Source organism: Neospora caninum, chromosome XI, assembly GCF_000208865.1.
Source record: "Neospora caninum Liverpool complete genome, chromosome XI".
Taxonomy (NCBI): Eukaryota; Apicomplexa; class Conoidasida; order Eucoccidiorida; family Sarcocystidae; genus Neospora; species Neospora caninum.
Genome location: NC_018397.1, coordinates 5,223,024 through 5,359,062, shown reverse-complemented (window position 1 = coordinate 5,359,062; position 136,039 = coordinate 5,223,024). Strand labels below are relative to the sequence as shown.

The window sequence follows — 136,039 nt, the reverse complement described above, 5'->3', positions numbered from 1 at the left end:
CGACGCGCGAACCGTTTTGAGGCATCGATACAGTTGACCCCTGTTCCAGCTACGGACACGCAGATGCAGAGTCAAGTCCTTGAACCGCCGCAGGACAGCATATGTCCACACTTTCCTCAAAGTGCACATCAGGGATCGTTACACAAGGTACAGGAAAAGTGCCGAACCCAATTTGCCGTACTGACGTCCTCCATCTCTCCATCTGAATACCAGACGTTTGCTTTGAGGTTCACGTGTGACTTGCAAACTCGAAAAAGTACAGGGCTCTTGTAGTCTTTCACTCGTCTATTTAACAAGACGCAATCCTCGCTATTATCGATAAACTCGAGGCCCAGAGAGTGTGCTCGTAGAGCCCGAATCTGTTTTTGCAATCATCGCGACAAAAAACGCGGAGCTTCTGGCGTCCGTGCCATGGAGGACTGCCCGTTCCGCCAAGCCGATCCAACTTTTCGCGGAATTGACAGCGAGGCTGTCCTTTGGCTGTCCCCCGTGCTGGTTCAGTTTTTTGTGTGCTTCGGGACAATTTAAAAAGTTGGGAGAGCAGTCCCGTCGCTTCGCGCGCACGCGTCGTTCCTCTCATCTTCTTGCAAGCGTACGCGTGGGCAGCGGGGGGAACTGGTCCCGGATCTTTGCGACAGGCGAGAGAAGACGCGCCTCCCGTGGAGGGATTTTTTCCCTGCTACGCTGTTGTTCCCCTTTTAAAAGGGCGGCGGCAAAACTGCTGCCCCGCGTATAGTGCTTCAAGTCGATGTGCCTGTCTCTTCGTTTCTTCGTGTGGGGGGGCGTAACAGGCGTTCTCCTCAACTGCTTCTTTCCCTCGCGTTATCGTGGATGTTCCTGCAAGCAGGACGATAATCGAGGTTTTTTGTAAGGGGGGTTGTTCGCTGTCGTCTTTCCCTTCCTCTTTTTTTCGTTTTGGTGTCTCGTCGTTCTCTCTGCAGAGGCCTTGTTTCCCCTATATTCGCTGTCAAAATGTCGGGTGAATCTCCCCTCGAGTTCAAGGGTGTCCTGGAGGGACATACCGATTGTGTTACGGCCATTTCGACGCCCTCTCTGAAATCCAACACAATCGTTTCCTCCTCCAGAGGTGAGAATTTCTGCTTTTGTACCCCTCACAGAGTTTATAACGCTGCCGCCTGTTAGATACGACGGCAGGCGGGTATGCTGCATACCAAGGGAGGAAGGGGGACCGAGAAGAGCGGCTTCGCAGTGCAAAGGTGGGGAAACGCCCTCCTGTCCAGTATCAACTTTCTTCTTCACTTTCCAGTCCACCGCATCAGAACTAGGGGCAAACTCAAGAAAGGAAGTGTCCCCGAAAGGAGACGGCTCTTTTTTCCGCGAAGGAGCGCCCCGCCTTCTCAGCCTCCGTGGCAGACTCTTGCCGGTTGGGGAGCTCTGCCGTCGTTTTCGATCGGGTTTTTCGGAACGAAATGGACAACTGTCTTGTGTGTCGCGATCCGGTCTTGTTGGACGCTGGCGAGGGCAATGGCTGGTCTTTCCGTCGGCTGTGTTGGAAATGCGTGTTTCTCGTGCTCACGTTGCCCCGTATGCATTCGCTCCACAGAATTCCCGACTTGTTTCGGCGCAAAAGGATGCAAGTTGCCGGGCATCATCGGCCGTGTTAGTGTGTCCGACCCTGTTTGGTTTCGAGCATATCCACTCGGGGTGGCGAGAGCATCTTTGGATTCCTCGTGGGAAACCCGTTCGTGGCTACAACGGAACCGAGAAAGGCCGCAAGTCACTGCCTTCAATCGAGAGTCGCTACGATTTCGAGATTCGCTCTCGGCAGGGGTGACCTTGTAACAGCAAAAGCTGCTGCCTGTCATTAAGAAGGGTAGATGAACTTTCGCCTTTGTCCGTGAAGAAAACTGGCGCGTGTTTGCAGTGTATTCGCGCTCGAGTGTATGGGGAGACTTCATGCACCCGTCCTGATTACGTTTTCTGCCGAGCCAAGGCGCAGCAGTGGGATGACCCCGGAAGTCCCAGCTCACTCGCAGGCCTCGACGAGGCCGTTGACGAGAAACCTTCCAAGAGGGACTCTTCAGTCCCTTTCTGACAACGGCTGCCGTACACCCGCGGAAGAAGAGTGTTTATGACTGAATCCGGCGTGCACCAATTGGTTATGCGACATTTGTATATATACATATATATATATATATATGCATGTGTATCGGACCGGGCGAGCCTGGATCTGTATTTCATGTGTCTTGCCAGTAACAGGGAAGGGGTTCTGGTGTCTCTGGCACAGGATGATTCCGGAAGTACCCAGCTCACTCCGAGGCCGCTTTCGCGGGCTTCTGACGAGCAACCTTCCAATAGAAGATTTATCTTCTTCTGATTTCGTCACTTGGAACCCAGAAGAGCCCTCTCTGTCTCTCGTGACTCTCCCCAATTCATTGCTCTTGGTGTCGAGCATATCCTCAGAGTTTTCCGGGGAAGAACCTCTCTTCCTTCCCCTTAGTGAGATTTGGGGCTACAACGGCACCGAAACGAACTGAGCATCACCAAGCTCGGCTCTTCCCTGTGCTTCCACAAACGATGGGCCACCCTTGCTGGTGCGCGACACACATTTCGGTGTTTCCTCGAGAGACTCGGGCACTGTCATTTCCACAATGCTGCGCGTTTGTCTCTCCTTGCCGTCGCCTTTTGTTTTTCCGAGGCCTTCCTGTGTTCACCGCCGTGTGTTCGTCACTGAGCCGCCGCTGTTCGGCGTTGCGCGGTCAGACCGCGCCTCCGGCGCGAGGCGCACCGTTCTCGTTTTCCCTCAGGTCTCATCGTGTCGCATTCTGTCTGTGGTGATTCGGTGATGCTTTTCAGACCACAAGGTGATTGTGTGGACTCTGAACGAGAACCCCGATGACAGCGGCAGCGTCGGCTACGCGCGCCGCGCGCTCACTGGCCATTCGCAGTGCGTCCAGGACGTCGTCATCAACAGTGACGCTCAATTTGCGCTGTCTGGGAGCTGGGACAAAACGCTGCGTCTGTGGGATTTGAACGTTGGTGTCACCGTCCGCTCCTTCCAAGGCCACACCAGCGACGTCAACTCGGTGGCGTTCAGCCCGGACAACCGCCAGATCGTCTCTGGGTCGCGAGACAGGACCATCAAGCTCTGGAACACGCTCGCGGAGTGCAAGTACACCATCGTGGATGACCAGCACAACGACTGGGTCTCCTGCGTCCGGTTCTCCCCCTCCGCGAACAAACCTCTGATCGTGTCTTGCGGCTGGGACAAACTGGTCAAGGTGCGCAAAGAGAGGAGAGCGTGCTGCGCCGCGCGCGTATCTCGGGGGCGTAGCGTGAAAGCGGCGGGGGGAGGGGATGGGAGGGGAGGGGGGCTGCAGCGGCACGCGTGCCGCGGTGTACTCTCTCCTACGCACGCGTGTGTGCGTGTGCGTGTGTGCCGAGATTTGTCTTTTGAATCTCGCCTTTTGCGTCTGTTTCCAGGTGTGGAACTTGAGCAACTGCAAGCTGCGCACGAACCTCGTCGGGCACACATCTGTGCTGTACACAGTCACCATCTCCCCCGACGGTTCTCTCTGCGCCTCCGGAGGCAAGGACGGCGTCGCCATGCTCTGGGATGTGAACGAGGGCAAACACTTGTACTCTCTCGACTCGAACTCGACTATCAACGCCCTTTGCTTCTCCCCCTGCAACTACTGGCTGTGCGCTGCTACCGACAAGTCTGTCAAGGTAAGTGGAAAGAGTGCCTAGCGCGCGGAGTCGCGACGGGGCCGATTGACGGGCGCACCAAAGTGCACGGTTTCGCTCGTCCCTGTACTTTCAGTAGTGGACGTGTTTTCGGAAAGGCGGTGACCCTCGGCGAGCAAGCGCACACCGCAGGTTTTAGGATGAGAAATCATTCCTCGTCTTGAAGCAACCCTCACAGAGGCCACAGGCCTGTCGCGCCTTCGGACGCCTCCGTTGCGCTGCGATGGGTCCGGCCACTTGAGGAGGCTTGAAACGGCTCAGTTGACTGACTGGAACCTGCACGGTTTGTGGCGTCGCTTCAACGAGAAATGCGTGTTCCTGGCAAGATCCTCGCGACGGGAAAACTAGCAGACGGTGCGCGCATTGGCCTGGCGGTCCCCCGCGTCCGGTGCTGGCGATGTTGGGCACGCGCGGCGTCGTTTGAAGTGACGGTTTCAGAGGGGCGTCTTCGACGGCCCGTTGCACGCGCGAGTGGTTTTTCTTCTGCGAGGTTGTGCGTCGAGCGTGGTCTTGTCGCCTCGTGTGTGCTGGCTTTTTTCTGTGCAGATCTGGGATTTGGAAAACAAGAATGTCCTCTCCGAAATCACCCCCGAGAAGACCAACCGCAGCGGAGCGCCGTGGTGCACTTCGCTCAACTGGTCTCACGACGGCCGCACGCTGTTTGTCGGTACCTTCACCGGTGCTATCAACGTCTATGAAGTGTCCTCAGAGCAAGTGACTGCTTAAGTGTTTTTGGCGCCAGCGTCTCGGTTTCTGTGTGGCGATTGCGAGTTGCACGTGGACGGAACGCCGGTTCGTTTCTCAGCGGCGGGGGAAGTTCAGAAAGAGCGGGAAGAAGCAGAGAACTGGGGAAGGAGCGTGGAAAACTTGCAGAGAGAGGGGAAAGCACACATGGTGGCACTGCGAGCTTTTATGTAAGGTACACACTGCCACGAGAAGGAAGAGTAACGGAAGAGAAGGGAGAGTGTACACCCGTTTCCCGTCGGGGAGCAGCCAGGAAGCTCCACAGGGTGGAAGCTGAGAGAATGGAGTCTCTTCTCAGGCATCTATACAGACTGGGAGGGACGCGGAGAAGGTAGGAAAAAGTTGACGTGTGTGTAACCGGAGTCTTCTCGTGCTTCACACTGTTACGTGTTGGATGCCGTGCGGCGTGCACGCAAGGAACTTTCTGCTGCTCAGGGCCTCGAAAGCCTCGGCTGTCCGCGCACCCTTTCAGCTTCTGTTCCTCCCGTTTCGCGTTTACCGCGCAGACGCCGACACACTGGCATGCGCTGCGTCTTCGCTCTCGCCTGGCCACAAAAAGGCAGAGAGTGCGCCGCCTCTGCAGCCGGCACGAGTTTGGTGGAAGGCACGCGCGCGCGCAGCCGAAATCACTCTGGCGCAAGTTTATCCGAGCAGCAGAATCCAGAGAGAGGTGACAAACGAGAGACAGCAAATCCTACTTTTCGCAACGGCTATCTCGCTCGCCGGGGACGATGCCGCCTCGCACACGGCAGAGGTCGAACGCGGGCGCAAGATCGGTAAACCAGGCTTTGCCACAGACACAACGAATGCAAAAACAGCAAGCGGCTGACTTGGCTCGAGCTATTAGGTTCCCTATGCCGTCAGACAAGAGGCTAGTAGCATCAAAGTCTGATACAGAGCACGGCAAAAAACTGCGACGCATCGATCACACGGTGCGGTACCTCGATATCACCTTTCTGGCCTGGAAGTGCCGAAAAAAGACGCAGATGCGAGACTGGGGAAGTCCCTTCTCGAGAGGTGTGTAGTGGAGAGACGGACGATTCCTTTGTTATGACTGTTTTAGGTATTCACAACTTTACAGAGATTTGGTATTGCGGCGTTTTACTAGAGGTGCTGCCTCCCTCGGATATCTACCTCCAAGGAGAGATGCGTTCCTCACCTGAAGCCACACGTGTCGCCGCAAAAACAAACGAATCACGCTGGCGGTCGGTCATGATTCACACTGCTTCGACAAAATGTAGGTACGGAATTCGAAACGGATCCGAGAATCTATCCTGAATACATATCTACCTTTGCATAACCTCAGAGTTACACAGTCTACCGGTGTGTCGCTGGCGAGCTTGGGAGACCAGATGGCAACGCTCACGTGCTCATCTACTCGCTAGCCTCTATTCAAGAGAGACGACTTTCGCTCCGTCAAATGCGTCATCTCTACACTGCTCTGCCCCGAGGAGTCACCTGAGCACGGCGACAGAGGCGCCTTTCATTTGCCGGGGTTCTTAAGCCGGGAAAGTGTCGCTCGCTAGTTTCGCATCGCCGGGGCGTTTGGCGTCTGTATCGAGGTAGGAATCTCCGAAACTGCGGCAGGCAAATCCATGTCTACCAAACATGCGGCACGCCTCTGGGCCACAACGCCGAGTAGACAACAGGGAAAACCAAAACGCGCAACGCTGTCTTCTGTGCGGCGTACCCCCATCTTCCCTGGAGAAAGTGCAGAGTGAAAGACAGCAAGTGTGCGCTACCGCAACCTGCTGCGAATGAAGAGACACGGGGCGTTCTCTGAGCTCCGCAGAAAACAGAGTGGTACGGTCCGGGCCACTAGGACTGTCTTGATTTCGAAACAAACTGTTTTCTACCGGCCGCCCTGAGCAGAGCCTTCCCGAACAAACGGAAATGTACATGCGCCGTATGCAGATAGACTACTTCCCCCGTCCAAAAGTAGCACGTGCTTGGACTCTCCCCCCTTGTGTACGCGCTGAAACTAGGACACAAACACATCAGAGATGCACGAGAGGCCTCCATGCAGTCTCCTACAGGCAGCTGCCTCCACAAAACCCGTCCACCTGTGAAAAGGCGCACTCGTGCGCATATGCTGGATATTTAGTGTCTCCGGGAGTTCATCAGTTTTCGTGTCTGCAGTCGCAGCTCTGAGGTGCACGTTTCGCATTGCGTGAACGCTCTGGTGCTTTCCAGGCACGCAGTCGCAGAGACTATCATGTCTTCACTCTCGTGGTCTGAAGTTAACCAAAGGCAAGCATTCTCGCGCTTCCGCGTTTCCCTCACGCCTGCCACACGTTCGTCGCGGGAGCCGCGCGGGTCACGCGCTCGTCGCCTGAATTTTCTGGCGTGAGATCCTGCAGGGAAAAGTTCACAAGGCGCACGGATCCCACTGCCGCTTTGCTCCTCACAGCACCGCACGGCAGAAATCGCCCCCAGTTTTCGACGGTGTTCTCAATTTTGACCCCGTTAGGTTCCGGCGCCATTCTGAGGACTCGAAGCGACACAACGCAAGACTCCCCCATCGGAACGTTGTTTTAGTCATCGCTCGGGCCGCCTTGACGGTGGCTATCTTTCTCGGAACTGGAACCGACTTTAGCAAAGTATGGAGCCCAAAAGCGTGAAAACGGCGACAGGTGCGAGGTCGTGCAGCGCATGCGAAAGAACGCAAACCGCTCGTCGCTCTCGCCTCGAGGCACGCACCACCTGGGATGAGCATTCACAGACTGTCCCGACTGGCTGCAACTATGAAAAGGCCATCGCTGAATCCCCTGATAGGCAACCGCCTTCCTGACACGTCTCTCCAGTTACAGGTCAGAGGCGCCGTAGGAAGGAAAACGCCCCAAGAAGAGACGCGGGCTTTTTTTGCAGGCATGGACCGCCTGCGAATCACCGCCCAGCCACGGACAAAACACGTGTGCAGTCCGGTTCATTTTTCTGAGGATTTCTTAGGAAAATCTAACCGGCAAACGCCGCCTTACTTTCAGGACGCGCATCGACACGACAGGCCGGAAGGCGTAGAGGAGCTACGAGATCAGCAACGCACGGAAACGCAGGGAGATGACTCTGACCGTGTATTTCCGAGGAGCAAAGCACACAAAACAACCCCAAACTCGGCAAAGACTATGTGCCATGTGGCACACAAAAAGCGATTCAATCCCGTACTGGGCGGAATCTCGTGAAAATGAAACGTGTCAACGACGAAATGCATCTACGCAGACGCAAAATACAGATCCAGTCGGAATTCCTAAGCGTCGGCAGTTGACTCGCGGGGACGCGCGGCCACGTGCAGAGCGGACGAACTGTGTGGGTTTGTGCCGCAGGCACACAGATGCGTGTGTGCGCCTCCCTGCGTAAATCGCTGCACCAATCTGTGTCTCTTTATGCGTGCAACGAGGTGACAGAAAAAAGCGATGGTTCGCGAACCCCTGGCCCTCCCCGTCGCCGTCTTCTCACTTACCCCCACGTAAATGAGGTAGTCCATGCCGTTGTCCACCAAAACGAAAACCCATTCATCCCAGGAGAGAAGCTGCTCGTACGCCAGATTGAGGAAGGTCAGTTTGAAGAACACCAGAGTCACGGGCTTCATCAAATAGAGGAAGAAGATCCATCGGTAGGTCCTAAAGTCCGACAGGCAGACGCGGAACCTTTCGCGCGAATGGAACGCTTTACATGGGAAACGTCCTCTCCAAAGAAAACACTGCACGGTGAAGACGAGAACGAGGGGCGGAAAAGCGAGCTCAGAACTGCAGGATGATTTCCAGAAACATCGAACAGCCTGTCTCCTCAAAACACCAGAGAGAAACCCAAGCCTTCAAACGGGAGATGGGAACAAACGGTGTGTCTCCTGACTTCATGTCTCCGGCCGAGCAGAGAAATACTCACTGGTACGCGTCGTATTTGTGGTACAACTCGCCGGTGGAAGGACTGAGGCTGGATTCGACAATGTGGGACTGCTCAGCAAAACAGCGGCATCGCAGAGAGACAAAGAGACACAACTCACTTGAGCAAAAAGAAGAGAGAACTATCTGGTGCCGCCAGCAAGCACTGGTCTCCTTCCTTTACTCACACAACGGAAAACGGGTACAAGATACTCTATGTACGAATGTTCCATATATATATATATAGAGAGAGAGAGCATGTGCTTGTATAAACGGGCATGTAATCCTTGTGTCGTCGCTTACGTATAGGAGCGCGAGGTTGGCGTTGATCGCGACGAGGACGCATATGTATCCCAGCGCATGCAGAATGTAGCGTGTACCCTGGACGAGAACCAGATACCAGAGAGGAAGAGGGAAACGTCGGCAAACGGAGGAGCGCGCCGCTCAAACGCGCGGTGACCGCCTGCTACACAGCGTGAGGATCCACCTGGAGTATTTGGAAGACCAGGAGGAGCATCGCGGAAGCGCTGAAGTTGAGGGCCTTCTGCGAGGTCTTTGCGACAGGGCAGACACCCAACCGACAGACGAACACCCTACCTAAAAGCCGCAGCTTGGCGTCTCGCTTCCTTCCTCTCTTTCCGAGTTTTTCTTCTGACCCACAGGCACCTCTCCCCCGACACAGGCACCGCCACGCTCGTTTGGCAGCTAAGGTCGAGAGCTCACACGCCGGTGCGGATCTGGGAGTTCGAGTGTCTCCGTAGCGGCCATGGCGCCGCAGTGCACAGAGGAGCTCCTCGCCTCTTTTCCTCGAGAATTTCCCCGACCCTTTGGAGGTCGACACTTTCAAGGCCGATCCAGGAGACACCCGGATGCGCCTTCTCTCTCGTCGGTCCTTCGCCCGTCTCTGTCGTGCGTACCTGGAAACCGCCGAGGATGATTTCAAAGAATCCGAGGTAGAGCGAAATGACGCAGAGACCCGCAACGAACTGGACCTCAATGCGGCTGAGCTGCGAGCGCAGTGTCTTCCAACCTGCAAACAGGGACGGCACGCAGGAATCCTCGCCGTCACCAGAACGAAAAGGAGAGGTAGGGGGAGCAAACGACGAGGCAGAGAAGAAGGACGTCCCAGGTGCGCCAACCACAGAGGTATCGCCGTTCGCCGATCCTCCTGCTCCTTGTCGAAGCTCTTTTCTTCGGCTCCTATTTGCTTCTCTTTCTCCTGTCTTCTCGCCACGTCGACGGCCAAACTCACCGAGGGCGACGAGAATGAAAGTCGTTAGGGCGACAACGTCCTGCATCTTCTTGACCACTCGCGAGGCAACCCTGCGCGACATGCGCACACCGCGTGTTTCTCCATCGACGCGGGCACTTGCGGCGCTCGCTCGGCAGCCATCACCACGTGGCTGTTCATGGAGGAGCGTCAAGGACGCGCTCTTCTTTTCTGTTTCCCCGCGAAATCCGCGAGGGAACGCGCATCGCATCCAACCCCCCGCACGGGCGTCGTGCAACCAAACGCCAGACGAGCGCATTGGCGTTCGTATACATCGTGCGTCTCCAAATAGTTCTGCGTCCATCTTCAAATGCCACGCTCTGCTGGATCTGCGCTACACCCTGTTTTGGCTGGGCCGTCTCTGTGCGCGTGCCTCAGTCCCTTCCCCGTAAAAAAAACCACCAGAGGCCTCTCGTCTCGTTGAGACGTGTCTGGATTGCTTCTTCGGCAAGTCTTGCCTCTCCGGCCTTCTTCACCTACCACAGGGCGGGGTGCCGAACGCCGTGCTCCGACATTTCGACGGCTTGTCGCCAGTCGAGGGAGAAGGCGAGCGCCGCGAAGAGGAAATTTCCGAGCATCAAGAGGTGAACGCCGCTCCATTTTCGTCGCCGAAAGACGAGCATGAGGAGCACGAGGACGCCGGACCTGCGACAAAAAAGGCGGTAGTCTGCGGAAGCGACGCAAATGGCCACGTGTGCGCATCTACCCGAAGTGATCAGAAAGACGCCCGCTCAAGAGGCACGGAAAAATCTCGGGAGGTCGCCCTGCATCGACACTCGCCTAGAGGCGACACCAGTGGATGTACACCGGAGAAGGGAGCGTGTGGTGGTCCTGAACAAAACGGGTTCTCGGCGCGCAGAGAGCTGCGCGAATCCCGCGCATCGACGTTTATCTCTACACTTGGACTAGGAAGGCAACGCCACTGAGAGACGTAGCCACAGACGGCCAGGCAAGCATTCGTCCTCCTTAGCCTTTGGTCGGCATTGACCCACACAACTATCCTTGCACATGTGTGCGTGATCCGGGCGATTCGAATGCCGACACCAGTCCACGTGTGGCCAGTCGCACTCTTTTTCGCGGATTTTCGAGGGTCGCTGGGTAGGAGCGAGAGGTGACGAAGACAGCCCGCCGAGGCAACCTACGTGAAGAGGTAAAGGATCATGAGACCAAAGACCGTATCCGGCAGGCAGATTTGCTCGGCGGACAGCTGCTGATTCCCGGGATTGATGAAGGTCACCGCGCCGCGAAGACGCAAGTCGAGGCCGTCGGCGTTGAGAAGCACCACTGCGTACCGGTCCCTCCGGGGAACTTGAATCCGAACTTGCATGCGCGAGGCAGTAAATGGAAGGCGCTGGACAGAGACACAACCACTCATCACACAAACGGTGAGGCACGCACAAGACAGAGAACAGAAAGCCACACGGAGATCTGACAATATGACAAAAATCGACGACGTCCAGCGCCGCCGCGCAGCGAAGAGCAGGCGTGTGGAAGCGAGGAACGGCAAGGGGCCACAGCCTCCCTTTGGGGAAAGGCGAGCCACACACGGCGCGTCCCTCTTCTTCCGTCTCTCACACCCGCGAGGTTAGGTGCGGTGTATCTGGTCTTGCCGTGCTGGCCGGCGTGCCTCGTTCGAAAGGCCACGAGGCCGTACCTTGAAAGCAGGAATGTACGAGTTTGCGACGACGTTGTCGGCCGCCGTGAACGACGGCAGCCAGTCGCCGTCTTGTTCGAAGAACAACTGAACGCAACACGGAAGAGACGCCCGATCCCCCCTTCAATCTTTCTGGCCGGCAGACACAGTCAGTCGGCGATCCTCGTTTTCTCTGCTGTGTGCACGGAGAGATACCCCAGGGCGCCCCGAGAGGCCGCGCCGCACACACAACCGACTGCTTTTCCCCCGAATCCCTGACGCGCGCACGCGTTTTCCTAGGAAAAGGAATCTCGCGGACGTGCTGGCGGGACTGGCCCTCTGCGCCCGAGGCACCGCGTCTGACTCGCCCAGAGACTTGTGCGAGACCTCTGCCGACGCTCACAAACTGGAAGTGATCCATGACGAGGACGAAGGTGTTGTTGACGGAGTCGACGAGGGGACCGTCGCGGATTGGAGCCGTGGGAAACGGCAAGGCCTCGAGCCGTCTGGCCTCCATCGCGCTTCGTTTCTCGGAGACTCTGCGGGCGGCCGAGGCGCCGACGCCCGCCTCACCCGCACGCTCGTCCAGCGCTCCTCCCTCATCTGCGGGGGCGTCCACGCCGCTCTCTGGAAACACAACACGCACTCGAAACCCACGGCCTTGCGAAGGCTGACCGGTAAGGTCTTCATTTCGACATACCCTCAGCGTGCGTCTCTCTCGACGTGTCTGGTCTCTGAACTCGCGCGCACCGCTGCCCGAGCGCTCCCCTCGCCCCCCTGTCCTTCTGTTCTCCCTCCCGCTCGCTTCTTGAGGGCGCGAGACGCCCGAGGCTCTCAACGCGTCGCCGAGCTCCGCTTGTGTCTCACCGTCTTGAGACTCTTTGACGCGGTACAGCAGCGTCGGAGACACGGCGCCCACTGTCTGACGCAGCGCGGAGGCAACGTCGCCGGCCAGTCCGCGGAAGGCGCTTTCCACGCCGGAGACGGTCTCCTGCACGACTTGAGGCAAGTCAGACAGCTTCCACGACGCGGACGCTGGAGATCCAGAAGACGCCGCGCTTTCTTCGCCGCGCTCCAGCGACTCCGGAGACGCCGAAAAGGCGGCAAGTCCCCGACTGGGCCGAGTCGCCGAGTCTGCAGCTGCTCGCGCCGACGACCCGTCGGTTCGCGGCGACATGGTCTTCCCGGAAAAGCGAGGCTCCGCTAGGGGCATGTTGTTCACGTAGTTCGACGGCAGAAGCTCCAAGTCGATGTCAATGACGCCTGAACACGCAAACAGACCTAAAGGCCTCCATATTTACACCGCTGAAACCAGACCTAAAGGCCTCCATATTTACACCGCAGGAAACGCGACAGAGCAGCAGGCGTATCCGCGCTACGCAAAACTGCAGCAGACCGCCAGCGCCGGGGAGGCTCTTTCTTCTCTAGAGAAGAAAGAAAGAGTTTGCATGAGGCAGACATTTACAAACACACATCTATATACCTCTGTTCAGATGTATGTTCAGATGTGTATATTCTGGAGAGACGCTGCGCTAGGCAGTTGCATGTTATCTCAAATGGAAACGGATGCCCGTATATTGTGCAGCTACTTTTCGCGTGACAGTACACTCGAGTTCCCGTTTCGTGTTCTGTTTGACAAGCGCTTTGCTTTGCACACCCCGGCGCGCGCACACACACACAGGTGGAGCGCGAGAGCGTCAAACGAGGCTGCGTTTTCGCTAAATTTCCTCGGTCTCGGCTGCTTCGATCTGAAACCGCAGTGCAGGAGCGACGTGCACGCGGTGAACGCGCGCAGTCCGGCTTACCTCCTGCCTCGAGTCCAATGTGCGGCGCGTCTTTCGGAGGAATGGCGGCGTTGACGAGATACGGCAGACGGCAGAGCGGCAGAGCGTAAATGTCCAGAGCGGGTGTGGAGCTGCCTGCGGCTGTGGCCGCGGCCAGCAATCCATCGGAGGCCTCGATCCCGCACACGATAGCCTCCGCAAAGAGCGACGCGTCTTTCGCTCCGAACAGACACGCGAGAGAAAGAACGGCAACCAGGGCTGTCTGGAAAAGCCGTTGAGGAAGCGACGAGGCGCGCAGCAGTCTGGGCCGCCTCCGCCGCGGTGGTGCGCCGGAACTCCCAGGATCCGAAGAGAAAAGACGCGGGAGGGAAGACGGCCGAGACCGAGCAGACCGCGTGCGAGAGCAGCCGGGCGAGAAAGACGAAGCACTCGGAGGCGCTCGGGAGCAAAGAGACACAGCAGACGGGGAAGAGAAGGCGGACGAGGGACCGGAAGCACGCGGCAGCGAGAGAGGAGATGATGGTCGGCGGGACACGGCAGACACAGAAGCGAGGGAGACTAGAGAGTGGAGTCCTGCTGCGCTTCCACTCGAGGTTTCGCCCCCTGAAATCGACGTGGAATCCACGGAACGGCGCGAAGAGAGAGAGGTGAAGCGCGCTCTCGCACGGGGGAAGAAAAGGAGAGGAGGTCGATGGGGCGGCTCCTCACGCGAGGCGGAGCGCGACTGCGCAGAGTGGGAAGCCGTGGGCGTTTCGTCTCGGCCGTCGAGTGGAACGGGCCTCCGCACACGGAACCGTTTGAGCTCGGAAGACACGTTCTGTAATTTTGCGAAACAGGGAGAGCCTCCAGTCGGCGGCTGGAGTGTGGAGGAAGCGAGCGAGAGGAGAGCGGCACGGCGGCGCCGCGATCTGGAGCAGCCAGAGAGCGTGCGGAAAGGCCTGGCAGCCTGTCCTCTCTTTCCCTTTCGACAGCGCGGGCGGTCCCCCAGTCTGTTAGGACGGAGGTTACTCTGAGCCTGTCGGTCGCCGCGTTGCTTCTTTTCGCCTGCGCGCGCCACGGCTTTGTTGGCGAGGTACGGCGGTCCGCTTTCGTCTGTCGCCGCGAGCTCGCTGCGGGGTGCGTTTGCAGCCGGAGGCATCTCGGGACCCAGCGACGGCTGGCGGGGACGGGGATTACGTGCAGAACTCGGCCGGTCCTGGTGAAGGTTCAGAGTCTGCAGTTCGGGTGTCTGCCTGGTCGTGCGTCTCCTGGGCAGAGCCCCGACGTTTTTCTTCGCCAGTCGAGGGCGAGGCCGTCCCGACGCGTACCAGCTTCGCTTCATCGTGGCGAACCACCTCTCCTGGTCGCCTCGCGGCTACTCCCGCCGTCTGTTTTACCGCCCTGCATGCGCCGCCGACTGCCTGCGGCGGCTGCTGGTGGGTTCGGTGCTTGACGGGGTCGGCAACTCGCTCTCGTCCCTCTCTTCGCTGCCTTGGAAAAAAGCGGACGAGAGAGAGACAGAGGCGGGCGCAGGAGTAGACGGAGCAGTTCGAGAAGAAAAGGCGGCGAGAGATGGGACCCGAGCGGGAGGGAGGGACGGGGATTAACTCATCTCCGAGCCACGCGTGAGCGGCAGAGAAGCTGAGCGCGAGGGACACACACACGCCGTCTTCTCGTCGTCTTCCGATGAAAAACAGAAAGTGTCCAGGCCGACCCGGGGAGAACAGGAGGCCGAGCTCGGCTCTCTGCTCGACGCGTTCACCTAGCCGATCCAGCGGAGCCACGAAAGAAGGCGGTCCGCTAACTCGGTCCTCGCACAGTGGCACAGGGACGACGCGCGGGAATCCGAAAGTCGCACCGTCGCTCCAGGATGTCGCGGGGAAATCGGAGAAGAAAGAAACTCTCTCCTAGGAACCCCGCTTTCAAGTGGCGATCAAAAAGCGGTTCGTCCCGCGGGAGCGGCACTGGACCTTCCGGAGGAACCGCTGGTAAGCGTGTGTGTCCCAGTTCGTGTCACCGCCGAGCGAGGAACAAAAGTGGAGACGCGAAGCACAGGAGCACATTCATGAGCTTTTTGGGAGACAAACACGGGTAAGAAACGACGGACACGAGAGAGACAAAAGCGGTCAGGCGACTCCCCTTTTACCCGCGCCGCGCGCGTTCTCGGAGTCTCTCCGTTTCTCACGCGAGCGCATGCGATGGCAAGAAAAATCTCGCTGTTTGTGCCAGAGACTTGTGGCAAGTTCTGTCCGCGGCGGAACGGGAGTTTCGGCGCGTTCGTTTCCCAGTGGACACTTTTGTTTCTCTGTTGATCAGGACGACGCGTTTTCACGCTAGAACGGCCCCAGGGAACCCCCGTGTCTGAAGCAAGGCAGCCTGCTGGCCTCTCGAGTGGCATCTCTAGAAGGAAAAGAACTGTCCGGCGTTGCATGTTTTCCAAACTTGATCCTTTTTTCTGTTCCGTGGCGTCGTCGATTTCCTCTCGGCCTAAAGCTCACCTTTTCTGCGGTCGTGCATTCTCCGGCTCTGCGCTCTCTTCCCCCGCGTCTCTCGTGTCTACGGTTTTGTTTTGATTGCCTCGCACCATGGCTGCAACTTCCTCGTCGGGCGCTCGCGTTCTAGCGCTTGCCTCCAGTCCGCAAGGCTTGTCTGCCGCACGCGCAGCGCAGGGCAAGAAAGACACCGTTTTGACCGTTCTTCAGACCGAGTCTTTTCCTCAGGCGGAGACCGCCGCAGGGGCTCTTTACGACGCGATCCTGGTTTTGGACGTTGGAAACATCCAAGACGGCGCGGCCGCCCGTCCCGCGGCGCAAGCTTTGGCTCAAGCAGTTTGCCGCGCTGTAGCCCCGGGGGGATTTGTACTGGTTGCCGAAGGAAGTGGCGACGCCGAGCAGGTGAGGAGAACGCGACGAAATGCGAAAAAACAGCCGTGCAACGCTCTCTTCGCCGATTCTCAATGAGCGTGTGTGTCACTGCAGCAGAAGTTTTCGAACAAAAACACCGGCAACGGGAGCAGCGGTGGGGGTTGCCAGCCTGCAGTAGCGTCGAACCCTAAACTGGTGAGATGGGTGTTTTTTCGAAAAAGGAGCATGCTGTCGCCTCTGGTGCAACGCGCACACGCCTTTGTTTGAGAGTCCTCTGTTTCGGCGTGGTCCCACACTTTTCTGCCGCGATTTCCCTCGACATCTGTGTGTCGCACGCTTCGTCGCGTTTGTTTCTTCCGCGCAGGCACGCCGTCTGATGAAGCGACTGCTGGTCTACGAAGGCCTCGTCTCTGCCACAGACTCAGAGGTCGCCTCGTTCGTAGCCGACCACCTGACCGGCTTTGAAACCCCCATAATGGTAAGCAACCGCAGAGAGAGACGCAACACTACCCGCGAGAGCATTGCCTCTGCATCCGCTGTATGTACACCGGGGTGGTCAAGTCTCAGGCAGGGAAGAAGGCGTGCGTGCCAGGAGGCGGTCTCATACGGTGTTGACGGCACGAGCGGCGTTACAAGGCTCTTTGCAAAAAGGCAGGAGACGCCCTGGACGACTTTTGGAAAGCACGTCCCCGTAGGAAATCTTTGAGAGCGTGGAAGGCTATGAACACTTTCCGGGGCCGTGTGTTTGTACACACCACTCGAAGTTGCTCACGTGGAGGAACGAGAAATTCCAGATCCGTCTCGAGGGTTGCTGAAGCAGTCCGCATTTGCGGTCTTGATCCAGTGGGTGACCGAACATTGACCAGAGCCTGCTCTGTCCGATCGTGCGGCGCCGCGTTCCCCATTTGCCGTTTCTTTTGCTTTAGTGGACAGGAAGGAAACCGACATGGGCTGCCGGCGCGGCAGACACGGTGTCAGGCAGCAACGGCGTCGTGGCAAGTGGGAGTAACGAGGTAGACGCCGACGACCTCATCGATGAGGCGACGCTTATTGACCCAGCTGAAGCGTATCAGCCGCTGGGGAAAGGTAAGATCTTCGAAACGTGCACGGTGATTTCTGGCCCTGCGCGTTTGTACTGGAAGCGGCGAAGAATGCCTCACTGTGCATGCATTCCCCGTGGGGGTGTTTTCGTTTCTCGTGTCCTGAGCCGGCGGCCGGTGGAAAGGCACACGCCTACTTTCAGGTTTACGCGTCGAGCGGCCAGCCTCTCCGAGGCTGGGGTGTCGGTACACCCCGTTCGCGCAGCGGCGCTGCTGGTTGCTGCACTTAAACTCGCGTTGTTTTTCTCGTGGAATCGCTGCCATGCAAAGAGTCCTTCCAGGGCTCTTTTCCCCGTCGCGTCCTGCGTTCGGCTTCCGCAACGCCGTACTCGAAGAGATGGCGCTTCCTGTCCTCGTGCGTCTTTCTTGCGATGGGCGCCGCGGCCGTTTGTGTAGGCAAGACGTCGATGCGTAGAAACGACAACGCGATTTGAGATCGGTACAGAAAACACCGAACCTAACGCGATTTACCTGAAAGCACGCAGGGGCTACTTTGGTGAGCGTTTCTGTTTGTGGTCCTGTGCTCGGCGCCGTCTTTGTCAGACCGATCAAGTTGTGCGTCACGGCCCAAAGCGTGTCCCAACTGCACTTGCGGGCGAAAGGAGGCTGAGGAGGCTGCAGAGAAGACGAGGAGAAAGCTGGAGTCCGGGGAAATCCGGTCCTCTTGCGGAAACGTGAGTTAAGTGTCTCTCTCTGCCTCACGCGCCGCGGGTTCCGCTTCTCCAGAGGCACCAAAAACCTGAGGGAGGGAGAGCGGGGTGACGTGAAAATCGGCGGTGGGCAAGTGCGCTGGAGAAGAACGTCTATCGGCGGGGACGCGCATGCAGGTGTTGCCTTTTTATTGCGCCTCTCCGCGAGCAGAGGCTTCAACACTCTGTGTATCCGTGTCGCCTGCCCCCCCCCCTCCCCCCAATGCTGGTAGCCGAATCGTGTCGCGACTCGGGGTTTTTCGAATGTCTCCACTCCCCGTTTTAGCAGATCCGTCCTCTGTCAGAGTCCCCTGTGCGGTGTACGCGGCACAGGGGATCTCTTTTTTCTCGAAAAACACCTGCGGCGTCGCCCCGCGGCCGACTCCGTCCAGAGAAACTGAACGTGCGCTTCTCTCTGGAGCGTTGCTGTTTGCAGTGCTACCTCGGAGACGCCTTCCGCTGTGCCGGGTGCCCGTACAGAGGTGAGCTGACGCGTTTCAGGGCGGCATTGCGCGGAGGTCCCAGGCAGCGAAACTGCGGCCCGTCGCTCGTTCAGACAACTGAGTTTTTGGGTTCGACGGTTCCCTTTCTCGTCCCAAAGACAGGCCAGTGGGCTCGAGGTTGCGTCTGTGGGCGTTTTCTTTGCAGGCATGCCTGCCTTCAAACCGGGCGAGAAGGTTTCGTTAGAGGAGACGAGCGTGGTGGTAAGTGGGACTGCAGTCTCGTGGAAGGCATCCAAACGCGTCAGTTCCTTGCCGGGGCAGTGTGGTCGCAGCGGAAAATGTGGCCCGGAAAAACGAGGGGGTTCTTCCTGAGTGCCTGTCGTCCCCCATTCACTTGCAACTCACCCTTTTTTTGAGGGGATAGAGCGAGTCAACAGGCGTCCCTTCACAACTTTCAGTCGGGGTCTAACGCACCGGTGTGACGAGTGCTCTCCCTTGTTTGCGCAGGCGCCCGTGCCTGGAATGCAGAAGGAAGTTGCAACGGTGTCCATGAACAAGGTGCGAATCGCAGACCTCGGAGACGATATGTGAGGCGTCTGAGAAGGCAAGGCGCCGGGTTCTCGCCTCCATAGCGTCGGGGCGTGCCTCCTTTTCTGGTTAAGGACTTGGATAAGTTCGCCGCACGCCCTGTGTACTGCGGTGTTCTCGGCTTCGTCTCAGTTTAAACGGGCAGAGACAAATGGGCGTGTCTCGCGGTGTTCAAGGGGAAAACGCTGTGGAAAAAACCGAGCTGTCGACGTCTCGTTCAGCTACCGAGCAATCTTTTTTGTGTACGGGGTTTCCGCAACCGCGTGTTCGGCAGCGTGCTCGGATCACACTCTACCTTCTCGCCGCTGGCTGACGTTTTTGTGTTCAGCAGGCAGAGACCAGTAGGATCGGTAGGAAAAAGCGAGGCGACGGCGCCAAACGGCCGTCGTCCTTATAGTCTGGCCGATTGAGGCAACGCAGGTTTCTCCCCTCTGTGGTGCATCCCAGAGGTCTTGGAGTCAGATTGAAAAGGGAAAAATGGTCTCGGGCCACGGGCAACTGAGCGAACGTTCCGACGCCGCGAGGCTGGATCCACGCTTCAGTTTGCGGATCACACGGTTTCTCTCCCCGCGTTCCGGTTACCCAAATAAAATCACGTTACAACTCAGGCTAGAAAACTGGGAAAAGTGCGTTTGTGGCGCAACCACAGCGACAAGGGATACACGGTACACGATGCTTTTTGGACAAATCGTATTCGGAGTAACGGTGCTTCGGAAAGGCCAAAGAGGCCTATGAATATCTCGCTCTCGATGCAAGATGCAACCTTTCCCTGAAAAAGCTCGGCAGGAGCACGCCCACTGGAGAGCAGTGGAAGGCAGTTCGAATGGAGAGAGTCAGAGGTCGTCGTCTCCAGGCTTGGCCTCGACGGACTGGCTCTTCATGTACTCGAGATAGGCTGAAGGGAGGCACGCCGGAGCGAAGAAGAGGCGAAACCCGAGGGGACATAGAGAGAAAAGGATCTTCCTACAAAAGGATCTTTTCGGAAATGCAAACTTGGCTCTCAAATGCGCAGACACGCGTCGCCAGCGGCGTATGTCACGAGCTTTCCCCCACTTGCGTCACGAGATACGGGGAGGCAACGTTCATCCCGTTCCCTCCAAGCATTTAGCGAACGGCTTTGCGTAGCACACACGCAGTCTCGCACATGAATGCAAACAGCGGAGCAGCATCGCCTTGGCTGTCTTCCACTGTGTGCCGTACCTTCGAACTGGTCTTTGTCAAATCGCATCTGCATCTCCCGCAAACTAAAGTGTTCCGCATGAAACCTGCACGCGACAACAGCGAAGACACCGCCATCGTGTCACTGTAACCGTCTTCTCGCCAGGGGTTCCCGGTTCGGCGTGAGTTCGGAAGCGACGGAGCACGCGGCCTCGAGAAGGCGCTTGTTACACCTGCTGTGCCCAGGCGCAAGGGAAGTGAAGGCGCATGGTCTGTTGACGCTACGTTTTCCTCGAGCTCTTCTCCACAGTTCTTTGTGAAGCACAAAATTTAGAGAGACGAACGCGAGAGGACCACAGGACGCCCCGAAAAACTCGTGTACGAGGGGACGTCCCCGACTGGGGAGAGGCCTTGGCGGTGAGAGAATCGGGCGCTTTTTCGCTTGGACTCACGAATTTCACTCTGAAACAGAAACGTATTTTTTCGCTGAGTTTTCAGTCGAGAGAACTCCCGAATGCAAAAACCTGCGCTCCGAGCCGGACCGAGGAGAGGCGGGGGCGGGGACTCACTCGTGTTTCTTTCCGTTTATCAACTCGATCTTTATGATTGACGGCGCGTTGTACCTGAGTACACATTTCGCAAAATGTGGAGGGAACACCACGCGGCTGGCGTCGCACGGTTCTTTCTCTTGCTGGAGAAGACTTTTTCGCCACACGACGGTGTCTCTAGGGAAACGTTCCAACCTCCTTTCTAGACGCGTCCCCTCAGTCGAGCTCTCACCCGAGAAGCTGGTAAGACGCCTGGAGAGTAGGGAACTTCTTTTTGACGGATTCGGACTTCATGAGGTGAATCAGTTGGCGACACACTTCGGAGCGCGGTCTTCCCGGGTGGTACGCCACATGGACATTCTTGACGCAGGCCAGGAAGTCCAGCGGTTTGAAAAGGTCGTATTTCGGCATCCTGCTCAGGAACGAGGCGCCGGAGACAAGAACTCAGCCTCTCGTTTCAAAACGGAATGTCCAAGCCGTTAGCGAAAAAGTGGCAGAGTAGAGCTGCGCAGAGAGGAAACAGGCACAGAGGCATTGTATCCAAGCGCGGTTGAAACGAGTGAAGTCACTCTGTTTCCATCTGCAGTCGAGACTTGCCGCAGGGGCGGGAGCTTCCGCAAGGCGCTGGGACGTCACGCCGGTCGGCACAAAAAAGTTGGCGCATACGCGTCTCCAAGGCAGACACTACGCTGAAGTCGCCGCGTGCAGGAGAGGCTGCCGACGGATAAGCGAGTTTCGCCGGCAAAAATCGACGGAGATGCGGCGAGTCTCGATATTTCGGCCATTCGCGGTCTGCGCTGTGGTGTGAGACGAAGAGGGAAATGAGGGAAACCTTTCACAGTTTCCCATCTATCCGCCACAACCCGGGTGATCGGTACTTCCTCAGGAATGTCTTCCATACCCCGCACATGGCGCACCTGAAAGGCTCTGCTAGACCTGGAAGTCTGTCATTTGGACGACGGCACTCGAACCCTCAGGCGCCGGCGGGTTTCGGCAGATCCGTCGGGGGAATCAGAAGCTCCGGCGCCTGCTCCGGCCCACACAAAAAAAAGCACACAGGGAAGGAGGGATTTAATCCGCGAGAAAAAGGACCGGGTAAGAGGGATATGAACTCGGACGTTTTGTTGCACGGGTTCATTGAGGCGCGCCGGCTGTCTGTTCCTGGTTCCCGCAGGGGCGTATGTTTTTCCCCGTTCTTTCCTAAAAAATGAGGGAAAACAAGGCGCTCTGTGTTTGGCAGTCGGGGCGGCTTCCGCGTCTGTCTTGTGTACTCTTCTTTCACAGGTCGTCTTGCGCTGGGCCGTGTTTATTTACGAACGCCGCGTGCATGCCCGTGAACGCTCCCGTCAACTCCGTTCAGCTTCCATCCCCGTCCCTGCAGACTTCCGCCGGTAGTTCGTGAGCCTGCGTCTCCCCCCTGGACAAGCAAAGAACCGCAAGATGCATGAACGGCTTTTTGCGGCGAGGGCAGTTGTCACAACTCACCGGCCGCAGGCTCTGCCGAAGAACCGGAAGACACCGCGGGAACGACGAGTCCCGCCTCGATGACGCCACAACCTGGAAGTCTCTTTACAAATCAGGAGACTCGAAAATGGGCTGCTTTCCGCCGGCCTGAAAAGGCGCAACGTATCCTCGAATCGGGGCCAAAGAGCTGCATGCGCACAACTGTTTCAGAGCCATGAACTGGAGCTCTTTGGGCAACGGGGCCTTGCGCTACACACATGCCTGCACACTGCGGTCTTCCGCCTGAATTTTGCATGCGCGAGCGAATGGTTCATTTTGTCTCGCTGGGAATCCAGTCGTGACCACATCTCTGCAGCCGGAACTGTTGAAGGAAGTTTCACGGTGTGTTTTCCGTCTCGTCCTACGAGCTCCGCGAAAACTGCATGCCTTCTCGAGGCTCCGCTTGAAAGCCTTGAACGCGACCCGAGGCCTGCTTCAAGTTTCCCAGGCCAATAGGCTGCAAAAAAATCGACCCTGCGGAGATACTGAAACCAGTGAAACGACTCCTGTTGTGGAGATCGCCTCCGTCGCCCCCCTCGATTGCTTTTTGAAAGGTTTGTACGGAAAATTCTGTGAAGACCGAACAGACATCCGGTTTGTCGTCTGGTAGCGTGATCGAGGTTTGCAGGCATTCTCCAAAACGCTGTGCCAGAATCCCCCGACCTTTGATTTCTGTGCTGCGGCAATGACTGCATTAGTGCCTGAGGAGCTGTCCTCTCCAGTAGCACTCTGTGCCCAACGGGACTCTCCCAGCCTCAGCCGACACGGCAATGAATTTCGGCAGACGGAGCCGCCCCTCCAGCGAAAAATTAAACGTTCCCTTGTCACGTCTTACGCATGAGAGTCTTTGTGTCTTCGCGGTGGTTTGAGGGCGCACTAGCCGGCTTCGCGTTGTGTCACACTTTCTCACCCCCCGGAAACTCTCTTCCCAGGCGCATAGGTGTGCGTGTCACCTCGAGTTCAAGGCTCCAGCACATCTCCGTCTTCGAGAAACAGCACCGCCACAACGAGGAGATGCACGGGGAGTCCACGTGCATCGGACATGGTTCGCACTTTTCAACTCGTAGCAGACAAGCTCCCTTCCCCGAGTAGCCACCGGCGACGGGACCACGGCCGCACACACACACACACACACTGTACCTTCGCTTTCCTCGGGGAACTCCTCACTGAACGGGACTCCTGATCGCGTGTGGAAAAACACGCATGCGACGAAAAGAGGTTTCTCGCCTTGAGTGCTGCCGCTTTCACAGTCACATCCCCTTCCCAGGGTCTTTTGAGCGTTTTTTGCAGCGCCTGCAAGGGAGCGTGAACGCCTCCGGTGGGCACGACTTCTGGTCAGCGACAAGAATACTTCATTTAGAACGGATCGGAGAAACTCGGGAATAGTCTAAACACGATAGCATGTCTAGACTCACCCGCGCGCGGCGCAGCGCGCCACTCTAACTAGTTCAGGCGGAGGTGGAATCAACATTTCTCCGCTGGCGACAGGGTACTGGAACTCTCGGCCGCCTCAAAACGTGAAACGATCCCCCGTCCTCCAGGCTCGATGGGGCTCTTTCCCGGGCATACGCGTGCAATTTTTTTCGCTGCTGTCTGAAATTTCATGGAGAAGACTCGCCCCCGGGTGCCCCGTGTCTGTGCCACTATACGGACGAAATAACCGGTTACGAAGTGACAGGGGTTATGGACAACAACCCGCCAAAACAGTGCAAGATACGGCTCCACTTGCGTCGCTGGTCATCCCTTCTGTTTGACCACTGCATCAAACGTGGGCGTGTCTTCCGTCGACCACCCTACGCTACGGCCACAGGCGTTTCGTCCGAACCAAGAGCTCGGGCTGTTTGACAGGCGACTTTCGGAAAGAGAGTCTGGCGACGTGCTAACGGAAGAAGCAAGTGCCGTTCTCATTCCATCTGAGGGCCCGTGCTCGGACCTGTGACTGAACGCACTCGAAAGCCGTGTCGATGGAATGGATGCAAGCAACAACGGCAACGGGGAAGTGAGACTGCCGTCCTCAATTGCCTTCGCTTGAGATGCGCCGACAGCATTGCAGTTCAGAGCGTCAAGTTCTTAGGGGAGAAGGGCTATCCGCACAAAGGCCTCGTCGTTCGCAGGGAGTTCCCGCCAGGCTCCTCCCGGCAAGCTGCCGGCGAGGGAGACGAGCGCATCAGATTTTCGTTCCTGGCGTCACGATGCCTGAATGCATTGCGAACATGGGGACACAAGACTCCGCAAGACTCCAGAGAGTTCGCGCGACCCCAGAGGCGCCCCGGTCGAGAAAAACGCAATTTCCCCCAAGAAAGAACACGCAATTTCTTCCACATGAGCATACCACCTCCGAGGCTCCGGCGCGGTGTGGTCGATACGCGAAGCCAGGATCCCTTCCTACGCGTTGAAGAGAGCGCCTCCCCACACACTTTCCGTTTGCCTTTGTCCTCACTTCCTTACCGTGTCCTTTGTTCAACGCCACCAACAGTTGTTCCAGTTGATTCGCATCCTCCGGAACTTCGGACGGTCGACCTGCGCGCGTCTTGAAAATCGGCTTCAGTTTGTACTCTTGCGGCTTCTCTATTCAACGAAAGCACAAACCCGCGGACACAAGAAACAGCACAGCTGCATACCAACTCGTCTTGCCACAGCGGCGCTGGAAGCCCCGCCGACGGATGTGCGCTGGGAAAGACGGCTTTTTTCCCGCTGGAGAAAGGAAGAAACGGCGCACCCCCGGCCTCTCGACTCCTTCGAATGGGTGGCTGTCGCCTCCCCCCAAACAATAGAGCCCTGCTGTCTGCCCGCTGGAATTCAGCAGAGATGCATGGAGGCCAATCCCCGTCCTGAGTTCTATAGGAACAGAGATAAATGACCCAGCGCGTTCACAGACACAAAGGCCGTCTTCACCCGCCGCGGACCAACCAAGTGTGGCAGAGTCGCTGGACTTTCCAGAGGCGTCCGACCAGCCTGATACTGTTAGTGAAGTGCGTGTCGAAAGCTCTAGAGACGCAGGCATTCCCGCCCGCCAATCCCAAAGTCTTGCAGAACACAGGCTATCGCGTGTCCCGACAAGCAAACGTGAGTCGCACATAGGGGTGAAGCATCCCAGACGGGCCAGAAAGCAGAGGAAAGCTCACCGATCTCGTCATCAATCGTGGCAAGCAGCTGTTGAATATCGCGGTTGTGTCGCGCGGCGCAGAGGAAAAGTTCCTTCGGCGAGACGCAGTTTCGGTGTTCGCTGCAGAAACGCGCGTAGAGATCTTTCCTTCTGAGCTCGTCCTCCTCGGTGTTCATCGCGCTTATGCACTCCAGCACTGCTCACGAGACATCCACAGAAAGGCAGTTCCTTTCTTTCAAGTCACGCTTTAAAAGTGAAGGAGAGACGTTCCCAACTCTGCCGTCAGCCCTTGTGTGGCGAGTCTTCCCATTCGTTCTCAAGCAGCGAAGGCGCCTGGAGAAAAACTGAGCGTTTCAGTGTCTCCCAGTCGAGCTTGCAGAGGCAGGCACGCGCCCGCTCCACACATCTGCGTCGTCCTCGACAACGGATCCCCAAAGAGTTTGCTCTCGGCAGCGGCTTTCCCCCGTGGCACGGGCCTCGCCGGTATACCCTCCCGTTTTTCGGAGGGACACGCGCAAGGCTTAAATCCACGGTCGTCGTTCGAGGGAAAAAACGGAGAGTCGGGTTCGCTGTCCGCCGGTCCCGAGGAGAGAACCACACAGCTGATGCGCACGCCGAGGCCGCTCCGTTCGGCAAGGAAGAGCCCCGAAGCCCAGACGTGTGAAACACTCACGGCATTCTTTGTCCTTCAAGTTGCCAGTGAACGGGTTCGGAGGGAGCGAGCGTATCGGTGCGGGGACGGTGTTGACCAAATACGACTCGCCTCCCCTGCAGGAAGTCTCGAAGGAGTAGTATCCGACAGCGAGGCCGAGCATGTCGCTGATGAACTTTCCGCTGCAAAAACAGACACCGGGACAGAATGTCGCGCGGCGCCTCTGCGCGAAGGCAACAGACACGCGTCGCGTGGTCTCTGGCGGCGCCGAGCCCTAGTTTTGCGCCTTTTTCGGCCGTGTCTCTGTCCCGAAAGCCGGTCGGCTCTGGAGCGCCCGAGTTCCCCCCTACGGAAACGGTTGTTGGCGAAACCTGTACACGCAGCTCCTTACTAGGGAAGCAAGTTCGCGATCTCAAAGTCCTGGTTCAGCTGGTCGCCTATCATGTGGTTCAGGTCCGCGAAGCTGCTGCCGATCGCGGAAACAATCGAGTCGGAGGGATCGGCGCCGCCATCCTGCGCGTCACCACAAACAGGTCACAGCGCAGAGTGGGGGGCGTCAAGTTCCCTCAAAAGGGAGACAGGCGACCAAACAAAAAACGCGGCAGATCCGTCGACAGGCAGTTTCCACTCGTGGGTGTCCCTGGAGGCGACACTGGCCTGGCGTCGGTCGGCGTATCGAAAAACTCGAGACGCCCGGAGGCAAGATCAGACACCCCACGGAAGCGACAAACTGAGACTGAACGGGCGGTGGTTTCTATGCAGACGCAGTCTCAGAACTCGATTCTCAAGCCGGAACTGCCGAGCCATTTGATTCGGGTTTCGAGCCTCCCCTTCTCGACAACCGACAAGAGCAAACTCCCGGCTGCGCGGCTGCCGGATGTGCCCTTGGACGCCCGTTGCTTGAAGAAAGAAAGAGCGCCTGCCCACAAACTGGGTTTTCCGCAAACGGAGCTGCCTCTGAGGAGGAAGTTCTGTGGCCCCGCGGCGCGTTCAGCCGGTTGCACTCTGCACGGGTCATGTCGGAGAGGCCAGCGAGAGAGATGTTTCCTCCTTGCGGAGTTGCCTCATCCAGCGAGCATCGCCTACTTGCTGTTCGCCTCTCTCTTCCGACGCATCCAAAAGGCCTGTCAGAGAAATGTCCATAGTTCTGCGACGGGGAGGTTCCCACAAACGCAACCGCGGAGGGATCCTGCAGGAGAGCAGATCTCTGTTGGGAACGCGAGCAACGTCACAGGCAAAAAAGCACAGATGAGAGTGGCGTTTGTACTCCGGCGAACGCCATGAGTATGGGTTCAGAGGAACGCAGCTTGGGGCATGTCGCCATTCCGCGAGGAATGCAACGGCGAAGAACTTTCAGTTGTCTTTGGGAGACAGCACATCAGGTCAGATGCATACTGGGGTCTTGTCGCAACTCGTCGTGGCACGGACCGCGTTTCAAGGAATGGAAAAGGTTCTTTCCGACCGAAACGTATTTCTGCAAATGTCGTATCGGTTTGGTGTTTCGCAAGCCACTCTGCCTCTGGCGATTCCTGGCGCTAAGAGCAGTCTTGTGTTCTTCGAGGCGGGGAAAGACGTCTTTTCTATGTCGAGCACAGCGCTACCCGGCTTTTCCCCCCTTGGCGCATGTTTCGCACGGGCGGGATGGGTCTCTGGACGCCTCGGCCGTGCTTTGCCATGAACGTCGCACACAAAAACTTTCCATTTGCTTTGAGTGGCCAGAAGTTACCGCTTTTCTGTGTCAAGCACGGTATGACCCCGACGCCATCGCTGTCTTTCGGTCCCCGATATCTCGGGCGGTGCTCCCCGTGCACTTCACAGCTGGCGACAAAAGCGCGAAGAAGGGCGTTTCGCTTAGCGCCTCTCTCCCTTTCTGGAATGCTAAAATTTTGACAGTATCATTTTGGCAAACGCACATTTTTCGCCTTCTTCCTTTCTTGCGTTCCTCTCCATTCGTTTGCATGCAGGACGTGTTTCTGTGCCGCAGCTGGTGACAGATGGTCACTTCAGCTGTCTTTTGCAACCGAAACCCCAGTGAAAGATATCTGTAGTCCGGCAACTGCCCGTCCGCAATTCGTTTCTAGTTCTTTCACTTTGTCGTCAACATTTTCGAGGGCCAGAACCCTGTGGCCCGCGCCTGGCGTCTTTTTCTCGATTGACCGACCCAGCATTCATGGGAGGAGGGATAGCCCTCGCTCCTCGGTGAAGTTCCCAACAGACAACGATGGAGGTATGTGCGCGCAATCAGAGGATTTTAGACACCGCTGCAAACCACGGCGTGCGTGGAGAGAGCAGAACAGTCTCCCATTGAGGGGGAAGCCGCGCGCGCCTGCGAAACGCGCGCCGCCGCAGCGACGGGGCCTGATGAAGCAGATAGAAGCGCTGCGGCCTTCGTTCTCCCGGAAGCGAGGCCGCTCTGTCTCTTCCATGATGCTTTCGTGTGGGCGTGCTGGAAAGAACAGCGACAAGAGCGGCGTGGGCCTGCGGCGCGCCGCCCAAGACAGAGAGCGGCGGTCGCGCCGTCTTGCCACGTTGGAAAGGTTTTCGCTTCCCGTTGTTGTTTTCCCCACCCGCTTCCGCCAACTGTTTACTCCTTGGACCGGGACGTTGTCCTGTGCATGGGGAAACCTTCGCCGCTTGTTCGCCGCCTCGTTTCCTGGGCACGGCGAGTCGCCGGTCGCCACAGTCATTCGAGCGCGGAGAACGGATTGCGAGAAGGCTAGGGTGTCTCTTGTCAGTTTTCCGTTCCACGTCTGCAAGCCTGTATGCCTTCGTAAAGCAAAGAGTTTTTATACAACAGGGAGCTCCGTTTGCGAATCTGCATTGCAGGATCTTCGCGGTTCGAGAGACGGAATGCCACTGAAGAGGAAGGAGACTCAGACCGATGAATCTGATCCACCTCCCGACCCGCCGAGCAAGAAGATGAAACGCGAGCGTGAAGCCTCGGTGGATCCGAACGACTGGGACCGTCCCATCAGAGTGTACGCGGATGGTGAGTGTGTGTGTTTGTGTGCGTGGGGAACTGGCGGAACATGCCCAGAGTGAGACGCTATGCTCCTAGAACCATAAGGAGTGTGCCGTTGAGGCATCCTGTGCGTTTTCACAGGTGTCTACGATCTTCTGCATCTGGGCCACATGCGACAGTTGGAGCAGGCGAAGAAACTGTTCAAAAATGTGCACCTCATTGCCGGCGTGGCGTCCGACGAGGACACACATCGACTGAAAGGACAGACGGTGCAAACAATGGCTGAACGCGCCGATACGCTGCGCCATATCAAGTGGGTTGACGAAGTCATCGCTCCCTGCCCGTGGATTCTAACGCCGGAGTTCATCGAGGAGCACAAGATCGACTTCGTGGGTAAGCGCGTGCTCCTCCCAGCGACGCCGTAGTCGATTCGTTTGCTCCTCGAACGGATGGCCAGTTTTTCGCAGTCCAGCGTTTTTTACGTGCCGTCAACGTGGGCCCCACGAATCTCACGGGCAACCTGTGTTTCCCACGTGCTTCGCGCAGCTCATGATGCGGAGCCGTATCAAGCGGTACAGAAATCCAAAGACAAGGAGAAAAAGGAGCGCGGAGAGCGGAAGAAGAAGAAGACTGCGCCTGCGGATGACGATATCTACGGCTGGCTGAAAGAAGCGGTGAGGAACGCGGGGGTCCAGGTTCCGTAGTAGGATGAGCCTCTGTGCAAGAGTTGCAGCAGCGCTACGTATTGTGCGGGAACATCCTGTCTCATATGCGCTGCGATTCTGTTGCAGGGAAAGTTCAAGGCCACAAAAAGAACTGCGGGCGTCTCAACTACTGACTTGATTGTCAGAATTTTGCAAAACTACGAGGACTACGTAGACAGGTAGGAGGGAGGCTTCGGAGTGGTGTTGCGCGTGTAGGCTTTCGAACTGCGAGTGGTGGGTCTGGGTTTGATGCGATTGTGTTGGAGCTGTTTTTCTGAGTCGAATTCAGGTCTCTTCAGAGAGGTGTTACACCCAAAGATATGAATATCGGGTTCACCACGGCAAATGCCATCAAGGTAGGTTCAAGCCGGCCCGAGGATCAACTAAACCAGCCTATGCACATCTTTAAGTGTTTACACAAAGTATTTGTTGCATGTATGTTTCTCTGTTGCAGATGAAGAAGAACATGCAACGTTGGGGCGAAAAAGTTTCCGACGAGCTGACCAAGGTTACCTTGACAGACAGACCTCTTGTAAGTGGGGGGTTTGTCTTTACGGTTTGCTCGTGCCATGTTCGTGAAATATCGGCAGTTCTACCGTAGAACGGATTTTTTGCTTGACTGAGGAACTGCGGAGGCAGCTCGTTCTCTCGTGCTTTCGGATTCCCAAACGAACGAAGAGCTTGTGTTTCCCTGCAGGGAGTCAACTTCGATGAGAGCGTGGAGAAGCTAAGGAATAGCATACACCAGAAATACGATTCTTGGCGGGCACACTCCCACAAGTTTCTTAAGGGATTTGCGAGAACATTCGAGCCTATGGTAAGCTCAGTTAAAAAGGTACACCAGTCTTGGCTTTTTGGCTCTCATGTAGCAGTACAGAGAGACCATCTGATCTTTTTTTCGTGTGTTTGTTTACAGAAATCCTTCATTGGCCTCCATCATAAGAGCCCTCGCCACACCAGCGATGAAGAGGATGGGGCCGCTTCTGACGTCTCACAGTAAACGAGAACGTCGCCGATGCGGTGTCTCGAGATTGTTCGAGGGAGGCCCCGAGCCCTGCCACGATGGGGTGTTTCTCTATCCGCTGTGGTGCTCTTCACGGCTGCCCGTTCTTTTAAAGGGTGCCGGTCTTCTGTGGATGTATTCGCTTCAACGTCTTCCTTCGGAGACAGGTAATAAAAAAAGCGGGGCACCTGGTGATATCCGCGCTGGGACTGAAGGGGACGGGAGTGACCTGAGCTGGGCAATGCGGACCGGACATGCCCACCCGTTTCATAAACCGGTTTTTACCTTGCCTGTCTGTTCTGCGCGTCTCTGTCATCAAGCATGTGTTACTGCATTTCCCGCTTGATAGTTACGCTTTCGTACCTCACGTTTTCAACTTCTGACTTCAGGTCAACTGACTCTGTCGTATAGTCAGTATACTAGGTGGAGGGTTCTTCCACGTAAAACGCTCATGCATTGATGTGGATATTCTTGGCTGTTGCTGTCCTCGGGTAGTGCTGCCCGTAAATGCTCCTATCATCGCTGTCGTGTTGTGTGAAATCCGGCTTTTTAGTTACGAAACCGCACCACTACTCAACTCGGAAGCTATGAGCTCTGCTGTATGTGGTCGTCTCCCGCTGAACTGTCCACACTTTCCTCGCATGGATTCTGTCGCGGAGCACGCGCGAACCGACAATGTCAGACTTAGGGGTCGTGTATTAGGTGAGGCCCTCTTTCCCGTCATATGCTGTTCCGTGGGACAAGCGCGGCGGGACCGACAACAGCTGGAAGGACGGCAGTAGTAGTAGTAGTAGTAGCAAGCGCATCGGTCGCTGGTATTTTCGCGAGGATACGTGAATAACCTTGAATTGTTTGCGACAGATTGCTCCTCCCAAGAGTAGACGCAACAAACAATTCTTTCTAACTGAACCACAAGGGTAACACCCTTTTTATTCACTTTTTCACGGTAGGAGCTGGAAGTTATCAAATGATGCGTGCCCCTTAGTCACCAGGACACCGGTATTGCCGACACCTGGAGAAAGATGAGGAGGCTGAGAAGGGAGGATGTAGGAGATACAATCTAGGCCTACCGGTGTACGGCGCTGAGTGCGTAAGAACTAAGTTCTGGTCTAAGTAGACTTGAATCGTTCCGCTCCTTCCATGGTCAACCTAAAAGTGAAGCTAATTTTCCTGACGTCCCGTCCCTGCCATGAAAGCGGCCAAGTTCTCACGATTTTCAATTCGTGCCGCATGTAGGGGTGAAGGTAAGACATGAAAGTTTCTGAAATCACGGCAGGTTTGCCGTCTTCGACCGTGTTGAGTGACACCATCTGTGTTTCGATGCCGCTGTGTAGAAGCTCCGATACAAGGTTGACTGAAAGCTCTTGCCTGTCGTGAAGTGTCGATTGTGACAGAGTACATGTTCGCGTCACTCTCTGCCCGAAATGCCAAACCGGCCGCTGAGTTATTTTCACACCGGATATTAGCAGACACAACGGCTGCGTTGCATGCATGGTCTTGGAGGAAAAGTGTCGTGGGTGAAGAAACTGTACGAGGGGTACATAGACCTAGGTCATGCAGCTACAGTTGGGCTCTCTTACCGGGAGCCACTCCACTTGTAGTCAACCGAACAATTCCGAACTCCGTTGTCGTAGACCACCTTGCAGGCGAGCCCCAGTCTGAAGAAAGACCAGAAGCGTTGCTAATTGACGGATCAAGACATAAAGGCGCCATGGTGTCGACACACCTGTGAGAGAGAGGGCCGGATTTGAATAAGCGCGACAGAGGGGGACTGTCCCTGGCATTGTAATCTCTCCGGGTGCCAGTCCATAGGCCTGAGACTGGTTGCCAGTGTCATCAACAGCCAGTCCACTTGCCACGCGAACTCCCTCCGGAAGTTTTTTGGGGCCTTTTTCTTCTGCCCGGAACAGTTCATTCTGCAAGGTATCGCTTAGTAGTCAGGAATGCCATTTTAGTCGTCTGTCAGATTACCTCCTGTTCGTGGAGGCCCCTGAGTTGCTCCTGTATGGCATTGCTTTCCGGCACATGAATGGGGGAGTCCGGTGCGAACGGCTCCGCTGGCTTGGCGGGCACATACTGGAAGTCCTTCGTCCATGAAAGCATCCCGTCAGGCGACTCATCGAGGTACTTCTGAGTCAGGCATGACCCAGTGTGCCCATGTCAGGGGGCTCGCAAGGTCAATTCTAGCTTACGACACTTTGAAGGAACCGTGGAGCCTTCAATCTGAAGCGACCGAACGGCTGCAAATTGAGAAGAGTCGCAGCATATCTAGGGACTCGGACACCATTTCATGTACCTTGTCTGCTCCCGACGCGAAAAGAGTAGCTACTGCACTACAGAAGGCGAGACAGAGGGTGGTCTGCCGCAAAGAGGACCTGCACATCATTTTTCTCTCCATTTTATTCTCGTATCAATGGTTTCAGGACCAGCGCTTGTCAGCCGCAGGGTTCTGTGACGGTGCCCAAATGCGGTGCTTCTTGCTGCAAAGAAACGTGGGAGGCCGTTGCACACAGTGTAACGACACCCTGATTGGCTCCCGATGAAATGCAACAGACCATGTCCAGGTCGCTTCACAGCGGGACCAGTCGTCTTCATTTTCCCTCTGCGATGGAAAGTGGAATCCTGCCTACCATTCTTCGACGCATGCACTTCAGATGGTGTGTACTAGCCGTGTTCTGGAAGCAATCTGGAAGCAAATCGGATACAATGTGGGAACTATCCAGTGCTGGCATCCATGTTCAGATGCCAATGCATAAACGCTTGCAAATACAAAAGCGAATCTTTCCAACTGGCAAATAACAACTGGTGCCCGAAAATTGGCGGTCAACTGAACCGCGGTCGACGGTGCGACTCCCGTGTCACAGAGTGGCGTGACAAAAAAACAGGAACTAACGGTGCTCATCTAGGCTTCCAGTCAACCATGCGACGTGATCTGATGAATACGGCGCGCTCGCAATATACATTGCTTCCGTTTGAAGAAACTGGGATATGCCTCGGCTGACTGACAGTACAGGCCACCACCGATGCTACGCTACAGTGCTTCTGGTGAGTTCACACCATGTTCTCAGTGGCACTCGGCAACAAACTACGATTGCCTTTCTCCTGGGCCCGCGAAATCCGGACAGGTCTTCATCTGATAAGAAACAGTTGATAAGCTGAAGTCAGTTCTCTGGTTGGGGTCTCCCTTTGTGATGCATAGCCCTTGCGGTGCCCGATTCGCCCAGCATCAAAGTTCACAGAAGTCAACAACCACATAATAGCGGAATGTGGTGTGGCCGGCTTCTCCATTCCCGATTGCTCTTTAGCTTTGCCCAACCAGAGTAAACCAACGAGGTACGAACTGTTGAAGCCACGGACCTTCTATGGCTGTAACGCCACGGAGGTACGGTCTTGTGGTGTGTACGTATTCACTGTAGACTATCCACCTGAACAGAAACAAGCAAAAAAGAGTGAAATTACGAGTAAGAGTACCCCAACGCTCCCTCCGGTTCTCTAGGTAACTGCTCACGCCGGTCGTCGTATCAAGTGCAAACTCACCATGGCAAAGACTTCTGCCCGGACAGGACAGATGACGGATGCACCTTCGCCGTTTCCCGCTCAACCTGCGGACAATACATGCGCACGACCGAGCATCATGTGAATGTGCGCCAAGCACCAGACACCACGCGTGCAACAGAAAATTGTTGACTTACGGTCGTGACGTATGTTCTTCCGTCTCGTTGCAACCTGGCAGTGTGCAGCCAACACCCCGCCGCCAGGCATTGCCGGATCTTTGTCCTTGTATCTCCTGCACCATTCTTAGCGACATTCTTGACTCCAATTTGCGATGAAAGGAGAAGCTCTTCGAGTTGGGACCGGATCTGTTTTGCCCGAAGCAGTGCATTGTGGTGCAGACCATATTCCTTGCAGAAGGCTATTTTGTCTGTCGCCTGCAAACACAATCACGACGCAAAGTACCTGCTCTCTCAGGCCTATGCAGCCCACACAGCACGCCGCTAGACAAACGACGAGTAAACGTGAACTGAAAAGTTGATTACCTCATCCCATTGTGTGTAGGCGTTGAGGAGGGTTAAATGATCACCTTGGTTGTCGGAAAGGCGTTTGCGCGCCTGTTGCAGACGACTCGACTTGTCGGCTGCGAAAACAAAAGGACGCATTGTAGCGTCGTTGTAGTAATCGGATCACCAGACCCGTACGCTTGCTTGGGCCGGATATCCACAAGGTAAAACAGCACTTACCTGGCAGATTACGGTAACTGTACCATAGCGAATCTGTCGACAGCATGGCGACGATGGAGAGAATCTCCGCAGTGCACTCAAAAGCGACAGAGTCGAGGAGGAGTTTCCCGAGTATGGGCTTCAGCGGCAACGCAGCAAGTTTTCGCCTGCCAACAAAGCGAGCGCAGATTAACTCTCGTGAGTGTGCGCCTGAAATCCACACGATCTACGGGACAGCATGCCTCGCCTCGGGGAACAAACGGCTGCTACCGTGCACTGAGTGTCTCCCAAGTACGACTTACCCCAGCACTGTAAGTTGTCCACGGGAATCGACGGCTTCGAGCCGGTGCAAGGTGCGCCCAGCGTTCACGAAAGCTTCTTTCGGCGGAGAGTCGAGGAAGGGGAACTCCAGCGGATTTTCGATCCCTAGTGTCTGAGAAGAGCGCACGGTAGTGGCAATCAGGATAGTCAGCAAAAGTCTCTCAACACTCTGAAGACCCGAGGACCTCTCTCAGTTCTGCGCCGAGGCTTTTTTCTTGCTTGCTGAATACGGCTACGTCGCAGCAAGCTGGATGCGTTGCATCAGCTCCTTCCTGCGCCACGTACCTTGAGCTCCAAGAACACTTGGTCCAGGTCGCACGTGACGATCTCCGGAACTTTCCGAGGGTGGAACTTGTTGAAAGTGTCCTCGGTGTACATACGAAAAACCACACCTAAGCGCGCGAAACAGACATGTGAAGAAATGCCTATGAGGCCCTCTGGTGTGCTCACCTCCTAAGCAGACTTGTCCTGTCACGGCTTCGAAGTGTCGTCCGTTTCCTACACAGCCTTACCAGGAGCTTCTCTGCCTGCTCGACCGGCCCGCTGCTTGGCGGCGTCCTGCGAAATCTCCTCGATCACCAGCGCTTCCACGCCTGTGCGGTGGTTGACGCATTTCGCCTTGGCGAGCCCGCTGTCCACGACGTAGCGGATACCCTGGACCGTAATGGACGTCTCTGCTATATTTGTGGCTACAATCACCTACAGGGGTAGACAAAAAGACAGTTCGTACACGGATAGGGAAGCAGATTCATACAGATCGGAGATATGCCACCAGACGGGTTCACAGACCGATGGATCCTCAGGCAGATGGAGTCCCGGTAGATGGGTGCTGACAGATTCGCGTACATCGATGGACAGATACGAATGGCTCGAGCAGCACACAATCACCAACGGTGACACTCGCCAACATGCAGATGGGAGAGAGGGTGCTTGCAAAAGAGTATACATTCAAATGTATCCCAGCATGCGGCCCAGAACTTCCGGTCTCCTGCAAGCGTTTTTTTCTATTCACCAGGACGCCTACACGTGAACTGTAGCGGAGCCTACCTTTCTGACTCCCGCAGGAGCAGGAGTGAAAACGGCCTTTTGTAGATCAAAGGGAAGCGCAGCAAAGAGAGGACAGATTTGGAGATCGCGGCACGGCGGCAACTGGTCTATAGGTGAGGTGTCTTCTCCGATTCGAAGTTCCACTCCTCGTCTCGCAGAAGGCGCAAAACCCATCCGAGTCGTTGTTTGCCTTGCGCTCGCCGTCAGCGAGCTGTCTTGGCTGTCTGCACGCCGTGCGTCGCGACTGGCAGCCATGCAAAGGGCCTTCCGGAGAAGGTCACGCTTCCCTTCCAGAAGCGACTGGAGACTCTCGATGTCTTCCTGGCCAGGGAGAAAGACAAGAATGTCTCCCGGAGGGTAGCGGGTGTGGATTTGCAAGACTGTGACGAGCGCTGCCTGACAACGGAAACACGAATCCTCACAAGAAACAAAACAGCTCTAGAAAGTGAGGCACGCCTTGACACCGGACCCCCGACCCCCACGGGAGAGGAAGGCAGAACTAGGAGTGAGTCCACCTTTCCCCCTCCCTCTCAGGCCCTCAAGTCGCGACACTCAAAACGCTGTATAGGTCCCGCGAAACACGCTGGAAAGCTGGTTGGACTACAGACTCCGAAAACTCTGTATAGAAGGCAGGGAAATGGACACGAGCGCTCTCACGTCGATGTAGTCGGCTTCGGGTTCCGGGGTGTACAGGAGCTCGACAGGGAACTGGCGTCCAGGAACGAGGACTGCCGTTGCGCCGGGGAAGTAGCCCATGAACTTTTCGGTGTCGAGTGTAGCAGACATGACAACGACCTTCAAATCCTTTCTTTTCGGCAGCAGCCGCTTCATCCACCCCAGGAGAATGTCTGTTCGGAGCGAGCGTTCGTGGGCCTCGTCGAGCACAATGACTGAGTACTGCGACAGCGTTTCATCGAGCATGGCCTCGCGAACCAGCATGCCGTCTGTCAAGAATTTGATTCGCGTCTCTGGACTCGTTCGGTCTTCGAACCGGACGCAGTACCCGACGAAGCCGCCCAGACAGTCTCCTGTTTTTCCCGGTTGTCCACTGAGTTCCTCAGACACGCGGCGCGCAAGCGACACCGCCGCCACCCGACGGGGCTGCGTCACGGCGACTACGCCCTTTCGCGTCAGCCCAAAGTGGTGCAGAAACTGAGGGACTTGCGTCGTCTTCCCACTCCCGGTGTCTCCCACGATCAACGTGACCTGGTGTCGGGACACTGCATCGCGGACGACATCGACGAACCCGTGGATCGGCAAGGCCCCCGAAAACGTCTGCGCCGACGCAGCCGCGATGGCCAGACCCTCGCCGGAACCCGTGCGCTTCGCCGAAGAGCCATCTGCATCAGACACTCCGCAGTTCGCGCTGGCGCCTCCCCCGAGTTTCCGCTTGCCGGAACTGCCTCCCTGCGCTTCACGCGCCTCGCCTGCAGCGGGCGACGACGCCGATCCAGATGACGAAGAAAAGAGTCCAGGCGACGAAGAAGAACGCGAGGGAGGCGGAGAAGAACACGAAGTGCGGCAGGTGCGCGGCAAAGAGAGAGCAGCGAGAGGCTCAGGCGCCGAAGCCGTCGCCGGGTCGCCACTGAATCGTGTTTCGGCCGAGGCTTCGCCTGCGCCTCCTGAGGCGAGTCTGCGAGCCTTGCGCCCATCTGCAGGGGAGCACTCTGGAGAGTCGTTTTCGGGGCAATAGACCTCTCCAAGATCTTCGTCAAAGGAGTAAGGACTGACTGCGTGTCGCGACGAGGGCGAGGAGGCCTCTCTTGGGCTCGCCCGGTCCGTCCTTTCCGCAGAAGACGCCGCTGGCGCCTGTTCGTAGTGGGCGAGGCTTGTCGCGTTCGTGTCGTCCCCGCGTTTTCTTCCTTTCTTCTTCTTCACCCCAGCTTGGTTCCTCTCACTCTCAGAAAGCAGAAAATCACTGACGAGCGTTGCCATGGTGACAGGGCCTCAAGACGGCGCGAAATGGACAGGCAAGTTCAAATGCATGCAGGGACGCCGGCGAGTACGGGGACGCTTCCCGACCTCGACACCTGCGATCTGTGTGAGACGGTTCAAAGTTTTCTGCCCCGCTGGAGACCGAGATAGTTTCCAAGGCGCGCTTCTGCTCGTTCTGCCATCCGCGAGGTGTCTCGCTGGTGAGACTTGTGACGGCGGCAAATGATGGAGGGCAGAAGAGGTTGCGAAACACGAAAGAACAGGAACAAGCGAAAAGGAAACGGCCGTTCACATCGATACCGAGAGGCCTCGATGGGGCGCGTACTTCTGGGAGTGATATCGGAAAAGAACGACGCGAAAACGTCTCGAGAAGAGAGCAACGAGAGGAGAAAGTAAATAAGATGCCTTGGACCTAACAAACCAGGCACGGCGGTACAGGGTGCACCCGGAACAAACGCGAAACTGCGTAAGCATGCATGCACAGACTCAAATTTGAAACTGCGAAGCTCGAGCGTCAACGAATGCGACTCTCCGCACTGGTAGACTAGAGCTGAGAGTGTTTGCCTCTGGCGAAAACGCTGTTCCCTTGAAGATAAAACGGAAGAAGAAGGAAGTCTCCTGTTTGTCCGTGGAGTTTGGGGACCGATCGCGACATGTTTTTGGAACTGGGCATGTCTGAAAAAAGAAACGCGGATGCATGCGCAGGGCTGACTGGGACTTTCCTGTGGGTCTCCCGGCTGCATGTGCCCAGGAAGCTGGAAAGACGGCACGCCGCGAAGCATACACACATTTCTGAAAGATACAGTCCGTTTGTCGAGAGAAGGTAGGGATTTTCCGTATTTTTGTCAGCCTTCGTCTCCTCCCTTTTTTCGCTGCGCCTCCCTCCGTTCCCCGTGTCTCCTGGTTCTCTGCGCGTATCCGGCACGGGCGATCGTTGTCTCGCGCGAGTTGTCTTGCGCGGTGCCAGCATCTTGCTATTTCCCCTTTCCTCCTGCCGCCTGACCATGGAGAGGGTCAAGTGTTGTTGTGGGAATCCGGTGTACGCAAACGTCGGGGTCTTGGGCCACATCGACAGCGGCAAGACTTCGCTGGTTCGCGTCCTGACGGCTGTTCGGAGCACCGCGTCGCTCGACAAGCACCCGCAGAGCCGAGAGCGTGGAATCACGATTGATCTCGGCTTCTCTGCCTTCACGCTTCCTCTCGACACATCCGGTGCGCGTCCTGCGTCTCACGGGGGGAGAACGAACTGTCCACCAGAGGGAACTGTCGAGAGCAGAGACGCCGAGAAAAGAGAGGCCGAAGAGGCGCGCAGTTTCTGCTCGGAAGATCCGTCTGCCGCCGCGACGCGTCTGCCCGCGAAAGCGGATTCGGCGCACTCGCGTGCATGTACACTGGCACACGAGGCAGAGAACGGCGGTGCCTCGGAGAACGCGAGGAAAACGAACGTCCAGGTCTGCCTGGTCGACTGTCCTGGGCACGCTTCTTTGATTCGGACGATCATTGGAGGTGCGCAAATCATTGACCTTGTTCTCCTCGTCATCGATGCAACCAAAGGGATACAGACGCAAACCGCAGGTACGCCTCGCCCACACAACAGAGACACACACAAGACACCGGCATAAAGAAGCACACGCAAAGAGCTCGGTAGCTGTAAAGGTGTGTTTGCACGTGGGGATGCGGCGGCCTGTGCTTGTACAGCCGTTTCGTGTGTGAACGTGGACAGTCGTGGGGAGCTGTATGCCTCCACATATCGAGCTATATGCCGGTGTCTGTCGGTTTGCCACTGAGGTGCTTGTGTTCGTGACGAAAAAGTCGCGAGTCCAGGTTTGCGCAGGTGCTGTCTAGACAGCTGTGGCTTCAGGCCACCGATAAAGAGGAGCGTCTTTCTTGCCAGCACTTGGGCAGTCTTGGCGCACTGGGGAGAGACATGCGCAGACTGGGGGTTTGACACCGTGGGAAACAAGGGACTAGCTCAATACCCCACTCTCCTCGCGTTTTCGTCGTAACACGTGGAGCCTCTTTTCCCACACGCTTTTTTACCTTTTGAGTTTTTCTGGATTCTACGCCGCCTCCCGTGCACGACTGTCTTCACCTGTCCACACCGAAAGATCACCTGCTTTCGCGATCTTGTGTGAGTAGTGGAGATGCGACGGGCACTCCGAATGGCAAAAGGACGTGTCAGAAAGCAGGACGCGAAGGTGGACAGATGAAAAGTGCCTTTTTTGAAGGCAAATTCAATTGAACGTTTAGCAGTCCTTTCCATGAGCAAAAGTCTACAATTGTGTCTCTTTTTCGTGGCCTTCTCAGAGTGTCTGGTAGTGGCGGAGCTGCTGGCTCGGCACTTGATCGTCGTCCTCAATAAAATCGACCTTTTTCCTGAAGCCACACGTGAAAAGAAGGTACATGCACCCGCCCCCCGGGCTGCCGTACGCTCGACTGCATGCGCGTTCACATTTGCCTCGAGACAGCGGCAGCGAGCGTCTTGTGTGTAACTGAGAACCCGTGTCGTGGTGTCGGACAGTTCGGGACGTCAGTCGCTCTCTTGCTCCTCTAGGCCGCGAAGGCAAAGTCTCTCTTCACCTAAACTGCTTCCGGCGCTGAGCCTCCTTCACGAACTGTCGAAGGGTCAGCCTTGTGTCGCGAGAGATGAGTCACTCAAGGCGCGGACCTGTCTTTGAGGAAGCGTCTCGACACCTCAAGCCGACACGCGTCTGCTGGCTGTCGATGCCCACGTTGTTGGGTTCACCTTCTGTGTGTATTGCTCGAGTTCCTCCGGAGATTGTGGTACCAAACGGTGTGATCCTGACTCCTGTGAGAAAGCGGGATCCTCTCGACTTCACCGCTTTGAAGGGCGACGATGCACACGCCGTCCACGAGTCTATATCGTGAAACGAAAAGAGGGTTTCCGCGGGAAAGGGCGCTTGCATGCATAAATGCGAATCCGATGAAGAGTCCACTGATGACTTCCTCGCCTTTTCTGTGGAGATGCGATCGCCGCTAGAGAAGTGCTAGTCAACAGCGCGTCTCGACTGCATACGTCGCGTTTCGTCTGGCAGGTCGCCTCAGTAACTGCGAAGCTGCGCGGCGTCTTTGCTCAGACAGCCTTTGGCGCAGATGTGCCAATCGTTCCTGTTGCGGCGAATCCAGGTAATCTCTACGGGAATTTAGGGGCCTCTCTCTCAGACGAAAAACTTCCATGTTCCTCTCAGAAGTCTCACGAAAACACGAAGCATGCACGTGCAGTTGTGGGTCTCCAGGTGTGTGCTCAGCTGTCGAGTGATAGAAAGGGGCGTGCGAAACCCCCCACCTCTGTGAAGGCAGGGATAGGTGTATGCGTCTTTTTCCTGGCTTCTCGGTGGCCCGTCAGCACGTAAACGCATATCGTGGGCGCTGCATGCCGTGAAGTGCACGGGGGGATACTCAGCGCGAGCACCGGCGTAATAGAGAACCTGACGCGTGGACAAGGTGCGTGACTGGACTTGTGTCCCAACCAGCCCATGCGCCGCGCACGGCGCCAGACGCATCGGCTTTCGCCAGTCTGATGTATGCCTTTTCTCCCGCTGTTCGTGCACGCGCGCCTGTATGCATGTGCACAAGCCAGGCGACATATCTCGCAGTTCTACGCAGTCGAACGATACGAGGACAGATTCTCGCTTCTCTGTTCGGGCCGCCTTCGTTTTGTTTCCGATGGCGTGCTGCAGACGCAGTTCAGGACCTCTCGAATCTGCCACCCGCCTGGAATGTCGCGGGCGTCTTGAGCGCGCTTTCCTCCGTTCTGCTGTCTCCGGAGCTCGCTGCAAACGCGCCTCGAGACGCACAGGACGTATCCAGTTCGCGCCTCGTAGATCGGCTGTGGCTCCAGCAGCGGTGCACAACCTGCGCCTGCTGTCGGGGTTCTTCGGCCCCAGCGACGTCCAGTCCGTTCTACCTCGTGTTTGACCACTGTTTCGCTCTCAAGGGTAAGGAGGGAACGCAGTGGGTGCACGATCCACAGCGGATCAAAGAAGACGGAAGAACTCGGAACTGTGAGATCACCCGCGAAACCGCGGTTCCACGCACGCCTCCAGATATGTGCAGGTGGGCGGATTTGCGATCGTAGGATATGTGTGTACATTCACGATCTCACATACCTGACCTACACATCTATGCTTGTAGAAATGCTTGTGTAGACAAAATGATATATATATATGTATATGTGGGAGTCAGGGACGATGGGGAGACACGTAGACAGATATCGCTATAGACTGTAAGGGTGGATGTGGAGGAGCAGGGGAAGATGCGGTCAGGAGGTCCTTTCCAGCGGTCGCCATGTGCGGCTGCATCTTCTTCCTTCCGCGTCTCCCGCTTCTCTGTCCGTGGCACTACGGAGATGTGCATTGTACCGCGACCGTGCCTCGCCTGCTTCGCGCTTCCGCGTGGACGGTTTTGGGGTCCGAAACGTCTCTCTTCTACCCCTCCCTTTGCTTTCTTTTGGGGCAATCTTCGACGTCTCTCCGCTGCACGTTCTCCTTCTCTTCTTGACCATGGATGCTGCCAGAACGGCGCGCCTTCCTCTCCCACAGCGTCTCTGGCCTCTTTTTGTCGCGCGGCGCTCGCCAACCCTCTTTCTCTCGTCTCTGCCGCGGTGTCTCCGCAGGTAAGGGCACGGTGTTGACGGGGACCGTGCTGTCGGGGAGAGTCAAGGTGGGCGACTCCGTCGTCGTCTTGAGCGCAGCGGGAGGCGGCGGAGCCACGGCCCCAACCAAAGTTCGAAGTCTCCAGACGTTCCGACAAAACGTCGAGTCTGCTGGACGAGGCCAGAGAGTCGCGGTGTGCGTCACCGCACTCGACGCGTCCGGTCTGGTACGCCCCGCGGAGAAGAAGTGGAGACACGCGCAAAGAAGCTGGACCCGCCGCCCTGCGATATCTATTTGTGGAGCTTCGGGGTGTACGGGACCGGATCCGGGTCTGTACATACGGATAGACAGGCATGATGAGATCTGCATGCGTGGCACAGTCTTTGCGTCTGTGGGTGCGTCGGTGGATGTCAAGGCGTCGTGGGAAACCGCGTGAGTTTCGCAGGTCGGTGTCTCCTCGTGCTGAGCGGAAAGGAGAAGAGTGCAAAAGGTGTCTCGGTGTCGTTGAAACAGTTAGAGAGACAGTTGCTTCTCCGCTCTTTGCGAGAGTGACCAGAGAACGCAGTCGACGAATGGCCCGGAGAGAATGCGCGCGAGGCACACGCTAAACAGACGCGAATTGAACGCTTGTTTTCAGGAGCGCGGAGCCATCTGCGATCCCCAGCACGTCCCGGCTGCCGTGGACGGATGCATTGCTATTGTCGAGCGAATTCGCTTCTATAAACCACAGGTGAGGCAGCGGAACGGACGGAACAGGATTGCTTCTTCCTCTGCGCGTCTCTTCCCTTTTGGGCTGAACAAAGAAAAGAACTTCACGCTGGCGGGGCCGTTGCGAATAGAGAAATGCCCGACTTCCGGCCGCAGGCTGCCTTTCTGGTCAGCATGTGCGGCTTTCGACTGCCTCACTCGGTCTTGTCGGTTCCTCCCCAGATCGGCACAGGGACGAAGTTCCACTGCACGGTTGGCCACGCAACAACTTTGTGCACTGCTTACTTCTTCGGGCGGTACGAGAGCGATCAGCCGGACTGCACGGCCTTTGGAGGCGCAGCCGCTCTCTCTCAGCACCTCTCGTCGGCGAGTTCCGCGCATCCAGATGTGGGAAGTGAGTCGATGCAGCTGGCTTCGTTCGCTGTCGTAGGTGGTCCAGTCTACAGTGGCGGTTTCAGGAAACACGTCTAGCCTACATCTACCCAACACTGAACGTACACCTCGTTCCAGAGGGATAATAGAACGGCAGAGATACGCAAAGTGGAAAGCACTCGCAGCAGACACTGGAAACTGGCTCTCCGTACACGCAGGTTCCTGCCGTCATTGGTGCAAGTGTCATGTACGGGTATGCCTACATATATGCATATATATATACATATATACATATATATGCATGTATGTGAAGCGCCTAGGGTGCATGTGTGCGTGTAAATACACATATTTTGGGGTCTCCTAGGTGGCAGATTCGACCGGAAGGCCACGGTGTGTGTCTCGCCTCAGGCGCGATGATACCATGTCTGAAAGAGAGCTTCGCCCGAGCAGTGGGGGGGGTTTGTGAGGTTCTCTGTTTTTGCGTTTCTGTGTCGTGCCCGTCCCAGCATCCAGTTTGAACGTTGGCCGACTCGTTCCGAGTCTCCGGGGCGACGACAGACCAAGTCTCACCCGCGCGTGGCCCACCGCTGTGGACTTTCGCGCGACATATCGGCACCAGGAGGAACTGGTTTTACTGGACAGTGGGATGGCACGCAGTAGAGGCGAGCAGCGGCCTCGGGGGCTGAGCAGGCAGACCAACGGTGTGGACGCGTCTTTTCTCGCTTGCGAGGAGGAGAAGCCAGTGTTGCAGTTCGCTCTTCTGGTCTTCGACAAGCCTATCGTGGTAAGTGGACGAAGTTCCTCTGCTCTGACGCATGGCCAGCGATGAAGAAAACGGGTGTCTCGAAAGGGACGAAGGACCGGGACGTGTGCAGAAAAGGAAAGAGAGGAAGTAAGAAACAGGAACGGAGGGAAGTCGAGAAGGGAAAGAAGAGTGACTTCATCTGCATCGCACCCTGTGTCTGCTAACTTCAAAACCCGACGGCGTCAGAGAGAAAGAAGCGTTTCCGCCGCTGGCCTCAACTGACGTGTGTTCGAAGATGCGTGTTAACTGTCCCCTCTCCTTTGCAGGCTCCTCTGCGGAGCATTCTTATATGTTCGAAGCTCGACATGGACGTTAGCTCGCCCATGTGCAGGCTGTCGTTTTTTGGGCAAATGCTCGAGCGGCTCAGCGCAGCTCCATTGCTGTCCCTCTCGGCCACCGCCGGCGTCGCTGGACAGCGGAGCAACGCAGCGAAGAAGCCGCCAGGGAGCGGTCCACGCGTCTCGACGGCGGCAGCTATTCACGGCTCCAGCGCATCCGTTCGTTCGATTTTCTACCACCCTGCAGTTCTCAGTTTGCCAGTCTACAAGTGGAAACACAAACTCGGAAGCGTCGAGCGCTTCATTTTCGAGTCGCCGTGTCACTACAGCGATCGCACCGAAGCAGCAGACAGGAGCTACAGCGAGGCCAGATCACTGATAGGTCGCGGTTTGTTCAAGAGTCCCCAGCACGTTTCGCGTTTCATCGGGTTCCGAGTCACCATATGCCGCCAGGAAGTTTCAGACACGCAGGCAGACGGCGCAGATGAACCAAGCAAAACCGATGGGAGCGAGTGCGAAGAGCGCAGCAGCGAAAAAAGGGCCGTGACTGCACGCAACCAAACGGCAAGTGCAACTGAAGAGAAGACAGTAACGGAGGAACTTGACGCCGGCGCACGTGGCCGCCGTGAGGCCATTCGATTTGAAGGCCGCATTGAAAAGGCCTTTGGAAACAAAGGAAAATTTGTGGTGGAGCTGGAGACGCCGATCAGCTGTTCCACACTCTCTGCGTCTGGGAAGGGAAATGGCGACAGCAAAGCGTCGGGCTTTTCGATCAATCTCGAATACAAGAAGAAAGTCTATGACAAGTCAGCGCAGTTCTCCCAAGGAGTCCAGAGGGGCGCAAACTGAGCATGCGCCGAATCACGCGCTTTTGCGGGCCTCCTTGTTTCTGTTTGCTTGCGGAGAAACGCTGAGGAAAGGAACGGCGCCCACAGATACCACCTTGAAGTAGCAGTGGCCTCTCGGTGGTGTACGGTTTTGTACTACATAGTTCACTCATGAACGTCATCACCAAGCGGTATGCGCTTGCGAATGAGGATCTCATGTGTGTAAAGAGTTGCGAATAGGCATTTCCTGGTCAGCCGTCTACGCAGATGTGTGCGTCCGCATGTCCGCCTAGGTCGTGATAAAGGCTGCCTTGTCCGTGCAGCGTTTTCACGAGACCATTTCGTCAGTCTTGACTGGACATACCTGAACAGAAACTTTTAGAATGTCGACAGATCGCCGGTGCTTTTTCCCGAGTGGAAAAAGCATCCTGGACAGTCTACAGTCTGCTGGTACGGTGCCTGCCGACATCTTCAGGTGCATGCACGCGGCCAAGTTAAATTTGTTTTCGTTTTGACACACAAACTGTCCTGCTGGTCGCCAGTGTCGGAAGTCTTCCAGCACGCGCGTCCATGGGGACTTCCGTTCCTCGCCGCTCGCGGTGCGCCTGTGCCGATCAATCTGGTTTCTGCCTGCTCTTCGTAGCTGTTTCACTGTGCGCCGCTCAAACTTTGTCTTCCATCGACATGCTTACTTTCTCGAACAAGGCCAAAACTTCCTTGGCTTCTTCCACTGCCTCTCTCAGACCCGCGAGGCTTTCATCGCATGGACTGAATTCAGTAGCCACGGGCAGTCCCGCTTCTTCAAGAGGAGGAAAGTCCAGCACCGCAGGCACACACACACGTCGCGTACGATCGCGCAGCTGGGCAGTTTTTGCGTGCATCTTCTCGAGAGTTTCTGTTGCTGTCGCAAATTGGGCGTTTACATCGGGCAGATGGACGCGCCGACCGTCGAGACTGCGCAGGCGTGTCCGAAGTGCGGTAAGCGACACTCCGTTCCGGGGCGACGCGTGCGCGGCAAGGATTCCCTTCGTTTCTGCCTTGGATGCAAATGATGGAGGCGTGACCTGTGGAAGGAGGTAGTAGATTCGCGCGCGGTAATCCGCGAGGCGGCAAACTGGGCATGCGCCCGTTCCATCGACGTTCTGGAAAGAGAGAGCCTTGAGCGATTCAAGGCCAGACAAATCTCGGAGGTCCTGGCGAAAGACACCCGACAAACAGGAGTGTGCGTTCCAACAATCAGTGGAAACGTGAGACCAGCCAGGCCACCTCCAAGCAGAGGTTGAAGAACGCTGTGTCGTCCCGCATAACCGATACAGATGTAATTATATACAGACACCTGAATACTGAAAAAACTCACAACCTCTGCAACTTTGCATCTCCGTTGGGAGAGGTTGTCGATATGTTGCGAGACACATCTGGACGCTTCGACTTTCATCCTGAGCATACGCTGTTTAAACTCTGCTCTGCTGAGGGAACCCGTCAGGCGTGCTCCTGCTGTGAGTATATGTGACTATCCTTTGTTTTTGGGTGATATGCGCATCATGCCTCTCACGTTCGCACCTGGAATCTTGAGATAGGATTCGCGACAGCTCTCAAGGACTCGAGTTCTTTCAGTTTGTTGATAGTGTCGAGCCTGACGACACTGTTGTAAGAAATGTCGAGGTGTCTGAGGCTGGTGAGCGAGACAAAGGGACTGATGTTAGTCAGTCCACAATTAGAGAGGTTGAGAAACAGCAGATTGCGGCACAGTTGAAGTTCTTCTTGCCACAGGGTCACACTCGTGTTCTGGCCATTGAACACGTACACAGTGGAAGGATCGAAATGGCCAGTAACGGCCCTGAGGACTCTCCACACCGGCTCTCCATTACGGGTGGGTTGCATCTTGGCGACATGGATGAAAGTTTGTCTCAGTCATTCTTGCTTCCAAAAACATACTTATCTATACATCGTCGGAACTACGGGTACGCCCCCTATGTACACGCAAAGAGATTTCCTACAAAACGCCATGTTTACACGGACACGCATGCTTACAAAAACACCTCCGCACTTGCACGAATCCGCTTACGGAAGAGACCATTCAAAGGGACTTCGTTTCTCATATTCTGCGTGTTTAGGAACACTGAGAATCTCCAGTAGCGAGCCCCCTCTCGATTTAGGTCGCTCAATTGCCGGATCCAAATAGCCCCTCCACGTTGAACGGAAGCCTTGTAGTGAAAAGCAATGCCACACAAAACTTCCCATGTTACACCAAATAGTATGGGATGAAACGTCACAGAAACAGTTTACGCATATTCCTTCCCGGGGTAGCTCTACTCGGTGTGCGAGAGTAGAGGGGATAGAAAACCTTTTCCGATAGAGAAAGACGAACTCCAACCAGCTCGACCGCCCTCTAGACCACAAACAGCGTGAACAGTCCAATCCGTTGCGCTGGTTCTCTGTGGGGATTTTCGAGGAGAGCAACTCTCCAAACGAAGCCTCTGAATTGTCAAACGCTTCCACCGTCCTAGTGCGGGGCCCCGCGGCATGGCGACCGCAGCCAGTTTCCGTTATTCGTACAAGTCAGGCCGTCCGTCGCTTCGTTTAACCGACAGGGACGCCGTCGTTTGTTTCGTGCTCAGGCAAGAAAACTGCATTTCGTCAGAGAACTCGAACATAGTGGCCGTGGACCGAACACTGGGATCGAAAATTCGACGTCAACCGGATATTTTGGGAGCACCTTTTACCACATGGATAAACGCCAAATCGACTCAGGTGTGTCAACACAAAGACACTCAGTCCTCTCGCGAGACAGAGTCCAGCTGGCATCCTCAAATTACTATTTGTGTGTGCAAGCGTTCACGTTCCAGGCAGCACAAGCTGGGCTGGGCCAAGCAAAGCCGATTTGGTACGCGGCAAAGGGAGAGTCGCTTGCGTTTTTCTCGACACGGTGCCCACGAGGGGATACGAGGCAGGCAATGAGTCAGCAGAATGACTTGAATCTTGAATGATCTTTACCCTGTTGGAGCCGAGAGTACAGACAGATTCCTGAAGGCACCCATGCAGATCTCCCGGGCACCCATCTATTCTGCTGTGATCACCTGAATATTCACCAGTGTACTGTGCGGATTAAACTGTAAAACCTGGAACAAGAGAAAGCTATATTGCCTGTATACTTCTTACACTGTTGGCCGTGCAGAGCTGCCGGTTAACAACTTCTCTCTATTGATGATGCTCCCCGGCAAAATGCCTAGACCATCTACGGCGAAGTACGTGAGGGGAATATGACCACCTAATATTGAGGGCAAGTGTTGGAATTCAGAGGAAGAGCGGCTATTGTGGACGGTACGTGGGCAGAGTTCCTCCTCTGTGGAAAAAAAGGGTACGAGGAGTGTTCCACCGTTCTACGTACTACCGAGGCGCTGGAACACTGGTGCTGCTTCGTTGCCCAGCTCCTTTTAAACCCATTTCTTTTCTGATGTGCAGTAAAGGGAAACGACTCACTTGCCTGTTGTGGCGCTATGTGACACACTTTCAGCGGCTAGACACGCTGACTTCTAGTTGCTTAACCAGGTATCTGACAGAAAGAAAAAGAGTGCAAAGCCTCTCGCAACGCTTCCTAACACAGTCTACATGACTCCACGCCGCGACACAACAGGGTCTGGGTCCAACTGAGTTGTGAATTTTTGACAAAACACTTTCCACCTCGGAGGTCACCACCTGTGTCGAGGACCTTTGCAGCCAGTTCCCTCGGAATATGCATGAAACCACGGGCGATCTAGATGCTCAGTAAATGCGCGGCTTCAGTGTTTGCTGCCATAGCGTCCCAAACTAGACGCTTTGCGTTCCTCGCAGTATTTTTTCACCATTCTTATTATCGACAAGAGCACGTGCGCTCGGCTGTGTGTGCTGGCCGTGTTCTCCCGCGCCTGTTCGAGTAGCGACGTGTAGAAAAATTAGGGCAGCACAACGGCACTTTGCAAGAGGCATTCTTCCCAAGACATGTGATTGGTTTACGCGAAGAACTGCACATTAGAGTCGAACCTATCCCAGCGGCTGAGGCTGCCTCCTAGTAGTCCGGTGTCGTTAGCACCGCACGCCATCAGACTGGCCACGTGGCAGCCCATTCCCACGGAGTTACTTCCACTTGGGGCACCCATGTACACGTGAAGGTATAAAAGTAGAGCTACCTTCAAGGAATGCACATACAGATCAATGAAGATATAGACCCAAAGCTATACAGGTGTGCGGGGGCTAGGCGACGGTACGCGCCTCGATCTGCTGTGCGCCTTTATGCGACAGAAGTCTTCTGCCCAACACAGCTGCTGGTTGTTCCCTCTCACTTCGCCAGTTAAGCAACGTCCCTACTGACGGCGCATTGGAGGCTGTCTTCGTCTTTCCCAGTGGCCAGTGGCAGGTGACAAAAATTGACCGCGCTGGTGCGTGAAAGCTTCACTTTCGACGCAGTTTTGGCGGCTTGGCAGAGTTTCTACACCACGGCTCGCCAGAAGCGCCTTGCCGAGGAGAGATATGGGCAGAAGCTGGCTTAGAAGCAACGATTTTCTCGTCAAACCGTTCAATTCCCAATCCAAAATCACCTCAGAACCCGGAAAAACTGCGCTTGAAACGAGCTTTTGACCTGCATCCCCCCCCCTCGTTTCCGTGTCTTGAGCCTCGCTTCTCCAGTCTTTCTCGTCCTCCCTCTAGCGGGCGCCGCCGTGCCGGCCTGAAATTTCACTTTCTGAGATACCGGAGCATGCGTTCGCTTGCTAAAAATGAGAACCGTGCGGAGGGGCCGTGCGAGAGCTGTTCCTTTGTACGTTGGAACTCTTCCATATCTCATTAAGGGGCTAGAAGTTTCCCCATTTAAAAAAACATTTTCACGCTTGTTTTGCGGGCGATGCTCCCCGATATAGCGTGCCAATGTGCCGTTCGACTGGCTTCCGACCAGCCTCTGGCGCCCTGGCTATTCGACTTTTTCTTTCTTACCGAACTTTGCGTTCTCGTCTGTGCTAATAGACAATAATGAACCCTGTCCGTGGGAGTGCGCAAAGAGCTGAGCAACGGTCTCCGATTCTGTCGACTTCCTCTCCCGTCTCTTGGATGGTGTATTGCGGCGGCTGTTCGTGACGGAGCCCCTCCACACAGCCTTGCGAGCTAAAAGGTCTACAAACACATGCACATCCGTGGCGGTTCTTGTACGCGTTTCTTTCAGTTCAGTCCCGTGTCTTGCCTGTTCCTTAAGAACCTCTTTTTGTGAGAGGGACAGCAGGGCATATGCGGAGAACTGACGAGGACTGAGTTAAAAAGGCGCACAGGAATCTGCTGAGCTCTGGAAACGCGCTGCCTCCCTCTAACGGGTTTTTCGCTTCTGTCTCAAAAAGATGGCTGACGCTGTGGACGTTCCGCAGATCAAGAATCTCTACGGTCAGTCCCAATTTCGCCTCCGTCACTCCGGAACGCCCAAGCTACGGCTGGGCCGGTGTGACGATCATGTGGGCACCCAGCACGCTCTAGAGTTTAGTGAGCATTTCTCAGCGGAAGGGACACGGACCCTTTGCCTCACAGCTCTTGGAACGATGCCCAGAGTTCTGTCGGAAACCGCTGTGCTGGCCTCGACGACTGTTTGCCCGGGCGGGAACAGTGTCGACTCGTCCAGTGACCTCGGCGGTGACACACTTCATGTTGACATGCACAAGGCTGTGGCCGGTGTGGGATTCACAACTATGTTGGGAAACGGTTTTTGATCCACCCACGCGTGCTACGTGGTTCTGCCACCGTGTAAAAGGCTGGTACACAGCAACCATCTACGGGGAGCAAGACTTCTTCCCCCCCCCCCCCCCCCCCCCCCCGCAGAGAGGGCTGTTGCGCGTTTTCTCTACGGTCGAAAAAGTCGAGGTACAAAGCGCGTGTCCGATTGACGAAACTCTTCTCTGGTGCCGTTTCCTGACGCGTCGCTCCCGCTGCGTGTATTCTACTGTTCAGCCGAGGCGTGGAAACAACAGTACTCGGATCTACGACTCTCAACCAAACAGACCGAGTCGTGTGGCCTTGCCGCAAACTTGGAGTACATCGCTGTAAGTTGGGCGTTTCACCGCGTCACTCTTTTGTTCCGGGAAGAAGTTGACAGGGCTTCCTGGGAATTCGAACTCTGGTTTCCGTGTTGAACGAGAAACGCGCAGATTCTCATGCACACAAGCGTACCCGCGTGCGTCTACACGTGCTCGTGTGCAAGTAGACATGCCTGTCTGATCTTGCGCGCCAAAAAACCCTGCAGACTTGCAGACAACCCACAAACATATACATATATATATGTAGGATCGTGAGACATGACTCGGGATGGGGCGCCACAGATTCGTTTTTCCCCTCACGTTTTTCTCTTTATGCTCTGCGCGTCGTTCTGGTTTGACTCCGTGGAACCCCGCCTGGCGTAGGAATCGAACTCACCCGTCCGTGTCGGAATCTCCATCGGTTCTACAGAGGTGCGGGTGCATTGATGCGCGTGCGCATGCATCTAAAGCTCGGCGATGCGTGCGGTGCGTGTGTGCGCTTGTGTTCCTTCGACGCGACAGGCTCCATGGGATGTTGGCGGCGGAGGCGTCCTGGGAATTTTGCGCATTGCGGATATCGGGCGCAATCCAGCTGTCGGAAAGATCAAGGGCCACACGTCTTCGATTCAGGACACAAATTTCAGCCCCTTTCACCGCGATATTCTCGCCACTGCATGCGAAGGTAGGTCGTGCAGGCTTTCCTCTCGGGGCAGCGCCGACCCACACGGGAGGCCTGGTCCGCTTTTCCAAGCGAGGGCGAGTTTTTGTCCCTCACTGGAGAGAACCCGTGGTCGCTTAGAGCCGCCGCTCAGAGCAAAGATCGTGCGTTCACCAGCTGATTTCTTTCCCCGTTTTTGCGTTTCCCCGTTTTTCCCGCAAGACACGATCGTTCGCGTCTGGCAGCTCCCCGAGGAAGTGACGGCAGCGACCGAGTTGAAGGAACCGATCGCGACTTTCACCGGAGCGCTCAAGAAGGTTCTCTCCGCCGAGTGGAACCCCGTTGTCTCTGGAGTCCTTGCTTGCGGCTCTTTTGATGGCACGGTGGCTTTCTGGTTAGTCTCCGAGAGTCGCCTGTCTTCTCGCCCGCTTGGCCTCTCTCGCACACGTGGGTTCGTTCATCTCTTCCCTGCTGAATTGAAGTGACCACCCGCCACGCGTGTGCAGACCAGAGTGCGCCACGCGTTTCTTGTTTGTGCTTCTGGGGAAGTATCCGATGCATTCTAACGTGCGCCCGAGGAAAAGGAGAAAGGATTTCTGCGTATATCGTCGTGTAGATCTATACTTGTATGCAGCTGCACAGACATAGCTACACTTGTGTACGGAGTCGTATCTACGTATCTGTTTTAGACTTTCAGGCGGAGATGCAAATACGCATATTTCTGCATCTGTATCCGTATCCATGTCGCCGTTCAGGAATGTGGAAAAGGCAGAAAATTTCGCGTCAGTCAAGTTCCAGGAGTCCCTCCTCAGTTCGAAATGGAGCTGGAAAGGGTACGTCTTTAAAGATTCCCCCCTGGTTTCAACGGGCTGCGGAATGCGGCCTCCTTTCGTATTCGTATATACCGATGCATGCATATAAATGTGGAAAAAATGCTGACGCGTCGCTGCGTGTTGAAACGCGTGCTCTATCTACGCCTACCTATGGCTGCCTTTAACAAGCCACGAAAGGCTCGGGAACGTCTGTACCCGAGGGCTTCAGAGAGACCCGTGCAGGCGTCGGTTTCTAAAAACACAATTGCGTTGTTCTGCATGTGTGTGCAAACCACCCCATAAACATATACATATCTATCTATATTTATATATGTATATATATGTATATGTATATATATATGTGTATATGCATGTATGTGGGGAAGTGAATGCCCAGTTGAATGTGGGTCACCTGCATGGCCGTTTCTCGGACACCGTGTAGACCGTGCGCGGCGGTTTTTCCAGGGACTTGGTTGCATGCACGACGAAGGACAAAGTGCTGAGCGTCGTGGATCCGCGAACCGCCAAGGTCGTCTCTTCCGTCACCTGCCACGAAGGCTCCAAGGCGTGCAAATGCACTTGGGTCGATGGGCTGGCCGGACGCGAAGGCCACGTGTACACAACCGGCTTCGGCAAGATGCAAGAACGTGAAATGGCCATTTGGGACACCCGGAAAATCGACAAGCCGTACGTCGCAAATCCTCTCCGGAGACGGAGCGGTCTCTCGCGTCTCTATACCCATGTGTAATTCCATCTATGCACGCGTTACCGAGGGATCTACGTATGCGCATCCACCTAGATAGGTGCGTTTCTGCCTACGTACGTGTCTCCATGTGCGCATCTACTGCACACATATCCTCTCCACGGATTGGGGTGTAGCGTGCAGATATGCACCACGACCACACCATTCGCATGTATATATTTTATGCATATATATATATATATATATATATATGTTCACATTCGCAGATTGCGCGACGTGGATTTTTCTGTTGGAGCGAATGCTGAACGGTGAATCGTGCCTCCCACCGCTGCACGCCAGGGGCTGTGATGACACCGTCTTCTTGCTTCGTTGCCTCTGACTTTTTCCTCGCAGTTTCTCGGTTTTTTTGTCAGACGCCCCGAAACTTTTCCCTCGCTCCACGTACGCCTTTTCTCGCCCGCCTTTGCGTCTGTGCCTGCAGAGTCTACCAAGCAGAAATCGATCGCGGCTCCTCGCCACTGTATCCGGTGTTCGACGAAACGACTGGGATGCTCTACGTCTGTGGCAAGGTACGCCTGTCTCTGCTTCACACCGTTTTCTTGTTGCCAGTCTTTCCTTTCGTCTCTGGGGGGGGAGTTGCGTTCTCTTCGCTTATCCATCCCACGAGTCGTCGCCTCGACTATCGAAGGAACCTCCACCGGCGGGCGTCCCTGTCTCCCGCAGTAGCTCTGCTTCATGCATGCTCTTCTGCATCCCTACGTTCTCTACATCTGTCTCAGTATGGACTTCCAATCCGTGTAAATCGATACATGTGAGTATATACCTGCTCTGTGTACGTGTCGGTCTATCGCTGTATCCGCATTTCTAGATCTGTGTAACTTCTTACGCATCTTGACTACCGTCGTTGACGAACAGGTCGGGAGTGTATCGGGAGTCTTCCAGTTTTTTTACGGCTCGGGGGGGGGGTTTGCTTTTTTGGACTTTGTGGGAGATGCTGAAAGCGCCGGATGTTCTTTTGTGTCTCCAGGGCGACTCGTCCTGTCGGTACTACCAGTTTCACGGCGGCGTCTTGCGCCCAGTCGACACGTACAGATCGAACATCCCCATCAAGAATTTCTGTTTCATTCCGAAGCTGTAAGCCCCGATCTCTCCAGGTCCGTGTCTCTGCGAGTTCCTGTCTCGGAGCCTCTTGTCACTTTTGCCTCCTCTGTTTCGGTGCCTTCTTCAAAAGAGGAGGATGTCGCGGCGAGCCTGTCTTAACGCCTTGTCGCCACCCTTTGGCGGAAAATGCAACGCTCACCATACTTTTATCCCTTCAGTGCCGGGTACACGCTGTGCAGTCGTGTGTGCGGATGTTTGCATGAACTCAAAAGCGCATATGTACGTATATCCGCACATTCATGTATATATATATATATATATGCAGATGCGTCGTTCCTTGCGTCGGTGCCTCTGTCGGGATATCCACTGTGACATGCATGTATGTACCCGCAAATATATGTATATATATGCATGAATAGGTATGTATATCTGGATTTGGAAGTACCCATTTCAAGGGGTGAAACCGCGATAAAGCGAAATGTGGATCTCTCTCTTTGTGTCGACTTTGTTCTCTACGTGTGTCGCGTAGGGCTGTGGACCAAATGCGCGCAGAGATCGGGCGCATGCTCAAGCAAGAAAACAACAACGTTCTTCAGCCGATCTCCTTCATCGTGCCGAGAAAAAACCAGGATGTGTTCCAAGCGGATCTGTACCCGCCTGCGCCGGATGTCGAGCCTTCAATGGTAGGAGCGCGGGGATTGTCCCCTTGAGAAAAGGGAAAAGGTCAAGAATCTCCAGATGCAAAAAAGTGACCAGCTGGAGGGACGCAGCGGGAAAGGTGTCCTTGTGGCTCTGCGTGTTGTGCGTGGTGAGGAATGAGCATCGCATGCAAATTCTGCTTTTGTCTTCAGACGGCCGAAGAATGGTTCAACGGCCAAAACAAGGCAATTCGCCGACGGTCGATGAAACCCGGTGAGAGACTGGCTGATGAGAACTCGCAAAACTCCCAGCGCCACAGCTCCGCCTCTAAGGCAACAGTGATCTCCCCCGTCCAGCGTGTATTTGCAAGTCAATTCTATACGTCTGTGCAGAAGAGCTTCTCTCGCTGAGTTCCCCATATATATATATACATATACCTACATATATATATATATATATCGATGTGCACATATACCTATATTTCTATGTAGAGATGTCTCGATGTTTTTACCTTCCTGTGTATCCCTATTTCGACACGTATCAACACATTTATATGGAGAGATTTGCATATATGTATGCGTATGAGTGCTTGTGAATCTTCGTGTTTATGCTCGAGAGAACGGCGTCTCTGCTCTTTCGCGATCTGCAGCGCGTGTCGCGGTGTGCGTACACGGCGTTCGCGTGTTTGTGATGAAACGCTCGTGTCGGATTTTTATCGTTGCGGTCACTCTTCGCCTCGCTCGGTCTCTGTTTCTTTGCGTGAACCTTTCTCTTCCCCGTCGTTCCCGAGTTCCATGTTGCGACTCTTTCCGTGGCGCTCCGCTCTTTGTTTTTTCCTGGCGGTTCAGGCGACGTGGTCTCCTCGCAGCCGCGACGCATGACCGTCGACACTGCCTCGGTCTCCGCTCAAGCCGCGAACGCGCTTCCGGCTGCAGACGCTCAAGCCCTCCAGCGAGTACGTTTCGCTTCAAACCGCCGCACCAGAGACACGTACCTACACACACACACACACACACATCTCACACCACATGCATATAGACGCATACTTACCTGCATGCATATATATATATATATATATATATATATATATATATGTATGTATCTGTAGGTATGTACCCGCGTGCGTCGACAAAATTCACACGCACATCCATTCAAACATTTTTGCACCGCGGGCGTTTGGGGTCTGTCGGCGAGTCCGCACGCGCCGTTTTTCTCGTTTTTGTCTCAGCGGTCTTGTGTTTTTCACCCGCGGAGTTTTGTTTTCTGGTCGTGTGTTGTGCAGCTTCAGTCCGAGGTCGCCTCGCTGAAAACTCAGCTGCTTGAGATGGATCGCGTAAGAAGAGACAGAATCGAAGGGCCAGGCTTTTCTTCGCTTTCTAAAAGGAGACGTGCACTCGGATTCGCGTTGTGCCCAAGTGGCGAGTGCCTGAGAAAAAAGAAATCGGTTGCCGTCTAGGGGACAAGGTTGCCGTGGAAGGTCAAGTTGCGTGTAACTGCCCCGTGCGCGTGCGTATTGCTTTTCAGCTTCGCAAAGAAAATGAGGAGTTGAAGGCGAATGCTGCAGAAATTACGGCGGTGAGCACTGTGGTTTCGTAAGAACCTCGCAGCTAGGGCGACAAGACGACACCGGAAGAGATACCCCGCAGCTGTCTTAAGCCGTCCGGCGCGGTGGTGTGACGGACAGCAATCATGAAGAACTTGGTTCACAGTGCAGATTCCTGTGTATACACATTTGTATGGACTGTAACTGTACGACCGCGTGTATCTATATGCATCTCCTATATACATGAGCGTGCATGCGGCTTAACTGATACTACAAAACCATGTATGTATACATATGCCAGTCTGTGCATATATATATATATATATATATATATAGGGAGAGAACGTAGAGGTTATCGACATATGTAGTGGGCCTTTACGATAATAACCAAGATGAGATGAAACCGCGTTTCCACAGAGACTGTAGTATTAGGTTCAGTTCTCGAATAGTTGCCGCATGCTGCTGTTTTTTTTCAGTTGCGCAAGGAAAATGAGGAGTTGAAGGCGAAGGCCAAAGAGCTTGCGGCGGTGAGCATTGTGTTTGCCTAAAAGAGCAGTCTCGAGTGTATGAGGCGATAAGACATTGTAAAGGATACCCCTCAACAGCACAGGTTTTCGTTTCGAAGCGTGGCCTTCTGAGACACCTGAAGTCTCTCTCGTGTCTGTACACCTGCCTACGAAGCCTGTCCGTACATTCAGGCGTATGTAACTGTCTAGCTACATATGTATCTGTTTACACCTGCGGGTAACTGGTAACAAGTCGGAGAGAGGTCAGCTCAAACCAGCGGCGTCGATGCTGGTGCCGTGTGTGTGTGAACGTTTGTGTGTGTGCGCTTACGGAGGATCTTTCTCTCGGTTTCTGTCACTTTCCCTGTTTTTACGCTCTCGCAAGCGCTTTACCCCGGTGAGAGAACAAGAGCGTCTTTCAATATGTTTCCCTGTCCTGCAATTTCCGTTCCTGCGCAGCAACCCGCCACGGCGGTGGAATCTACAGCCGCGGAAGACCCCGCGTTGAAAAAGGTAAAATGGAATATGCCTAACAACACAGATGATAAAATGACATATATATTTATACATGAAACGCCCATATTTACGGCCTGTATATATATATATATATATATATATATATAAATGTTCCTGAGTGTTTACGTGGGCCTTGTTCCTAGGCGTTTTCACGCAGGCACACCCGTGTATCCTATATATACATATACATATATATATATATATATACATATATATATATATATATATATGTAAATGTGCATAGTTGTGCACGTTGAGATTTTGGCGTGTGAAGAGAGAGGTTTTTTCCGGGACACTTTTTTCAGCGAGTGTCTGAACTGGAGGAGGCGTTGAGCAGCGAGAAGGACACGTCAGCACAGCTGGAGATGCGTTTGCGAGATCTGGAAGGCCGCTTCGTTTCGGCCACCAAGGCGCAGAAGGCTGCTGAGCAGACTGCCGAGAAACTCGACTCGCGCGTGAAGGAACTGGAGGCGAAGAACAGCGAACTCAAGACGCAGATGGAGCAAGCGCATGGCACTCTCCACCGCGCGGCTACTCTCACAGGCCTCGACAGCGACATGAAGAACGAACTGAACGAGGTGAGGGAGAAAAGACGCAGGAACAAAGGATGCCGAGAAAAACAAGGCGACAGATCTCTGGAGAAAAGGGATGCGACGGGCAAAATAAATCTCGGCAGCAATTCGTGTCGACAAGGAGAATCTCCCACCGACTCCGACACGAATGGGTGTAACACACCACATAGTCGTCGATCCCCGTAGCATACATACGTGCACGCATATGCAGACATATACATATGTATATATGTATAGATATACCTAGATATAGATATGTCTAGATATAGATGTGTAGATAGATATATATACATATATATGTAGATATATTGGCAGCATCCATATGTGTATGCATATGCGTCGATGGGTTTGCAGTGTATGAATAGGTGGATCTACGATCCAGTCTTGTGAATAGGCCTCTGCATAAACAGAGTTAGATTTGTTTTTGCGTGTTTCGCAGATGCGTGACTTCTTTCGGGACATTCTTCAGCAGGCCCAGAACGAGGCGGCGTAGGCGAAGCGGTTATGCTCTTTCCGTCCCCATCCCTCATGACTCGGATTTCCATGGATCTGTATGCGCCGCGTAACGCTCCGTGGAACAGAGCAAGGGGCATTCAAGGTTGAGTTTCCGTGCGATTTGGTGTTTTTCTCTCTTCTCAACTGCCTCTGCGAAAGATGCACACACGAACTTCTCAATCGTCCTCATAACAGCGCTCGTCATCGGTATACACCTCTACATCTCTACATGCAAATACATATATAGGTACATGCATATATAAATATATATATATATGTATGTATATCTGTATATATATGTATATAAACATGCTTGCACACACATCGGCGACTGTTTACGAGAAATGTTCACGTTTCGATTTCTCGGCGCGGTGTCCTCTGTTTCCGTTCATCTGGTCGAGTGTGTGGGAACGTCGGTGCTGGGGCATCCTGAGCCGTGCATTTGTCTCGCATTTGTTCAGCTTTTGGGATTCAACATGCCAGGAAAAACACACGCATTGACGCCTTGCCGTAGTCGTTTTCCGTTTCGGGCCTTGTTCCCCAAATCTCGGACACGAGAGAGCTCGACGGGGCCCCCAGCGGTGGTTTGTGGGCTACAGCGGTTTCGCCTTGGCGTTGAAAAGAATTTCAAACATTCAAGATACACCTCTCTCCAATTACCCAAGAAACACATCACCAAAAACTGCATTTCAATTCCCCATATATATATATATATATATATATATATATATATCTTCACATGCAGTGACCTCAGAGCATACCGTATCTATGCATGCACGTGTATACCTACTTATTTCTGTGTATAGGGGACTCACGATCGTCTGTTTCCCCTTTTTCGTCTCTCCCTATCAGGTATTCTTCGTGCTTTCTAGGCCGCGGTCTGCATGCATGCATGCGCGATGCCTGGAGATGTACCTTCTTCCACTCGTAGCCGTATGTTTCCAGGCCTCTCTCCCGCCGGTGCTCGGACTGCACACAGGGCGTTTTCCTCTTTGGCAGTCTCTGCCTTTTTCGCTCGTTTCATGCCGCCCTCTGAAGCCGCAGCTCCTGAGCTCTTTCTATGAGCATCAGGTTTTCGCTGGGCCTTCGTGCGCTGTTTCGGGGACAGAGTAGAGGAAAGACGGGTAGGCAATCACGCCTCGCGACTGCAAAGGGACACACAGCCACACAGAGGAAACAGCAGAGTAGCCGTAACGATTCCAACCGTCAAACACACATGAGAACACAGACACACTTTCACGAATTTCTACATATATATATATATATAGTGTATATGTATTTCTTCGTGTATCTTTGCGCCGATATGCGTATGTATATACGTAAAGATACACGCGTGCTCCCGTTCTCGAGCCAATGGCTGCTTTTTGAGTTTGTCCTTGCCTTCTCTTGAAGCAGGAGGGCGTCGCCGCCCGGACTCCACAGGAGTTTTCGGCACTGAAACGCTGAAAAAGCAAAACAAGAAACACGACGAAACAGGAACAGTGGAAAAGCCGGTCTTAACCAGCATGTCGGAAAACCTGTCGTAACCACGAAAAGCTTTCCGGTCTTCTCTCTACCATCAGCGAGGCCTGTGTCTGCCGTTTTCACGTCTCTTCTTTCCTCTCCCGTTCGCCCTCTCTCAGCCGCCCCTGTCTTTCCCTTTTCTCGTTTTCCCCTTTTCTTTTCTTCGCATCTCGTTTCTCCTTTTTGCAGTGCTGCCCCAGTCTCTCTCGTCTGCCTCACGCCTGGACAGCTCGGCGACAGACTGCCAGCGGCAGGTCCAGAGGAAGAAACGCGATTCGCTCGTCGCAATCGCTAAACTGCGAAGAGAAAGCGGCAGAGACGGACAAAAACGGAGACAGAGACGGCAGGAGAGAGACATTACAGGAGAGGTGAAGGCGGCGAGAGCGAAACAGGCAAGCGAGGCGCACACCTTTGACCTCGCACCGTCTGCCGGCCTCGAGCGCGTCGAGAGGCGTGGGCTGAAATGCGAGAGCCCAGGAACTTGCCAAAGAGACGGAAGTGTTCCGAGACACTGTCTTGCGTTTCTCATCTTACCACGCGGTGTCGCCGTAGGCGGCAGGGTGCGGATTCCACGCGAAACTAGAGATCAGCGAGCGGTGAAGGACGAGGCTCACGAGGTCGCCCGTTTGAAGAGACCAAACGTAGACCACACGAGGCTGCCTCGCTGAGAGCAAAGAACAGTTTCTGCTAAAAGCCACGGCTGACCGTTTCTCCTTAAGGACGTAGACAAACGTCTCTCTCGGGTTATGCGCGTTCTCTTTTCTTTCCTCCTCGCCTGCTCTCTCTGTCTTTAGGTCGACCTCTCACCGTGCTGGGAAGCCAGGAACGCCCCACATGGGCTGGGGACAGCGACCGCGACGCCGCACGACCCCGCCTCTCTCAGCCGAGGCCGTGCTGGACCTCCTCTTCTGTCCCGCTCAGGCGATCCCAGACGAACATCTGCAATCTGAAAAACAGAAAACGACAGGGGGATTCAACGCGCGTCTAGACTGGATGCGCATGCACACCGAAGCCGCGACGCGCGCCGCATACTAAAATGTGCTATACATACACACGCGTACATAAATATATTTATATATTTATATATATAGTGCATCTCTTTCCCCTTCGCCGTGTCGCTTGATGTGTTGATGTATATACATATATCCATATGTACATATCTCTGTATGTATGGATATCCATATGCACATAAATCCATATGTATGTATTTCTTTGCGAATACATCTTCCATGGATGGAACAATCTGTAGGTTGGACGGAGGAGCTGTGTCGCTGTTAGCGGAAGAACGTACTTTCTCCGTAGGGAGCGCGATGAACGGTTTCGGTGTCTTCTTGTCCCTGTTTCTCCGAGGATCGTTTTTTTCTCTTTCCTCTGGTTCCGCGTCCTTCCCGCGTTCTCCCTCGCTCTTTCCTCCCTCCGCCTCCGTCTCCTCCCTGCCCTGCATTCTCGCGTTTTTGCGTCTCGGTCTCCAGTCTTCGGACGGGCGCTGGTTCTCCTCGCCCGAGCCGTCTGTTCCGTCCCTCGTCTCCTGGGACGGCCCCACTGTAAAGCGAGAAAACGGAAAGCGCAGAAAGAATCAAAACGGACGGCGACAAGGAGAGAAAACAGCGACAGAAACAGATACTCTCACGCGCCTTCCCAGCACACAGCTCACCAAGCACAAACATCACTTCACAGCTATGTGCGTGGAGAAACGTGTAGGTAATCACAAGAGCACACACGTGCGTCTGTGCGTATCCAAACACAAGTCCACGTGGAGGTTCGCCTTCTGGTCCTCGAAGAAACGAGAATCTGCTGAGGTCTTGCGGCTACGCCTACGCTGTCTGTACACCACAGGAGCGCGGCTTCGCGCCTCCCAGGTCGCGGTTTCGCGGCTTTCCAGACGGTCGGAGATTCCGGTCGGCGAACGCTCCTGGCATTCATTCAGTTCTTCTCTCACGACGAGCACGTGCGGACCAATGGGCATCTTCTCTCTGTGGTGTAGAGGGGGGAAAACTTCCGTCCAGTCGAGCAGCGAGAAGACGCGAATCTACAGAGACACACAAGGAGTCGCCACTGCTATACATCAAGCTCGCAAAGGAAGAACTCACGGGAAAAACGCGAAAGGCCACGGCCCCAATCCTCCACATCGAGTCTCCTCAGCCTCACACACAAATCACCTCTCCACAAACAAAACAAACCACAAGAATATACAGCATACGCTTGCGCATGTACATATATGTATATATATATATATGTATAGGAAGGCATATATAGGTACATAGACGTCGGCACGTAGATAGATGTCGATATGTTTATACAGGTAGATGGATCGTCTCCCCTGCAGGGTCTCGGGCTCATGCACGCGTTTGGTGATGCACGCCATCTAATTTGAAGAAGTGAAAACGACGACGGCGCTCGCCACTCAGGAGAAAAGCTTTACAGTTTCGAAGTTGTGGGGTAACGCTTTACTTAGGCGCCGTCTTGTTTTCTCTGTCCTCCGTCTCACCGTTTCGTCGTAGCCCGAAGCGATCAGGAGCCCGACCTTTGCATGCATTTGCAGCTGCCGAATTCCTGCGACGTGGGCGGCGCAGACGCGAGTCGGACGCTCTAGCTTCTCGAAAAGGCACGAGGTCTTTGCAGGGGACAGCTTGCGACGCAGAAAGCGACGCGAGACACGCGACAGGGAACATCGAAGAAGCCGAGAAAGCGGTGTAAACCAAACGAGAACAGCATACTGAGACTACATATGCACATGCATTCCAGTATTCCCGCACGCATGCATGCACTCCTACATATATATATATATATATATCGACATTTGTAGATCGGCGTTTTTACATCGACACAGTACATATATATATATATATATACGTATATTTCTGTTATGAAGCTGTGCCTGGGAAAAGAGTGAGACGGGAGCGGCGCAGAAGCGCCAGCGTTCGCCGCACGCAAAGGACAACGGTTTTAACTTGATTTCTCGCCCCTTCCCTTTTTCCGCATGCACGCCACGCACCGAGAGGTTCTGCCGGAGGCTCGAACTTGAAGAGGACTTCCCCGGTGACGTGGTACACCAGCAGGCGGGAGTGCACGGCAAAGGGTTTTCCCACAACAGAGAAGAAAGACTGTCGGGCCTCGCCGCATTCGGCTGTCTCCGAAAACACACCAAAGCGCTGCTATTCAAAAGAGCTCAGACCACACTGTACAGCCACATGGGACGAACGATAAGGCGAGGCAAGACGACCCAGGAAATGAGGCTCGTTCTCGTATATAAACACACACACATGCATATATACATATGAATATATATGTATATATATATATATATATATGTATATGTATATATGTGTATGTGCATAAATGTATGTGCGTATGTTTACATATGTATATGTTCTCTCTGTGGATTCATCTCCACACTTTGTGCGATGTGTGCGTTTTTTTCGTGTTCATTTTTCTGGAAAGGTAAATGAAACGCCTGAGCTCGTGCACCTCACAGCCGGCGGTGAGTCCCAAATGACGAGAGAAGTTTCGCTTGGCGTCCACAGAACGCCTTGCAGGTCGGCTGTCTTCACTTCGAACTCCTGCAGAAGGAAAAACATGAATGTGCGCATGCTCCGTTATTCGGCAAAACGCAAAAGAGCCACCGTCCTCTCGTTTCCTTCTCAGTTGTCTTCTTTCCCGTTGTATCTGTTTCCTCCTGTCGTAAAAAGCCCTCCCGAGTGGAAGCCTTTGAACTGAGCGGGCCTTGCTCTTTCTCTTTCTTCCTTTCTCCTATCCCTTCGTTTCGTCGCGTGCGTCTTCTCGCAGTTCAGACCTCCCTGAGACATTGCTTATTTCACCGTTTCCCCGGAAGAGGTCCTCACGCGCAATTTGGTCCATCGGGTGGAGATGCAGAAAACCTCGAGATAATCCTTGCACTCGCACCTGGTGCAGACAGCCCAGAATTTGCCGCTGGGGCTGAACGCGCGACCTGAGAGAACTCGCAGACTGTTCAGGAAACGCTCTCAGTCGCCATGCAGACAGATGTCTCTTCGTGCCTGTGTATCTCTCGATCTCACGCTTTCTCTGCTGTTTTCAGGAACTCCCTTCTCTGTTCATGGCTGTGTCCGTACACCGCTCTCCCCCTCTATGAGGTTTCTGCGACAAGCGCCTGTTTCCGGCTTTCAACGTCCGTTTTCGCCCCGTGCTCGTGGTTGCCGAACATGTTGCCGCCCCAGTCGGAGAGACGAAGGGGAGGAAAGACCGCTTGAAACACACCAAGGACATCACAGGTGCGCGGGGTTTGTTTGATTGGAGAGAACCAAAAACGGAAGGAGACTGAACGCGCCAACAAGAGAGGTCGACGGAAAAGCGCGTCCGTCCTACCCGTCCAAAGGAGATACAAGCAAAACGAGAGCCCGACGCGCTTAACTCTTTGCTCGAGGGCCGAAAACGCCCGATTCCAGTTTCCAAAAGCGTTTGGGCTCACTTGTTGAAGTGGACTTGGGGCGCATGACGACGAGTGTCGCGGCGTCTTCTGCTCGAGTCTCGCACAGGCTCCATACCGACAGTCTCATCTGGCGAAGCGCGACAAACGGAGACAGCAAAGACGCGAAAAACACTCTGGAGAGCCGTCAGACCACGCAGAAACCTGAGTTCGCCCCAAATCTTTACCTCTTTTAAATGTGGAAGTACCCCACGACCCAACCGCTCAGACACACGCAGTCAGATTCACGCCTTCCTCTTCTCTGTGTCAGTGTTTTCGCTGAAAGGTGGACGAACTCCGCGAGTGAAGGCCCCGCTCTGTTTTCACCGCCTCCGCCCTTACACTCACCCCACAGTCCGACAAAGTGAGTACGTGAAGAGAATCTGGAGCCCAACTAGCGGCGACGACCGGCAAAAGGCCCTCGTTGATCGCGCAGCTCCAGTCACGATCTGCGACGGAGAAAGCGCGGACTGAAAAAGGAAAGAAACAAAGAGAGAAAGCGAGGAAACGCGATGGGGAAGGACGGACGGAAAAGGTGAAAAGGGAGACAGCAGCCGAGGAAAAAAACAAACCACAGAAGAGGGAGAAACGCCAGGCACATCCCCGCTTTCACTCGGCGTGTGTACAACGTGTGCACGCCTATTTACCTGGATCGCCACATCGAATTGTGGTTATAGACAGCGATATACAGATACAATCTACATATATATATATATGTAGATGTAGAATGGCAGATAAACAACACCTTGACCACGTCCATATACGAGATATTGATATATATATATATATATATACAGGCACATGTAGGTATACATGAATAGTTGTTGGTTATACAGGTACGGGTATACATACGCATTTGTATAAATATGAAGGCAGTGTGCATTGGCAGGGAAAGTCTTCTCGACTTGCCTGTGTGGTCAGCGAGGAGGCAGAGAAAGCGCTCCGAATCCGGGGCCCAGGCGAGCTGGAGAATTTTTTCGCATGTGGGAACCACTTGGGGGTTGTTTGGATCTGTGACCCGCCGCAGCTGTAGAACACGGACAAAGCGCTCTCTCTTCATTGAAAAGGTGCGGCCCTCAAGAAAAACGTCTCTCTTGAATTTCCGCTGTTCTTGCTCGTCCTTTAAAAACGCGAAGAGGCGCCAACGCATACCGTCGCGAGGATCCCCGCAGCCCGACGTACTTTTCCAAGTCCTCACGACGCATTCCCTTCGGTGCATTTTGCTTCCATGCATGTGCCCACATGCATATGCAAGCGGATACACACATATCCATATTACCATATATATATATATATATATATATATATATATAAACATATTTGTATATATTTATTGTGTGTGTATGTATGTATTCAAATATATAGATAGATAGATATACAACTGTGCGTGAAAAGCGTTTTCGCGTCTTTCTTCGCTTAAGTGCGCCTGCGTGTGTAGGTATGTCTGTGGGTCAGCGTTTTCATGTTTTTCGTTCTGCACTCGCGAGGGAGCACACCTGGACGAGGTTTTCTGTCACAGTCGCGAGGATTTCTCCGTCGGGCGACCAGGCGGCCAAGGCGTTCTGCGAACGGAAGGCGGGGCTGAGCGTCATTTTGCACGCGCGTCCCTCTTGCGTTTTCTCTTCTCCCGCGCCCAGACCGGCGAGCAGACATTTTCATGGAGCCTCCTCTCTTTGACGCATCGAGGCTGCTCAATGCTTCGCTGGGACTGGAGCGAAGAAGAAGAGGAAACGGAGGAAAAGGAAGAGAAACGCAACAAGAGGAAGAGAGGGGAAGAGAAACACGAGAAGAGAGGCGAAGAGAAACGCAACAAGAGGAAGAGAGGGGAAGAGAAACACGAGGAAGATGAGGCGAAGAGAAACACGAGAAGAGAGGCGAAGAGAAACACGAGAAGAGAGGGGAAGAGAAACACGAGGAAGATGAGGCGAAGAGAAACGCAACAAGAGGAAGAGGGGAAGAGAAACACGAGGAAGATGAGGCGAAGAGAAACACGAGGAAGATGAGGCGAAGAGAAACACGAGGAAGATGAGGCAAAGAGAAACACGAGAAGAGAGGCGAAGAGAAACACGAGAAGAGAGGTGAAGAGAAACACGAGAAGAGAGGCGAAGAGAAACAAGAGGAAGATGAGGCGAAGAGAAACACGAGAAGAGAGGCGAAGAGAAACACGAGAAGAGAGGCGAAGAGAAACACGAGGAAGATGAGGCGAAGAGAAACACGAGGAAGATGAGGCGAAGAGAAACACGAGGAAGATGAGGCGAAGAGAAACACGAGGAAGATGAGGCGAAGAGAAACACGAGGAAGATGAGGCGAAGAGAAACACGAGGAAGATGAGGCGAAGAGAAACACGAGGAAGATGAGGCGAAGAGAAACACGAGGAAGATGAGGCGAAGAGAAACACGAGGAAGATGAGGCGAAGAGAAACACGAGGAAGATGAGGCGAAGAGAAACACGAGGAAGATGAGGCGAAGAGAAACACGAGGAAGATGAGGCGAAGAGAAACACGAGGAAGATGAGGCGAAGAGAAACACGAGGAAGATGAGGCGAAGAGAAACACGAGGAAGATGAGGCGAAGAGAAACACGAGGAAGATGAGGCGAAGAGAAACACGAGGAAGATGAGGCGAAGAGAAACACGAGGAAGATGAGGCGAAGAGAAACACGAGGAAGATGAGGCGAAGAGAAACACGAGGAAGATGAGGCGAAGAGAAACACGAGGAAGATGAGGCGAAGAGAAACACGAGGAAGATGAGGCGAAGAGAAACACGAGGAAGATGAGGCGAAGAGAAACACGAGGAAGATGAGGCGAAGAGAAACACGAGGAAGATGAGGCGAAGAGAAACACGAGGAAGATGAGGCGAAGAGAAACACGAGGAAGATGAGGCAAGAGGTGCACAGGGCGTGTATGTGCAGACCACGCGTTTTTGTTCAGGCACACGAGGACGGGACGGGAGAGGAGGGAGTTTCCGGGGAAGAAATTCGTGAATCGAGGTCGTGTCAGAACGGTATGCGCCGCCTCGGCCCAGAGGTCAGTGCACTTTCCTTTGCGCAGTCTCGCCCTATAGCGTGTAGACCGGGCTAAAGGCGTCGAAGACACCGGGGAGGGAAACGGCGGAAAGCAGTTTTTTTGACGGTCGGAGGAAAAGGAGACACCGAAGAAGACGCGCGGCAAGGCATACACCTCGCGCCCCCACGCAGGCTCTTGCCTGTCTGTGTGTGCAGCGAGTCCGCGGAAAGTTGAGAAGACACTAACCGAGATCGACACGAGTCTTGCAGCGCACAGGCTCCACGCTGTTTGTTGGACATATCGAACTCTCCACCTCTGTGAAACCGCGGCGTTGTCTTTCAAAGAAAACTGCGCCGCGCATCTAAAAGGGATGTGCGCTTGCTTTCACTCTGCCGTCTCGCGGAGAGAAAGCGCATTCTCTGTCCAACCGCCTCTTCTCGGGTTTAGGAAAAACCAAGGGCGTTCTCCCGTCCCAGCTGCATGCGCGGCCGCTCGCTCGACGCATGCTGGCGGAGGACTCGAGGTTTTTTGGGATTTACGGACTTCTTTGTTTTTCCAGGTTTTTGCATCGAAAGAGAAACCGAACTCCCGGCGCCTTCCTCTCTCTCCCGGATGGCTGCCAGGAAAAAGCCGCGCTGAAAAAAAGTGTCATTCAGTTCGCGGTCTTCCCGGCAGCCTCAGCTCTCGGGTTTTTTCCCGCGGTTCTCGCGCCTGTTTCTCGTGCTTTTCGTCATTCGGTCGCCACTCTATGCTCTATGTCGTCGTTCTCTCAGCCTTCTTGCATGCCTTCAACCGCTGGCAAAACCGCGGGAAATGAAAGAGGGCCGAGACGGTGGTGCGGTCTCAGCTCGGCCCCCCTGAGGCAGGAGGTTGTCGCGTTTGTTTCTTGACTGAAGAGGAGCCTTCACTTCTTCTTCCTCGGGTCAGCAACGCGGTCAGCGCGCTCGCTTGGTTTCCCTTCGCCTTGTCTCTGTGTCTCCTTTTTCTCTGTCATCACTCTTAGTATCTCGCTTACTCTCTTCTTCAATCTCTCTGTTGATCTCTCTTCCGCAGTCTTTCTCTTAGTGTCGCGCTTAATCTCCCTCTTACTCTCTTGCTTAACGTTTTTAGTATTTTCCCGATTTCTTTCGTAATCTCTTTCTTCGTCTCTTCCATAATCTCTGTCTTATCTCTTCCTCACTCGCTTAATCTCTTTCATAGTGTCTCTCCCTCAATCTGTCTTGGTGTCTCTTTCCCGTGTTTGTCGCGTATCTCCGCTGGTTCTTCTTCGCGTTCGTGCCTTCACCTGCCAATGCTGTTTCGTTTCTATTCCCTTTCCTCTCCTGGTTTGCAAACGTGATTCCCGCAAGCATTTTTCAGCGGAGCGTCAGCAGCGTTATCTTCTGCACTTTCTTTTTTCCGTCGCTTTTCACCTGCGGTCGTGGACGTCCTCATAAAGCGGGAGTCGATCCTGTTTTGGTTTCATTCCCTGCGATGTCCTCTTCATCTCGAGCACCAAAGTGTACAGACAGGCGCGTCTTCTTCCCTCACTCCGTCCTCGCTTCGCCCCGAATAATCTGTTTTCCCCTCGGTCAGCAGCCATCGGGTCTCTTCTCTTCCTTTTCCGTGTGCATTTCGCCCGCGTTTTTTATCTTTTTCTCCCCTTTCTTTTATGTTCTTCCCCTTCGTTTTCCGCTCTTTTTGCGCGCGCCATGACGCTCCGTCGCGTGCTTCCGGCGCGGCGGGCGGCCGACAGTCCTCTCTCTCGGAGGGCGGACGAGGGGACCGGTCCCGGGGCGTTTGGGCGTCTCTCTGAGTCGCGGTTTAGCCGCGAAAATTCCGCGCCTCTGGCTCCGAGCGCGTCGTCCAGCTTCTCGGCCCAGGCCTCTTTCGAAGAGAAGCCTTGGCGAAAGGAGACAAAACAGCGCGACGGCCTCGAGTACCACAGAGTCGACTCGAGCGCGGAAGAAGAGAAAGCGGAGGAACACTCGTGCACGCACATCCACCGGATTCAGGCGGCAGACACCCTCCTCTCCATTGCGCTCCAGTACGACGTTCCTGTTTCCCATATCATGGTGGCAAATCACCTTTCTTCCACAGATATCTGGTACAAAAACGAACTCCTCATTCCCTGCAACGGCCGCTGCCAAAAGCAGGGAACTCACGCTCTCTCCTCTCCTTCTGGGTGTTCGCCTGCTCTGTCCGGTGCGGAGGATGCGCTTGACAGGGACGGGTGCGGTCGGAACGCGTCTCCTTTTCAGCATGGGGAGAGAAGAGACGAGGTGGGCCGAGGCCGCGCAGGAGACGCGTGCGCAAGAACGGGCGAGTTGCCGAACAAAGCTTCGGGAGGCTCACAGCGGAACAGCCACGCGGGGAGAGGCGACGGAGATTCCTCGCCGCGCGCATGCATGAGAATGGAAGTCCCCGAAGCGGTGCAAAAATCTGCGCACACTGCAATGATGGTGGAGGCAATCGTCCGGCAAGCAGGCGTCGATCCGAAACTCGCCCGCGCCCAACTCGCCTTCAGGAATGTAAGCAAACAAACTCCGAGAGCGGAAAGTTCCCGCGTTTTCACGCACACATATTCATACAGCCTCGTCGTACATATGGATAGATAGAGAGATAGGGATAGAGAGGTAGAGAGATATAGATAGATGTAGATACATAGGCAGATAGACAGATACACATAGAAAGATAGAGAGATAGACAGATAGAGAGACAGAGATAGACCGACAGAGAGAGATAGAGATAGACAGAGAGAGATAGATAGACGGAGAGATAGACAGATACAGATATAGATAGGTAGAGTGTGTATTGTCGTATTCCTTGCATCTCCAGGCATCTAGGTTCATATTTTCACGTTTTAGATCCGCATTGGGCTTCGCCGTGCACATTTTGTACCACTGCGTGTTGTATGACTCTATCCAATAATTATATATATATATATATATATATATGTATTTGGTGTCGTGGGTGTGTGACTGCGTGTGTGTAGTTTTTGGTTTTTTGCTCGTTGACGATTGGGTTTCTCTTTCTTTTCTCTGTAGGGCGACGCGGATCTCGCGCGGGCGGATTGCTGCTTGCTAAAACGTTGGCAAGACGAACTGGATGTGACGCCTCCGGAGATTCTCGCCTATCTCTCTGTCACCGACGGCGATGTGGTTCGCGCTCGCGAGGCCATGATGGAAGACGCGGAGTGGCATCGGTGAGTTTCTCTCGCACAGACTTGCCTGCGGAGCAAGAAAAGCTGTCTCCAGCGTCGAGAGACTCTTGACAGGGGCCGCGCGTCGACGCGTCAGTCCCAGCCCTCTTCTCGACGTCTTTTCGTGTTTCGCGTGGAGCGCAACCCATGCGTGCTCGTGGAAAAGGCGGCCTGCAGGCCCAGAGAGCGTCTGCTGCGTGTGTGTGTGTGTGTGTGTGTCGGAGCGTGGAGCGCTAGATACCTTGGTGCACGTGTCTCTCTGTCTGTGTCGGTGACCTGAGTGTGCGGTCTCGTGTTCTCGCTCTCTCGGTTCATATGTACCTTGCGGCGACATGCATGTGGAGAGGGGTACTCTCTCTGCCTCTGGCTGTCTCTGTGTCGTGGCGACGCGAGGCGAGATGGACTTCCCGGGATGTGCGGCGCACCCCGTCGAGCGAGCACGTCTGAGGACAATTCTGAGTTGGACGAGAGGAAGACGCAGCTTTGCTTTGTGTGGAGAAGCGAAACTACGCCTTTTCGCCTGCTTTGAGTGTCTGTGTCCGTTTTCTCCAGGGAGCTCGAGGCGCACCGGGCAACGACCCGAGCGCGGAATCCGGGGTTCTCTGTGTCTTCTCTCATCCACGCGCGATCGCTGTTTTCCCCCTCTTCGGCGCGGTACATCAGCCTCGTGGATGAAGATTCGCTCGCCCCCGTCTCGGAAGACCGCGCAGGCGGGCACTCGGGAGACTCTGCGCACCTCCCTCGAATCATTGGAAGAATCTCGTCCTCCCTCAGCACTGCGAGCACAGCCCTGTCGGGTCCGGCTCTCGACGAGGAGTCTTCGCTCTTCTCGACGCAGTCTCCCCGACCGCGCACAGGCAGGCGCGGGCCTCCAGGATTGCCGTCGAGGCTGAGGTTCCGCCCAGGAGAAACGAGGCGAGAACCAATCGGTGTAGAAATGCGGGAGTTCTAAGGTGCGGAAGGTCCATTTATCAAACACAGTGGGAACTACATCTCCGTCTGTACACATACACGCGTACGTATATATGGATATATATATATATATATATATATGTAAAGATAAATACTTGTACAGGTGTGCATGTGTGTGTGCTTCTCTGGGTATACGTGAATATAGGTATTTGCGTACATGGATCTCTTTTCACATGCATGCTCACGTTGTGTACCGGCAAAACATTCTAGAGGGCAAGGAGGACGAAAGGAATTCCGCAAACCACGAAGGAGGCTCTTTTGCGCAGCGACAAACTAGCGCTGTATGTCGTTAGATGCCGTTCTATGACAGCCGAGAAGAGAGGCGATCGCTACGTGCGAGTGAACCCAAATCGGCCACGTGAAGACCATGAGACTGCAGAATCATAAACAAATATGCAAATGAAGATATAATATATATATATATATATATATATATATGTATACATATACGTGTAGGTTTGTGCGTGGCCTTCTACGTTGCGCACCTGAGCATTTTGTGGGCACTTGTAGGCAATCTGCGTGTAAATGGAAGCGCACTGTCTCGGTATGTGTAACGGTTGTCGTTGTCGATTGCAAGCGGTGTGGATGCGTGTGTTTGAAGAAAGTGAACGGTTCCCGTTCTGAGCCTCCTGTTCTGTATGCGCTGGCTCCATTGAGAGAAGCTGATCAGTTGAGGTAGGGAATGTTCTCAAGTTAGTGACGGAAACATGTCGAGGCTAGTCTCTTGCGGTACTCGTTGAATCCAGCTTCTAGGTCGACTTATGGCGTCGAGAAGTCCGTTTTTCCCAGCCCTGCTGTTAAAACCTACATGGCGAGCAATCACACCGCCATATGCGCGAACGACACTTCGATAGAGAGAGATATATGTAGGTAGATGTATTTGCGTGTTTTACCTGTTATGCGGATGTAAATGTAGTTATATATCAATGTATGAGCACGCAGGTACATGCAAGTGTTTCTCTGCTTGAGGATATATGTAGATGTATAATATGGGGGTGTCCGAATTGTGTGTGTGTGTAAGGGTAGAATGTACACGCTTCTGCACTTATCCAGCTTGTGTCGGTGCTTGTGCAAGAACAGGTGTAACTTGAGGAAAGATTTGCAGTCTCCGCTGTGTGCGGTGGAAGACGTGACAAAGTCGTTTTGAACTGTGCTGATGGCACGTGTGAGCGAGGCGCCGGTTTCCACGGGGAGTTGACCAGCCTTTCTCTGTTTCGGGGCAAAGATGCTGGGGACAGCGAGGGGAAATTTTGCGCGTTCGCAGTCACGCTTTCCTCATAAATCTGTTCAAGACTCCCGCGTCGGGCCTGCGTATGTATTTTTTAGTCTAAACTGCTCACCGAAACTTAGACGGAAGTCTTCCAACGGAACTCCCACTCCGTTCCTGCTCTGTCAACTGGTATCCCCCAACAATCTTCCCCCTTTCTCCATTCGCTCACCACAGCCCAGAGATATCTGATGTGCACAGACAGGCAGATATACAAGGAGAACAAAACTACATTCACGCACGTACACAAACCTATGCATGTATGTGCACAGGTAGAGAGGGAGACATAGGAAGATAGTTGTGTACGTGGATATTTTTCTATCGGTGTATCCGGGAATCTGTATCTCCATATGAAGGCTTGGACCCAGGTCTTTGGAAGCGCCAGGCGGCAGAAAAGGGACAGACGTAAAACAGGAAACTGTAGCTCTCTTTTGATCTGGATTCCGCTTCTCTCATCGCGTGTGCACAACACCACAGAAAGCTACCAACGAGGCGACCGCTCGCGTGTTACGAGAAACACGGCGAGGTCGTGAATGTTTGTGTCATTTCCATCTTTTCAACCTAAAGGCAATTCCAGCTCCAGTTCAGTGAGACAAACCCCTGAAAAGTGCACTGCGTGGCGCAACTCTCGCACCGATATGCTTTGGTTCTTTCGTTGACAAAGAACGTACCCCAGGCATCGACAGGCGGCGAGTGGTGCATTCTGCACGCCCCCATCTTGAACGTTCACATTACCCTCAGACGAAAATCCAGGATTCTTATCGGGATTTTCGTCATCAACCTACGAGGAAGAAAGGCGACTCAAAGTCCGGAATCTCTTCCTGCAGGTTTGCTGCGAGCATTCAAATATCTAGAACGCCATGTAAAACGATGATACAGGAACCTGTAACAGCACTATACACTACAAAGGCCGTTGTTGCACAAGTCGAGGCACGCGTTCGGCAGAGTTGAAGGATTTCCAACCCTCACAAGCAAGACCCGTGGAAACGCTTGCCTTTCCGTAGGGGGAAAATCGCGTGGTAAGACATTCCAAGTTGCGACGCCTCAAAACTCGGTTTGTCTCTACTGCCGTGAATGCCCTAGAGACACGCGCATTGCAGAACCGTCTCAAAAAGGAGAAATGCCGACCGTTTGTAACTGCTTCGGTTCCCAAGAATCTTCGGTTCTGGAAACCGAATCACTCGAATGACCTATCGACGTGTTCCGGCTCTCGTGCGCGTTCTGAAATCAGGGGCGTTTGTTCCCCCGAATATGCAAGTGGCAGTTGTGCTTGTCGACCTGCGAGAAGAGAGCTGGATCTTTTCAGGCATCCAGAAAGCGCAAAAGAGCCGCTTTGAACGTCTGTAGACTCGCGCCTCTTGTGAGGGCGTGAGTCGGCTCCAACAGCGTGTAAGGCATATCTTGGCCCAAGCAAAAGGGATTCCTCACCCACTCCCAGTCAGGACACAGGCGAAACCGGGCTTTGTTGTAAAGAAACCGAGAGCGTTTCGACCGGGCGTTTAAACCGAAGGAAGGAGACCGCACCGACGAAAACTGTGCGTGAACCGAGGACACGCGCGTTCGAAAAGATTTCCGGGAAACGTTTGCATGGCCTGAAATCGAGGCGCTTTCAAGCGTCCAAGGTTGGGTGTTGTGTCCCAGAGAAAAAGAAGGTTTATATCTAGAGTGCCCGTCGTGTCGCTCAAGGAGGGTTGTGGTAATGAGAGATGCAAATGTGCTCAAGGCTCCCCCGTCGAGGAGTTATTTTGAAAGTTCCACCGAAGCTAAAACCACTCAGTGCGGAGTTTACATGTAGTTCCTCTTTTCTGTCTGCCGAATGCTCTTTGTTTTCTACAGAAACGCGTTCGAAAGCGTCGAGCTAATGTCGGGGTCTTCTTGCATGCAAAATCCATATCCAGTGCTTGGACTTTTTGTGTCCTTGCTGGAAGTTCTACGCCTCTTTGCCGGATCACAGGCGCCGCAACCGTTTTCAGTCCGTGGAGATCTTCTGAAGGTTCAACTGAGCAGAGCGGGCTTCTGAGAACGCGAGCTCTCCTTGTATGCACGGTTTTTGTGGACCGTGAGGTTATTCCCGCTCTTGGGAAGGAATTTTGCTCTACTTTTCGGCTATTCAAATGCCTAGATCCTTCATCGAAGAGCTTGTGTGAGCATGTCCGGGTGTATGCCTCAAGGCCCGTCCCGCCGCATCGTTGTTGAGGCAAGCGAACGCCGATACTCTCCCGCGTTTTGCGACTTTCCTCTGTGCAAAAGACAACCGTGTCCTCTCTTCGACTTGCACTGTCCTCTCCCTGCAGGTTGCACAACAACCCGTGAATCCATTTTGCATCAACACATATGCATATATATATATATATATATATATATATATATATATATATATATATACGTATCTATACGTAGAGAGAGGGAAGAGACGGAGACTGTATTGGTTCAAAAACGTGGCATGTGTGGTAATAAATGCGTTTGCATGTAGGTTCTCGCGAGTGTCAATATATGTGCGTGAAGTTCCTAGTTGAGGAAGAGGATTTTTCGTGACGGAGAACGAGAGTCGGACTGCATGCGGTCTGCTTTCAAGGGGTCTGTCGCCCCGTTTTTCTCGTGGAGAACCATCGGCCAGGTTGCGTCACCCCTTTCTTGTTACCTTTTGTCTCAAAAGGAGTCTCATCTTGTCTACGAGTGTGACTTGTCGTTTTTGACCAAGGAAAGTTTGAAGCCACGTTAAGGTTCGGTTGAACGCACTCCCCCTTTTTCACGTTGCTCGTCTTTCTACCATTTCCACAAAAGGCCCATACAAGAGGTGTTTTGTTTTTCTTCTATCTGGGCACTGCATGCTTCACGGGCGACTTCGAGCCTTAGCTGGGGGCTGTTCTTCGGCGATGAAAATGAATGCAACTGCGTGATTGGCCCGTCTGGGTTAGGCAGGAGAACGCGTTCATTTTCCCCATTGACGTATAGAGAGTTCTATTCATATTGGATATTTCATATAAATCGCTTCCAGTACATGGATAACTCTGCGCAGGCACCTAATATATAGATATATATATGGTGAAAGTGTATAAGTGTGTCGTCTTTGGCAACTCAGTTTGTACGCGAACGGAGATCCCGGGCCCTACAACACGTGTCATTTTAAACCTCAACGTGGCAAAAACGATTCTTTGATTCTTCTGGTCTTCTGCTTCCGCATCCATATCCTATGTGTATGTCTACAAATACCTCCATATATATATATATATATATATATTCTTGTACATACATAGAAAGAGGTGCTTGCATGTCAGCATGTGGCTAGGTGGGAGCAGATCACTGCCCAACAGTCGAGAGACAGTCCTTGGAGGATGTAGTCTTTGTTTTTTTTCTTGTCGTGTTTCTTTCCAGAGAGGCAAAACCTCCCTCATCTTTTGTGGAGACTCGCACAGGCTGAGAGATAGAGCCCAAACCAAACCAGAAGAGTTTTGTTGACTCGCTTGCAAAACACCAGCAGACCATGTATACATGATATCATTGTCTGTACATATATATATATATATATATATATATATATATATATGTCAACATTTTCACGTTACTCCAGAAACAGCAGTACATTCCTGTGGTCGAGCATGCATACCACCCTAAATCCATGTACATATGTGAGCATAAAGGCAGCTGGGAATTGCCGCGAAGCAATGATGGAGATCCAGGAAGAGGTGAAACGTCCACTTTCAAGCAACAGGGCACTGGATCCTGACGATGTTTACCAGGAAATGCGCGCGGCGTATCTGCGCCACGTGCATTTCGTTCAAGACAGAGAAGAAGCAGCTTCGCTCAAGGAGACGCCCTTACCTATTGATAAACCTCCAGTGTTTGACTCAGATCTCTCTTCTTCGAGTGAAAGGAAAGAACGTCCTGAAGCCATACCGCACTCAGCTTCGCTCGGCGCGAGCCTTAGTGAGTCGGAATCTCCACAGTGTACCGAAGCGGTTCCTGCCTATCCTCTCCGTTTTCCCATTTCTTCGCGCCCACCGCGAGTGTCGCAATCTCCAAATATCTCATTTGAGCAGACACCATCGTCTCCGTCTTCCATGTCTTGCACGTCGCCGTTTTCTCCTCCTGCTGTCTCTGTTCCTGCCTGTTTCGCTTCTCCGTTTCCCCCTCCGTCGGGTCCTTTCTTGCCTCCGCGGGTTTCTCTCAGCCGAGAAATACCTACACCGGCAGAAAGTTTCCAGTGCACACCTTCGTCTTCACTGCCTTTGCGTAGCGCGGCGGTGGCTGCGTGTGAAGCACAAAATCCATGCTGTCCGCGTCGTCGCGTCTTCCCGGGTGTTGCGCCGACCCCAGCCTGGCCAGCGTCTTCTTCAGGCACGCATCTGAGCACAGCGTCTTTCTCTTCTTTCCATTCGTGTCCTTCGTCTCCTTCGACTGCCGCCTCCCTTCCTTCCCCTTCTGATGCCGGGAGAGTCGGCACGGGCAGAAGACCTCCGAGTGAAAAAACGACTTCTCTTCGATTTTGTCCGGCGCTGTTTCGCGTCTCGTCGTGCACGCCAGCGCCTTATGAAGGTAGTAGCTCAAAACAGGACGCGTTTCAGGCTTCGTTATGTCCCCTCCTGCCGCCTTGGTCTCGAACGCCTGAGTCCGGCAGAGCATCTAGCTGTACGGAATTGCCTAGAGATCATCCTCGCCTGCCTTCTACTGGTTTTCCTCGCTGTTTTCCAGCGCCAAAGGCCAGCTCAGACTTCACTCCCCCAGTCTCCTCTTCCCTTCCGGCCGTGTCTTCTCGTTCTTTTCCTGTGCCTCCTCAGCCTTTTCTCTTCTCTGCTTCTTCCGGCGCTGAGTCGGTCTCTCCGCATCTTGCCAGCGGCAAGCGAGGACCTGTCAGTCCGTCAAGACTCGCAGACAGCGTTCTCAAAAAAGACGGTTTTCAGCAACTTCCGTTGAGTCAAATCCACCAACCCGCGGAACCCGCCTCTAAGGACGCGTTTCGAAGTATCTCCCTCGTTCCACAGCCTTTATCCTCCCCCGTTTGTGCACCTTCTTGCTCGTCTTCTCCCCCTGCAGAGGCTGCTCCGTCTTCGGTGCCTGCGTTCTCGTTTCCTTCTTCTCTTCCTTTCTCGTCGCGCTCTTCGCCTTCCACAACTTCAGCTTCTCTTGACAAGGGGGCCTTTGCATGGGCAGCACAAACGTGTTCGCCTTCCTCTCTCTCTTCTTCGCGTCCCTCGCTCTCTTCTTCTCGTCCTTCTTTTAGCTTGCCCGTGGACCCTGAGCCTGTAGGAAGAAAGCGACCGCCGCTCCTCGCTTTTTTCCCATCTGTCTCTCCGCCTCAGTGTGCCTGTCTCTCTCCGGCGCCACCGTCTCCGTTCGTCCCATCTCCAGCGCCAAAGACTGCCTTTCCCTTCGGCTCTACTGCGCGTTCAACAGCAAAAGACGGAGCGGCGCACAGAGGCGGCGAACCAGAAGAGGACAAGAAGAAGCAGAGCTTGCCCACCCCCCACGCGCGTCTCTTTCTCCCCCCTGAGAAAGAAGAGATTGACGACGTGCGCTGGCGGTGCGTTCGCGGTCCTGCGGTCTCGGCAACGCAGGCGGATGGTGCTCAGGAACGCGGGGAGGAACGAGTCCTGTCTCCTTCGCGAGAGCGATCTCCCGGGAGAAACGCAACCCCGCTTGAGGAGAACGAGACTTTCAGAACCCCGGGAAACTCGCGGAGTCTGGACAGCTCAGCTCTCGCCTTGTCTCGGCATGCGAGTCAAGCAGTTTCGGACTCACACAGGAGCCGAGCTGGTTTCGCGTTTTCCGCAGGCTGCGAAACGCCTCCGTTTCCTCCTGGAAATGCGGGAGAGACAGTCTCGGCAGGATGTAGCCTTCCCGCCTTCCCCCCCTCGTGGAAATGCGAGGCGCAACTGGACCCGCAGATGAAAACAGAGCCCGACAACGAGACAGCAGACAGCAGAAAGCGCATCGCCGAGAGAGTCGACGCCTTTCAAAAACTCAGAAACTTCTTAAGAGAGGAGTTGACGACTCGACTCCTCGCTTGCCGAACGCGATCTGTGGGAGAAACAGGTTTCCCTACTGAAACGAAGGCTTACGAGGCGGCTGCGCATTCCCTCCCGCGGGCCGCTTCTCCAGGAAGACGCGAGAAAGACAGCCGCCAGGAGAGAGAGAACCTGAAACGTGAGAGAGGGCGAGGACCGACTCGATCCCAAAGCCGAGGAAACAAATCTTGAAAAACAGCCCACAGATTCGAGAGAAATCTGTCGCGAAGAAAGACCGTCAGAAGCCCCCCGGACAGTCCCAATCGAAATAGAATAAAAACGTCAGTTTCAATATATATGTAGATATAAATAGAAGAATGTACACCAAAGTAGAGATCCACATTCCTATACCCTTAAACGTACTTATGTATACGGACCTACAGCTGTAGTAGCTACGTCAATATCTAGATGAATATAGATAGAAACAGGCGCCGATCTACACACAGGCAACATATATCTATATCTCTCTCTTCGTCAACCCTACTTGCAGAATAGGTTTCACACTACACGCGAGATATCTTCATACTTGTCCAGATATATGTAACTCTAAATCTGTGTATGCCTGTATTTCCGCACGTGTTGGTATATACGGTGCGCATGAGTGTAGTGCTGTGTTTTTTCCTGTGTCTGATGGGTTGTCATGGTTTTTTCTCAGACTGTTTCGCTTTTTTTCTTCAGAGGAGATCGACGCCGAGGCTGAGCGAAGGACTGGAGTGCGTCTCCAGTCTTTCGCGCCGTCGCCCCACGCCCACGGCGTTTGCTTTTCAGAACAAACAGGAAGCTTTCTCTGGTCCCTGAGATGTGTCCACGGTGAGCCGCAGAAAGGCGAGCGAGAGAGGGCCCGAAACGGCGCAGAAATCCCCGAACGTGGAAGCCAGCGGCGTAGCCGAACTCGCATCGTTCACACGACACAGACGGAGCATCGAGAAGAAACGGACGACGCAGCGAATCGAGGAGAGAAGGGAAAGAAGGGGAACCAAACTCGAGACGAAAAAACAGACGAAAAGAGACAGGAAGACAATGCGAAATAAGGGAGAGAAGAGGAGGAAGAAAGGGGACGAGAAGAGAGGGAAGAAAGGGGACAAGAAGAAGAGGAAGAAGACAGGAGAGGAAAGGAGGAAAGAGGAAGCATCGTCGAAGTCGTTCCTCAGTCTCGCTCCTCGCATTTGCGGGATGCATATAGAGACAAATCCCGAAGAATCTGAGAAACAAGGAAAATCGCGAGCCGCGGGAGAAGGATCCCTGGCGTCTTCTCGGAGAGGCGACGGGCACCACACCCCTGGAGAGTCGTTCGTGGGCTTTTGAATTTGCGGAATTGTCTCTTCGTTGCGAGCAGCATGCGTATACACTTGATCCGCCTTGACCCGCTATATATATGTACATATATATCTTTTCAAACATGCAGCGTTGGCTCTTTTGTCGAAGAAAGTGAATTTTTCTGCTCTATGCCCTCTCTTTCCCAGCGCAGGAGTGCCTGCCTGTGGATCTCCACTTGAAACGGGACACGAAATCGCCTCGGGAACTGACGGTTGTTCCAGTTGTGAGACAGTTAGGTCGCAGGTATCCAACAGGGCCTTGGCTAGGCTGCTGGTGACAACGCCTTCAGCCGGATGCATGCATGGCTGTTTGTTTCGAATGCATAAGAGGCATAAACCCGCAGGACACAAGAAACGACAAGCGACACACAGGAAAACGACAGATCAGTCTCTCGACATACATGCAAAAGTAAAGACAGGGAAAAGGCCCTCTCTGCATAGCCATGTTTATATATATATATATATATATATAGGAATCGAAAAAAATCTATACGGATGTTGGCACGCCTACATGCGGGTAGATATATTGGAAGTTGATCTCTCGGCAGGTTGATGAAATGTGAAGTTCTCCGTTCTCGCCCCAGAACGATGCGCCGGAATTTAGCATTGACTGATCGGTTTCGGTTTCTTGGGCGGCGGAGGCCTTTCCCAGTCTCTCACGCGGCGCTCTCTTCGCAGCTTCTCGCATTCGCCTCTCAGCGGGACGCCGAACCTCGTAAAAACTGCGTGCAAAAAAGGCCAACTCACCACAGGTCTTAAAGACACTTTCTCCATTCCCACTCCGCAGGCAGGCCCCCCCGTGACACATTTGCTCACGTGATGAAAAAGGATATATGTAAATCCTCGATGAACCCACATGCACATGAATACATGCATCCACACTATACCTGTACAGTGTGCATCTGCATGCATAGCTCTGGCGCGATTTGTATGTGTTGAAAGGCCGTTTCCGCCGCGCCTTCGCGTCTCCCTGTTTGGGGCTTACCAGCGACGACGGACGCCCACTCTTTGGGGAGGAATTCCTTTTCTTTCTGCAAAGAGAGTTTCCCGACGTGCTTGAGGAGCTGAGCGTTGTTGTAGTTTAGGCGGTTGCACGCCTGGAGGAAGAGAGCGATTTGCTTTGTGGAGAGGGACGGGAGTTCGTCGGGTCTCTTGAGCAACTTCTGCACGCAGTCCTCGAAGAAGGCGTTGTCGTCCGAAGTGATGTTGATGCCTCCCTTCCGGTCAGCGGTTTTCTCCAGGCCTCGGGTGTACGCACAGAAGACGGTGACCAGCTGGGACACCGAGAAGTCCTGGCGCGCCAAAACGTAGCCTGCGAGCCGGCGAAAAACGAGCATGCAGTTCGCTTGCGTCAGCGACAGAGCCCACAGCAGGTTCTGTAAAACGTCGTTCGACACCCGAGACGCTTGCTCCTGCAACTGCGCAACGAGAAGGTCCGACAGACGCGCCACCGTCTTGGTGAAGTCATCAAATCTGAAAACACGCACACATCGACATGAATATCACGCCTTTCCGTCGGCGGATCTGTGTGGAGCCAGGTGGAGCCGGCAGCTCTAGTGCGGAGGAGGAGGTCTCTAGGCAGGGTTTGATAGACTAGGACGGAAAACGTTTTCGGAGTCGCGGGAGGCTGAGAAACAGTCCTTATCGGCGTTGCGTCTCCGACGCCCGAGTGACACAAGTGGCAAGAAGTTCTGCGGCGCGCACTGGTGGAGTGGAGAGACAGTTTAAGCGACGGAGACACGAGAGAAAGAGGAAGCAGTTCGTCTTCACACACAAAGAGAGAAGTGAACTCTCGACCCTTCCAAAAGTCTTCCTTTTTGCCAAGAGCGGCTGTCCCTTTTTCCCTGGTTGAAAAGGAGAGTGGGGAAGTCGCGTTAAAGCGCGACCTTTCGCCTCGGAAAGAAGAAACGAACACATGCAGGTGTTTCCCTTTCCCGTGCTCTTTCGTCTCGCTTCCCCGACTCGCTACTCGGTTTGTCACGCTCACTTGACGTCTTCCTGGCAGGTGGGGTCCAACGGGGCGAGAGTGCGTCCAGGAGGCGGCTCTTTCATGGCTCTTTTGGCGGCGTCTTTCTCGAGGACACCCGCGTTCTTCATCAGGAGTGCACGTCCCATTTCCAGCAACTGATCTTTGAAGGCTTGTCTCCCGAGCAGCGCGAGTCTCAGCAGCAGGCCGCCGAGCACGGCGGGAAACTTCTTCGCCTTCTCCGTGTACATTGTCACGAGGCGCCGGACCTCGTCGTAGTCCCGCGCCGCTTCGATCCGCCGCAACATCTCGGGTTCACTATATAAGCCGAAGTGGGAAGTCGTCGACAACCCAGTGTACGTGCTCCCCACTTCGACTGTGGACGGTGCGCCGACGACGGAGGCGGCATCCGAGCGAGGCGGGGCGCCGTCCTGGTTCGCTTTTCCTTCTTCCGAGGCAGGCTGCACTTCCCCGGAGGCTGCAAACTTTGCGGTTTCCTCGCGTTCCTGCTTCAGCAAGGTGAAGTACGCGAGCTGAGCAAAAGGATCCATCGCGCCCTCCAGCGTGCGCTGCTGAAATGGCGGGGACGCAGGGACGGGCGAGACGGCTGGGAAGGCAGGAGCGACAGAAAAGGGAGAGGGAGGGAAACGAGGCCGCGGAGAATGAACCGCTGGAGCGGCGGAAAACGAAGGATGGGGCGGAGGCGGAGCATAACGATGACAGTGGGCGAGAGAAGGCGGCGGCGGAACGTGAGGCGGAAGTCGCTGAGGAGCCGAGAGAATCAGCGGCGCTCCTGGAGGTGGAGGCGGTGTACGTGCAGCTGGCGGGCGAGGGGGAGCGGACGGAACCCGAGGCGGGCGAGCCTCCTTTCGTGGTCCTTTTGGGAATTTCTGGCTACGGCTCGCCGGAGTCTGCTCGCCTCTCGCTTTGCCCTCCTGAGAATGCGATTCCGCGTCTTTGCTCGGGTTCTCCTGAGGCGAAGCCTCCTCGCCAGCGGCTGTCCCCGTCTCATCCGGTGTACGTACACCTTGGGAGGCGCCCGGTGCAGCCGAGACACTGGCCGCGTCATCTTTCGGTTCTTCACGCTTCTTCTCAGACTCCGCAGGCGAAGGGTTCGACGCATCTCCTGCTGAACCGCCTTCACTCACAGTCTCGAGAGTTTCCTTCTCAACTGCGTCTTTCTCTGACGCGTTCTTCCTTCGTTCTGCGGCTCCTGAAGTCTCTGTCGTCTCTTGACCCCGCTCAGCTGTTTTCCCTCCCGCAACGGCTTCTTCTGGTTCCGCCTGACTCTTTGTCTCCCGTTCCGCTTCTGCCCCTTTTTCATTCGCCTGAGTCGCCTCGGCTGCAGCTGCAGATGCTTCCTCCTTTCTGCACTCTCTGTCTTCCTTCCGTTCCTCTCTCTCCTCGTCCTTCTTCTTCTTCGCTGCAGAGGCAGCTTTCGCCTTCGCCCTCCCCCCCTGGCGAGCCATGGCTGCGCTTCCTCGCGAGTGAAACCAGAAAAGAATTCTCAGAAACGTTTCATCGGCAGCCGTCCTACGGCGGAATCCGCAGAGACGCCGCGCTGAGAGACACGGCCTTCTCGTGCGTGACGAGTCCCAGGATCAAAAGAAGAAGAAAGGTGGAAGCGAAAAGACCTGACAGCGCAGCTGTCGACGGGAAGTCCTTTCAGCAAAAAAAGCGGAGCCAGGTTTTCAAAAGGCAGAAATGAGCCTAGAGTTTCAGAACAGAGACAACGGCCTTTGGGGACGACGCAAACCGCAGAAAAAAGACATTCCGGGGGAGACAAAACACGGAGACCGCAAAGGTACACGCACGGGGTTGCATTCGCCGCGTTCTGATTGTTTCAAACAGAAGCCTGAAAAGCTTTCTTTTCGTTCTTCCCGCTGCTGTCCCCCTGAAAAAAACCAACCGCCAGAGATGCCGACTCCTCCCCGCTCTTTGAGGGCGGGTCCGCTACTGAGAAGACAGAGAAAAACGAAGAACTTTGTTTTTCCCCTTTTTAAAACAAGAAACGAATCGCCGAAGAAGTCGCTCTCCCGCTGTAAACGAGTAAACCCGCGACGACTCTCCCTACGCGTAGCATGCATTTTCGAAACGTGACTTCCGTAGCCTTGTGGCTGAGAAGTGTGTCAGGGAAACGCTTTTTTCTCTGTGTGTACACGCCAATGAGAAGTGCTACTGTCCCTTGTTTCTCTTGCAATTTCGCGTCCGCATTCTCTCTGTATTTTCTCTTTTGCGCGTCTTCTTCGGCTAACGTCTTCTCGCAGTCTCACTACGAAGCCTATGCCTCGCTTCTCTACGCTCTGATACTTTTCTTCTTTTCAATCTCCCTTTGTGAAGACAACGCTCTTGTCGACGCTCTCTCTGTGCAAGTCGTCCCTCTTCGCTTTTCACCTTCTCTCGCGTTGCCTGGAACGGTGGAGAGAAGAGCCTGCCGTTCTGCACTCCACTGTTTTCTGTAAAAAGTGTCTCTCCACAACGAGAGAGCTCTGTTTTCTGCCTCCCTCGCTATTTTCCAACGAGGCAAGCAGCCTCAATCTGTCCAGCAACTTTAACTTCTTCGTCTACGCCTCGCGCTGTCTCGTTTTCTAAAAACTTAGAAATTCTTCCTAGCCGCCGGCTCTGTATGCGGCGCCTCCGAGTCGTCAATCTTGCTCCAAGTCTTCATCCGGGGAGTTGGTCTCTTTCTCTCTCCTCTCTCGTCTTCTTCTACTGTCCTTTCCACAAATACTCGAAAACATAGGTAGCTGAAAGACGCAACTACGTGTATACAACCCTTTCTCTCTCCTTTTGTCTTCTCCCTTTGTCTTCTCTTTCCTGCAAAGTCTCTCCGGCCGCCGAAGGTCCATTTATCGCGTTTTTCTTGTCTTTCTCTGTCGCCTACTTTCTCTCAAAACGTGTAGAAACCTACTTGCGGGCCGTATCTGTCCCCAGGCAGTTGCTGCGTTAGGGCTCTTGCTCCTCAGTCTTACGCTCTTTCGCGACGCGTCGATCTCCCCCTCGCGGTGCCGTTCCTATTTGCGCGTTTTTCGCGCTCCTCCCTTGGGCCTTCGCTTTTCAGTTCTTCAACTCTCTAGAAAAAGTCGCCTTTGGAGAAAAAGGGATGGAAAGGCCAAACAGAGAGAATCCGCCGGAAGGCGCGATGCCGCCTCCGAAACGCGTTTGCTTCAAACAGGAGAAAGATGTAAAACTCGTGGAAAAGTGGGACCAGGAAGAAATCTTCTCGCCACCAGAAGGAAACGAAGATGATACATCGGGAGATCTCGACTCCCAATATTCCAAAGATGAGGTGAGCTGTCTACACACGCACCGATTGCCAACCATTCATATCTATATCCGTGTCTCCGTGTGTTCTATTATACCTATCTATGGCCGTCTACCTATGATGACAAGATACGCAGACCCATCAGTATGCGTCTCGTACCTCTTTATGTAGTTCCTCCTCTCTCTCTCCCTCTCTGCTCTTGCAGGTACGTGTTTTATATATATATATATAAATAATGTGTATAAGCGTCTGAGGTGATAAGTGTGGGAGGGAGAGGTGTTTGTCTTTTAGCTCTGAAGGATTCGTTTTTTCCTGGCGACTCTCGCTGCGCTCCACGGGCGAGTGCGGAGAGCTCTCAACGCGCGTTTCTCTCCTTGTTTCCTCGTCTGTTTCGTCTGTGGGGTTGAGTGCGGCACAGGCTTCCCGCCTGCGTGGCTGGGGCCTGTGCGTTCTCGGGGCGTGCCTCTCTCTGCGTCTCTTCCCGCGCGCGTCCGTTACGTTGCGTTCTTCGGTGTCCCCACTGAGGGCTTCGCGAGAGGCGCGGAACAGCATGCGTTTTTTTCGTTCGCCGTTCTTGCCCGTCGCCGTGCGTCTGCACAGGTGGAGAAGATTCGTCGGCGGAAGAAAGTCCTCGCCGCTGGGGTTGGATCTCTCGGCTACAGCGTCGGCGACACAGACGTGGACACGGTCAACACCCGCTCGGCTGCCGTCGCGGCCTCTGAAGCGGATCCAGAAGTCGAAGTAAGAAGGAAGAGAAGGAACGAGGAAGACGGAGAGACAGGGAGATGCAGGAGAGATAACGAGAGCTCCTGGAACACCGGGAAGAGAGAGCGGACGGTCGGCGAACGAGCGTAGAGAGAGAAGAAAAACGGAAGGACGAAGAAGAGAGATTGGAGCGACACGTGGAGAGGACCGAAAACGCGAGAAGCGAACAGACTTCCCCTCACCCCCGCCCCCCTCCCCCTGTCCCCCCAGAGACGAGTCGCAACGGTGTGCACTAGGCTCGTGGCGTGTGTGTGAACCTTTTTCTCGCCCTGTCTGGTACCTTCCCGCGTTTTTTTCCGTCCATGTTTTTCAGATGTGCGAGAACTGCTTTCTCTTCTCATTGTCCCCGCGGGGTTTCCTGCCTGTCGCCGCGTGTCTGTGCAGAAGGACGAGAAGGGCGTTGTCTTTGAGCCTTTCAACATGCGGCGAGAGCTGCAGGAAGGCACTTTCGACGAGGAAGGGAACTACATCTGGAGAGCGAAACAGCCGAGCGTGATTGCAGACGGTTGGCTAGATGCGATCGACTCTGGCGACGCCAACACGGCCTTTCGTGTAAGAGAAAAACACGAGATATCTGAGACCGCAAAACGCTTCTTCACCGTGTGGATAGGTGAAGGCCACGCTGCGGAAAGTGTCGCGCTGTGTCGACTTGTTTGGTGCCTGGTCTTTTTTAGTGCGACCGCCCACGGGTTTTCTCAGCCGTTTCGTTCCTTTCCCTCTTCTTCAGGCTCGTTTTCTCCGTCCTTCCCTGCCTCGTTTCCTGGTTTCTTTTCGGGTCTTGTCCGCGCATTCTCTCCTGCCTTTGTGCTCTCTGGTCGGCTGCTGGTCTTCTCTCTAGACGGAAGAGGCGCGGCAACGCGTGCTGTCGGAGATGCGCGCCGAGCCGGAGGCGACTGTTGTGGACGTGACCGCGAGTCTGGCCGCGCTCGCCGAGCTCCTCGACTGCGGAGAGTCCGCGACGGAGGCGATGCGGCGGATCAAGGCCGGGGCGAGTCGGCGCGCCGCTGGCGAAGTCGCGGCCGACGGGGGCGAGGAGCGAAGCGCAGGCAGCCGCGAGCGACAGAACAAACGGAGACGGCGCGAAGAAGAGGAAGAAGACGAAGCCTTCTGTCGCCCCACTGCGAAACGGACGCGCCGGAAGAAGCGCGAAGAAGACGCAGGCCACGAAGAACACGAGGAAACACAACCCGAGGGAGAAGACAAGGAGGGACCGAACGAGAAGGAACTGAAAGAGAAGGAACTGAAAGAGAACGAAGAGAAGGGCGGTGCGTCAGCGCCTTCTGACGAGACAGAGACGCAGAGAGAAAGGGAGAACAAGGGCGGGTCGGGACGAAACACCGCTCGTCTCTCTGGGAAACGAAAGGACGCGAAGAAAGGGAAAATGAACGAAGACGAACTGCGCGTCTTCAACGCAATCACCGACCTGTGCTCGAACCTGATGACCGTCGGGAAAAGTGAGTTTGAAACATTTTGCACTGGGAGAACGTGCAGTTCCTAAAGCTCGCCTTGGCCTCGAACGACTCGTGCACGCAATTCCGCGCTCCGACCCCTCACGTCAAAAAGCCTTTTTCGATACAAACACATGCATACACCGATAACAGTAGATCGTTTTGTAGAGAACGGATGTATGATGCCGTTTTTTGCGTCGCTTGTTTTCTCGAGTGGAGGACCGAAGCGTGGAGATGCTGGACAGCGTCGAGTTCTCCCCCAGATTCTTTTATCTGCAGATACGTGGATATATATATATATATATGATACAACTGAAGAGAGTTAGCACAGCTAGATGGAAAGAAGGATTCAAACGTGTATATATATATATATATAGTATGTGTAGAGGATATAGCTTTATATCCGAAGAGACATGCCTGGCAGTCCACGGATGTGTAACTACAGGTCTGCACCATTAAACGTTCTGAGTTTTTATAAGGCAGACGTATACATTCATATAAATAAATACATATATACATATATATGTATATGTATGTATATCAGGATAGTTTGGTGAATTCGCGCGCGGGTAGCATGTGTCTTTGTGTTTTTTAGATGTCTATTTTCTGCGGAAAGAGGATATTTTGAAGGAGTTGAAAGAGAGGGAGAGTGAAAAGACGGCGACTGGCGCATCGGAGGAGAGAAGCGAAGCTTCGCAGGCTGACGGTAAGCTGCATTCGCTCGAATGTGTGCCGCGGAAACACTGGGTCGCGACTGCTCGGGTCCTCCCCCGTTGTTCTCTCCCGCCACCTTTGGCTTTTTTTCCAGCGTTTCGTTCGCTGTTTTCCGGTTCTGTGCCCGTCTTCACCTTTCTTTCTCTCTCGTCTCCTCCCTCTTTCCCTTTTTTGCTTCTCCGTTTCGTTTTCCGTCTGCACGGTTCGCTTTTGCCTCGCGAGTGATTCTTCTCAGACGCCGCGGCTGAGGGGACCACGTACTGGCAATTTCGCTGGGTCAACAACCCCAACGACACGGAAGTCCACGGCCCCTATCCGGCCTCTCTCCTGCAAGCTTGGATTCAGCAGGTGTGCGAAAAACAAAGGACGGAGAAAGAGAGAGAAGAGCGCGAGGGTCGCGGGCTGTCCGTCTCTCCCTCGTCCCTGTCGTGAGTCGTTGTCTATTCATCTTTTCTCCTCCCGCGTTCGTCTTCCTTCTCGCTTCTCTTTCCTTCTCTGCACGTTGTGTCTCTTGAGCGCTCTCGCGTTTCTTGTTCTCGTCCTGCTGGCACGCAGGTGCTTCCCTCGTTTTCGCCTCTCTTCTGTACCCGCTCGTCTCTCCATCTCCTTTTTCGGTTTCCCTCGCCTTTCTCTCCCTCTCCTCGCCAGGGTTTCGTCTCGGATGCGACGGCGATGCAGGTGCGTCAAGTCTCCGCTGCGAACGAACCTCTGGACGGCGTCTGGCTGTTGTGGAAGGAGGCAGACTTCCGGTCTTCTCAGGAGCAGGAAGACGACGAGAGGCTGCGCGAAGCTGAAGAAGACGAGAGGCAACGCGAAGCAGAGAGCGACGAAGAGCGCGCCAGAGAAAAGGAAAGGCGGCGGAAAGAGGCGAAGGAGCGAGGCGAAGAAGAAGAGGAAGACGAGGACAAAGACTTCCGAAAGAATGAACGGGTCATGAGAATGCTCGAGACGTCGACGTAGAAAGGCGCAAAAAAACGAGAAGCGCCGCGGAAAAACGAGACGGGGAAACACGAGAAACGTGCAAGAGATGCAAGAGAAGAACTGGGAAACACGAGCCAAGGGGAACACACGTTCGCCGCGCAGAAACGAAAAACAACGGTGAAGCAGGCGCCGATCCACGTGCTGGTTCCTACCACAAGTCTGTCTATACACTTCATACGTCTACAAATACATACACATATACATATATATAAATATACATCATTATATCTGAATTCTGTTGCGGATATAGTTATATATATGTGTATGTGGATATTTGTGGATTTGTTGGATGGGTCAGTTTCACAGGTTCGTGTCTCTCCCGTGAGAGTGCTGGACGAGAACCTTGCGGGAGCGCAGTTCGACTTGAAAGCGGTCGCCTTTTTTCGGTCCTCTCTTTTTCCCGGCTTTCCGTTGAAAGCGATTCGGGAAACGACGCGTTTCCCGCTAGACTGTTATTTTCCGCGTCCGTCGCCTCTTTATCCTCTCGTGTTTTCCCTCGTTTCGTTTTCTCGAAAGTGTGCGCTTCCTCAGGGTCCACGACAGAGCCCAGGACGCGTTCTGTTGTAAAACCCGAAGAAATCGGTTTTCTGGCGCATGCAGAGAGCCGGTGAAAGCTTATAGACGCAGATACATGTGAATAGATGCATATCTCTCTAATCTTGCACGTGTAACAGGACTCTCTTTAGGGGAAAAGCTGGGTTAGCTCCGGCCCCGCAAGACAGGAAGGCGGCGCGGAGGACTCTCATGAGTTCCTCTTCTCCCTGTCTTTCACATTCTCCTCCACCTCGTCTTCAAACGTGCACTTGTCCACACAAGCGAGGCTTCCTCTACACTCAAACGCTTCCAAGCAGCACACACGCATCTATGCATATATATACAACTAAATATAAGTATGCACATAAATACACAGATGTATACATACAGATAGCTGCATCGATGGAGATGCATGTGTGTAGATCATGTAGGGTAGAGCACAGGGGCGAGGAAAGCGGATTATGCGCCACGGTTTGTTGACGCGAAGTTTCTCGGGAAATGCTCATTCTACGTGCATGCGGAGATGAAAAAATCAGGCTTCATGCCGATATCGGGAACATTTCAGCAAAGACAGGGACAACCACGGAGAGGGACTCCAGGTGTGAGGGGCGGTCACGTGCATTGCTCACCCCCCGTGACAGAAGCGAGTTTCGCGAAGAGAAAAAAGACGAACCAAACGCGAATGCACCACACCAGTCGAGCGACAGCGAGATGATAACGAACAAGTGAACATCTCGCTCGCAAGCAGACGCACAAAACACCCCCCCCTCTCCCCCATCCAAGCTGCATTCCCGGGCAATTTCAAATATAGCCAAATTTTCAGCTTTGCAAAAATGTCTCCTCCTCCCATGTGTGGAGATACCCTTCTGTCTATTGATATCCACACGCCAACATCCGCATGCATTGATATATATACATATATGCAACTATATATATATATATATATATGAAAGTGATATGGACAGACGCCAGGACTGTGAGATCTAGAAGGAAGTTTAGAGAAGCAAGGCGGAACTCAGAAAAAGAGAAAGAGCAACGTGAAGATGGAGGGCGCGATTGCGGAATTTGCAGCTTCACGCTGAAGGCGTAGGAACACCAAACAAACGGAGATCTTGCAACTTGAAGATTTTTTGATGGTCTTCCAAGTAGCTGGTCGAGATCATGTCGCGAATTCTGTTACAAAAGCATACCAAACGCACGCAATACAGAACAGGCAAAACTTTGCACCTACACATACAGATACACGAGCATATATATACACACACACATATATATATATATATGTTTTTGTAGATTCGTGCAGGTGTAAATGTGAGGGTGAGGGGGTTGTCGCGGCATGTGAAGCTCCGCGAAGCTTCGGAAGGCGCAACCGCGTCACGAAGGGAGACAAAACAGACCAACAAAAACACGCTCTCGTACAGGAGTCCACTGGTGCGCATTTTTGCTGTATGCCTGCATACACAGAAGATTGTCGTTTTCCATCTGTCACATATCAACAAAAGACATGGAATATAGAGATATGCATACAGAACTCTCAAAAGAAAGTGTACACGCGTCCAGTCGTATCTAAATATGCACATCCATACACCCATAAACCAGTATATATATATATATATATATATATATATGCGAAGAGCTGCATTTGGGTATGGGTAACCTCGGTGTCTCGTGTCTTTCGTCTTGACGTCTCTTCGCTACGGGGGAGGCGTCGGCGCGGAACCAGGGAGTTTTGACGAGATGGCGCATGCAGTTGGGGGTGCATGCGCCTAAAGGGTGCATGCGCCCCCAGGATTCGCAGAGAGGGCGTCGAAAAAAGTGGAAAAGCTGCTGCTAGGCTCACCGCGAGATGGTTCTGACGTAAGCGAACTGAACGTCTTGAGCACCCGACGAACCTCCCTCGCTGAAAGCGCATGCAGAAAAACAGCGTTTACCGTCCGCACTGACGACGGTGCGCACATTGTCACCCTTTCATCACACACAGTACCCGAGCTCCGTTGCCAAATAGGCCGTCTATATTTGGGTATACATGTGACGTATACATGCCTGCGTACGTACAATTATATACATATACATGCAGAAGCATACATTACCCACAGAGATGTGTCTATAAATGTACATAGATGGATGCATATACATAGAAATCTATGCATGCCGAAAACAGTTCACGGCCGTCCAAATATGTGCATCAGCATACATGTACATATAAACACCTCTACATATATATATATATATATGTAGATGTTCCAGTTTCAATCACGCACAGACCCAGGCGCGCCTGCGTATTGGCGGGCTCTATGGTGTGGCGTAGGCAGGAAACAAAGGGTGCATGCAGCGGAAAGCGTTGCGCGTTTTCGACTCCCCCAAAATTCCCCTTTTCTCGCTTCTCGACCAGAGAAGAAAAGCTCTTTTTCTCGCGAGACACGCACTTGAACAGCTCGTAGCCGACTGTCTGGGGGGTGCCGAGAGTCGCAGGCCGGTCCTGGAAGAGAAATTCGTCCTTATCTGTCGGGCGTTTTACGTCGAAATTCAGCATGTGGAAGTACAGCCCAGACCTGGAACGGCGACAAAACGAAGCTCGAAAAACAGATCCAGAATCTCGGCATCGGGCACTGAAACGACAACATAGACCGAAACCCCGGACGAAATCCAGAATCTGGGCATCGGGCACTGAAACGAGAACCTAGACCGAAACCCTGGGCGAGAAGTGGTTCGCAGAATCTCTACCTTTTCTTTTCTTCGGAGACACCATGGTCTACGACGAAAAGCGAGATGTCCTGGCGCCTCTCTCGACGCGTGCACGTCACACCCAGTCTGTTCAGCGTGAGTTTGCGGTTGAGTTTCATTTCTTGAAGAAAGTATCCATCGAACGTTTTCTAAAACCCAGGGGTCCCCTCGCTGAAGAGGCTGTCCTCGCAGCTCCGATGCTGCACGAATCGAGTTCGCACATTCTGCCTGGTGGCGACGACAGCCGCGTGGCCAATTGTCAGTTCCTTCGGTCGCTTCCCAGGCTCTTTCTGAGACGGGGATTTCAAGCAGCGAGATCTGTCTTCTTATCTTGATAAGGTACACAAACGTGCAGAGACTGTTTCTCTGCGCGACTGGTTCTTCATAGAGCGATGGAGATAGAGAAATAGACAGATGCAGACATAAATTCGTAGGTATGTAGGTCAAGGAAGAGATACAGACCGTGATGCAGGCACATATCGTTGTCTACTTGTTTCTTTTCATGTTCTCCCTTCTCTGTGTGGAGCTCCTGGTACCACGGGGAGAGAAAAACGTTGCTCCTGCGCGTCTGTTCTCGCTTCGAGCTTTCGGCTTCTTTCTCGTGCGTCCTCTCCCGCCTCTTGGCGCGTTCGCGCTATTTCTGGACCTACCGAATCGCTTCGAGGGGCAAAACGCGCTTTTTCTGGACATCTATCTTCGCAAAGACGTGCTCGGCAGTCCTGAGAGCGAGATCGGCGCGGCACCAAGGGCGTGTAGTTCGACAGAAAAGACTCTAGAGCACGCGTGTGTGGGCGAAAACTCAGGCGGGAAAACAGTCGCAAAACGAAAAGAGAGACAAAAGAAAGGCAGACTCAAACGGAGAGTGGATGCGTCGTGTGTACGGGTACCACCCCCCCCCCCCGCCCGCGTTGGAGAGACACACTTTGGGCATACGAGAGATAACGCCTACGAAAAAGGGAAGGGAAACCTCCATGAACGGCTTCAAACCCGGTTCGGATTTAGGGCGTCTGATATTAACCTACGAGTACTCTCTGAGATTCGACCTTTGCGTGCACGAATGGGGACACGTCAGCTATGTGTGACTCGAAGGAGCAGTCAGAGGAGGGGCTAGTCCTGGATGTTTCGGAGAACTTTCTTTTTTCCCCAACGTTTTTTCCTCTTTCTCCTTTTGCACAGACACGTACTTCGGGGAGACTCCAACGACATCCCCAGCGCCTTCAATCCACTTGGCCTGGGTGATCTCGGCGGCGTCCCTGCTGCCTGTCTCTCTCACAAGAAACTGAAAGCAAAAAAGCAACGCATTTACGCTCATAGCCATAGGTGGGCATAAACATTTATATACATATTTGTATCTATGCGTAGATGTGTGTAAAGACGGATACAGATATAAAGAGACACACAAAGAGATAGAGAAATGCAAACAGCTCATGGATATGCATAAAGGGACAGCGAGGGAGACAGATACAAATGCATATATCTTGATACAGATAGATAGTTTACACAGATAGACAGACAGATAGATAGATATATAGATGTGGGGACGACAGACCTCTGTTTGCCAGCGAGAGTGTATCTAGAGGTAGTTTGCTGTGACAAGGCATGCGTGTCGCTGACGTCTGATGTCGGTTTTACCGGTTTCATGGCCACGAAGAAGGCCTGGACGGTTGGGAATTTCTTTTGAATTGCCTGGCGCAATTCCTCGAAGTGGGCTGTCGTGGCAGTGATGCCCAGCAAGCGAAAGGGAGGCGCCGCTGCGTCGAAAATCACCCGAACGTGCCTGAGCGCAATTAAGCATACAGAGAACGCATGAAGGAAAACCCGCAGAGAACGGAGCAAAGCCCGCGACCAGAAAGAAGCACAAAGGCGGAAAGATGCACAAGACGAAGAATGGGGCGAAGAAAAGGAACGCGAGTTCCAACAAACTGAAACAGCCTACGGTTCCAAGCCGCCGTTCTCCCCTTCTTCCCCCTCTCCCTGGCGCGTTGTTTTTCTCACTTCTCGTATAGGACGTCGATCAGGTCGATGAATCTTCGGATTTCGTTCGGGTACTGCTCCATGTCGATCAGATCCGGAATGCGGCTCAGGAAGAGCGTGTGGAAGTTCCGGGCGATCGCCAGAAAGTCCGGAGTCCCCAGAGACGCCTCGCACAGATCCGAGAAGGCAAACTGCGCTACACCCTTCGCCATCATCGGCACCTGCAGAGAGCGAAAGAGCCGACGCGGGAGGCGCTGGAGGCGAACGTCTCGGAGACGCGGACAGCAAGGTGCGAAACCCCAGAAAGGCAGGAAACCGCGCGTTGCCCAGCGAAAACCCCGCGTCGTCCAGCGACAAGGAAAAGCGGGGAGGCAAGAGCCGTCAGCAGCTTTCTTTCCGAAAAAGTGAGAAAAGCGGACACGCCCCCCTTTCCGCGACACCGGCAGACTGCCACGGTTCGCCGGTTTGCTCGCCGCTGACAGGGTGAGGAAGCCTCTGTGCGTAACTCGACCGCGCGGCTGCTGAACCCCCGGAGACACATCGACGGATGCGCGGGTGGAGACACACAGAGACACGTGGCGGGACACTCCGAGAGGAAGGCGAATGCTCAAAGAGGAGCGGTTTCTCGCTCACCTGAAGTTCTCGTCCCATGGCTACTTGGACGACTCCAGGTTCAGGTTGTTCGCCCTGAGTCAAGCTGAGCAGCTGCTTGAGGATTTCCTCCTGAGGCCTCGCAGGCACGAAGTACAACCCGTGTGAATTGGCAGCCATTTTGCTCAGCCTGCAAACGCAAACACGCAACCTTGTTTTCCGCGGCTTATCTGCTCGACACACGCATTCCTGTACATAGTACGCATGCGCAGTCGTCTTCTTCGATGCGCAAGCATCACCACACGTATCTAACTGTACATGGAGACATATGTAAAGATATGGAGATATATGGAGTACGGTTGCATGCGTATACGTGAGTTGATATCGATAGGCTTTGATAGGTGTTCCGCGATCTCTCTCACATACAGTACAAGTCGCGGGCCTTTGTCCCCGCTGCATTCAACGGGGCACCCGCAGAGATGCAGAAAAACTCGACAGTGATATATACATATATATATATATATATATATATATATGTACATACACATGCTTGTGTGTAGACACAGATACAAAAACACCTCTGTCGACAGTACGGATATCCAAGGTTGCATGTACATCCATATATACACACAACTTTGTAAATAGACATGTATATATATATATATATGTTTGCATATACGGAAGTATATATGTGTATGTGTGGATCGAAGGAGCCAGCGTGTGGAAAAGATTTGTTCTTCATTCCGATAGTTGCACTTTAGTTGATCTCTGTCTCCTGCACGGCCGATGCTTCTTCGATGTCCGCCTCACCGGTAGTCTTTGTGCGTTTCAATGTGGAAGACATCGCAGCAGTCCACGAGGAGGTCGATGAAAGGCAGAAACCGCTGGCGGTTCAAACCGCCTTTGTAGAGATCTGCCGGCGGTCGGTTGGACGTCGCCACGACGATTGCTCCGAACTGAAGAGAAAAACCAAGTTGCGAAGCCATCGTGCAAAACATTGAGACGGGTGGAGAACGGGATGGGAGAGGAAAGCGCGAGAAGAGAGGGAGAAAGAGAGGGAGAAAGAGAGGGAGAAAGAGAGGGAGAAAGAGAGGGAGGCAGAGAGGGAGAAAGAGAGGGAGGCAGGGAGAAAGAGAGGGAGGCAGGGAGAAAGAGAGAGGGAGAACAGGCAGAAAAGAAGAGAAAGAGCGACAGAGAGCGCAGAAACTTACGGAAAAGAGGAACTCGAAAAGGCGCTTGAGGATCATCGCGTCTGTGATATGAACAACCTGTAAAGACGCAAAGCAGACGCGACTTCGTCGTGCTTCCTTCAAAGTATCAGCCGTGAAGCAAAAACTGTGACAAAAAGGCCCGACCACGAGGACGGGAGCGGCGATAACGCCACTGGGAGAAACGGGCGGAAAAGGAACGGACGGAGAACAAGGGAAAAGAGGAGGGCCGAGCAGGAGTTTAGAAAGTGAAACACAACACAGAGAGACATAAGATCAAAGACAAGAACAGAGACGGAGAGACTGACCGGGAAGAAGAACGGCGAATGTGGAGAAAGAGGAGAAAGAAAACGACAGATCAACCTGTTTCCGGAGACCACGATATGGTAGCAGAAGAAGCAGTGGAGAGAGAGAGAGACGAATCCGCGCGAGAGACCAAAGGGCTCCTCTCAAAGAGGCGAAGAGAAGAAAAAAGTTTGGACACGCGGACAACCACAGAGAGAAAGGATTTCGATTTTCCATTTTTTCTGGTGTGTGAAGGGGCCTCAATGGGGAGAGCTTCGCAGAGTTGGACTAAGCCAGCGCGAAGCAAAAAGGACACACTTGCAGGTCTCCAGTTAACGGCGCATCGCCACGCAGAAGACAAGAACGGACGTTCCGTGGGAAAAGAGAAGACGGAGACGCGCCGCAGGCAGTCTCTCCCCGGGCACGGATCGAAGCGAAAAGACAAAAAAACAAAAAGAGAGTTCAGCCTCACCTGAAATTCGTCAAAGCACAAAACCTGCGCCTGAGACCGAACCTGCTTCGCGACTTCAAAAAGCGGATCTTCGAAGCGTCGCTGCGACTTTACACGGTGAAGCTTCTGTACAACAACGCCGGCACAAACGCCTCTCTCCCGTCTCACTGGCCTTCCAGCCGGAATGGACACACACACCGATGTACAGACCTAGATGTATAATAAGATATATCTCGCTGTGCGTGTTTCGAGGCACAGGGAAGCTCACATAGGGGCATGCAGACGTCTACCAAAGACACACATGCACATATGGAACGGGAGATGCGTACAGAGGCATGCGTGCATGTATACAGATATACATATAGATATATATATATATATTTGTGTGTGTGTGTGTGTGTACAGATAGATGTGCAGTGTGTGAAGAGTGTATCTGGTTTACCTCTTGGACTTCCACCATGAATTGGTGAAAGTGAATTCGCATTTTATGTTTGATTTTGAGGCAGTCGTAGAACGCATCCATGATCATCGTCTTGCCTTGACCTACGCCTCCGTAGATGTACAGCCCTCGGATCTCAGGGTGAATCCGAAGCGGGATTTCCTCCTTCGCCTCCAGAGAAGAAGTAGGGGCTGGGCAACAGAGAAGAGGAAAGCGCAAAAAACCGGAAACTGCCAGTGGCCATAAGCAGTCGTCTCCGACCCTTCACAGCATCCAGAGAAGACGCAACAGGAAGGAAAACTCCCTTCTCAGGCAGAACCGAAACTGCACAGGAAGAACAACCAACTTGGCGGAACATATGTGGTCTGTTGAATGAAAACGACGCCCTTTCTACGACAGAAACTGACCTGCCGCGCGATCGCCATCCGCGCTGGTGTCCCCCCGCCAAAGTCGGGAAAGAAGGCCGAGGCCTGTTTTCGGCTGTACATACACCACACACCGCAATGCAGTACAGCTGACACTTGCGTGTCGAGCCCCCGGGTTCAACGCTTTCGTTTTTATCATCAACACACTCTCCGTCTGCCTTGTTTCACACTCGTGATCCCGCCCAAGGTATTACACCACGCACACGGCCGGCGTGCAGTCCACCGAGATATCACATTTTCACCTAGATATTTATCTCTACTTGTACAAACACGTGAAGGTGCACTTGTCTCTGTTGACTGTAGCGCTTGCACGTATATAGGGTGCGAAATCTGTGGTTGCAAGCAATTCTATCTGGGGAGGAAAGTATCGCCAGCGGAAAGGCAGAGACAGTCAAGATGCGTTCTTTGAGTGCGAACGCATGCACCTGCCTTGCTTGGAGACGAAAGCGTCGGAGGCGCGCCTGGAGGTCGCGCCGTCATGGGGTCAAACGGATCGCCTGACTTCAAGTTAAATGCCTCGATGTCATCCATGAGAACCTAACCACACCCCCAAGCAGACACACATTCACGCATGGTTTATCCACCGAAGGATAACCATGTTTCCTTGGCTCTCTGGCGATCTCTCACCTTATCTCTCTCTGTATATATATATATATATATATATCCTCGTCTCACTCTCTGTGTACCTCTCCATCTCCCTCTGTGTATCTCTCGGACAACCTGTCGCTTTCTCCACATTCACCTCTCTGTTTATCTCTATCGCTGTCCCCATTACATAATTATTTGTATTCCCATCAGCTTCGCATAAAGCGTATCCATAGGTGTCAACACATACATATATGAAGGTCCTGTGCATTTATACCGAACGAAAAAGACAGGGAAAGGGATGTTCAATATTTATGTACATATATATATATATATATATATACGTATATTGATGTGGGTGTATGCCTCCACATTTGTAGACGCATCTATACATTTAGGGTGAAGCGATGACTGTATATGTTTTTACCTGCAATTTGCCCATTAGTTCCTTCTGCGCCTCATTGGGTTCGAGGTTCCCCTGGCGGAGCATCGCAGAAAAATATTCGAGAAGAGGGGTCGGGTTGTCGGCGTCGACTTCGAAGAAGTTCTTTTCCAAGTCTTTTTCTTTGACATGGTAGGTAGGCAGGCCTCGAAGAAGGTTGGCAGCCTGGGAACCTGCGAGGCCGTCTTCCTCCGTCAACATGCCAGTGCGCGTCGCCAGCAGCCTCTTTCTCTCCCTCGTGAAACGAAGAGTCTCACTCGATTTCCTTGTCTCTCTGAGACTCAAGTCTTCTGAGGCGCCAAAGCCTGGAGAGAGAGGCAAGAAAAAAGAGAACAGACACAGTTGGCGCTGCACATGTGTCTCTTGTTGCCACGATATCGGGAGCAGGACGGGCAAGCAGCATCTGCCTGCTGGCGCCCGCCCCTTCTCACGGGTTGCAATACACCTGAGGGAAGCACGGAGGGATCAGACGCTCATGGAACCGCGGCGAAAGGGACCCGGTCTTTCGTAACTTTAACTTGAGAGAAGTTTGTCCGTATTGTGAATGTCGCCGACACACCGTGGAGGCTCTCGGAGTGTGCATCTGTGTAGTGTCGACGACCGTCGCGGTGACTGGCGCAACGGCAGAAGAGAGGAGGCCTGCGAAAACCGCAGAGAGAAGAGACGGGAGGGCCCAGAGAGGCAGCCTTGCCGATAGGCGCCAAGCGAAGGGAACGTAAGGGAAGAAGAGAGGCCATGGCGCTCAACACCCGCGCAGACGACTGGTGTAGGACGCCCGGAAACCATTCTGGGGGTGCGAAAAGCGGAAGAAAGGCAATGCTAGTGGGCACAGAAGGCACGCCCCGAGGTCCCACGGCCAATCGAAAGCACAAACTCCAACTCCGCGGCGAAGAAAAAAGTCGTTTCTCTTCCCAGTTTCCACCAGAAGCCAAACAGCAGCACTGTCCCTGCAAGGCAACCGGCTAGTCGAACTGAAGAGTGGCCGTCGCTCTCGACGGAAAAAGTACGGCGCCCTAACACAGGCTCCGCAACAGCCACTTGCTTGCAGGAGTCTAGCAGAGCTCGATGAAGGAGACCGGCGGGAAACTGCGTCAAGATTGATGCCGGATACAACGGACACACCGCAGATACCAAAACGGCAAATGGTCTCCCGCGGAGTTGTGCATGCGCAGCGCCTGTTCTCAATCGACGCATGCACTCCGGCGGGCCACGCCAGTCGTGCAGAAACTCGAAAGAGACACCGAGGATGACTCTGCGCATCAGTAGTTGATCTTTTTTTCGCTGTTTTCTGACGCGAGTGCCTGTGTGGCTTCCAAGCTGTGAGGCTGTGAGTGGGAATCTGTCGGACTATGTGAACAGCTCGCCGTGGCCTGGTGCTTCTAGACCTACGTCTCAACAGCGCGGCATGAGAAACGGCCTCTGGCACATCAGGCCTATGGTTTCAGGTCACTATTGAGAAAAAGCAAACGGAGTTAACAGGAGGACCGAAGTCTTTTACACTACCTTTTTCACCGGACATGGCATCGCTCAAAAAAGGGAAGTTTCTCGTGGATCTCGTTTCGCACGGTAGGGCAGCCCCCGCCGCTGCAGCTACAGCTTTTCAAGCAGTCCTGCGGCTGACGCGCGTCGCCAACGAGATGCAGCTGTTTCCAAGAACGAGACGCTTCGTCAACGGCAGTACGTATTGTGGTATTGCGGTCTGAGTTTTAAGATCGCAGAAAGGCCAGAGTCACTCCACTAGCATCCTGGGGACATTTACCAGTGCGGGAGCTTTTCTGGTTCCCATGTAAAGACAGCTTTACTCGACTATGTTGTTACTATTCTTCAGGCGGAAACCTGCTTCACCTACAGAAAGATGCTTTCGTCGCTTCCCAGAGAAGGCTGAGATACTTTTCTTCTACCCCGGCTCAACCTACATCGAGTGGCATCGTCCACCAGGATGCCACAGCTAGAGGCACCGAGCTACCGCCCTCCCTTGGCGTGTCTAACCATAACCCCAAAAATGAAGACGTCCACGTATCATCTGCGCATCTGAAGGACGCAGCTCCACGGCCACCTCCTGTGAGGAAGATCTTTCGTGTTAACCGGAGTGGTTCAGCGCCAAAGACTACTGCCACGGCGGGTGGCTGCTCTACAAATGCGAATGAAAAGTCTGACGGCACTGCTCGCAGTGAGGTTCCTCTCAAGCAAGAGAAGAACGCAGCCGAACGACCATCAAAAGAAACTGGCGGCATGTTGAAAGTACCTGAGTACGGCTTCAAATACGAAGGACCCGAGCCAACGACACATGGTGACTGGTCGCACAACGGAAGGGTCACAGATTTCTAAACCGTCTGCTGCCAAATCGTTTGCCGGCGTGTTCCACAAGTAGGCGTCCAAGTTTCCCGCCTTCGTGTCAGCAGTCATGTCCGGTACTTGGAGACTGTTGAGTATTACATATCGTCCTCATTCCGTTCCCGTGATCCGGGTCGCGGGTATGATTTCTCCTGAACACCCGGTGTTTTTCCGCATACCAGCAGATAAATCAGGCGTATTTACCAGGGTAGATGCCCTGCGGAACTTTCGCCGTGTCAGGCTGTATACTCCCATTTAGACCACATGGTGCTGTGATGCTCTGGAATTACCAAATTGTGTTCCTGCTTTGCGGTTCAATCCGTGGAGTTTTAGGCTTACTGTTGGGCTACCGGGGCCGGCGCCTGCTTGGATTTCTTCAGTCACGAAACCTGCGACAACCAGCAGTCATGGTATGTCTTTCCGGTCGCAATTCACCGAAACGCGCACCGTTCCTGTCAAGGTATCTGAGGGAAGCGCAAGAATGAGAAAGGCACCAACTTGTTTGGTTCGCCGTACTTACTCGGACGCTCCATGGCAAAAGAAAGCGGTCTGAATAGATAGTTTGAAGAGGCATTCTTTAGTAGGGCAAACGGTGGAGCGCACCATCGAAGGGACAGAAGGCCCGGCAGCGGCGCCCTTGTTCAAGTTGAGTGAAAACACGTCAGATTGCAGGCTTCGAGCCCTGCGGAACACGATCTCAGGAAAGGTCTTCTCGTTGCGTTCTGCTTTGCACTCACAGCACTTCTGCTTCATCGATGGAAGTCACCGTTTGCTTCGAGATGACGTTCTTGCAAATCGCCTGATGAATCACAGCTGTTAGCCAATTGTAGGAGGAGCACCATGTTTTTGGTACCTACTTGCTTGTTGAGTGAGACTTTGTAGCCAGCCCTGTCAAGAGCGGATGGCTTCACGCCAATTATCCAACTGACGGTATTGTCTTCTCGCTGGGGTTTCGAGTGACTCATTAGCTCTTTTAGCTTACGACGTGCTTGGAGAGGCGTGAAGGAATCTAACGAGATTATAACGAAGGCTGTAGAACGGGAGCAAGCGGCAATTCTTACCCGCTACTATCCGGGCAAAGGTATAGCTTTCCTTCGTCCGTGTTCAACATAAAGAACGAACAATTGGAATTGCTAGTACATGTCTGCTTGCTTCGGTAATCAAAATAGGGGCAAAATTAGCTTCCATGGTAGGTCGAACCTGGGAGGCACCCTGGAAGCTGCAGCCGGCAACTACATGTGGTATATATAGCGCAGCTACAGCAAACAAGTACGGCAAACCTTGTGACGCCCATGGAATTTGCGTCCAAAATAGTGGGATTCGAGCAGTCAGTGAAAGCGCCTCCCAGGTGAAGGAAGTTGAAGGCGTTTCCTTCACTTTGGAGCACGGCAGATTTCCCTGCCAGTTCTGATCGGAAGCGATGGCATTCTGCCTGTTAGTTGCAACAATATTTTTTTCAACGCCCGTCAGGGGCATGATAGAAGGGCCAGATTACCAAGTCAACACTTCCGGTGAGAGCAAGGAATGCTGCAAGCTTCATGTCGCAAGCGAATTGGGCGGCGAGAGGAAAAGACGTTGGAGACGGGATGATTTTGGCTTTGGGTGGCATCAGGTGTCGCAAATCACAATCAGGCACAAGGATGGGAAGAATCATTCAGGCCCCCCTGTCCTGTGTACAGACACCGGATTGTCGACTTCTGAGAAACTCGCTAGTAGTTAGCCACTATGTCCTTGTTTCTTTCACGACAAACGTAAGCATGGATGTGGATACGAGAACGCGTCACAGCGTCGATCACAACGGTTCTGCACCGTAGCATGCTTCGCACGTGGCTTCACCGGGGGATAACGTTTCGCACTGTACCAACGGATGAACCGACGTCACGCTGTCTCGTCCACTTGTCATGAGTTCTATAGTTTCCTGGTTCGTGCTTGCCAACAAGGGAAAGGAGATTCCCCCGCGACGCCCGAAAAATAATCCGTTTGACGGGTGCAATCAGCAGCTTGTAGTTCGGCGTCTACTTTGGTGATTGTACACTCTTATTGCGTATGTAGCCGATGTTTAGAATTGTCGACGACTGTGGAGTGTTCACCGTTGTCGGAAACAAGTTCACAGTCTAGAGTCGGGCCAGGCCGTCGGCCGTGCGAGGCTCCGGTTGATGACACAAGAAGGTAATGCGAACTCAGTCGGCGCGTACCATTACCAAAACACTTGGTGCAGTTCTGTTTCTCGACCATGCCTCAAACGGTTCGAGCCCCGTTAGCACCTAAGCGGGGCCGACAACGATTAAACGAACAGAAACGGAGATGTTGACCTGCCCTCTCGCGGGGAAGACCCTTTTATTCTGTGTAGCGCCTCTTACTCACCGAGTGCCTAAACCCAGGAGGGAAGCCTGTAGTCGGGCAATTCAACTCGCACAAATATTGCCAACGGTGCTATGCAGCCCAATGAGACATTTCAATGGCTGAAGCTGGCGGCCAGCTGCAAGGCTGTTCTGCTGAGGTGACTCCGGGACTCGCGACTGGTGAGTCTTGTGTATTATATCTTCGGTTGCTCGCTAAATGGTGCCGTTTACAGACTGGTCCGATACGGTTCCAGCAGCGCATCCGGTACAAGTGGGCAAGACGGCGATGACTTAAGCCGGCCGCAAACCGGCAGCATTCCCTGACCCCTCATTCTCCCTGGTTAATCAGTGTTGCTCTAGTCATGCCTCAGAATGCCCAGGTCTTAAACCAACTGCGGACGTAAGTCTCAATTCAAATGTGGTCACAACGCACGACTTCGCAATCGATCATACTGTGGAGTAAAACTCCACAGTATGATCGATCGCGAAGAACGGGGGAGAACTGCAGTCAAAGCCGTACCAGTGTAAAATCCGGTGTGCGGACGACACGCGCATCGTCATCCCTTTATCCAAGAAATGCAAGCGTTTTGGTTAGCGGTCTGACAGGGGCGCTTTAAACAAAAAAGTAGCTCGAATTTACCGAGTCACTAATTTGCTTTCACTCCTCGCGAAAACCCGAAAAAGAGTATCACCCGAGACACGTCCCGCAATCATCCTTCACTTTGACGCCAAGCTATCAATCAGCATTTCGTGTTTTGCGGCGCTGCCAACGCCAAACTTTCCGCTGCCTGCCCGAAATCTGTCCCTCGACGGCACGGCCGCTCCGCGTCATCCAGTACGCTCTTAGGATGCATCCCTGGCTTGACTCAGTAAGCCCGGGCCGCCCTGACTCGTCGTTCCATAAGGCGAACTGCATAATGGTCCCGTACTGGCGTCTTGAGACTTCATTGAGGCCACAGGAAGAGCGTAACCAGGAGGCTGGAGGGCCAACCCTCCGTTGACTGTGCTGTACATGGGTTCGATTCCCGGTGTGGCACCGGCCACCGTGCGGTAGAAAGCAGAAGTCGCAGGTGCGACTCCTCCGGAAGCGGACGGGCCCACCGGCGAAGGGGACGCCGACGGCCGGGGAGACGCCACTGAAGCTGCATTCACTCCCGGACTCGCAAAGGCCGCTCCGCGAGAAGTCGCCGGGTTGGCCGGAGGTGAGGGGCAGGCGGGCGCGAAGTCTGACACGTTGACGTAGAAGTCGTACAGCTGGCCGACCCGGTTGACGTCTGAAGAACGCAGAAGCAGCGCACGAGCGACAGGGTACACGAGACAGTCAAGCACGGACGATAAAATTCAAAGCCGTAGGACACACCGGACGCGTAATAACTCCCCCGGGGGTTCTTTGGAAAACAGGCTCATCCTCTTTCTTCTACTCATGCTGTCGGGGGGAGATCCCAAAGGTTCTTACAAATGGACGGAAAACACGGGAGAGAGAAGAATACGCATACTCTGAAGACACCTGTATCGAGATAGGTACGGTTACGTGTGTGCCGCGAACCTGTGATTTACGACCTGAAAAAACAAACCTTGACGTTTCCTACTCTACATTATATATATATATATATATATGCATAGGCATCTACGCCTCCAGAGGCTTACACAATTCCATGGGTTTGGAGAAATCGGTGGCATTGAACTTTTTGTGCTTTGCCATTTCCCGCAGAAGCATGCGCTTCGCCAGTAAATAGAAGACAGGAGCCAGCTGGGCATCCTCGCAAAAAGCGCGTTCCTGAAAACAGGAAGGGTTTCCCGAGGTCCAGAGGTGAAAGCGAAGAAACATGCATTTGTTTTTTCTCCCCTCCCCTTTTCTCCCCTTTTTTTGTCGTGAGAACGGCTCTTCCACAACCGCACTAGAGACACCCATCCGACCAGCACAAACGAATCCGGAAGGGGAACACGAGAGGCACCCCTCACGAAAAACAACGAAGCGAAACTACACGTGTTCTGTCTGTACATTCGCGTCCAGTGGCCGCCTCTACAACGTAGGTTATCCTGCAGCGTCGAAGAGCACACGCCAACGCCTCCCTCTGCAAATTCCCCTTTCTTCCTCTCTGGTTTTCCTCTGTTCGCTCCTGGTCTCGTGTTCTCTTCTCCTCTTTCCCTTCTGTTCTTCGTCGCCCGCCCGTATAGCCGACGCCTTCCTCCGCCGCCCTAGTTCTGTCTCGCTTTCCCCCACTTTCGCTCTTCCGTTTCCCTCTCCGCCTCTGGCGTTCTGTCCTCACCTTCTCTGTCAACAGGCCCGCCCCGGGGAAGGCCGAAATGGGCGGACTCTCGCTTTCTTTCTCTCCAGGACAGCGTCCACCTTTGAAGAGTCGGCCGCCCTTCTCGTCTCCCTTCTCTTTCCCCTCGCGCTTCCCCTTCTCCGCCTCGCGGCCTTTCTCTCCATTCAGTCTCTCGACGACTGCCACAGACATCGACAGCCCACTGCCAGTCGCGGCGGCGTTTCCCGCGCTGGGACTGCTCGCGTTGCTGTTGGTCGGCGTATCGCCTGCACCGCTGCCCAGGCCGCCATGCGGAGTGTCTGGGCTGTACGTACACCCCGAACTCGGCGAAATACAAACTTTCGAGCCGCCGAGGGGCAACGGTTTGCCCGTCTGCTGCGCGGTCGTGTGCTTCGCAAACAGATTCGCCAGGCCCCCAGAGAAGAAAAGCGAAGAAAGCTCCGACGCCCGGAAACGCTGGAGCTGCTCGCGCCAACTCTTGTCGCCCTCGTACTCCTGAGAAAAAGCGACGGCAAATTCCAAGACGCTCAGGAAAGAGAGGAATCTCCAGAGGCGTCCCAGACGCGAAGAAAATGTCTCCGTCAAGCAAGAGAGAGCAACACGCCCACCGGAGACACACCTACGGGCTCCCGTCCACCCAAGAAACGTCGCCACCTGAAAACCCTTTTCTCGCTCCTGTGCTACTCTACTCTATCACACATAAACAGATAGACAAACTTACATGTACATCCACATCTACATCCATATATGCTAAACATAAATATACATGCATATAAATATATATATATATATATAGAGAGAGAGATGTGCATGTGTGTGTAGGTAGGCAGACGTCGTTTCAGTGTTGACTTTGTGAGTATGGCACTGTCTTTCGAGGTTCGAGTGGGGTCACCTACCCCGACATCATCGGCGGTTTTGAGGCCGAGAGACTTCCACTCGTGCAGCATGCTCAGGCGAGCGCGAATGCGCTTCTCTTCAATCAGCAACTGCACCAGGCGCTCTTGCTCTTCGTCTGAGTGAAAGCGCGCGAGAGGTCTGAAAGGCCCAGACAAGGAGACAGAAGAAAACGGCAGCGCTAGAGGAACGGGAAGTAGAGGAACGTGCAGACGACAGACACGCGGGAGAGGAGAGCACGAAAAAAACGGAGAAAACAAAGCGACGAGAAGCACGACACGGGGAAGGAACACAGGGACGAGAGGACACGCACGCATAGAAGGGGGGGGAGATCACGTCCGAGAGCGCGAGGCAGAAGCAAAGCATGGAGCGGCGACGTCAAGAGCCAAGCGCGGCGCAGGGAAACGAAACGTCAAGGAAAAACAGACACACCAACGCACCACGATGCACGCGAGGACGACCGCGGAGACACCAGTCGCAGAGAAGCGAAGCGGGGACGGGGTGTCCAGAGGAGGGGAAACGTGTCGAGCAGAACCACGAACCACGAACACTACGAGGGGAAGAACAGAATAGGGAAGAGCGAGCGAACTCGAGAGACATACTTGAACAGGTTGTGCAGGTCGCGCTCTTCCTTCGTTCTCTTCTTTTCCCGCTGATGGAGAGTCTTGGTATCCAGCAGTCCCCTGGACGCAACGGAGATAAATTACAAAATCGCATATCAAAGGGAGGGAGTGCAGACGAAGAGACAACGAAAAGAGACACAAGCGGGCAGCACAGAGATCGAGCGCGGCAGAAAAGACGCCCGCTCCGAAGCAGAAACGCGATGTGAGAGCCACAAAAGGGAGACAGTTTTTGACGGCAAGACGGAGACAGGACAGCAAAAGGGAGACAGTTGGAGAGCGAGGTCCGGCAGGGACGAACGAAGCGAAAGAAGGGGGGAGGTTCCCACGAAGAGCGCAGCTGGATCACCCGAGGCTCTTGCGGAACAGAAGGAAGCGGAGACCCACGGAACCCAGATGCACATCGCGAAAGAAAAGAAAGAGAAGAAAGAGAGGCAAAGACCGAGATATCGCCCAGGCCGGCTCGCCATAAAGGAGGCAACCGCTCGGCTCCACACGAGAGCGAGGCGAGACGAGAGGAGACACTGACAGAAAGAGCAGAGCTGACCTGTTGATGACTGTCCGTTTTCGGTACAGTCGTTCGTCCAGTTTGCTGTTGTAGATTTCGATGATTTGCAGCTTCAAGTAGCGTTCTTGGACCGCTTCGTCCTCTGAAAAGCACAAAAGAGAAGAAACGCGACGCCATGTACGAGAGAGCGAGGCCCGCAGCGGATGTAGAAATCGCACGGTCCGTGCCGCATCGCTCTCCTCACCTTTGAATTCCATATCCGCGAGAATCAATTCCGCGTCGTTGTCGTACTCCACGTCGAAGTCTCCGCGCAAAGGCCAGTAGCCGACAATCGAGTGCGTCGGCTTGGCAGTGCCTGCCCGAGACGGTGGTGCCACGCCGCCCGCAGGACGGGAGGCGTCTGAAGAAACACATAAATGGAGGAGACGCATGTGCACAGCGGCGGAAGCCAGCGCAAGTTCAGACGACGCGTGCTGTGTCCCCCTCTTCTGGGAAACCAAAAACTGAAGGGGCCTCGACGGACCGCCAAAGCAAAGCGGTTACGGTGCAACCAGAGAGACTCCCAGGACTGGAGGGAAGGAAATGGAAAAGGCAGGGAAGAAAAAAACCAGACGAGCGCCTTTGCTCTCCACCGCCTTCGCGGGGCCGTACCTGTCCGAAAGGCTGCTCGTCTCTCTCTCCTCCCTGAGGCAGTGTCAGGCCTGCCTCCCGTATACGCCCTCTCCCGCTCCCCACCCCGACCGTCCCGTGCTTTGTGTCGGGTGTCTCTCTGTGTTTTTTTTCCTGTTGGATCGCCTACCATCTTCGTCGCCGCGGTTCTCCACGGTTTCGCCTTCCTTGTCTTCTTCCTTTGCTTTCGCATCGTCCTGAGCGCCTCGCGACTTCGCCGCCTCCTGCACGTCTTCCTGTTTGAGTGGCCCGCCGTCCTTGCCCAGCAGCAACACCGACGTGTCCGGCAGCGGCGAAGTCCGCGAGTTCAAGTAAACTTCCGCGTAGTGCTGGTCGCATTCCGCAGCTGTCTTCGCCGTCAGCGCGACACTGTTCACCAACTCGGCGACGTCCTAAACAGTAAAACACCCATCCCGGCACCGTCCGCACCAGCACAAACTTGTATACATATACAGGGTCATGAGCATACACATGCATGCAGATGTAAAGAGTGGAGAAATAGACACAGATGTGCGTAGATATACGGTTACGTCGAAGCAAAAGGTGAAAGAGGCAGACGTAAGTCGCGATAGCGGGCATACGGATATACGCCGCACTTTTGACGCGACCTGCACGGCAGTGTGCAACTTACGTTCCAGTTTCCGAATCCGTATTTGCTGACGCCTTCGAGGAGTCGGAGTTCTTCGTCGGCTGTCCAGTTGTGGCGCAAGAGGGGAAACGCGTTTTTTCCGATCGGGATGTATCTGTGCGAGTTCTTGTGCGGCTTTCCCTCGACTTCGGCGCCCATGCAGAAGCAGGCGACGCACAAGTCGAAGTCTTCGCACTCTGCGCACCGAATGCGGCACACGTTGCTGATGTCCTTCGTGCACACGTCGCAGTGGTACTGCGCGAGGCCGAAGGCGCCTAAATCCTCGACTAAACTGCCCATCTGCTGGTCCATCGGCAACCCCTCGAGAGCGGGAAACGGAGACGGCGCAAAGGTCGAGGAAGGGAAAGAAGAGAAGTCGGCGGACGAAGGTACAGAGAAGGAAGTCGGCGAAGCGCCGGCGCCAGGCAGCGGAGGCGTCGACGCGGCGAACGCGCCAGGCTGGCCTGCAGGTGGGGTCTGGCCCAGATTCGCGAAGCGCGTGGCGTCACTCAGTGTCGGTCCAGTCTCTGCGTGGTCTTCTCGCGCGCTCTTCTCCGAAGGCGCACCCCCTGCACTCGACGCCGGAAACTGCTGAGGCGCATTCCCAGGAAGCGACGCAGGCACCGCGGATGAAAGAGTCGACGCGCCGTCGGTTGGATCTGTCGGCTTGGCCCGTTTCGCGCGTTTCCCTTCCTCGTCCTCCGCCACGCCGCTCGAGACGGGCGGCGAGAAGGGATACAGAGCCGGCGCGTACTGCGCAGGCGCGGAAGGATGCGGCGTGTACTGATACGGCCCCGAATACCCAGAGGGGTACGGACCCGATGGCGGGTACCCCGGCGCACCCGCCCCTGCAGCCGCGGACCTGCCTCCGCCTGGGGGGCGTTGCGCCGCCTGGGCGCCCAGCTGCGCAGGGAACTGGGCGAAGGGAAACTTTGTGGCGAGAGGCTGAGACGCAAAACCCGCGGGCGGATACGCTCCCGGCAGATCCCCCGCAATCTGAGAAAAAGCGCCCGCGGCGCTCCCGCCCCGCCCCTGATACGGCGCCGAGGGAAACCCACCCAGGCCTCCGGGACCCGCCGCAGGAACAGAACACGGCAACGAAGAGCCCGCGGAGCCTTGCGCCTGGCCTTGCTGTCCCGGTTCCTGTTCACCTTTCGGTCCAGCCGCCTCTTGGAGAGGAGGGCGGCGCGCCTTCTCCGGCGAAGTCTTCTCGCTCGCCTGCGTGTCGCCTTCGGGTCGAGCCTGCTCCGCACCTGCAGCCGCCTCACTCGCTGCATGCGCTGGCGCCGGACTCGCCCCGGGACCGCCAGCCGCAGGCGTGGGCGCCTGAGACGAGTAAAATCCCGGCTGCGCGTACTGCGGAAACTTCTGCACGGGGTAGGCGAAAGCAGCCCCTGAAGGCGGCGCGTTCCCACGCCACGATTGGTTGTACGCAGGCGCCGGAAACGGCAGACTGCCTTGAACGCCCTGGAGACCGTGCGCAGGGTATGGGGAAGGATAAGCCGCGCCAGGGAGCGAAGACGGCGCAGCAGACGAAGACACAGGCGCGGCCACGCTGCCTCGTGCAGAGTCGCTTGCGCCTTGCGAGAAGGGAAACGCGGCGGGCTGCGCGTCGCGCGAGGCGAACGCGCCGTTCGGAAGAGGCGCCGAGCTGGCGTCGGTCGGCGGTGCGCCTGCCGCCGCGCCGCCGAAAGGCACCTGCGGCCCAGCCGAGGGCCCGAACGGCGGATGCCCCGAGGCGAATGGCCCAGGAAGCGCCGACGCGTAGGCGCGACTTTGCGCAGCGTAGCCAGGCCCAGCCCCGGGAGTCGCGTAGGCGGGCACCGGGCTGAAGGCGAGCTGCGCAGACGCGGGGGGGACGGTCGACGAAGGGGCGAAAGGCGACGAAGAATACGCGAAAGGAGACGCGAGCGATCCCGGAGTGCTGCAGGACCACAGGCACGCGCCAGCAGGGTGAATCGAAGCGAGACTGCGAGACAGCTGCGTCGTGTGCTGTGTCGCTCTTCTCTCGGGCGGGAGAGAAACCTCCTGTCAAAAAGGCGGGAGCGAGGGAAAATGCCCGGAATGTGCACTGCCTTTCTTTCAGACACGTCTCTGTTGGGGTGAAATCGTAGACGTGTGGGTGCGTGTGGAAAGCGTGTGTTGGAGTGTCTGAGCACCCCTAAATCTCGCTTAGCAGTTCACCGCCACAAGGAGACTTCGAAGAAGGCAGGGACAACAGTTCTTCGGGGACTACGCACTTACCTCACGGCCTGAGGAGGGGCACGGCCCTTCCCTCCTGAGGCTGCGCCTCGTCCGTTATCGCTCTCCATGTTCCTCCAGATTTAAAAGAAGAAGACCAAAAGACAGAAGAGAGAAGGAAGGGAACGGAGCGAGAAAGAAGAGGAAGGAGAGAGGAGAGAGGAGAGAGACGGCAGTAAAAGAGGGTGTTGGGGAAGTGGAGGAGACGCAGATGGATGCGAAGGAAAGATGAACAGGGTGGGTGGTGGAAGGAGAAGGTGAAAGGAACGTTTTTGTTCATCAGGCGAGGAGAGAAATCGGACAACTGCGGATGGCGCACAAAGGGCGGGACCCAGTTGGCGGGTGTTGGGCAACGAGCGGATGAAGCGCCAGATGCGAGAAAAGGGAGACGCCGAGTGTCTAGAAAGGAACGGGGAGAGAGACGAGAAGAAAACTGCGAAAATGAGAAAAACTGGAGAGGTGCCAAAGTGGGAAAAAATCGCCGCGGAGGAGAAAAGCGAGGACGGCGAGAGACGAAACGAAGGACGAGAACGAAGCAAGGGAAACCACAGAGAAAGAGTAACGAGATAATCAGGGAAAAGGGAGAGAGCACGAGGCGGTAAAGGAAGAAACGACGACGACAGCGAGAGAGACCGAACTCCTGTTTTCCCCGAAGAGATGCCACGGGGGTGTATGTACACCGTGGCGAGCGCTCCGCGAAGAAGAGGCGACTCCACGTGGTTGTCCAGAGGAGAAGAGCGGCGAGAGAAAAGAAGAGACCAGGCAAGAGACAGAAAAAAGTAACTCGGTGAAAAGGGGGGAAAGCTGCCCCGAAGTTTCCCGTTTTGCTCGCTGCGTCTGCATTCCTCGTCCCTCTCCTCCCTGCCGCAGTTGGAGACCGCGGCACATCGCTTTGCCTTTCCTATTCTTCCAACGGAAAACACACAGGTGTTTTCGCCGGCTCTGCTTCGGGTGTCTCCGTGTGTGCACAAGTCTTCAGAAAAGAAAAAATCGCGAGTTTCCCCCGAGAGTCCGCGTCCCTTTCGCCCCGCCACGCTTCCCGACAGCAGCCGATGCTGGCGTAAACTGCGCGCACTGTGTGCCGGCGTTCCCCAGACTCTCACAGTCCCAGACCCGAGATGGGAAGTGCAAACCCAGTGTGTTTCGCAAAATACAATTTCAGAAAACGCCCCCTTTCCTCTCGAAAAAGCTCGTCCGTCTCCTCTTGCGCGAGAGAGGCAAAAAAGGAAGTGAGGCCAGGGTGTGAAGGCGTGGTGTTGCCTCAGCGGTTCGGGGAATGCAAGCGTGTGTTGGTCCGACAAGGCGACGGGCGTTTTTTCTACATCTTTTTTTCTTCCAAGGCAAAGCGAGCAGAAACGGCCGCTAGACAAAGAGGACGAAGAGGAGTCAGCAGGCGGCAGAGGGCTGGGAAGCGACAAGTGAAGAAGCGCGTGAGCGGCAAGGGAAGAGGCGCCAAGAGAGAAAAAGGCAGAAAAAGGGGAGAAGGGAAGAAAGAGCAAGAAACAGAGAGGTAGAAGATGGGCAGCAGTGATGTGATGGTTCTCCTCTAGCGTCTTCCTCTCTGGTCTTTTTCCCTGCGTCTCTCGGCTTCCGCTTGTCACCGCTAGAAGAGAGCGAAGAACTGTCTTTTCGTCGTCTCTCCTTGCCGTTTTTCCTTCCTCGCTTCTCCTTCCTTCTCGCCTCGTCGTGCTCTACGATGATGCCGGAAACTTTTTCTTTTCTCTGACGGGGCGGCGCAGTACGCACAGGGTCTGCTCAGAAATAAGTTCTCTTCGGTTGAGGATCTCGCTCACAGCCTTGCCTCTCCACCGCCTCTGTCCCTTTTTTTCTCTCGCCTTGTTTCTGGGATTCTCTGCCTGGCTCTCTCGTCTTTCTCTTTTCAGTCGTGGGTTTCGCCTTTTTTCTGTGCAGCGTAGCCCTTCGAGGCCTCCTCCGTTCTTCTCGCTCGCCTCTCCGTCTCTTCTTCCCTCTTCTCTTTTTCGTCCTCCTGCCTTCTCCCCGTCTGTGTATGCCCCGTTCCCCTCTCTCTTCTCTCCCCCCTGTCGCCTCGTTTCTCGCTCCCCTATCGGCGCTCCGCTTTCTTTTTCCGCCTCCCGCGTTCTTCCAAGATGGCCCAAATCGACATCTTCTTCTCGCACCTGCCTCCTGTCACGCGCTTCTACCTGTTTTGCTCGACGGCGCTGATGCTCCTGTGCACCCTCGAGATCGTCTCGCCCTTCTCGCTGTACATCAACTACAACCTAGTCGTCCAACGCGGCCAGCTCTGGCGAATCTTCTCGTGCTTCCTCTTCTTCGGAACCTTCTCTCTCCACTTCTTCTGGAACGTCTACGTCTTGATTTTCTACTGCGCAACTCTCGAAGAGCACCAGAAGAGCGCCGCCTTCCTCTGGATGCTCATCACCACCGGCGCTCTCCTCCTGGTAAGTCCCTCGCGGAGCGATGCCCGTTCCAGACGCGGGAAACGTCTTTTCGACGCACTCCTTTTTCGAGAAAGAGAAGCCGAACTGGTGTCCCGTGGGGGCGGGGGGGGGGGGGCAAACGCCTGGCAGAATCTCCAGGCGAGACAGAGACACCACAGAGCATCTTTCGCCTTGCCGCTCACGGCGTGTGTCGGTTTAGCACTCCTCGTGTCTCGACCTGCAAGCACCCCTATAGCCGCAAACCTGAGCATAACTTCACGTACATATCTATGCACATGATATACCTGCACATGTGCATATCAATCGATGTGCAGTCTCAATCCTTCCTCTCTTTCTCTTTGTCGCTCTGGTGTCCCTCCCTATATATATATAGTTCCCTCTCTGAGTTCCTGTGGTGTCTGTATTTGTATGGGCACGAACGGTGTGTCTTGAGTGGTCTGTTCACCCCTTCGCACTGCGTTTTCGCGCTCGATGTTTTCAGGGCCTTTCGTACCTCTTTGGCGTCAGTTCCTACTTCTTCAGTGGGTCCATGATCAACGTGATGACCTACATTTGGGGCCGAAGAAATCCGAGCACGCGACTCTCTGTCTTCTTCATCTCCGTCAGTGCGCCGTATCTACCCTTTGTCCTCGCCCTCATGTCTGTGTTGGTGGGGTGGAGCATTGCGGACCACGCGATCGGCATCCTCGTGGGGCATGTGTACTACTTCTTCGAGGACATCTACCCTCTTCTGCCGACAAGCAAGGGTCGGCGGTTCTTCCGAACGCCGCGCATGCTTCTCTGGCTCTTCCGAGAGAGTGCAGACTGATCGCGCGAGCGGAGGCGCCGCGCGTCAGACTCTTTCCTCTCCAGCTGCGGCGAGCTGTACGGGCCCGTCCACGTAAAATGCGTCGTCCCCCACAAGGAACCAGTGGGTGTCCAGCTGAGGCCAGCGCCGGTCTCCTCGCCTTTCCCAGCTGTCTCTTCGGGGCCTTGCAGGTCGCCGAGAAGAAGCGCAGCGCGACGCGTCGCGCTTCTGTCTAGCCGCTCTGCGTTTTGTCGGCAAAGATGCAAACAGATGCAAAAGCAGCTCTTTCGAGTCCCCCCTTCCTCGCCAATGACGGCTCCGCCCGGCACGACGCACGGGTTTTTTCGCATGTCTGCAAAGATGAGGGTAGAAGCAAGCAGAAAAAGAGAAAGGAGGGGGGAAGCACGAAGGCAGACGAATGACGGCGGAAAAAGAGCCGCGCGTCTTGGCTGGTGCCCGTTCGTTTTTTTTCGTGCGCCGCGCCGTTTCGAGAGCAGAAGGGTTGGAGGCGGCGGCGCTTGTGGCGAAATGCCTTTTCTCGTCGCGAACTTCGCAGCTTCAGTTACAAACGCGCTTGCGTCGACTTCGAGGGCTGCTGTCGATCTTCAGACTCTCAACGGCACCTCGGATGGACAGATGCATGCAAATAGAGTCCCAGATTTACTCAATGATGTGAGAAGACGTGTATGTCCCCAGATGTTCCGCTGCCTCCGCTTCAAAAGACATGTCTCCCGCAGATGATGACGACACCGACTTCGTCTCCGCGTGCGACAGGAAGACTTTCCTTGAGAAACACCATTCAGTGAAAGGTGCAGAGATACACCGCGGCATATGCGTGTGTATATATGTGGGGATATGTGTGTGTGTCCACGTTCCTGTTTCAAGCTGTACTTACAGCCTTGTGTGTGTCGATGCTTTCGCGCCTTTCCGTGTCGAGGGCTTCGTGGCGACGAGAGGGTGCAAAGGGGACCGACCCCCCCGTCTGGGGCCAGTCCTGTGTGTGAGCCAAAGTCGCAAGGACGCATCCACATGCAAGCATTCACCTTTGAGTTTACCTCTGCTTATTTGTGTGCATATACGTTTATGCGTGTATGTTGTGTATTGAGAAATACTTGAAAACTTTCCGCAAAGGTACCGAGGCGATGCGCGATTGCGTGTTTCTGTCCTCCGGCGCTTTCGCTTTTGCTAGGGGTTCGACCTGGTGTGCAGTGGCGAAAAGCACGAATCTTTCTCCGTCTCTTGTATAGGTTTCGCATGCACAGACGTGCTGCCCTCCGACGGGAGCTGCGTCTCTGGGTCCAGGCGTGTGTACGCAGTTCCCGGCGAGTCTCCCCATTTCCCGCTCTTCTCTTTTTTCGTGGTTTTCCTCGAAGCCGACAGCTGTCCAAGTGAAGTGCGTATGTCGCCTTAACAGGCGTCTGCACCTTCTTGCCCCTGGCCGTCTCCATCGGCTAAGCTCATGGGAAGAAGTTCGCATCTACAGATTCACGAATATTTCTACGAATTTATGTGTTCACATGCATGTATCGGTGTATATACGGTTATCTGTGTGAATGTACTTAAAACATTTCTCTTGTGTGTGCGCATATAATATATCTGTAAATGTGTGCATATTGCTTTCCATCGATAGACAACTTTGTGAAAGCGGGGAGCGCATGCACGCTGGCGTACGCAGGTGAGGTCTGCGTGCCTGCCTGTGTCTCCACGTGCGGGGTTTTGTCTCCGTTTTGATGTATGTGCTTTTGCGGGTCTTGCCGCCAATGGTTTTAACGTTTTCACACTTTCGGTAAAACAAGCAGGCAACTTTTAAATGCAGAGGATCAACGTGACTAGACTCCCGTAGCCGGCGTGCCTGCATGTACCTCTTGCTTTCGACGGCGAATAACAAGAACAGGCGTTGCGCAGCTCCAGCAGTCTGCGATGTCTGCGACGCAAACATAAACAGCCGTTGAAAGTTCTCCACTTTCTACAGTTCGGCATCTAGTGTGAGAAGTAGCAGAATGGGATTTTGGAAGGCAGTCCAGTGTTTTTACAAGCAGTGCGTGAATGGGGTTAGCCTCTGGAGACACTTTCTCTGACGCCTAGCGGAGATTTTCTCAGCGTCAGAAAGCCGAGGATCCAAGTCACTCCGTCCCCAGACGCAGGCGCTGTGCTATTCGGGAGTTTCTCTCTTCGCAACGAGTGCGAAAGAACCAGACCGTTATACAGATTAGAGATAGAAAGTAACGTCATCACGCACGCTCGGGTTGCTGTCGAAGGCGCTCGACAGGCAAGCGCGTTCGAAACGCGCATGCACCGCGGCACACAAAATGCTCAAGTCTCCGAACTCAAAAGCCATGGACATTCCTCTTTACAGGAGAGAATGCTCCGCGGAGACAGAGAAGGAGGAGAGACAAGGAGAGAGAACAAAGGCCAACAGTAGAGAAAGGGGAATTGAAACGGAGAGAACGAGGGTGAAAAGCACTCGAGAGACAAACAGAGGAGAGAAAAAAAGACAGAGCAGCAGAGACATCCTTTTTGCTGGAGGTCGGGGAGGGGGGAAAGTCTGTTTATGTGAAGGCGGACTCGGGTTTCTTGGGTCCGAGCGGGAGCCACGCGGGAAGAACACGACTATATGCAAGTCTCGAAACTTTTTCTTGAAAAGCCTTTTCCATCCACGCCCAAAGAAGCACGCGACCTCTATAATGTGAGAACCTACCTCATCACTGGCTTCTGTGACGCAGCCAACGAGACTCTCCTCGCTGCAAGTCAGAAACCCGAACTTACAGATATCAGGAGATTCCATTCCATCTGACCCTGGAATGGACGTGCGTTTGTCGATCTACTTAAAGCGCAGGCCCCCAGATCGCGTTATACCGCAGGGAATGACTATTAATTATATGCACAGACATCTCTCTCTCGACTCAAATCAGCATCATACGTATGCATATATATATATATATATTTACATAAATATGTATAATATATATACATATATATTCGTATTCAATAAATATCTGTATTCGTAGGTAGAATGGGTATGTGGAAGGAGTGACAGTCGAGGCACGTGCCTCAAAGTCCATTGAGGCCTCAGCAGCTACAGAGCACACTGCAGGGAGTTGAGAGCTCGCATTTTCGCGCCAGAGAAAAGGACTGAATTATCCGTGCATCGCGTGTTTGGTGCTTTTCAAGAAAAGCGCCTCGTCGACTTTTCGCGCACCGCTGCGACCGGCATTTTTGCCGCAACGGGAAAAGCAAAAAACAAGGCATCGGGAAGGTGTGCCTTCTTCTGCCGGGGGTGGCGTGGTGAGAAGCTTGTGTGTGTTTCTTGCACAGAAATACGCGTTTTCACTCCTTCGTTGTTCCCTTTTCTCGCTTCTTTGTCGTGTTTGGTGCCGCCGGAGAACGCCGCCGCTTTCTCTCGGCCGCAGTTTTGGGGCCTCGGCGTGGTTCCGCGAATTCGTTGTTTGTGCTTTCCTCGCCACACAGGGGAAGAAAAATCGTTTTGTCTGTTGGGTGTGGGACACAGAGGGCGAACCTTATGCAGACACAGGTTCGCATTTCTCAAGTTCGCTGCATGCATTTTTTAAAGGGGTAAACTTGTTTGTTCAGTGACACACACGATCCTTGACGGCGACGCATCGGCAAGCTCAGCTAGGCTCACGGCAACATGTGCCTTGTCCTTTCTTCTGAGTCCCCTCTTCTCTCTATGTGCTTCTCTCCTCGTTCTTCTATTCCCCCCTTCGTCCTCTCTGTCTTCTCTGTGTGGGGTGTGCGTCTTTCTGCTCTCTGGGGCGCTAGCCGCTCCCTTTCTCTCCTTTCTCCCGCCTGCCGTCTCACCCTCCCCTTTTCACGTCTCTCTGCCTCTCGCCCCTTCCTCTCTCTTCCTCTTCTTTCTCTTCCTCTTCTTTCTCTTCCACTTCTTTCTCTTCCTTTTCTGTCTCTTCTTCCTCCTCCTCCTCCTCTCTCTGTTCCCGTGTGTTTCTCTCGTCTATTCTGAGGTCTGCTTCTCCCCTTGCGCCTGTCTCTTTTTTGGTGTTCTTCCTCCTCTCCCGGCTTCTCCGCAGCGGCGCCGGCGGGGTCCGCGAAGCCTCTCTCGCTCTTTCAGCGGCCTTTCGCGGCCCAGCAGGCGCGTCTCCCCCGACGTCTCGTCTGCTTCCCGCTTTCTGCTGCCGCCACATGCATGCGCGCGGGCAAGCGGCGAACCACCGACCCGCGGGAGGGTCGAGGCGCCGCAGAAGGGCGGCGAAACGCGAGCAAGATGGACACGCAGCGCGCGACACAAACGCCCGCGAACGAGGGGAGAACACAGAAACATTCGAGGGCTGCGTGAGGTGGGACCGCGAGGAAGCAACGCGAAGCGAAGATCCCCTCTTCCCTTCCCCCCGTCTGCCGAGAGCTGTTGACAGCCCTAGCAGCGACTGCTGGAGTTTGAGCGATCTTCCGTCGCCTCGGGCTCCTACCCCTGACGATGCCCGAGAGAAACGAGGCGACGAGCTCACTGACGAGAAAAATCGCACAGGATCCCCACGCGTTCAACCGCCCTTCTGGAGTCCACAAGTGGAGCAGTCGCCTTCCCGTCGAGGTGGAAAGAAGAAGCGCGCAAAGAAACCGGCGAGACACCAACCCACTGCTGTGCACATTCCTCCACCTCCCCCTCCGTGTCATTCTTTTTCGTCTTTCCCTTCACCTCCTTCTTCTGTCCCTTTGCCTCCTTCTTCGTTGCCTTCACCTCCTTCTTCTGTCCCTTTGCCTCCTTCTTCTTTGCCTTCACCTCCTTCTTCTGTCCCTTTGCCTCCTTCTTCTTTCCCCTCACCTCCTTCTTCTGTCCCTTCACCTCCTTCTTCTGTCCCTCTGCCTCCTTCTTCTGTCCCTTCACCTCCTTCTTCTTTCCCTTCACCTCCTTCTTCTGTCCCTTTGCCTCCTTCTTCTGTCCCTTCACCTCCTTCTTCTTTCCCTTCAACTTCTTTCGCTTCTTCTGCGCTGTCGGTCTCTTCCGTCTCTGCGCGTTCTTCTTTCTGCGACTTTCCTTCCGCTAGAGAGGACGCACGAGACAGGGCGGGGGGCAGTGCGGAAGGACGTGCGCGTGACGGCGCCCAGCCTGCAGACCTCATCGCGTCATCGGCACAGACAGGAGAGACACAAGAGACAGAGGAGACAGAAAAGACAGAGGAGACATGGAGAGATGTGCTGCTGTTCGCGGCTGTACGTCAGCGTGACCGAGTCTGGCGGGCGCTCTCCGCGGACAGGCAGAATCCTTCTCTCTCGTCTCCGCCCTTTTCTTCCACAGGTGCTACCACCAATCGAGAAGAAACGCAGAGGGGAAAAGAAGGAGCAAGAGCGGTCCCCAGAGAAGGCGAAGGGGGGGAGGGAGAACGCGGAAAGGAAAGGCGCGAAGATGAGGGGAATGGGAGAGGCGTTCCCGCCGAAGACGAAGAAGCGCATCAAGCGCTGCGGGAGGCCCCTGCTTCTGACGCCTCCGGGACAGCGAACAAGACACCTGAATGGGGGGATATTCGCAAAAAACAGACTCTCGAGGGACAGCCAGTGCGAAGTGGGAGGCTCCTCCTGCGCAACGTTCACACGTCGACAACGCCGGAGATGCTGCACAAGACTTTTTCTCGGTGCGTGCCTGGATCTTGGAATCGGAGCAGCGCGGAAGAAGCCGCAGGGAAGAAGAAACTCAGAACGAGAAAGGGGGCGAGCATGTCAGAGGACAGGCGATCACACAGCGGAGAAGAAGAAGACGAAACGCAGATGGCGTTGCGAAAAGGAAACGAGCAGCTTCTTCGCTTGTTCGTGTCGCCCCTGCCACCGCAGGGAATGCGACGCTTCTGACTGCGCTTCTCCTCACGTTTTGAGAAGCATCTCCCTAGCCACGGGTGCCCTCTCTTCCTTCATTGTCACCGTCTCTTCCTTCATTGTCGCTGTCTCTTCCTTCATCTGTCTTCTCCTGGGAAACGCCTCTGCGCTAGCTGGAGACGTTCTCTCGCGCTTGGGGTTTCCTTGGAGCAGACGGTAGACGAGAGGGTGGACGTCGCGTCTCCTATTAAGCCGCGAGTCTTCCTCTCTCTCGTTGGCCAACCAGGGGAGAACAGGATTCGGAGCGGCTTCCGACACCAGCGTCGCGGGTTTTGATGTTCTCTCACCTGTGTGTGGGCTTCCGTTCGTAGGTTCGGGCGCGTCATGGACGTGACTGTCGGGTGCCATCGCTTGTCGGACCAAGCCGCAGTTCCACGCGGCACCGCCAGCGTCACTTTCTACTCGTGAGTCCTCGCATCGCTTTGTGGATCACTCCTCTCTCTTCTCCGCCTGCGTTTCCTTCTCGGTCGTCCCCCTCTGTCTCCTCGCCCTCAGCCTTGCGACCCCCGCCGGCATGTGCTGTTGCAGTTTTGTGTCGCTTCTTCTCCCCTTCTAGCGCCGACAGCCTCGCCTTCTTTCACCCCCGGCGGGAAGTTAAAGTCGCAGAGACGACGGTACACTGGGAAGTTGACGCGTCCCACGACGGCGCCGAGGTGTGCTGTATCTTGGCTGATGAAATGTACATTGGAGACGCCGTTCAGGTGAGCAAACCTGCGCCAGATAGGCGAGAAGTCGCGAGAGGGATCCGGGTTCAAAGAGTTTCAGAAAATCCTATTCCGATCTGAATCGTGTGCAACGAGGGAGTCATGAAAAGGCAGGGGATGAGCGGATACACTCCGCGATTTCGACAACTGCTCACAGGATCTGGCCTCGTCATCGCACCGTACCGTGCGACCGTTATACAGCTGCGAGGGAGAGAATAACCTCTATACACATTCGTGGATGGAGGGGGTGAGGGAACATGAACGCCAAGAAGAAGAAAAACACAGAGGAGGAGGAGAGGAAGACGAAGAGGGAAAGACGAAGAAGCAAATGGAGATGAAAACGAAACGAAGTTTTTGTTGCTGAGAGGAAAGCAGCAAAGGAGAACCAAGGCCGAAACCTTGCCAGAAAGAAGGCAGAGAAGGCCAAGGACACCGAAAAATTTACAATGGGGCGGGAAAAAAAGGGAAAGGAAGAAACTCGAAGAACAGAGAAGACCAAAGCAGGCACCGAAAGCTTAAAAGGTTTCCGTGGGTGTCAGGCTTCTTACCTTAAAACGCAACGCGTCGTTAAAGCGGACAAACTTCATCTACGACGTCCTCGCAGTTAATACAGTCTATGCACGAAAGAAGGATCATGCTTGTCTGCTCTCTCGTAGGAGACAAACTCGAGATTCTGCATTCATCTACAGCTACCAGGGGGAGGGATCAAGCTGGGCCCCGCCACTGAGGCGAGCAGAACGAAACGAGGAGAGGAAGAAGGAAACAGAGGGATTCACAGAGAGGGACTCGAGGATGTGACAGGGAGGGAGAGGGAACTCGAGGTAGAGAAGGCGAGGAGTACTCGAAGACGAGGTTGACGCTGACGTCTCGAAGGTTTTATCGTCAACGTCAGCCACAAGCAGAGAGGGAGTAGAGCAGAAGCTTCTCGAACTCATCTGCAGAGAAGAGGAGACACACGGGCGGTTGCCGCACACGCACAGTGATGACGCCTGGTGTGCGCTGTTCCTTTCTGTTGAGGGAAAAGCTTTTTCAGAGACGGACCGAGGAGGCAGGACACAAAGTGTCTCAATGTGCTCGATTCGCTTTTGTCTTCAGATCGCCGAAGCCACGGGAAACGTCGAGGCCGAGTTCGTGCAGCGACTCCGGCGGACGGCAACCTCGCCAGGGACCGCGGACAGTTGCGCGTCTGAGACTCTCCACGAAGACAGAGCTACAGACGCAGCACCCGATATCCGCGTTTTCTTCCTCATGTCCCCCCTAAATTTCATGAGAGTCGAGCTTACCATGTAGGCACGCCGCAAGCATCTCTTCTGCACTCGCACAGGTTGTCTGTACAAATGCTGGGAAACGTACACGGAAACGTGAGGCCTGCAAATGCAATCGTCCCCAAAAGAAACACCTACGAGTACGGAGACCCAGTTATATATGCCTATATATATATATATGCTTATATATATACATATATATATATATATATATTTGTGTGCAACTAGGCAGCTATCCTTAAACACATACGTGACTTCGTGTGGGTGTCAGGGCCTTCTCTCCACAAGGAAAAGAATCTCTACATGTCGTCTGAGCTGCAGGTCTACGCGGTCGTGTGAGCGCCTGTACGCCCGCGTGTAGGCGCATTTTCGCCTGTCGCCTTGAAGACACGAGTCGCCGTGAATCGCGTGTCCGTGGTTTTTCCTCGAACCGCATGCAGCTGTGCAGAGCCCAGTGTGTTTGCACCGCCTTGTTCAGTTTGGTCCTCCTCTCCGTTTCTCGTCGCAGAGAGGACCGCCTCGTCCGAATTGAACTTCCCTTCAAAGACATCATGAATGGCATGTATTTTTTCCGGGGAGCGAATGCGGAAGATGTCCTCATGCTTGTGCGCTTTCGGAGCGCGCCACGCGTAGGTCGCCCCAGTTCCACTGTGCCCGTCTTTTTCCTGTTCCTTCCTGCATTAGCGTCTGCGTTGCCTCTCGGGCATGGACCTTCTTGTCTCCTAGTTCTTCCTTCTCCTTGCTCTCTTCCTCCTCTCTCCAGTCTCTTCACACCGTTTTCTCGTCTGTCGGTGGATGTTCCCTTCCTGGCCTCCTCTCGCGTTCCGCTTCTCTGCGTGATCACCTCCGTTGCTTCGGCCTTGGCCTTCTCCCCGACTGGCCTATGCGTCTTGGCAGGTCTACGTGGAAGTCTCGCCCCGCCCCGCTCGGCGGCGGACGACGCAGCACTTCCAGCAGTTTCTGCGCTGGGTGATTCGGAAGCAGAAGCACCACGCGCCTCTTCTCGCGGCGCGTCTTGAAGACGGCGACTCCCCCCTCGCCGTACTTCCCCCCCTGAGCGAACTGGAGGGGCTAGGCAGGTGCGTCGTTGAAAGGAACCCTCGGGAAAAACAGCGCTCGAAAGACGTGCGCCCGTGTTTGTGTCTGTGTGTTTGCTGCAAATTGATCGTGTGTGCAAGCCATCTGCATGACCCTCTCGTCTGCGCGCGAGTCTACTTCCTCTTGGTTTCCGCTTCGTCCTCTTCCTCTCTCTAGGTGTTTTTGTTTCAACGCTCAGCTCCCAACTCCTTTCTCACGCTTCGTCTCTCTGTCGCCTCCTCACGCCCATCGATTGTTAGGCCTCTCTGTTCTCCGTTTTTCCCTCCCGAGTCTCCCCGTTTCTTTCCCTTCCTCAGTGTTCAATTCGCATTTCGCCTCTTCGCTCTCTCTGCCACGCGTGCGCCGCTCTCTTTGCTCTCTTCCTCTTCAGATGCTGGGCGTTGATCTTCAATTGTCCCAACCGGCGACGGCATCCCTTCGAGACGTGTCTCCTGCCGCGACTCCTACATCTTCACCTCCTCGCCGCCACGTTCGCGGCCGCGCTGCCCTCCCTTGTCTCTCCTTCACCCAGTGGCGGCAGAGGAAGACAGTCGGCAAGCATGGGGACCGTTTCAGGGGCGCGGAGACAGCCCGAAATTCACGAGGCGACACAGACGGGGCCACCTGCTGGCCGCCACCCCGGTGGAGGAGACGGAAACCAAACAGACGAGAGAGAAGAGAAAGAAAAAAGAGAGGAGGGAGAAAAAAGAGACGAGGCACAAACGCGGGAGAAGGAAGGCTTTCTCGTCGAGCTACCCTGGATCTTCTTGAGGCCCGAGGCTCCAGATCGCCAGACGCGGCTCAAAGAGTAAGGGGAGTTGCACTCCGGAAAGCAAAAGAAATAAAAGAAAAGAGACTGCGAAACCAAAGATAACGCAAACAAAGGAGGCGTTTCGAAACAATGAGCGAGAGTGGAACTCGAACGTCTCTCCGTGAGACTGAGGGGAGACGCGAGAGTGTGGCAGGAGGCGATTTGCATCGATTCCAGGCAAGACAGGGACCAGCCGATCTAGACTTCTCCAGACCGTGACCGGAACACGGTGAGGAGACGCAGCAAGATGCGAGAACGACAGAATGAAACGCGAGGAGAAGGGAAGACAGCAGATGTAGACTCTGAGGAAAAACGAACCTGCAAACTGTTACACGGGTCTGGTGGGGGGCCGCTCCCTCGCGGCTGACGGCCGCATGTTTGGAGCGAGGGCGAGACGCTCGTTCGCGTCATCAGGCAGCCTCTGGGAAGCATGAGGAAGTTTCAACACACAGAGGAAGACGCCAGAATCCCTGAGTCTCCGTTGGCGTCGTTAGCTCTGCAACGGGCACCGTGGGCGTTGTCCTTTTCCCCTTTTTCTCGCTCGCGCGCGACAGAGTTCGAAGCCGCAGCGAGTCCGCGAAGAGCAGCCACATGTCGACAGGTCCAGCGAGACGCGAGGGGTTCTCGAGCGACACACATGGAAAGCCGAAAAGCATTCCTTGCCGGCGTCCTCTCTCGCTTCCCGCGTTTCGTCGACCTACGCAGTGCCTTCTTTTCTCTCCTTTGACCTGCATTTGTCTCCGTCAGGGCCTCGCGGCGCATCCTCGAGGGACGAGCGGCCGGAGACGCGCGGGGTGTCTCTCCAGCGGTCCCTCCTCGCTCGGAGCTCGGAGATCTGTTCGGTCGCTCGCGAAGAGCGCGGGACGAGGCCTCGCAGCGTGTCCGCGAATTCGCCTTCCAGCTCTGGGCGCGTTGCCAGCAGCTTCTGACCTGGGGAATTGTGCCTTCTCGGCAGGCGGTCGAGCGCCGCTTTCTGGACTCCTTACTCGAGGCCCGACCCGAAGACTCTGCGGTGCTCGCGGCCCTCGACGAAGTCCGAAACTGCGGCCTCGGATCTCGCATGGGAAGAATTCCCATCAGGGATCCAGTGCAGGCGCTAAACACCTACCGACATGCAGCCAGGTAGATCCTCCGTGCATGTATGAAGATGCATAGGTATGTAGGCAGAGAGGCCAGCGTTTCTGAGTCGACAGAGATGTCCATGGAGATATGCACGTGCACGCGTCGGAATGTGGATGTGTGTTCCTCATCTGTGTTTCCAAGTCTGCACGTATAAATATATATATATATATATATATACGGAGAGAGGTATAGAAATGTGGAGAATCCGAAACGCAGATGCACATGTCTCTGTCGCTTTGGGGGATCTGATGCGTGTGCCGATATCTGGAGATAGCGGAAATCCTGAGGCTGTTTGTGGTGAGAAGTGAACTCACACCTCTCCTGTCCGTACACGTGTCAGGCACTTCATGCGGGAACCCTCCGCCATCTGGGCACGTGTCTGTTTTTCCGCTACTCGCTGCAGATGGATGCGCCTCGAGCGCGGTCCGCCTCTGGCGTTCGGCGTGAACCAGGCTGCTGCGGGCATTCCCGTTCTCCATCTCTTGGCCACCCCGCTGAAAGTTCTGGTCAGGGGGATTTACTGCGAACTCGGCAGTCGGGTGACTCGCCAGTACGCGCGCGAAGTAGCAACGGGACTCCTCGTCAGAGTCGCTTTCGTGGAAGAAGACGGCCGACCCATGTCAAGCAGTCTCCACCGGGTACGCCACTCCGCATTTGGCGCGAAAAACGCTGAAGCGAAAGGCGGAACTACTCGCGCCGAAAAGCGTCCGAGTATTCCGCAAGCGTCTCACAAGCATTCGTCTACATATATACAGGTGTGTGCATGCGTAGATCGTTCCGTCGACACATCCATACGCATGTATTCGCGTCAATCAAAGCGAGACGACGAGGCAAAGACAACAGCTTGATTACTCATACGTATATGTGTGGAGAGGATATGTGTGTAGGCGTGAGTACCCACCTGTGAACCCTGTATTACATGTTCGCATGCACACCTGCACACACACACAGACTATATATATATATATATATATATATGCATTAGAGTGTGTTTGTCACGACATGGAGTGCTTCACGAAGGTTCATTCTCGTTCCTCCTTTTTTAGGCTCAAGATGAGAGTTTGCAGGAGCGCATGCGTTTGATGATGGTCGGCGGCCTCTCTGTCGGTCACGAGCGCTACAAGTTTTTTGCGGCGTCTCTGTCTCAGCTTCGAGAGGGCTGTTGCTGGATGATTCGCGTTTCGGGTAGGCATCCTGTTTTTTTCTCTCACGAGACGGTCTCTTCCGCCAGGACGCACGAATGCCCCCAGGGAAGCAAACACGTGTCGTCGCGACACTTGCGTCGACTGTAGGCAACTCGCTCTCTTTTCTCGCCGCTTCGCCTCTTCCTGCGCTCAGGCGACACGCGCCTGAGCGCAGAAGCGATTCTCTCGCGTCTGGGTGTCTTCGACTCCTCGATCTCCCCGGGAGTCTTGACGAAACGCCTCGGAGTATGCTTCTCGTCGACACTGCCAGCGATCGACATCCGCGACGAGGAGATGCTCCTGATTCCGGACGTGACAAGCTCGGCCGCAGCGCCTACAGCCCGCGAGGAAGCGGCTGAAAACGAGGGCCGGCAAGCGCGCGCTAGGCCCATACCCCTTGCCGTTGACTCCCCGGAGTTTGTCTTCACAGGTCGAGACAAAAATCCAGAGTGGCGAAGTTTGAGGACAGACCTCGCTTCCAACTGGAACGTAAACAGACACAAGCGACGTCTTTGCAAACAATGCAGGCGAACCCCCCCCCCCCCGCGTTTCCTTGCTCCTCAAACTGTATAGAGCGCAGCGTGTGGAGGGCGGTGTCTTGTCTTTTTTTCTCCTGGGCTTCTCTGGCCCGTTGTGGCGGCAACCCCCAGAGACACACTCTGTGTTTTGCGTCGGTTCCGACTCGGGCCTTCTCTTTCCGTCGCTGTGTACCGCTCGGGGTTTCGCCTGCATGCGCGTGTTTCGCGCGCCTCTCGCGTTCGACGCACCGCACGGTTTTGCCTTTTCTCCTCTGCAGACGGCTCGGGGGCTATTTCTCTCGACCTGTGGCGGCGGATCGTCGCCCGCCTCCCTGCGCTCCACACGAGCAGTGCCTTTCAGATTCGCCTCGGAGGAATCAAAGGCATGCTAGTGCTCCACCCTGCGTTCCCCCGCCCGGTGCCTCACCACCCTGCCGAGAGCCTCAAGCACATCCTCGTCTCCCAGTCGATGCAAAAATTCCACTCCAGCAGCCGGGTAGGCGCGCGCAGAAGCCGATCGGGAACCGCGAGAAGCACGGGCAACGACCGTGTTTCACGCAGGCCGGACAAGCGGAAGAACGAGACACTCACGAGATCGAAGCCGTAACCTCTAGACGTCGGAACAAGTTCAAAATACAAGACAGACAGACGCCACTCGCAGGAAAAAGCGAGCGACGTGAGAACAAAGAGCGATGCCGAATCTCAAAAGCAGTGGCAAGAGGCTGACAGGGCCTTCCGCCGCTCTTCCACGTGTGCTGCTTGTGAACTCCTATGGTCGCGACCAACTACCAATGGCGAGAACAAGAACAGGAAGAGCAAGAAGAACAGGAGGAAGAAGAAGAAAAGGAAGAAGGGAAGGGAGCAGAGATTGTATGCGTTGTTCTGGAGGTCCAGAGTTTCACTTTTTCTCTCCGGCAAAAGGACCAGCAATGCAGAGCGAGCTTCCTTCGTGTTTGTCGCCAATGTTTGATTTCCTTCTGCAGTGCCTCGAAGTCAACGACTTCTCTCGACGCTTCCCGTACTACCTCAATCGCCAGGTAGAGAAACGGTTTCTCCTTTCTTGTCCTCCCGTTGTTCCGGCGCCGGAGGCGGAGCCTGCGATATCGAGGGCAAACATCTCCGATTCACATGATGCGCACACATATATACATATTAATGCATCTTCCTATCTGTCTATCTGCATGTAGGTAAATATGCTTGTCCACCGCTCTGTCTATACATAGCGATCCATAGATATATACCTAGATATATGTAAGTCTGCGTATAGATATGTGCAGACCTGCATGTATATTTCTGTCTTTGATTACATCTACATAGCTATGAGCACGTGAAGATGGGCCATTGTAGTGTCATGTGAGTACTGCAGCGTTTCCCCGAAAATACTTCTATCCGAGGTGTGAAGGCATGTCTGTCTAGAACTACATGCACGCGTATGGAGGCGACTACGTGTTTTTCTTGTTTCAGTTCCGTTTCTTCCTCAGTATGCGCTCGCGTCGTTCCTTGCTTCCACTTCCCTTCTGTTCCGTTATTCTCGGCTTCCTCTTCTCCCGCCATCGTCTTCGTCCCTGCTCCGTTCGGGTCTCTCCTCTTCATCGTGCTTTTGCTCTCTCCTGCCTCGCTTCAGGTCATTTTGCTCCTCGATACCCTCGGGGTCGGGTTTCCAGTGTTCGAGCGCCTGCAGAAACGCATGCTTCAATTCCTGAGAGACGTCGACACTCGAGGTAACACACGTCACATAGAAGCAAGGAAGGCGGCGACTAGAGCGAAGGATGAAGGAAAAGAGAGAAAGGATAGAGGCGAGCACAAAGGAAAAGAGAGACAAGCGAAACTGAAGGGCTGACCGGTTTTGTCTCTGCCTTGTGAGGCCGCAACGGGAAGGCAGTCCTGTATCTCTTTCTCTGCCGTCGCTGCTTGCGACGCATGTCTCAGAGAAAGCGAGTAGATGGAGAAGAAACGTGGAAGCAAATGGATCTTTCCTCTCTGCCTTTTCAGCCGGCGCAATCAAATTTCTCTCGACTCTCGCTATCGATCAGAATTTGGGGATGAGCAGCTTTGCGCAAGTCTGCCTGGACTTCATCGCGCTCCGCGGAGTCAGTCCGCGAGAACCTTTCCTTCGCTCCTGTTTGGAAGCGATGCGAAACAGTCTCGCGAATGACCTACGCAAAAAAACACGAATCTATGTCGAGGTAAAACTCTGCGCAGCAAGAATGTCCCAAGAAAAAGTTAACAGCAAGCCGCACGCGGGCGTGGGCCAGTCAGCGCCTGCTTCCCGTGCCTCTGGACTCTGTCTGACGAACTCTCGCCAAAACTCAATGCAACACCCAAGACCACACCAACCACACACAGGTGCATGCAAATCAATCAACACGTCCATATATACAAAGATATGCATATATATATATATATATACATGTGTAGGAGACGAGTGTCTGCAGGCGAATACACGCTTTTATGCATTTGGTGGTGTCTCGGTATGCGGTGGCAATGTGTGCTCATGCATAGTGTATATATACATATGTACATATATATATATATATATATATATATATACATATGTACATATATATATATATATATATATGTGCATATATATATATATATGTATATATTTGCATATGTATAGAACCGTGCGTTTTTCTGTGTATGTCTGTACGGGGGGACGTGCATATGGTTATGGCCTATAGAGAGAAGCGTTGGAGTGTAGAGCTGGGTGTGGATGAGTCGTGGCAGCTTGAGGATGCAGGCACCTGTTGAGCCTATCTCTTTCTGGCTTCCGGGTTTTCTTCAGCGGGGCGCGAACCTGTTTGGGGTGCCGGATTTCACGCACTCGCTCGCGTACGACCACGGTTGGAGATCGTCGCCGTCTGCGCGGGTTTTTGCGGGTCTTCCCGAGGTTTTTGTGCATGTGACACGGTCGCCGTTTTCCGATGAAGGCATGGCGAGACACGTCGCGGTTGCCACAGGCAAGTCTTGGCTCTCGGCGGAGGCTGACGCACAGGCGGAGCGAGCACGGCGGAGACTCGGTCGCTTCCCGGGCGGCTCTGTCGCCGCGTTCGGCTCAGAAGTAATTCAAGGCGTCGTCGCGGTGTGCCGCAACCCCTGTCTCTTCCCTGGAGACATCCAACTCTGCTTCGCAGTGAGCAACCGACGAGGAAACACGGACGCCGTGCGATACACACACAGTTGCATGCATTTCTGTATGTGTATGTAAATGATACATACGTGCCTATGTAAATGTGTCGATATAGAGAGATGTATGGATATGCATGTATATGTGTGCATGTGGCTGGAAAACTGTTCCTTCGTCTTTCCCTCGAAAGGTACAACCTGCAGCTTGTCACGGAGGGAGACACGCATATGGGCATGTGTGATCTTCTGCGGGTGTATCGCAGTTTCCGAAAGGAACGATGGGCGTGTGTGTGTGTGTGTGCGTTGAGTTTCTCAACGCGAGGGAAGGAGGGGGAACGTGCAAACTGTGTGCATGGGATTCTCTCTCATGCAGATCCAGGTTCGAGCGTCCTTCTGTCTCTGTGTCTCTCCCAGAATCGCCTCCGTGCCTTCCCCTGACGCGCCTGGCCCTTTGTGTGCAGGTTGCGCACGGAGACCTCCCAGACGACTCGCCGCTCCTCCGACCCCTGACCGGCTGCCTCGGCGGCGACGCCAGCCTTCTCGCCTGCCGAGATTTGATTGTGTTTCCTTCCCCGCCCTGCCTCGATTCGGCTCCGCGCGCGTGGGTGCAACCGTCAGCGGCGAGAAGTGCATGCACGCAGGAGTGCGCGCAGCAATCTGGAAACGCGGGCGAAGCCGCAAAAAGGCCGAAAGGTTTCCCTCCTCCCCTCAGCGACAGACACCCCGCCGTCATCTGGTGAGACTCGTCGGGCACTCGAAGGCACACCACCGCCCTGCTAGAAGAGCGAACGATTGCCACAGAGCGAGCGAAGGACAGAAGGGCGGGGCGAACGGCCACGCAGCGAGAGGAGAGACAACGGGAAAGCCGAAACAGAAGAAAACGGGAAAGCCCGATTTTCGAGGTGGAAGGCCGACTCTTTTTTGGCGCGCGTTTTTGTCGTCTTTCCTCGTTCGCGATGTCGCGACACGAGCGTCCGGGTGCGTGCAGTTGCTCAGCCGTCTTCTTAGACTCCTTTGAGGAACCGTTGCCGCCGAGACGAAGCTGGAGAGCACAGCTGCGTGCTGTCTTTGGGGACTGCTCTTCGCTGCCTTGCCTCTTTCTCTCACGCGCTCGTCGGCTTTGGTGCGCTTTTGCAGCGACAAAGGATCGAGAAGTTTCATGTATCGCGATGTGCCCAACATGCTCTCTGGAGGCGACTTGGACGGAGACAAATTCTGGGTCACGTGGGACCCAGACATCGTCGAGCCGCTCGTCGCCCTGTGGCGGCGCGGCGAGTTCCCGAAACCTTCGCCCCTGCACTTTCCCGCTCATCCGTCTGCGAAGGCGCCTGGAGAATCGCCCCAGACAGCGCACGCGTCTGACGCGGAGGAACGAGAGAGCGAAGCCCACAGCGAGCACAAAGGCGCCGAGCGACCGAACAGCTCTGCCTCGCCTCAAGACCAGATGCAGAACCGACGACCTACAGTCGAAATGACGAGAAAACAGACGCAATCCGATGCAGCAACAGAACGTCTTCCTTCCACTGCGTTCGACTCCAAACGGTCTACGGTGTGTCTCTCCCCCCCTTCTACTTCCTCTCCTCTCTCTTCTTCCTCTTCTCTCTCCTCTTCGTCTTCTCTCTCCTCTTCGTCTTCTCTCTCTTCTTCCTCTTCGAGCCTTCCGTCGCTCGCTTCGATGGTGGACCACTTTATTCGTGTGCAGAAGAGTTGTGTGCTGGGGCGCGTCTCCAAGGCGCACATGCGCCTGGCGCACCGGCCTGACGTTTACGGCAACCGGAACTGGCGCCAAGCGAAGGCGATGCATCCAAAGTGCCTCAAGCTCGCGGCGCTCGCCACGCTCGCCGTTGACGCCCCCAAAACCGGAGCCGTGGTCGTCATGCCGCAGGAACTCGCATGCAGGCAAATTCCTCACTTCATGGCCACAGCGACAGTAAGCCTAAAAAAGAGCCTTCCACGCACGGAAAGTCTTTTCCGGACACACGAACCTTAACCCCATACTGTGTCGCCATACAGGAATGCACCTGCAGGTGTTATGTGCACCAACGCATATACGTATACATACAAGTACAGGCATGGGGCTGTCTAGATATGCGTGAGTAGTTGGAGGTGTTGTGTTTTTGCATAGACAGAGAGCATTTCTGTGGACGGTTGACTGTGTGCAGTCGTGGAGATTTGCGCAGGTGCCTGTGCCGTTGGGACGGAGGTCGTGTCGGCAGGGGAGCACAGTCTTTGCATTTGTCCGCTCTGTCCCTGTCTCTCCTGCATGCGTAGGGTCCCGTCCCGGACCTGGGATGCGTCTCCCGGTGGATGATTTGGGCGGCGCTTCCCCGTTCTTTCGGTGTCTCTGTCTGAGCTGTCGCAGGCCGCTGCAGCCTCCACGTCGGGTGTTTTTCTGCCTCTTTTGCTTGTTCCTTTTCGACTCTGTCTCCCAGGATCGCATCCAAAAGCAAGTGTTTCATTCGGATAGCGTCTTGGGGCGACTGTACGACGCCGTCACTGAAGAGTGGTCAGGTCGCTGGGACGCCGACGCTCGCCACTCACGCGACAACCAGGCAGAGACGAAACTCGCTCTCAGTGAGGAAATGCAGGCCAACAACAGAACGCAGGCGAAGCCCTCGTCAGCCACCAACACGTCCAGTCCCATCCATGCGGTGCAAATACACCCCTGGAGTCATCTTTGCAGATTTTCATGAATCCTGAATATATATCTAAATCCACCCATATGTATATATATGCTGATGGAGATATGGAGGTTTATCCATGGGTGCATAGATGTCGCTGCATGCATGTACATTTGTCAGGATGGGACAGGAAACAAGAGAAGGCGCGGGGGTCTTTCAGGAAGGCATTTGCGACATGAAGAGAAAGGGAATGAAAGCGATTGTTTCCACGCGTATGTACTCGAGGTGTTTCTTTGTGGGGCTCTCTGTTTTCATGGAGGGAGAAAGACTGGAGATTCTCACGGGGGGATGGGACACACGGATAATAGTCACCGGTGCTCGCGCCTAGTCCTTCTTTCTGTCTCCGTGGTCGTTTTTTCTGCGTTTGCTACATCTCTAGTGATCTCCGGATACGGCTTTCTACGGAGCGCATGCATCCTTACCTCTACGAGGAAGAGTACCAATGTAAGAGGGCGTGCGCGCTCTCGTGGAGAGAGGGGGCTACGCTGCTTGCCAGGAGAGGAAAGGAAAACGCTGTTCTCGCTGCCGTTGGCCAGCGCGAAACTGCGCGTTTCGTTTGTTCGCCCCGATGCCTTCGAACCCGTGTCGCTTCTGTGCAGACGACGTTCCAGAAAACCTTGAAGCCACCTACCTCGAGTTTCTCACGCCTCCGCCAGCGCCTTCGCCTTCCGCCCCTGCTGCCAGTTCCTCTTCACGCCCTCCTCCGCCTCCGGATCTCCCTCTCGACCAACCCTCTTCGTTTTTCGCTTCTTGGGGACTTCCTCCCTGTCCACCTCCTCCGTCTCCTTCTCCTCTGCCTTCTTTTCCTCTTCCCCCGTCTTCTCCCCATTCGTCTCCCCATTCTTCTCCCCCTTCTCGTTCTTCTTCTCTTCCTTCTTCTTTTCCTTCTTCTTTTCCTCCTTCTTCTCGTCCTTCTTCTCGTCCTTCCTTGTCTGCTGGCGCGCCTCCTCCCCTTTCTGCCTTGTCGCCTGTTCACCACATCCAGTTAAGCTGGGACGTAGGCGAGCACTTTCTGCCGCCTTCGAAGTCGTCTTTCCCTCAGTCGCCGCCGTCCCTGCCGCGACTTGGATACCGCCCTCTGGAGCAATCAGCCGCGAGAGGAGGAAGGCGAAAATCGTCGGAGAGGGGTTCCGAGGACGCCGAAAGCCCAGGGCGGTCGGAAGCAGAGAAAATGGAAATGTTGTCAGCCATCGATGCGGCGCGCTGCCTGCCGAAAGCATTTATTCTCTTTATCTGCAAGACGAAGCGCGTCAGGTGAGTCGGTACATGCAGCAAAGAGGGACGACGAGCGAAACAGGGGCGACGTGAGAGACACAAGACAGGGGAAGAAGGAGAGAGCGAAGACCGTTCAAATATTGTGAAGGAGAAGGAAAAGGTGCAAACACACAGAGACCTCAACCTTTTCAAAATCCATTTCGGAAGGCGCCGGAACCGCAGACAAGAGAAAGCGAGACGCCTTGAGACGCTACGGGATGAAAAACGCTAAACCTATCCGTCTCTACGTGGAGATGCCTCGCTGCATCTGCATGCATATATCCACATGTATAGATTAGAGTAGAACTATTTCGAACGCGAGGCAGCTGGCAGTCTGAGATGCATTCGAGCGTTGATGTGCTGAAACAACGAAAGGCCTTAAGTCAGCCTCATCAACAAAAAGGTTTGTGCAGCCTCAGGATCACCATCAACTTCGCTTCGACTTCGGGACGAGTGTTTTGTTGTGGCGCACTTACTACGCTTACAGAACGGTGTTGATCCCACCCGCGGATCGTGTCGGCCTCGTGAACGAATCGCGTTTCATACAAATCCAATCAGTGGAAGCTCTCTTGGCTTCCGCCAACAGACTCACACATTTGAGGGTGCAACGCGGCCGTGGCAAACACAGCTAACAGCCCTTCTGTACACGCACATGCCCCTCGGTATACGCACAACCACATGCATGCATAAATATACCTGTATATTCATACATGTATGTTTCTACAGGTCTATATATACATGTATGTAGGCATGAAGAGCATGAATGGGATACGTCGCCAGTTGTGTCCGGCTCTTGTTACGGAACGGAGTGCAAGCGTTTCCGCTTCTCTCTCTGCTGTCTCTTCCTCGCAGTCGGACCTCGGAGACCGCCCCACCTCCGAGCGACTTCCACAATGTCTTCCTAGACGAGAACGCAGGAATGGACGGCAGACAGGACTCCCCACCCGCCAAATGCGTCGCCGCCTTCGAGCCGCTGATGACTATCCCTGTCGACGAGGCAAGGCGAAAGCCGCACCGTCCGCAACTGCACATGTCTGCGTCGATATATCTATATATCTGTGCCGATCTATACACATGCGTTTTTCACATGCTGGTATCTGGAAGTATATATGTGTAGAGATACGTCCATGTACACACGCGCGTGTGCGATCTATCTAAATCTATATAAATCTATATACCTATAAACATATATATATATGTATATATACGGATGTATATGGCTACGTCATGTGCGCATGTA

The 136,039-nt window shown here is 54.4% G+C and overlaps 21 protein-coding genes across 21 annotated transcripts; 10 read left to right on the top strand and 11 right to left on the bottom strand.

Moving 5' to 3' along the window:
* Nucleotides 1-972: 972 nt before the first annotated feature.
* NCLIV_059430 (hypothetical protein) lies at nt 973-4,434 on the top strand (the record flags this gene model as incomplete). Its single annotated transcript, XM_003885497.1, has 4 exons — nt 973-1,087; nt 2,818-3,242; nt 3,445-3,690; nt 4,255-4,434. 4 exons carry the CDS (start codon nt 973-975, stop codon nt 4,432-4,434), a joined length of 966 nt encoding a protein of 321 aa, XP_003885546.1.
* A 2,297-nt stretch (nt 4,435-6,731) lies between these two features.
* NCLIV_059420 (conserved hypothetical protein) lies at nt 6,732-14,338 on the bottom strand (the record flags this gene model as incomplete). Its single annotated transcript, XM_003885496.1, has 14 exons — nt 6,732-6,806; nt 7,431-7,475; nt 7,910-8,069; nt 8,335-8,402; nt 8,634-8,711; nt 9,248-9,360; nt 9,583-9,653; nt 10,081-10,245; nt 10,743-10,951; nt 11,255-11,341; nt 11,637-11,860; nt 12,101-12,496; nt 13,039-13,230; nt 14,026-14,338. 14 exons carry the CDS (start codon nt 14,336-14,338, stop codon nt 6,732-6,734), a joined length of 2,196 nt encoding a protein of 731 aa, XP_003885545.1.
* Nucleotides 14,339-15,581: 1,243 nt separating this feature from the next.
* On the top strand, nt 15,582-18,683 carry NCLIV_059410 (hypothetical protein; the record flags this gene model as incomplete). The annotated part of the gene is made up of 7 exons (XM_003885495.1): nt 15,582-15,890; nt 16,225-16,338; nt 16,787-16,946; nt 17,504-17,634; nt 18,086-18,131; nt 18,298-18,353; nt 18,600-18,683. 7 exons carry the CDS (start codon nt 15,582-15,584, stop codon nt 18,681-18,683), a joined length of 900 nt encoding a protein of 299 aa, XP_003885544.1.
* An 830-nt stretch (nt 18,684-19,513) lies between these two features.
* On the bottom strand, nt 19,514-20,797 carry NCLIV_059400 (conserved hypothetical protein; the record flags this gene model as incomplete). Its single annotated transcript, XM_003885494.1, has 4 exons — nt 19,514-19,575; nt 19,881-19,945; nt 20,408-20,461; nt 20,619-20,797. The coding sequence occupies 4 exons, from the start codon at nt 20,795-20,797 to the stop codon at nt 19,514-19,516; spliced, it is 360 nt and encodes a 119-aa protein (XP_003885543.1).
* A 3,259-nt stretch (nt 20,798-24,056) lies between these two features.
* On the bottom strand, nt 24,057-26,790 carry NCLIV_059390 (conserved hypothetical protein; the record flags this gene model as incomplete). Its single annotated transcript, XM_003885493.1, has 6 exons — nt 24,057-24,085; nt 24,338-24,457; nt 25,015-25,191; nt 25,669-25,829; nt 26,039-26,160; nt 26,734-26,790. The coding sequence occupies 6 exons, from the start codon at nt 26,788-26,790 to the stop codon at nt 24,057-24,059; spliced, it is 666 nt and encodes a 221-aa protein (XP_003885542.1).
* Nucleotides 26,791-27,868: 1,078 nt separating this feature from the next.
* NCLIV_059380 (SJCHGC06128 protein, related) lies at nt 27,869-30,313 on the top strand (the record flags this gene model as incomplete). Its single annotated transcript, XM_003885492.1, has 8 exons — nt 27,869-27,874; nt 28,474-28,636; nt 28,751-29,002; nt 29,156-29,283; nt 29,401-29,492; nt 29,603-29,669; nt 29,768-29,845; nt 30,230-30,313. 8 exons carry the CDS (start codon nt 27,869-27,871, stop codon nt 30,311-30,313), a joined length of 870 nt encoding a protein of 289 aa, XP_003885541.1.
* A 2,422-nt stretch (nt 30,314-32,735) lies between these two features.
* NCLIV_059370 (putative pre-mRNA splicing factor RNA helicase) lies at nt 32,736-37,836 on the bottom strand (the record flags this gene model as incomplete). Its single annotated transcript, XM_003885491.1, has 10 exons — nt 32,736-32,796; nt 33,854-33,918; nt 34,009-34,245; nt 34,354-34,451; nt 34,555-34,700; nt 34,836-34,966; nt 35,140-35,246; nt 35,367-35,553; nt 35,902-36,297; nt 36,559-37,836. 10 exons carry the CDS (start codon nt 37,834-37,836, stop codon nt 32,736-32,738), a joined length of 2,706 nt encoding a protein of 901 aa, XP_003885540.1.
* A 1,004-nt stretch (nt 37,837-38,840) lies between these two features.
* On the top strand, nt 38,841-45,464 carry NCLIV_059360 (putative elongation factor Tu GTP-binding domain-containing protein; the record flags this gene model as incomplete). The annotated part of the gene is made up of 9 exons (XM_003885490.1): nt 38,841-39,411; nt 40,144-40,235; nt 40,893-40,983; nt 41,538-41,795; nt 42,473-42,678; nt 43,090-43,182; nt 43,383-43,554; nt 44,039-44,316; nt 44,604-45,464. The coding sequence occupies 9 exons, from the start codon at nt 38,841-38,843 to the stop codon at nt 45,462-45,464; spliced, it is 2,622 nt and encodes an 873-aa protein (XP_003885539.1).
* A 640-nt stretch (nt 45,465-46,104) lies between these two features.
* Nucleotides 46,105-47,323, bottom strand: NCLIV_059350 (hypothetical protein; the record flags this gene model as incomplete). Its single annotated transcript, XM_003885489.1, has 2 exons — nt 46,105-46,635; nt 47,003-47,323. The coding sequence occupies 2 exons, from the start codon at nt 47,321-47,323 to the stop codon at nt 46,105-46,107; spliced, it is 852 nt and encodes a 283-aa protein (XP_003885538.1).
* Nucleotides 47,324-50,802: 3,479 nt separating this feature from the next.
* NCLIV_059340 (conserved hypothetical protein) lies at nt 50,803-59,011 on the top strand (the record flags this gene model as incomplete). The annotated part of the gene is made up of 17 exons (XM_003885488.1): nt 50,803-50,845; nt 51,404-51,495; nt 51,991-52,150; nt 52,349-52,577; nt 52,882-52,959; nt 53,404-53,625; nt 54,123-54,210; nt 54,669-54,775; nt 55,272-55,425; nt 55,594-55,654; nt 56,230-56,336; nt 56,664-56,714; nt 56,906-56,956; nt 57,401-57,451; nt 57,890-57,943; nt 58,252-58,524; nt 58,958-59,011. 17 exons carry the CDS (start codon nt 50,803-50,805, stop codon nt 59,009-59,011), a joined length of 1,875 nt encoding a protein of 624 aa, XP_003885537.1.
* A 1,134-nt stretch (nt 59,012-60,145) lies between these two features.
* On the bottom strand, nt 60,146-66,552 carry NCLIV_059330 (conserved hypothetical protein; the record flags this gene model as incomplete). Its single annotated transcript, XM_003885487.1, has 10 exons — nt 60,146-60,158; nt 61,051-61,180; nt 61,324-61,462; nt 61,808-62,058; nt 62,335-62,545; nt 63,005-63,069; nt 63,512-63,668; nt 64,420-64,465; nt 65,309-65,430; nt 66,457-66,552. 10 exons carry the CDS (start codon nt 66,550-66,552, stop codon nt 60,146-60,148), a joined length of 1,230 nt encoding a protein of 409 aa, XP_003885536.1.
* Nucleotides 66,553-69,653: 3,101 nt separating this feature from the next.
* Nucleotides 69,654-72,095, top strand: NCLIV_059320 (putative LysM domain domain-containing protein; the record flags this gene model as incomplete). Its single annotated transcript, XM_003885486.1, has 3 exons — nt 69,654-70,472; nt 70,989-71,146; nt 71,696-72,095. 3 exons carry the CDS (start codon nt 69,654-69,656, stop codon nt 72,093-72,095), a joined length of 1,377 nt encoding a protein of 458 aa, XP_003885535.1.
* Nucleotides 72,096-81,303: 9,208 nt separating this feature from the next.
* NCLIV_059310 (conserved hypothetical protein) lies at nt 81,304-84,138 on the bottom strand (the record flags this gene model as incomplete). Its single annotated transcript, XM_003885485.1, has 3 exons — nt 81,304-81,425; nt 81,689-82,176; nt 82,691-84,138. 3 exons carry the CDS (start codon nt 84,136-84,138, stop codon nt 81,304-81,306), a joined length of 2,058 nt encoding a protein of 685 aa, XP_003885534.1.
* A 1,634-nt stretch (nt 84,139-85,772) lies between these two features.
* Nucleotides 85,773-89,821, top strand: NCLIV_059300 (putative CD2 antigen cytoplasmic tail-binding protein 2; the record flags this gene model as incomplete). The annotated part of the gene is made up of 7 exons (XM_003885484.1): nt 85,773-85,958; nt 86,535-86,675; nt 87,084-87,251; nt 87,538-88,153; nt 88,743-88,853; nt 89,097-89,209; nt 89,510-89,821. 7 exons carry the CDS (start codon nt 85,773-85,775, stop codon nt 89,819-89,821), a joined length of 1,647 nt encoding a protein of 548 aa, XP_003885533.1.
* Nucleotides 89,822-91,449: 1,628 nt separating this feature from the next.
* Nucleotides 91,450-99,701, bottom strand: NCLIV_059290 (hypothetical protein; the record flags this gene model as incomplete). The annotated part of the gene is made up of 14 exons (XM_003885483.1): nt 91,450-91,549; nt 92,217-92,276; nt 92,803-92,928; nt 93,751-93,819; nt 94,285-94,379; nt 94,733-94,877; nt 95,096-95,295; nt 95,708-95,855; nt 96,476-96,621; nt 96,877-96,933; nt 97,631-97,735; nt 98,052-98,239; nt 98,899-99,010; nt 99,486-99,701. 14 exons carry the CDS (start codon nt 99,699-99,701, stop codon nt 91,450-91,452), a joined length of 1,767 nt encoding a protein of 588 aa, XP_003885532.1.
* A 1,316-nt stretch (nt 99,702-101,017) lies between these two features.
* On the top strand, nt 101,018-101,828 carry NCLIV_059280 (conserved hypothetical protein; the record flags this gene model as incomplete). The annotated part of the gene is made up of 2 exons (XM_003885482.1): nt 101,018-101,066; nt 101,329-101,828. The coding sequence occupies 2 exons, from the start codon at nt 101,018-101,020 to the stop codon at nt 101,826-101,828; spliced, it is 549 nt and encodes a 182-aa protein (XP_003885531.1).
* A 522-nt stretch (nt 101,829-102,350) lies between these two features.
* NCLIV_059270 (conserved hypothetical protein) lies at nt 102,351-103,374 on the bottom strand (the record flags this gene model as incomplete). Its single annotated transcript, XM_003885481.1, has 8 exons — nt 102,351-102,516; nt 102,572-102,633; nt 102,692-102,758; nt 102,817-102,843; nt 102,896-102,978; nt 103,035-103,053; nt 103,115-103,266; nt 103,330-103,374. The coding sequence occupies 8 exons, from the start codon at nt 103,372-103,374 to the stop codon at nt 102,351-102,353; spliced, it is 621 nt and encodes a 206-aa protein (XP_003885530.1).
* Nucleotides 103,375-105,019: 1,645 nt separating this feature from the next.
* NCLIV_059260 (hypothetical protein) lies at nt 105,020-112,077 on the bottom strand (the record flags this gene model as incomplete). The annotated part of the gene is made up of 10 exons (XM_003885480.1): nt 105,020-105,450; nt 105,824-105,953; nt 106,447-106,941; nt 107,343-107,481; nt 107,943-108,023; nt 108,508-108,610; nt 108,713-108,868; nt 109,268-109,529; nt 109,769-111,689; nt 112,010-112,077. The coding sequence occupies 10 exons, from the start codon at nt 112,075-112,077 to the stop codon at nt 105,020-105,022; spliced, it is 3,786 nt and encodes a 1,261-aa protein (XP_003885529.1).
* Nucleotides 112,078-114,114: 2,037 nt separating this feature from the next.
* On the top strand, nt 114,115-115,234 carry NCLIV_059250 (Derlin-1, related; the record flags this gene model as incomplete). Its single annotated transcript, XM_003885479.1, has 2 exons — nt 114,115-114,426; nt 114,908-115,234. The coding sequence occupies 2 exons, from the start codon at nt 114,115-114,117 to the stop codon at nt 115,232-115,234; spliced, it is 639 nt and encodes a 212-aa protein (XP_003885528.1).
* A 4,456-nt stretch (nt 115,235-119,690) lies between these two features.
* On the bottom strand, nt 119,691-121,135 carry NCLIV_059240 (hypothetical protein; the record flags this gene model as incomplete). The annotated part of the gene is made up of 2 exons (XM_003885478.1): nt 119,691-120,210; nt 121,047-121,135. 2 exons carry the CDS (start codon nt 121,133-121,135, stop codon nt 119,691-119,693), a joined length of 609 nt encoding a protein of 202 aa, XP_003885527.1.
* Nucleotides 121,136-121,378: 243 nt separating this feature from the next.
* NCLIV_059230 (hypothetical protein) lies at nt 121,379-132,854 on the top strand (the record flags this gene model as incomplete). The annotated part of the gene is made up of 17 exons (XM_003885477.1): nt 121,379-121,458; nt 121,611-121,755; nt 122,854-123,044; nt 123,532-123,652; nt 123,921-124,102; nt 124,492-124,908; nt 125,659-126,033; nt 126,437-126,671; nt 127,080-127,218; nt 127,372-127,647; nt 128,014-128,231; nt 128,719-128,772; nt 129,360-129,456; nt 129,728-129,825; nt 130,524-130,871; nt 131,326-131,600; nt 132,002-132,854. The coding sequence occupies 17 exons, from the start codon at nt 121,379-121,381 to the stop codon at nt 132,852-132,854; spliced, it is 4,104 nt and encodes a 1,367-aa protein (XP_003885526.1).
* Nucleotides 132,855-136,039: the final 3,185 nt, after the last annotated feature.